Below are 144,179 nucleotides of genomic sequence, written 5' to 3'. Positions count from 1 at the left end.
GCTTTCTCTCAACCAGCTTCACCTGGAATGCTTTTCCAACAGTCTTGAAGGAGTTCCCACATATGCTGAGCACTTGTTGGCTGCTTTTTCTTCACTCTGCAGTCCAACTCATCCCAAACCATCTTAATTGGGTTGAGGTAGGGTGATTGTGGAGGCCAGGTGTCGTTGAAATTTCAGTACTGAGAAAGACTTTGTCGTTTCTTAAAATAATCATCTTTATTTAATATCGATTAGTTATTGCAATAATGAAACCATTGGGTTTGACTGTTGGGCTGAGCAGCCTAACTGAAAATGAACAAACAGATATTATAGTTGAACTCGGAAGTTTACATACACCTTACCCAATTACAATTAAACTCAGTTTCACATTTCCTGACATTTAATTACCCCCCTTTAATTACCCCCCTTTATCCTCCAAACATACTGATGGACATTATGGCCAAACAGTTCTATTTTTGTTTCATAAGACCAGAGAACATTTCTCCAAAAAGTACAATATTTGCCCCATATGCAGTTGCAAACCGTAGTCTGGCTTTTTTTATGGTGGTTTTGGACCAGTGGCTTCTTCCTTGCTGAGCTGCATTTCAGATTATGTCGATATAGGACTCATTTTACAGTGGAAATAGATACTTTTATACCTGTTTCCGACAGCATCTTCACAAGGTCCTTTGCTGTTGTTCTGGAATTGATTTGCACTTTTCACACCAAAGTACGTTCATCTCTAGGAGACAGAACGTGTCTCCTTCCTGATCGTTATGATGGTTGCGTGGTCCCATGGTGTTTATACTTGCATACTATTGTTCTGCACAGATGATCGTGGTACCTTCAGGCATTTGGAAATTGCTCCCAAGGATGATCCAGACTTGTGGAGGTCTACAATTTGTTTCTGAGTTGTTGGCTGATTTTCCCATGATGTCAAGCAAAGTGGCACTGAGTTTGAAGGTAGGCCTTGAAATACATCCACAGGTACCCATCCAATTGACTCAAATTATGTCAATTAGCCTATCAGAAGCTTCTAAAGCCATGACATCATTTTCTGGAATTTTCCAAGCTGTTTAAAGGCACAGTCAACTTAGTGTATGTAAACTTCTGACCCACTGCAATTGTGATAGAGTGAATTATAAGTGAAATAATCTGTCTGTAAACAAAAATGACTTGTGTCTTGCACCAAGTAGATGTCCTAATTGACTTGCCAAAACTATAGTTTGTTAGAGTGGAAACCATCTCTTTATAGAAACACAGGATTAAACAGAACAGAAATGTCATACTATTTGTTAACTATTAATATCAAACAAATCCGATAAATATGTCAAGATATTTGTGGAGTGGTTGAAAAACAAGTTTTAATGACTCCAACCTATGTGTATGTAAACTTCCGACTTAAACTGTATATAGGACCAAAAAATGCTTAGTCAGGTTGGTTCCAACGTTCCCATTTGTCACCTTTGTCCATCTCCTGGTTATCTGCATGGGATGTTGTTATACTTCCAACCCGGCTTAGTTTCCCAGGTGCCAGAATGATGAGATAATGAGGCATTGTTCTAAACTCTTCCAGGCTATCTCTATCTCGGGTCACACACACCACATCTTGCCTATGGAATGCCAGCTTTAGGTTTTTATCACCAAGTCATTGTCAGCTCAAGCTATCTCTAGCGAAGCCCATGTCTTGACCCAGACTAACTGCCGGGAGCTAGAGAGGAAACCATCTCTTTACAGAAACGCAGAATTAAACAGAACAGAAATGTCCTACTATTTGTTAACTATTATTATCAAACAAATCGGGTAAATATGTAATTTTTCTTTCACACAGGTCATCTGATGCAGCACTACATCACTCTCCTCCTTGGTCAAATAGCCTTTACACAGCCTGGAGGTGTGTTGGGTCATGGTCCTCTTGAAAAAAAACAGTCCCTCTAAGCGCAAACCAGGTGGGATGGCGTATTGCTGCAGAATGCTGTGATAGCCATGCTGGTTAAGTGTGCCTTGAATTCTAAATGAATCACTGACAATGTCACCAGCAAAGCACCCCCACACCATCACAACTCCTCTATGCTTCACGGTGGGAAATACACATGAGGAGATGATTAGTTTACCTACTCTGCGTCTCACAAAGACAGTGGTTGGAACCAAAAATCTCAAATTTGGACTCATCAGACCAAAGGACATATTTCCACCGGTCTAATGTCAATTGTTCATGTTTCTTGGCCCAAGCAAGACTCTTCTTATTATTGGTGTCCTTTAGTAGTGGTTTCTTTTCAGCAATTCGACCACGAAGGCCTGATTCACGAAGCCTCTTCTGAACAGTTGATGTTGAGGTGTGTCTTACTTGAACTCTGTGAAGCATTTATTTGGGCTGGAATTTCTGAGGCTGGTAACTCAAATTAACTTATCCTCTGCAGCAGAGGTAACTCTGGGTCTTCCTTTCCTCTGGCGGTCCTCATGAGAGTCAGTTTCATCATTGTGCTTGATGGCTTTTGCAACTGCACTTGAAGAAACTTTCAAAGTTCTTGAAATGATGTGTATTGACTGACCTTCATGTCCTAAAGTAATGATGGACTGTCGATATCTCATCTTATTTGAGCTGTTGCAAAAATATGAACTTGGTATTTAACCAAATAGGGCTATCTTCGTATACCACCCCTACCTTGTCACAACACAACTGATTGGCTCAAATGCATTAATTAAGAAGGAAAGAAATTTCACAAATTAACTTTTAATAAGGCACACCTGTTAATTGAAATGCATTCCGGGTGACTACCTCACAAAGTTGGTTGAGAGAATGCCAGATGACCTGGCCTCCACAATCACCCAACCTCAACCCAATTGAGATGGTTTGGGATGAGTTGGACCGCAGAGTGAAGGAAAAGGAGCCAACAAGTGCTCAGCATATGTGGGAACTCCTTCAAGACTGTTGGAAAAGCATTCCAGGTGAAGTTGGTTGAGGGAAAGCCAGGAGTGTGCAAAGCTGTCATCAAGGCAGAGGGTGGCAACTTTGAAGAATCTGAAATATAAAATATATTTTGAATTGTTTAATACTTTTTTGGTTACAGTACATGATTCATTATTCATCTCATATGCATACGTATATACTGTACTCTATATCATCGACTGTATCCTTATGTAATACATGTATCACTAGCCACTTTAACTATGCCACTTTGTTTACATACTCATCTCATATGTATATACTGTACTCGATACCATCTACTGTATCTGCCTATGCTGCTCTGTACCATCACTCATTCATATATCCTTATGTACATATTCTTTATCCCCTCACACTGTGTACAAGACAGTAGTTTTGGAATTGTTAGTTAGATTACTTGTTGGTTATTACTGCATTGTCGGAACTAGAAGCACAAGCATTTCGCTACACTCGCATTAACATCTGCTAACCATGTGTATGTGACAAATAAAATTTGATTTGATTTGAATTTGATTTGATTTGATTTGATTCCATATGTGTTCTTTCATAGTTTTGATTTCTTCACTATTATTCTACAATGTAGAAAATGGTAAAAAAAAAATAAAGGAAAACCAACCCTATAATGAGTAGGTGTGTTCAAACTTTTGACTGGTATTGTATATATTAAAATAATAGCACAAAATAAAAAAGTTACTAAACTATCTAACAGCATCACAAAGATCATAAGGAAATACAGTATAAGCATAAGTTAACCTCTAGTCTGATAATCGATAACACAAACCTGTACAATGTTAAGCGTTTTGGGTAACACTTTATTTGTTAAGTCCATCTGTTGACGCTCTACAGACTATCAGTAACATTTCAACTAACTATCTACTAACCTTAGCCATAACCTTAACCCTTAACCTAGCCCTAACCTAACCCTTATTCTAAATCTAACCCTAACCGTAACCTTAGCGAGCAGTAACCTTTGTAACCTTTGTTTGTTGATAGTATGACCATCTGTAGAGCATTGTTTAGATAATAAAGCATTTTACTTTTCCATCGTGTTCACGATGGAGGCTTGGTTGATTTTCATTTTTTAAGTATACTTTTTATCAAGATGATTGACGAGACCATAACCTAATGAGACCATGTTATTGTAACTTCACCAGGCAGCTGCTGCATATGTACAGGAAGAGGAAACCCCGCTAGGGTTTCAACTGTGGCACAGACACTAAATATTCCACCTTTAAAAACAAACACTACCACCTCATGCTTCTGTGACAGCTGTCGACTGTCTGACTTCTGAGCACACTTACCTAGGATTGGAAGTCAGAAGACATGAGCACCAAGTATGTGTTCTACGTCCATCCAGTTTGTTGGCTACATCCATAAATACATACATAAAGGTTGTGTCCCAAATGGCACCCTATTCCTTACATATTCTAACTCTTTTAGGCAGAGCACTATGGGCCCTGGTCAAAAGTAGTGCACTTGATAGGGAATTGGGTGCCATTTGGGATACAGAGGACTGTGTTTCCAGCGCATTAGTTACCTGTTGATTTGTGTTTCTTCTCTTTGCGTTGACGCGTTTACTGTATGTCCCCTTTAGAAGTGAAGTGAGGAGGTTATAGAAGGGAAGTACCAAGGCTGTAGCTCAGGGCACCAATGACCTGTGACCAGCAGATATGGCATTTTGTGAGGTCAGCATTCCTAACAGACCTGGGTTCAAATACTATTTGAAATCATGTCACATGCTTTAGCTGGGTTTGATTGAGTTTGCATGTTGCAATGGAACCAATAGAACAGTACCAAAATTGCAAATCTGTCCACCCGGCACTCCAGGCAGGCTCAAGGAAACGCGCAAAGTACTTGAAAGATTTGAAACAGTATTTGAACCCCAGAGCCTAGGCCTGATTCCTAGTAAGCTTATTTAGAGGTTGACTGTTTTTGTGAGGTCAGCATTTCTACAGCGATAAAATTATTTAGTCTACTAAGTAGTTCTGACATTGACTACACCTCTGAAAGTATGTAAAAGGAGTGTAGAGAGATGCATGTGCAAATTTCACTTTATTATTTGTCTCCCTCGATGTTGCTATAGTGTCTGTCTTCTCCGAAGAATTACTCACAGTGCTTTTGTAGACTTGCTTGGTGTGGTGCAATTGTTTGAACATGTCAGAACAGGATGGTTGTTTACAGGCTGCAAATGTTTCCTTCTCATTGGGTCCCTGTTGACTGGCCTGCTATGGGAGGGAGGTGCAGCTGTGAGGTGACTTGTATGAGTATATACACCGAGTATACCAAACATTAGGAACACGTTCCTAATATTGAGTTACAATCCCACCCTCCCTCTACAAGATGTCGAAAGTGTTCCAATACTTCCCACAGTTGTATCAAACTGGTTGTATGTCCTTTGGGTGGCGGACCATTCTTGATACACACGGGAAACTGTTGAGCATGAAAAACCCAACAGCGTTGCAGTTCTTGACACAAACCTACTACCAAACCTCGTTCAAGGGCGCTTAAATATTTTTGAGGGCCCATTCACCCTCTGAATGGCACTCATATGCAACCCATGTCTTAATTGTCTCTTATTGACACCCTTGATGAAGATGAGCAATAATGACTGCATAAAATAAAGAATTCAAATACTGAACTCTACTGTATTTATGCTAAAGAAATGAGGGTATTATTTACAGTTTGTTTCTATTGGGCACAACATAATCTGAAAAGCAACCACAACAAACTGCAAATGCATCCACCAAGTTTGGAGAGTTTCATTTGATTTTTAATTTATTTTCACCTTTATTTAACCAGGTAGGCCAGTTGAGAACAAGTTCTCATTTACAACTGCAACCTGGCCAAGATAAAGCAAAGCAGTGTGACAAAAACAACAACACAGAGTTACACATAAACAAACGTACAGTCAATAACACAATAGAAACATCTATGTCCAGTGTGTGAAAATGTAGAAGAGTAGGGAGGTAAGGCAATAAATAGGCCATAGCGGCGAAATAATTACAATTTAGCATTAACACTGGAGTAATAGAAGCACAGATATAAGACTCCAGCTTCAGTCATTTTTGCAATTCGTTCCAATCATTGGCAGCAGAGAACTGGCAGGACAGGCGGCCAAAGGAGTGATGGTTTTGGGGATGACCAGTGAGTTGAGATGAGGCAGGGCTGTGCCTAGCATAGACTTATAGATGACCTGGAGCCAGTGGGTTTGGCGACGAATATGTAGTGTGGGCTACGAGAGCATACAGGTCGCAGTGGTGGGTAGTATATGGGGCTTTGGTGACAGAAGGGTTGGCACTGTGATAGACTACATCCAGTTTGCTGAGGAGAGTGTTGGAGGCTATTTTGTAAATGACCGAAGTTAAGGATTGGTAGGATAGTCAGTTTTACGAGGGTATGTTTGGCTGCATGAGTGACGGAGGCTTTGTTGCGAAATAGGAAGCCGATTCTAGATTTAATTTTGGATTGGAGATGCTTAATCACAAGCTTCTGAGTCACAAGCTTGATGTAGTCATTGCATGGTAGGAATATGGGACCAAATACAACATTTTTGACTACTTTAATTCTAAGAATTTTTAAGGGTATCAATCAAAATGTCCAAAATGCACAACTTCATTTGTATGCTGATGATACTGTTATTTACTGTTGTGCCTCGTCTCTTACAAAAGCTTTCCAGAACTTGCAAACTGCTTTTTGTACTTTTATACTTGTTATACTTCAACATACCTTGTGTCAATTGAAGCTTATCCTCAATACTGACTAAACTAAACTAATGGTGTTTTCTAAAGCAAAAAAATAGACCTCTGAACCTTTCACCTATTACTACCTGTCAGGGCAAGGAGATTGAGGTTGTAGCCTCATATAAATATCTTGGAATTTTAATTGATGACGGCCTCTCTTTTAAATTGCACATTCAACAATTTACAAAAAAATTGAAGCTGAAATTGGGATTTTATTTTAGGAATAAGGCCCGTTTTTCTTTTGAAGCCAGAAGGAGGCTAGTATCAGCTACATTTATGCCTTTACTAGACTATGGGGATATTTTATATATGAATGCTTCCGCTCAGTGTTTGAGATCAATTGACACCCTTTACCATTTACCACTTTGAGATTTATTTTAAACTGTAAAACCCTTACGCACCACTGCACTTTGTATACCAGGGTTGGCTGGCCTTCTCTAGTCACTCGTAGGCTCAGGCACTGGTATACTTTTATTCACAAAGCCATTTTGGGTTTACTACATTTTTATTTGGGCATTTTTATTGTTCAGAAATGGGGTGGGTACTTTCTTCATTCGCTGGACTTTATCCTGCTAACTGTTCCAAATGTCCGAACTGAATTTGGTAAAAGAGCTTTTATGTACTCTGCGCCATTGTCTTGTAACGCCTTACAAAATACTTTTAAACTGGTATTTTTAAATCACTGATGAATGACCTTGAAACGGATTCCCTGACCTGTCAATGTTTTTAATTTGCTGTTTTTGATTTTGTTATACTCTTGTGAATTCTATGGTTTTTACTAGATTACTTGTAGTTTTCCATGTTGTTTTTCTGTAATTTTTGTAATGACTTGGTGCTGCCTATCTTGGTCAGGACGCTCTTGAAAAATATATTTTAAATCTCAATGAGCCCTTCCTGGTTAAATAAAAAAACAAAATGTATTTTTCTGAGCAATTGTATTAGTATAATATCATTTCCACAAAATGTTTTGCATACAACATATCTCAGCATTTGAATTACTTATTTTATCACGGGTGTCAATAATTTTAGACCCCACTGTATATGTAGCCTATATGTTTATGTATATTACCTCAGCTCATTTGCATATATGTACACTAAACGTTCAAAAGTTTGGAGTCACTTAGAAATGTCCTTGATATACATGAACACCTACATGAAATTATTTGCAAAATGATTAGGAAATATAGTCAAGACGTTGACAAGGTTATAAATAATGATTTTTAATTGAAATCATGATTGCGTCCTTCAAACTTTGCATTCGTCAAAGAATCCTCCATTTGCAGCAACCTTGCAGACTTTTGGCATTCTAGTTGTCAATTTGTTGAGGTAATCTGAAGAGATTTCACCCCATTCTTCCTGAAGCACCTCCCACAAGTTGGACTGGCACTTCTTACATACCATACGGTCAAGCTGCTCCCACAACAGCTCAATAAGGTTGAGATCCGGTTACTGTGCTGGCCACCCCATTATATACAGAATACCAGCTGACTGCTTCTTCTCTAAATAGCTCTTACACAGTTTGGAGCTGTGCTTTGTGTCATTGTCATGTTGTAGGAGGAAATTGGCTCCAATTATGTTCCGTCCACGGGGTATGGTGTAATGCTCCGGGTGTCTTGGGTGTGGAGTCAAATGCAGGAGACAGAGAGTTCAATGCTGCGCGTCTTTTAATCGCACCAACGCACCACAGGGTGCTCACAAAAAAAGTTACGTTCCCACAACACAGGGAATCAAAATGTACAATGGGAAACAATCCCGACCGGGTACTAACACGTGCCTATACCACAGAGCCGAAGGTTACATAGAAATAATCCCGCACAACAACCAGGCGGGCCGGCTGTCTAATAAAGACAAACTAATTAAACATCCACAGGTGCTACCACTCAACATACAAGGAGGGGGAGGAAAAACAATCAGTGGCAGCTAATAGGCCGGTGACGACGACCGCCGAGCGCCACCTGCCCGGGAAAGGGAAACACCCTTGGTCGGACTCGTGACATATGGCATGGCGTTGCAAAATTAAGTGATAGCCTTCCTTCTTCAAGATCCCTTTTACCATGTACAAATCTCCCACTTTACCACCACCAAAGCACCCTCAGACCATCAGATTGCCTCCACCGTGCTTGACAGATGGCGTTAAGCACTCCTCCAGCATCTTTTCATTATTTCTGCTTCTCGCTCAGGTGTTCGGATCACGTTCTTCTTTGTGATCCGAACAACTCAAACTTAGATTTCGTCTGTCCATAACATTTTTTTCCAATCCTCCTCTGTTCAGTGTCTGTATTCTTGTGTCCATCTTAATCTTTTTTTTCTTTTGTCCAGTCTGAGATATGTTTTTTTCTTTGCAACTCTGCCTAGAAGGCCAGCATCCCGGAGTCACCTCTTCACTGCTGACATTGAGACTGGTGTTTTGAGGGTACTATTTAATGAAGCTGCCAGTTGAGGACTTGTGAGGCGTCTGTTTCTCAAACTAGACACTCTAATGTACTTGTCCTCTTACTCAGTTGTGCACCGGATTCTCCAACTCCTCTTTCTATTCTGGTTAGAGCCAGTTTGTGCTGTTCTGTGAAGGGACTAGTACACAGCGTTGTATGAGATCTTCAGTTTCTTGGCAATATCTTGCATGGAATAGCCTTCATTTCTTTGTTTCTGGCCATTTTGAGCCTGTAATCAAACCCACAAATGCTGATGCTCCAGATACTCAACTAGTCTAAAGAGGGCCAGTTTTATTGCTTCTTTAATCAGTACAACAGTTTTCAGCTGTGCTAACATAATTGCAAAGGGGTTTTCTAATGATCAATTAGCCTTTTAAAATAATAAACTTGGATTAGCTAACACATTGTTCTGTTGGAACACAGGAGTGATTGCTGCTGATAATGGGCCTCTGTACACCTTTAGATATTCCATAAAAAATCTGCCGTTTCCAGCTACAATAGTCATTTACAACATTAACAATGTCTACACTGTATTTCTGATCAATTTGATGTTATTTTAATGGACAAAAAATTGCTTTTCTTTCAAAAACAATGACATTTCTATGTGACCCCAAACTTTTGAACGGTAGTGTATATGTTAAGGTTTTAGCTCAGTGGGTTAACAGTCTTGTGGCGCACCAGAAGCCCGGGTTAGAATCCCCATTCAGTCAACATATATGTATATAGGCCTAATTAATGTGCTACATACAGTATCCAGTATACATGTAAGGGATTACAAGAAATGGTAACTGTGATCCGTTACGTTACCAGCTAAAATATTGTAATCAGATTACAGAAACTTTTGAACAACTAGATGATTACTTCGAGGATTACTTTTAAATTCAGCAAGGATGTTTGCGGAAAAAGATCTTTGACACTTCTCTGTTTTGTCAATGACATTCAAATCAGCATTGGGAAAAAAACGCAAATTTAAGTTTGTTCCACCGGAGCGAGTCTGACCATAAATAAGAGACCAATATGATGACACACCAAATGTGTTTGATGGATCGCGGGAAAAGAGCAGGACTAAGCTTTTAAATAAGCTACAGTCCAAGCTATGTCTTCCAATGGCACGACTTCTGTCGGCATCCAAAGATTATCCAATATCAATAAACGCTTAGAGGTAAGGAGGACAGCAGTGGTGTAGTCTACGGCGATACGGATATTGTCACGTTCTGACCTTAGTTCCTTTGTGATGTCTTTGTTTTAGTATGGTCAGGGCGTGAGTTGGGTGGGAAGTCTATGTTCTTTTTTCTATGATTTGGTATTTCTGTGTTTGGCCTGGTATGGTTCTCAATCAGAGGCAGCTGTCAATCGTTGTCCCTGATTGAGAACCATACTTAGGCAGCCTCTTTTCACCCTTGAGTTGTGGGTGATTATACTTTCTGTGTAGTGTGTTTTGCACCTGACGGAGCAGTTTCGGTTGTGCTTTTTTTGTTTCTTTGTTTGATGTTCAGTTAAAAGCTGCGCTTTGGTCCTCACCTTCTTCCACCGACGACCGTTACAGATATCCCTTATTATTGATATCTACATGGGTCATTCTACAAAAAGGGTGGCTTTCCTGTCCCAAACTTATTCACCAGAAAAAAACACTTAAAAGTGTGAGATAATGACACACCAAAAAATTGCGGGGGTGTAATTGAAGTGTTTTATTATTAATACAAATATTTTATATATATATTGTAGAGCACGGTCAGTACCATGAAATTGGCTTGTCCGTCAGGTTAGGAGTCATGGTTTAGTGACATATTTTGAGTTTAAATATATATTTTTCTCCCTCTTTAAATGTCACAATACAAAGGAAACTATTATAGTTATTTAGTGGACTACTAAAATATCAAATAATTTACAAGTAATAGCTGTCCCTCAATTTCATGTCATTGATGTTAAAATGTATAAAAATCACCACTTTGAAAAAATGCAACATCCTTGACACATTTTTCCTGGGTCAAAGGTTCATTGGAGACGGAACTGTTTTGAAAAGCACATGGTGAGTTGCACTCTCTCTTCATATGTTAACAATTTGATGATTAACTTGGTAATTTCATGTGAGGACTTAAGATGTGTCACTGGTGTTGTTATATAGTTTATAGTGAGGGGAAAGGAAATTGAATTCAAATTATTGATGAAATTTCATGATTAAGTCATTTATTTATAATTTAAGAAGTGTGGTTTGAGCTACAGTGGCTGCCATCTTAGATATGCCATCTTGTCTGCAGATTTATCACTGGTGTTATTGTCACTGGTGTTACTGTTCTTGCTGGTAACACCAGTGACATGACGATAACGCCAGTGACAATAACACAACAAACTTTTTTCTCAACGTAATGTTTTATAAAACCTTCACAATCATAGAAAAAATACTTATTAGCATTTTATTATAGTTTCAATATTGTAATCACATATCACTTGCAAGTATGCTTCAGAGATCTAGTCAGTTCACTTCTGGGGGGGGGGGTCACACAAGCAAGTGATGCTCCACATGTGGAGGAGCACCTGACTGTGTGAAAGTGACAGATGTGAACTGGCTACTAGTGAAGAAGCCGTCAGTAGCTAGAAAGCAATGGAGATTATCTCAGAGATGATAAGAGATGGACGCGACACAATAACATGGCAAAGACAAACATATCTGAAGAAAAATACAATAAAAATTCCATGAGCATGTTTTACTGCATACAAAATGATCATATCAATGTGATTAGGAAAACAGTTTAAGTTTATGTTCAATGTTAGTGTTTTTAATGTTCTAGTGGACATGTTTTATATGTTTGTATGACAATTTTGTGTTATGAAAGACACATTTTAGTCAGTAGGCTTCCTCTTTTGGTCTTAATCTTTGACCAATAATCCTCATTTTATTGTTCATATTAAATCAACCCATTTTATGAGATCTGAAATGATTTGTATTTAAAAATGTGACTAATAAATTGATAACATTTGTTACAAATAATCTTATCTTTGTCATTGGTTTCACATTGTGTCACTGGTGTTACATTGCGTCACTGATATTACTGTACTCGGCGCATGTGATTAATCAAATTTGATTTGATTTGTATGGCATATTGCAGTTGCCCAATTTAATTGAATATGTTTTTTTGTATCTACCTAACTGTTGCTACATTCATTGGTAAACATTTTAAGGGTATAATCATTCAATGACACAACTTCAATTATTTCTAATATTACAAAAAATAACAATAGTATAAATGGAAAAATGTCAGACAATAGAACTTTACACGTACATGTTTAAAGTAAATTATTACTATTTCCAAACAATTTCTTAGTATTATCATGAACCTTTTCTTTCTTTGATTATATATGCAAATTAAAGACTGAAATTACATTCTAGAAAGCTTGAATTGTCACCTAAAATATAGGTAACACCAGTGACAAAAAGGCAGCACAAGCATTTTTTTAATGTAATGTAGTTAAATATACACTGCTCAAAAAAATAAAGGGAACACTAAAATAACACATCCTAGATCTGAATGAATTAAATATTCTTATTAAATAGTTTTTCTTTACATAGTTGAATGTGCTGACAACAAAATCACACAAAAATTATCAATGGAAATCAAATTTATCAACCCATGGAGGTCTGGATTTGGAGTCACACTCAAAATTAAAGTGGAAAACCACACTACAGGCTGATCCAACTTTGATGTAATGTCCTTAAAACAAGTCAAAATGAGGCTCAGTAGTGTGTGTGGCCTCCACGTGCCTGTATGACCTCCCTACAAAACCTGGGCATGCTGCTGATGAGGTGGCGGATGGTCTCCTGAGGGATCTCCTCCCAGACCTCGACTAAAGCATCCGCCAACTCCTGGACAGTCTGTTGTGCAATGTGGCGTTGGTGGATGGAGCGAGACATGATGTCCCAGATGTGCTCAATTGGATTCAGGTCTGGGGAACGGGCGGGCCAGTCCATAGCATCAATGCCTTCCTCTTGCAGGAACTGCTGACACACTCCAGCCACATGAGGTCCAGCATTGTCTTGCATTAGGAGGAACCCAGGGCCAACCGCACCAGCATATGGTCTCACAAGGGGTCTGAGGGTCTCATCTCGGTACCAGTCAGGCAGTCAGGCTACCTCTGGCGAGCACATGGAGGACTGTGCGGCCCCCCAAAGAAATGCCACCCCACACCATGACTGACCCACCGCCAAACCGGTCATGCTGGAGGATGTTGCAGGCAGCAAAACGTTCTCCACGGCGTCTCCAGACTCTGTCACGTCTGTCACGTGCTCAGTGTGAACCTGATTTCATCTGTGAAGAGCACAGGGCGCCAGTGGCGAATTTGCCAATCTTGGTGTTCTCTGGCAAATGCCAAACATCCTGCACGGTGTTGGGCTGTAAGCACAACCACCACCTGTGGACGTCGGGCCCTCATACCACCCTCATGGAGTCTGTTTCTGACCGTTTGAGCAGACACATGCACATTTGTGGCCTGCTGGAGGTCATTTTGCAGGGCTCTGGCAGTGCTCCTCCTTGCACAAAGGCGGAGATAGCGGTCCTGCTGCTGTGTTGTTGCCCTCTTACGGCCTCCTCCACGTCTCCTGATGTACTGGCCTGTCTCCTGGTGGCACCTCCATGCTCTGGACACTACGCTGACAGACACAGCAAACCTTCTTGCCACAGCTCCCATTGATGTGCCATCCTGGATGAGCTGCACTACCTGAGCCACTTGTGTGGGTTGTAGACTCCGTCTCATGCTACCACTAGTGAACGCGAGTGAAAGCACCACCAGCATTCAAAAGTGACCAAAACATCAGCCAGGAAGCATAGGAACTGAGAAGTGGTCTGTCTCCACCTGCAGAACCACTCCTTTATTGGGGGTGTCTTGCTAATTGCCTATAATTTCCACCTGTTGTCTATTCCATTTGCACAACAGCATGTGAAATGTATTGTCAATCAGTGTTGCTTCCTAAGTGGACAGTTTGATTTCACAGAAGTGTGATTGACTTGGAGTTACATTGTGTTGTTTAAGTGTTCCCTTCATTTTTTTTGAGCAGTGTGTTAAGCTGTCTTTTATGTTGATTTATAATGTTAAGGGGTTAACTATTATCTGACTAGTCTGTTCAAAAAGCCACCATTTTCATAGAATGACCCACATAGCGCATTGATGTGAATCACACTGCTGCTCTCTCATTTAGCTATTTGCGCCTTACCGATTGTGGTTGTTGTGGATGGCTGTTCACAAATCTAATTGTCTATTTGAACCCAATAATGGTTGAATTCAAGAAATTTAAGCTGCCTATCAATCATGGTTTTTGAAACCAGTCGTTAGCCAGTGAAAAATGCACTCTTGCAACAGCTGCATAGTGCGGATCCCAGCCTGTGGAATAAAAGTGAGGCTTTTATTGCTCAATCTAATTCATGCTGAATTTTAAAAAATCCATAGGCCTAATGGACACATGCTCAAACTTGCAGAATTTTGAAATCATTGCATTCATATCTGTCTATTAATCTGAGAGTGGTTATTTTCTCCAGGCCCATCCCTCAGCTTTTTACCAAAACAGAGGTGGGGGTTTGTTATTGTTTAATCTGTGGATTTTCCGTTTAAACAGTTGCATATTATCAAGATAAAGTGTCACTAACAAAAAGGTAAACAATAGGCCTATAAGAAATGCAGCATATGGCATTAATTTTTCACATGTAAATAGGACCTTTCAGTAGTGCTCAAAGCATGCCATTACATGAGCGCAGCATTTCTTTTTCAACTTGAATCAATGAGCCCAATCAGTCCTCCATGACATGTCCTTAGTTTTTGGGTTATGCTCAGGTAAAACAATTTGGCTAATCTATACTTCCATATTTCAAGTCATATTCTTGAAGATCAAGGGGTATAACATTTATTAGAATGACTGGAATTCTGATAGACTTTTGTTCTTAATGTAATGATAATTTAATCGTATTATTATGTGTAGTAGAAAGTTATGGGTTAGAAGAAGCCTACACGGGAGCCAGGCCGATCCAATGGGGAGCCAGGCCCAGCCAATCAGAATGAGTTTTCCCTACAAAAGGGCTTTATTACAGACAGAAATACACCTGAGCACCCCCCCCCCCCCCCCCCCTGGCGATCCCGCAGGTAAATAAGCCAGATGCAGAGATCCAGGCCTGGCATGGTTAAACGTGGCCTGCGGTTGTGAGGCCGGTTGGATGTACTGCCAAATTCTCTAAAACGACATTGGAGGTAACTTATGGTAGTGAAATGAACATTCAATTCTTTGGCAACAGCTCTGGTGGAAATTCCTGCAGTCAGCATGCCAATTGCACCCTCCCCCAACTTGAGATATCTGTGGCATTGTGTTATGTGACAAAACTGCACATTTTAGAGTGGCCTTTTATTGTCCCCAGCACAAGGTTCACCTGCGTAATGATCATGCAGTTTGATCAGCTTCTTGATATGCCACACCTGTCAGGTGGATGGATTATCTTGACAATGGAGAAATGCTCACTAACAGGGATGTGAACAAATTTGTGCACAAAATTTGAGAGAAATAATATTTTTGTGCTTATGGAACATTTCTGGGATCTTTTATTTCAGCTCATGAAACATGGGACCAGCACTTTATATGTTGCGTTTATATTTTTGTTCAGTATAAACTCCCTCATGACCCATCAACAACTTTTTCAATAAACCAAGTGTCACGGCTGTTGAAAGGAGAGGACCGTGCAGCGTGGTGAGCGTACATTTTCGTTTATTAAACAAAATGACGCCGGACAAAACAAATAACACTACAAAAACAAACAGTGACGCTCAAAGGCTATGTGCCCTAAACAAAGTCAACATCCCACAAAGAAAGGAGAGAAAACGGGCTACCTAAATATGGTTCCCAATCAGAGACAACGATAGACAGCTGTCCCTGATTGAGAACAATACCTGGCCAAAACATAGAAATACAAAAATCATAGATAACAAAACATAGAATGCCCACCCCAAATCACACCTTGACCAAACCAAATAGAGACATAAAAAGGCTCTCCAAGGTCAGGGCGTGACACCAAGACTGATAACGTGACATGGTATCATTAGGCATCTGTATGATTTATGTTATCGTTATCGCATAATAACATTTCTCCATAGCACAACACATCTTTACGTTGACAATGGTGTTGGAAACGGTCCGATACCCAACCCTCACATCTGCTCTGCTGTTCAATGACAAATACCATAGCCATCTGACAACACAGCAGAAAACAAACAGATAAGCAAAACAAAACATGCACATACACACATTCATGAACATACACAACTTACAATAGCTACACTGATGTCTTGTGAGAATGAGATCTATTTCATGTTTGCAATATTAACTGGGTACTCTGAAATCAGCTCTGGGCAAGCTGTGTGCTATTTAAAACCTAAAAGCATTCTTCTGCTTTGAAGAACCCTTTTGGGTTCCAGGTAGAACCCTTTAATGTTCCATCTATACCCCTTTCCACAGAGGGGTACAACATGGAACACAAAATGGTTCTACGTGGAACCAAAAAGGTTTTTTACCAGGAATCAAAAAGGGTTCTCCTATGGGGAACCCACATAGCACACTTATTTAGGGCTACCTTGCCCTATAAAATCACTCACAAACTTTGAGTTTGCTATTCACAAGAAGCATTGTCAGATGTGAACCATGCCTTGAACAAAAGAGACCTTAGATTAAGAATTGTTGACTTGAATGAAGCTGGAAAGGGTTACAAAAGTATCTCTAAAAGCCTCATCAGTCCACAGTAAGACAAACTGTCTATAAATGGAGAAAGTTAAGCACTGTTGCTACTCTCCCTAGGAGTGGCCATTCTGCAAAGATGACTGCAAGAGCACAGCGCATAATGCTCAATGAGGTTAAGAAGAATCCTAGTGTGTCAGCTAAAGATTTACAGATCTCTGGAACATGCTAACATCTCTGATGAGTCTACGATATGTAAACCACTATTTATTTATTTATCCATTATTTTACCAGGTAAGTTGACTGAGAACATGTTCTCATTTGCAGCAACAACCTGGGGAATAGTTACAGGGGAGAGGAGGGGGATGAATGAGCCAATTGTAAACTGGGGATTATTAGGTTATCCTTATTAGGTGGCCCACTAAACAAGAATGATGTTCATGGGAGGACACCACAGAAGAAGCCACTGCTGTCCAAAATAAACTTTGCTGCACATCTGAAGTTTGCAAAAGTGCACCTGGATGTTCCACAGCGCTACTGGAAAAATATTCTGTGGACAGATGAAACTACAGTTGAGTTGTTTGGAAGGAACACACAACAATATGTGTGGAGAGAGAAAAAGGCACAGCACACCAACATCAAAACCTCATCCCAACTGTAAAGTATGGTGGAGCATCATGGTTTGGGGCTGCTTTGCTGCCTCAGGGCCTAGACAGCTTGCTATCATCGTCGGAAAAATGTATTCCCATGTTCATCAAGACATTTTGCAGGAGAATGCAAGGCTATCTGTCCTCCAATTGAAGTTTAACAGAAGTTGAGTGATGCAACAGGACAACGACCCAAAACACAGAAGTAACAACAGAATGGCTTCAACAGAAGAAAATACGCCTTCTGGAGTGGCCCAATCAGAGTCCTGACCTCAACCCGGTTTAAAATGCTATGGCATATGACCTCGAGAGTGGTTCACACCAGACATCCTAAGAATATTGCTGAACTGAAACAGTTTTGTAAAGATGAATGGTTCAAAATTACTCCTGACCTTAGTGCAGGTTTGATCCGCAGCTACAGAAAACGTTTGGTTGAGTTTACTGCTGCCAAAGGAGGGTCAACCAGTTATTAAATCCAAGGGTTCACATACTTTTCCCACCCTACACTTTGAATGTGTACACGGTGTGTTCAATAAAGACATGAAAATGTATAATTGTCTGTGTGTTGTTAGTTTAAGCAGACTGTGCTTGTCTATTGTTGTGACTTAGATGAAGATCAGATCAAATTTTATGACCATTTTATGCAAAAATCCAGGTAATTCCAAAAGGTTCACATGCTTGTTCCTGCCACTGTACTATTGCAAACGAGTTTTATATGGCACATATACTGTACAGTAGAGTGCTTTGACGCTGATAATGAAGCATTTCGCTACACACACAATAACATCTGCTCAACACGTGCATGTGACCAATAAAATTAGATTCGATTTTAATATTTACACTGTAAGTAAGCTGCAGTCAGACCACAGCTTAATCACACAATACTGTGTGCAGCACATCTCATTGTGAAAACATGCTGAGATAAGAAGTTTATCCGCCTCATGTTCCTACCATCTGGGATCTATCTACAGCTACTGTATCTCTCTATCCTCCACTACTCTGCCTCTCTCTTTCTCCTCCTCGTCTTCCTGTCAGTCCCTCTCTTTCTCTCGGTGCCCTCCCTCGCTATTTCTCTCATGCTCTATATATTTGTTTTTCTCCAGAAGTGGGCGTCAGCAGAACTGTTGTCTGTGGTAGTCACGCTTGTTTAGACTCTTTTTACCCAGGACAGACAGGTGCATGGCAGCATGCTCTATCTCAGACATATGCAAGCACACACATGCAAGCACACACACACACACACACTCATTCGAGCAACTACACACATATGCACTTACGCACAAACACAAAAACACACAGACATGAAACCACACACACACAGCCCGCAGAGAGAGGGAGATTTCTGACCCTTTATTTTTTCTCAGTTATGACATTTCAGGTCATCAAAGTGTAACATGCTGTTCATATCTAGCCATTGATGTGAAGTCTCCTCTCCCTCCCTCTCTTCCTATTTCTCTCCCACTTTTGCCAGATTCTTTTACTTTCTCTCTCACACATGTTTGAATATTCAAAGGTATTGGAAACCTACCGCTTGGATCAATGAGAGCCGGTCTACCACAATTTGTTGCAGCAAAGTAAGCCAATTTAATGCCCTGCACATTACAACATACACAGTTAGCACATAATGTTCTGAGAACCCTATGTTTCTTGGAGCATGGTGAGAGCCTGGATGTCCTATGGTTATTTAGCATACAACCTTCCCACAACTTTATGGGAATGGTGCAGAATAGTTGCTTGGCTTTGGAACATTCTCAGCACATTTAAGGAACTTAAATGTGAAGGAATACTTCTTGGTATTTCATTACTTTAACATAACATTTCCTAAACGTTTAAACATGGTTACATTTAATGTCAATTTTAGTAATGTTATAGTAACATTCTCCAACTGGTTTGACATTGGAAATGTTCTCAAATAGTTGTTAAAAAAATGTTAGCATACAATGTTATTCTGTGGGAATTTCAGTACTTCAGCATAACGTTTCCTCGAGGTTTCCTCATGGTGCTATTTAAAGTAATGTTTTCCACAAAAATCACAAGATAACTTGTTTAACGTTCAGAAAATGTTCTAAAAATGTTATTTAAACATATATATTCCATTCTCAGAATCAGCTAAACTCTCTCTAAGTTAGTCTCTAAGTGTGTTCAGGTGTGTTGACCGCGCCCACTAATTGTCCATACCTGATCTTAAAACCAACTAAACGTAATTAAATGGAATCGAAAATGGGATCTACGTAATCCCCAAATGTAATTACAGTATTTATCACGAGAGGGCCACAAACAATAACTAGTAATACTGCATACTCAAAGAAAGGTTAAAATATCACCTTTCTGGTAAAAAATAATAATAATTAATTGCAGAGGTGTAGTCACTTTTGAGGACACAAGCTCAACTACACAGTACAAATATGATACAAATATGAAAATGTAATATTTTAAATTATGTATTTCGTATTCAATAAAACTGTATGAATAAGGTTTGAAATTACTTACAGTATATGCTTTATAAATATAGTATAGTCAAATTATAAAATTACTAACTATAAGATTCACCTTCCTTATAACTGTAAAATACATATGCACAAATGTGAATATTTTATAAAGGTCTCTCTTGATCAAAACGTCTGCCCCCATTGCTGTAAACATTTCACCAAGCTTGGCTTCCTGAACTTGTTAGGAACTTGCCTTTCGTCTCATTTTAATCTTGTCCATCTATAACAAACAGAAAGTGTTTTTTGTTTAAAATCTATTAAATACTTTAGATTAACGATCTCTGAATGTGCTACAGTGATGAAACCAATCTCTCCTGCTGTGTTATGATGTAAGGATAGCAGGCATGTGCTTTGTCAGGGGCTGTGACATAGCCAGAAGTTGATGAACAGTCGGAAGAGGTAATGAAATGCTAGAAGGGTATATCCCAGTTGCAAGTGGTTTCAGATTTCCGATCCACACAGGCTCAAAAAATATACTACTCTGTCAGTGGGAACCAGGGCTTTCGATTTGCGGTGACCACCGGTATGTGGACACCGTAACCGGTATGAGAACCACGCAGGTCCCCTACACAAGGGACTTTTCCTTTGAAATGGTGTCTCAAATCAAATCAAATCAAATGTTATTCGTCACATGCGCCAAATACAAAGTCCATGTACGGGTGCACCGGTTAGTTGAGGTAGTATGTACATCAGTGGCGTGCCGTGGGCCTGGGGCCTGGGCCTTCAGTGAGGTCCTACACAGTCCCACCCGAATTAATCCACCTCTTATTACCATCATTATGATGCCATGGCTCTAGACACTATACATTTAGGCAGAAACGCAGTATAACCAGGTGTTGCGTCACCTTGAAATTTACATTTTTATTCAGAGAATTGCAGGGGAAGAGTACAATACCTTTTCATTGTGCAGCTCCGTTGCCCTGCGCGCTTGTTCGTTGAGCTGTAGATCCACTTGGGTGTCCCCAAAAGTTTTCAAAAGCACCATTGCTTGTAAGTGCCCAGCCGCACTTTGGTGTCTCGTTGCTGCCTTGGTTAGACAACTCAAGTTTGCAAAGCCAGTGTGGCTCCAAACACCAAATCGACTTGCAAATAATAGGCATTCCCAGCAGTACAGTTTGCAGTGCTTCTCGGAGCCTGTGAGCCAGTGATAGCGCTCGTAGTTGGAACTTTGAAAGTGGCGAACGAACCCCTTTCCCGCCTGTGACAGGCTTTGTAGCGTCGGGCGACCTCTCCTGACAATGTCTAACTTTTCTTGGATTTCTTATAAGCTTCCAGCTTAGAGTCCCGTTCCTTGAAAGCGGCAGCTCTAGCCTTTAGCTCAGTGTGGATGCTGCCTGTAATCCATGGCTTCTGGTTGGGGTATGTTCGTACGGTCACTGTACGACGTCATCAATGCAATTATTGATGACGCCAATGACTGATGTGGTGTACTCCTCAATGCCATCTGTGCTAGCAAAACAGTCCTGTAGCTTAGCATCTGCTTCATCTGACCACTTTTTTATTGATTTAGTCACTGGTGCTTCCTGCTTTAATTTTTGATTGTAAGTAGGAATCAGGAGGACAGAATTATGGTCAAATGGAGGGCGAGGGAGCACTTTGTATGCTTCTCTGTGTGTGGAGTACAGGTGGTCCAGAGTTATTTTTCTTCTGGTTACACATTTAACATGCTGATTTAAAATTGGAAAAACAGATTTAAGTTTCCCTGCATTAAAGTCTCCGGCTACTAGGAGTGTCTCTGGGTGAGCATTTTCTTGTTTGTTTATGATGGAATTCAGCTCATTCAATGCTGTCTTAGTGCCAGCCTCTGACTGTGGTGGTATGTAAACAGCTACGAAGAATACAGATCAAAACTCTCTCGGTAAGTAGTGTGGTCTACAGCTTATCGTGAGATACTCTAGCAATAGCTCGAGACTTCCTTAGATATCGTGCATGTTGTGCATGTTGTTAACAAAAATTCATAGTCCGTGGCCCCTTGTCTTACCAGAAGCCTCTGTTCTATCCTGCAGGTACATCGTATAACCAGCCAGCTGGATGTTTTTTTTTTTTTTTTAATTGTGAATTTTTACGGGCTCGGGAGAGACGAAGGTTGAAAGTCCTCCGATACACAACCCAACCAGCCGCACTGCTTCTTAATAATTAACACAGCACGCATCCAACCCGGAAGCCAGCCGCACCAATGTGTCGTGCACCGTGCACCTGGCAACCTTGGTTAGCGCGCACTGCGCCCGGCCCGCCACAGGAGTCGCTGGTGCGCGATGAGACAAGGACATCCCCACCGACCAAGCCCTCCCTAACCCGGACGACGCTAGGCCAATTGTGCATCGCCCCACGGACCTCCCGGTCGCGGCCGGTTACGACAGAGCCTGGGCGCGAACCCAGGGACTCTGATGGCACAGCTGGTGCTGCAGTACAGCGCCCTTAACCACTGCACCACCCGGGAGGCCCAGCCAGCTGTATGTTGATGTTGTCGTCGTTCAGCCACTACTCCGTGAAGCATAAGATGTTACCGTTTTTAATGTCCCGTTGGTAGTTTAATCTTCCGCGTAACTCATCTATTTTATTCTCCAAAGATTGCACGTTTGCTAGCAGAATGAAGGGAAGTGGTGGTTTATTTGATCGCCTACGAATTCTCTGAAGACAGCCCGCCCTTCGGCCCCTCTTTCCCTGCCTCTTCTTCACGCATATCACAGGGATCGGGGCCTGTTCCCGAGGAAGCAGTATATCCTTCGCGTCGGGGACGTCAGAGTCGTGAAAGAAAAAAATTATTCTGCTAGTCCGTGGTGAGTAATCGCAGTCCTGATGTCTAGAAGTTTTTTTCGGTCATAAGAGACGGTAGTGGCGAAATTATGTACAAAATAAGTACAACAAATTGTTACAAACAACACAAATAAACAAACCAAAAAACACAATCGGCTGTGGCACGTAAAACATCTGCCTTCTTCTCCTGCGCCATCTTCATTTTTCTGTTTGAATAGACAAAAATGAACAGATTTGTATGAGTTGAAAAAAACATGGCATGCTAGCTCCATCCTGGTGGCGCAGTGGACTAATTCCTTGGGTAGAGAACAGAATATCATAGGTTGTAATCTCACGGATGCCGTGCCGCAATAAAAAATATGTGTTTGCATGAATAATGCCTAAGCAAATTAATTTGCTATCTGTGCTTAGAGTTATTAGAAGTCTGTTTCCACAACATTATTTATACTGAACAAAAAAGATGTTCCCAGAACGTTATTTATACTGAACAAAAATATAAACACAACATGTAAAGTGCTGGTCCCATGTTTTATGAGCTGAAATAAAATAACCCAGAAATTTGCCTTACACACAAAAAGCTTACATCTCTCAAATTGTTTGCACAAATTTGTTTACCTCCCTGTTAGTGAGCATTTCTACGTTGCCCATCCACCTGACAGGTGTGGCATATAAAGAAGCTGATTAAACAGTATGATCCTTACATAGGTGTACCTTGTGCTGGGGACAATAAAAGGCCACTCTAAAATGTGCAGTTTTGTCACACAACACAATGCCACAGATGTCTCAAGTTTTGAGGGAGCATGCAATTGGCATGCTGATTGCAGGAATGTCCACCAGAGCTGTTGCCAGATAATTTAATGTTCATTTCTCTACCGTAAGCTGCCTCCAATGTTGTTTTAAAGAACTCTGGCCTCACAACTGCAGACCACGTGTATGGTGGTGTGTCAACATTGTAAACAGAGTGCCCTATGGTGGAGGTGAGGTTATAGTATGGGCAGGCATAATCTACAGACAAGAACACTACTGCATTTTATCAATGACATTTTGTGGATAAGAACTTGAGGTCCTTTGTCATGCCATTTAACCGCCACCATCACTTCATGTTTCAGAATGATTATGCATGGATAGTGGGGGTGGGGGGGGGATGTTGCAAGGATCTGTACACAATTCCTGGAAGCTGAAAATGTCCCTGTTCTTCCACGGCCTGCATACTCGGCATTTATGTCACAAATTGAGCATGTTAGGGATGCTCTGGATTGACGTGTACGACTGCAGGTTCCTGTTCCCGCCAATATCCAGCAACTTTGCACAGCCATTGAAGAAGAGTGGGACAACATTCCACAGTCCACAATCAACAGCCTGATCAACTCTACGCGGAGGAGATGTGTCGCACTGCATGCAGCAAATGGTGGTCACACCAAATACTGACTGGTATTCTGATGCACGGTTTCCCTACCTTTTTTTAAGGTATCTGTGACAAACAGATGCATATCTGTATTCCCAGTCATGTGAAATACATAGATTAGGGCCTAATGAATTATTTAAATTGACTGATTTCCTTATATGAACTGTAACTTAGTCCAATTTTTTATATTGATGACTGTTGCGTTTATATTTTTGTTCAGTATATATCACTCAGCTTTTACTGAGCTTTAAGAGTTGGACATGTTGTGTGCATGAACTAGAAGGACTTTAGATGTGAATTAATGGAATGATGGGTAGAGAACATCCCAATTCAGGTAAAGAGACTAGCAAGGCTTTTCTTCCTCTGTCCCCTGTTGCTTGAAGAGGGGGTAGCCGATTTGACAAGGCGGCATTGAACCTTTTCATCACCACCTTCCCTCTTTAGGCAGAAATCTGTGCCCTGGCCGGATGCCAGAGTATACTGTAAACACGAGTCTTTCTCCAACACCATAATACTCAACAGGCCTAGGACACTGGCTGTGGTTGCTATGGCACATGGGTGTTATAAGGTGTGAGGGAGGTATGTGGATGGAGAAGGAAGCCCACTTTTTCTAAGGCAATTTTGCTGTCAGATCACACCCCTATGGTTTTTAATAAGTGGGCATGCTGGTGAGTATGGGGATCTGCTATGAAATAATATTGTCACCAATTGATTTATCAATATGTACGTATATATATATATATATCACCAATCTGCCAGGTAGGTTCCTCCAACAATGTTTCATAAATCAATTGTTGACCTGAGACTAAAACATTTTGCAAATGCATTTCTTTTGAGAAATCCAATATCAATCACATACATCCCTCTTATTGCTCTTAGAAATTATCCTAACTGATTGTAATTTATTTTCCCTTTTGGTGTTGTCTAACTTGTCTAGTCCTCAAGTGATTGTCATACAGTACATTTAAAGAACACTTATCGTCAGCCATGGCCCTTCCCTGGATATAGTGTTCTCTCTCAACTCATCTTTTCCCCCTTGATCCTGCACATTGCAAACAAGTCTGGACAGCTTGTATCTCATCTCCGCTGAATAAACACATGCAGGAAATTAATGTGGTTTCCAGTGATTCACTCCATACTGGAAGCATTTATTGTCAAAGAAAGCACAGCTTTGGTCTCACATGTTTACTATTGTCTCTAACTTTAACAGATACACATCTCATTTTGATTATTTACATAAATATCTCAAGCTTCCGACTTATTACTAGCTTTCTAACTTTCAGTACATTTCCGATATACATTTCTGCTTATATCTCAACATCATGATTAACTTCCCTCAATTTCCCAGAACTGCTTGCTTGGTTAAAATGACAGTATGTGCCCTCCCTGTATGATGTTTTCATGTGTTTCTCCCTTGCTCTACTTTCTTTACTGGTCGAAAGTCAAAAGACCTGGGGGCATCTGCTTTAACCCTGCAGTACAGCTGGTTAGGGACTGTCTGTGGGAGTAATGAGTTTTACCTTTAGCTGAACCATAAAGGCTTGTGCCTGCTTATGGGCACCCCCCCACCCCCCCCCCACCCCCACTATCCATCCCTTCCCCTCAAGGATAGTTATTTTCCACACTTCTAACTATACCATAGCAACAACGATCAACACAAACAATCAAACAACACATCTCACCCAGATGTTTTAAAAAGAAAAATATTAGAATACCTCTATTACTGGTAGTGGTAATCACATGAATTGCATGGTATTACTGTTCAGGACCTTCAAGAGTCACAACAATATTGAAGTAAATTCTATCTACTGTACATGTGTATTAGCATAATGATAACCAATATATATATATATATAGATATATTTTATTTGATTTTATTTTTTTAAACTGTACATATCCTGATGACTTCCTTACAAGGGTCGACCAGTGCACTATGTGTCATCAAGGCTAAAGTTTGAAACAGAGAAAAAAATATTCAGTATGGGCTGTTTTCCCTTTAAAGGCATAACTAAAAGATGACAGTTAAGATAATGTCCCATGAAGTGTGGGTATGATGCAGTGGCCCACTACAACTAGAGGTATGACAGCGTATAACCTACACATGACACCTTCAAATACCATGCACATAAATTTGAGTCATGAAGTTCAATCCAGTCTTGTGATTCTTTACATACCATTGATTACTTGAAATACACTTTGTTACAATAAGTGTATTTGTATTATGTGTTGATACTTGTCAGTGATGTATTAGACAGTCTAAAGATTGCTAGAGACGGACTGGTTATAGGGCAGTTCTGGCAGTGCAAAATGGGTTGGTCCATCTTTTGCCAAGTGGGCCGGTCTAATTTGGGGGTTATGAGCAGAATAACCCTAATTTGTTTTATAATGGTGGCCTCAAGGGGAAAAAATGGGCCAGTGTAGGAGCCCCAAATGGGCCAGTGTAGGAGCCCCAGATGGGCCAGTGTGTTCGAAATGCCTGGGCCATTTTCTGGTCCCATTCCGTCCCTGAAGATTTCTCATCTCATGTGTTCACTCTATAGTCACAAACATTACCATACTTTGAAACGAAGTAGGGAGGTTCACTGTCTCGCTGTTCATTTGAAGGCATGATTGATGATGAACAGTTGTTCATTTGAAGGCTGTATGTACTTTGTTTCATTGGTCATTTGCTTTCTGCTACAACATTTGCTTCAACACAACGTGCTCTTGGTGATCATTAAACTTTTTATTGCATTGGAAATATCTATACTATAACTGAACAATTAATGTATGCTCTATGTGCTGTGTGTGTCAGTAGGCCATTACAAAGATCAACTTTTGTCCAAATCCCTCTCTCACCTCCTTACTGTGTTTCAGTTATGTGGGAAAAGTGACTTTTTTTTGCTGTCACCTAGGGTAGTTTTCCATAACTGTATCTGTAATTTTCCACTTTTGCAATAACAGGATCTACAATAACATTTCATAACGTGCTTCGTTTTGGCTATTTTTGAGTCGTAGGCTTATTCCTTAAAGATGGAATCCACAGTAAGGGAAACAGCACTACTGTCTTCCCCACAGCCACAGTTATTTGTTTTTGTTTTGTTGGCAAAGTGGAGGTGAGGAGCGTTGCCCAACGTGGTAAAAAAAAAAGATTCTGCGCTTCTATCACACGTGCAATGATGTCTGAGGGGGAAATTATGTTTGCTGTTTGCAGTAACTTCTTTGATGTTGTAATATCGCAAAACGGACGCGGCAGTTTCATCATTAAGGATTTCACCTTTAAAATATTAGCTTTTCGAAAATGGTTGCAATTCTATTGGCCAGAATTCTTACGTTTACAGTAAGTGAGTGTCATGCACTGATTAGCAGTTGGCATCCCCAAGCCTTCCCATGATGCATTGGGCAGGGCTGGGCTGGCTAACAGGTGGCTCGTGGGTGACTACGATCCCTCTCCCCTACAGAGTCCTCCCACCCAATGCTAATTGCTAAACTATTGCAATAGCATTAGGAGTCCGCTAACAATCATTAGCACAATAGGCTTGGGAATCAGCCATGTGATGAATAATGAGAAAGAGACAGATAGAGAGAGCTAGGGGAGAGAAGTGGAAGGGAGAAATCAATAATACATTCATAATCCATAAGGGCTATAATCCATTGAAAATGAAGACAATACTGGAAAAATGTCAAAGTCCAATACTAATAGGATTAGACATTTAAACTCCATTGCTGTAAAGGCTGTGTTTGTTCAGCCATTTGGGCCGCGTAGTACCAAGTCTGTTTGTTGACTAAACAGCTTGTTCCAATTACTGTTGTTGCTCGGTGCTAGATAGGTGGACAAGGTATGTTTATTAGGGAGACAACAGATGCTTTTCATTTGGCTAGAGATTCGGTGTCGGCCATCTTGTAATTTATCTGTTTTTCTGTTGAGCTAAATAGAAAGACGGAGGAAGAGGAGGCCATAGCAAAGTGGGAGAAATCTTATCCTTGATAAATGTGACCTCTATCATAAGAAGTAGAGTCCTAGTCCCTAGTTCCAGTTAGTTAGCAGTTCAGAGAAGAGGACAAAATCCTTCTTTTGGTTCTTAGCGGAGGTAGCTAGCAGAGCTAGTTCCCTGAGAAACCTAAACATCTGTTGTCTGTGAGGGGAGGCGTGGGATAGAGGGATGGCTGTGGACCCGGCGACACTGCAGCCTGCACTGCAGTCTAATTGGTAGGATGTGTGAGGAGCAGGAGAAGGAGGGGTGTTTGGGTGGGCGGCGAGAGGAAGAGGGACAGGCCACCACATTCCCACAGAATGAGTCTAAAATAAAAGAACAAAAAGCAGAGAAGAGGAGTGACTTAGGCAGTGAGTGCACCCTCCTCCCTGCCCCTTCCCCACTTCCCTGGGTCTATACCCCCCCACTTTAGAAAACATATCTTCATCTGTAATTTAGATTAATTTCTTCCATATTTTCTCCCCCGGATTAGTTGTTTACCATCCCCATTGTTGTTTGGTGTTCTCATTATTTAACTCACCTCCCCCCCCCCCCTCCTCTAAAATCAAGTCCCAGGTTAGACCCTTTTTTTGTGTCCCTCTTATCTGTATTGATTTTTGTCTTGTACCCATTTTCAAGGGACAATGAGTGATATTCTAAATGAGGAAATAAGGAACCGCTGTAGTTGATAGGGATGTGACATGGCATGTTTTCAACCTTGCACAATTAAGTGGTTTCAGTGGTCAAGAGTTTCAGTACCGATTAGAGCAACTGCAAATTACTCTTAATGAGGAGCAGATTTGAATGGTGGTTATGTTGTGTCTGTTAGGAAAGGGCAAGAAGGAAGTAGATAAAATAAGTGATGAGCTGCTGTGGAATTGACTCATTGACATTTTGTTATGCAGTCAAGCATACATGAACAAATTCCCACTAAGGTGCTGTTAACTGAACCCATTTGTTTCAATCAAAAGAATGACTCACACAACTTGGGTAACAATTTAGGATTCTTGTCTTCTTTGAAGCCAGTGAGTGTCTCACGATCTGTCCTCCTCCATTTTGGACCACAATGTCATTCTTCTTCAGCTGTGTTTTAGGGAGGACTACACCTGAAACGATGTATTGCCACCCACTACTGGATGCATGAAACAGAGAAAGGGGGAAATTCTAAATGGAAAAGGGAAATAAGCTCAAGTTTAATCCACTCAAACATCTGAAAACAAAATACAAAACTAAAAACAAAATCCTTTAGTCCTTCAGAATACACTCAGATCTGGTGACCTAAGAGGACATAACTGCTGCTCTGGTCAGCTCCTCACCGGTTACATCCTTCATTCCCAAGAAGTGTTCAACTGCAGATCAGATGACATCGATCTTTCTGTAGTTCTTATTTGATTCCGTGCAGTTTATTACCATAGCAAAAAATGCTCAAAGATGTATTTTCTTCACAAGAAGGGTATCTGGATCCTGCACCTTACGAACGGCACCCACAGCACTGGAGTGCAGTGTATCCACGGCAACAGAACCACTAGAACATCCTTTAACTTTACTCGCTGCCTCTGCATAGGAGACACGCTGGAGCTCTTATCCTAGCAATCTCTGCCTCCTTCACCCTAACAGGACATTCATGGAGCTCATGTACATGATTCCCACCACAATTGCAACATTCCACATCATCATCTTCTGCAGCAAAATAATTACTCAAGTCACACTCTTTGCAAACACTTGACACATGTCAAAATTATTTGCAGTTGAAACACTGCAGTAACCTAGGGACAAATGCCCTCTCAGGGTAACCCACATATCCCATCTTGACAAATGTAGGGAACGACATAAAAAAATACTAATGCAGACATACTCTCTATCTTCTTTCCATTGAACATACGCTTCAATCGTCGACCCCCAACTACTCCAGGAATATTCATCTTAGTCTTCTCAGCCCCAACTTCCACAGACACTCCAGAAATCACGCCCTGGATTGGTGCACTGCTCTGAAAACAGTCTCCTCTTTCTCCTTGATTCTGGTGAGGTGCAACACACGCTCTGCCGGCACACAAAAAATTAACAAAATTCCACTTCTGGTCACCCTCACTGGTCACCCTCACAGATTGGCAACATCAAACGGATCTCCCAGGTACTGTACATCTTCTTATCCTAAAACTGCACTCCTACAAAAAATGCACTTCCTGACGGGCCACCCCCAGGTGGCAAGAGTAGGCAACAACACGTCTGCCACGCTGATCCTTAACACTGGGGCCCCTCAGGGGTGTGTACTTAGTCCCTCTGTATTCCCTGTTCACCCACGACTGCGTGGCCAAACACGACTCCAACAACATCATTAAGTTTGCTGACGACACAACAGTGGTAGGTAGGCCTGATCACCGACAAGGATGAGACGGCCTATAGGGAGGAGGTCAGAGAACTGCCAGTGTGGTGCCAGGACAACAACCTCTCCCTCAATGTGAGCAAGACAAAGGAGCTGATCGTGGACTACAGGAAAAGGAGGGCTAAACAGGCCCCCACTAACATCGACGTGGCTGTAGTGGAGCTGGTCGAGAGTTTCAAGTTCCTTGGTGTCCACATCATCAACAAACTATCATTGTCCAAAAATACCAACACAGTCGTGAAGAGGGCACGACAAAACCTTTTCCCCCTCAGGAGACTAAATAGATTTGGCATGGTTCCCCAGATCCTCCAAAAGTTCTACAGCTGCACTATCGAGAGCATCCTGACCCGTTGCATCACCACCTGGTATGGCAACTGCTTGGCATCTGACCGTAAGGCGCTACAGAGGGTAGTGCGAACGGCCCAGAACATCACTGGGGCCAAGCTTCCTACCATCCAGGACTTATATAATAGGCAGTGTCATAGGAAAGCCCATACAATTGTCAGAGACTCCAGTCACCCAAGTTATAGACTGTTTTCTTTGCTACCGCACGGCAAGCAGTACTAGGGCGCCAAGTCTAGGACCAAAAGGCTCCTCAACAGCTTCTAGCCCCTAGGCTGCTGAACAATTCATAATATCGCCACCGGACCATTTACATTGACCCCCCCCCCCCCTTCTTCTTTACACTACTGCTACTCGCTGTTTGTTACCTATGCATAGTCACTTCGCCCCCACCTACATGTACAGATTACCTCAACTAGCCTGTACCCCCGCATACTGACTCGGTACCGGTACCCCTTGTATATAGCTTTGTTATTGTTATTCATATGGTGTTCCTTTTTATTATTACTTTTTATTTTAGTCTACTTGGTAAATATTTTCTTCTTCTTGAACTGCACTGTTGGTTAAGGGCTTGTAAGTAAGCATTTAACAGTAAAGTCTGCAATTGTTGTATTCGGCGCAAGTGACAAATAACGTTTGATTTGATTTACTACAAAACTGTGAAGAAGTTGTGCCATGAGCAGTAGTCATACTAGACAGCCTTTTAACTGCGATTTTATCTCTCTTAATCCGTCATTTAGCAACTGTAGTCTATCCAGTATTCTCATCAGCTTCATTCTCACTCATTTTTGCCAACACCATCAGTTTCAAACTCGGTATCCTCTTCCACCATTTTCTGAGAATTCAACCACTCACACCGCTATCCGGGATCCTTCGAACATCCAAATCTTGCATAGCTGGCCACCACCGTGTCATGTGACTTCCCGCGACCTATATAGAAAGGTCATCGAGTCACAGCTTACATAAAATATGTTTATGGCTCAATGAATTGAACATTTACAACTAGCTTTGGGCATCTAAATATATATTTTAGCTCATCAATTATGTTTGGGTGAAAAGACGCATATTAGATTCAGGTACAGGTACATGTAACAGGTCCAAACCTGCTTCACATATAAACCGTCCTATGTTGATTTGAAAATGAGTGAATGAGTGAATCACTTTAACCATAGAGGGATAAAATATGGCCAATGCAAATTAAGATCTAGTTGTGATGAATGGGGGGGGGGAAACAAACTTTAAAATGTTCCATGAACACTCTAAAGAGTTTTTTTTCCTCATCAGCAGTCACAAATACAGGATCATTCAGCTTTCGTTGAATATTGCACATGTCGTAAAGGAGTGAAACCTGTCATTAAAAACCTGGAAGGCAAAGAATGTATTTTTTTAATATATTTTTTTATTTTACCCCTTTCTCTCCCCAATTTCGTGGTATCCAATTGTTGTAGTAGCTACTATCTTGTCTCATCGCTACAACTCCCGCACGGACTCGGGAGAGGCGAAGGTTGAAAGTCATGCGTCCTCCGATACACAACCCAACCAGCCGCACTGCTTCTTAACACAGCGCGCATCCAACCCGGAAGCCAGCCGCACCAATGTGTCGGAGGCTACACCGTGCACCTGGCAACCTTGGTTAGCCCGCACTGCGCCCGGCCCGCCACAGGAGTCGCTGGTGCGCGATGAGACAAGGACATCCCTACCGACCAAGCCCTCCCTAACCCGGACGACGCTACGCCAATTGTGCGTCGCCCCACGGACCTCCCGGTCGCGGCCGGTTACGACAAGGCAAAGAATGTTAATGGTAATTCAGAACCCACAGCCGTCTCAAACATCATAACATTCTGAGCATGTGACAGTAAACCCACAAAACTCCAACATCCACTGAGGGCGGCATTCAAAAGAGCAAACGGTTACCTACTGTAGCTAATAACTAGCTTGCGGCTAAAGCTTATAACAAAAAGCAACGCCTGGCAGTAGACAAACATTAACGCTAGCTTGAGAGAGGGAAGAAAAGAAAGAACCTCTGATCAATGCCATTGAGGCAAGGAAATGTTGCCACAACCGTGCGAGATTGGTCATCAAAGACAATTGAAGCAGTTCCCTGTCTCAGCTTTCAACCCCTCTGGAGAAGAACATGTATAAATGTAACTGAAGGCAGTTACAGACAACTGCTAGAGAGCGCTAAGCCATAGCGAGACTGACAGGTCAAACAGGTTCTAAGGGAGAGGCCCCTACTTGTTGGGCTGCTAGGCATGACATGAGTCAAACAGCTTCTATTTATCCAACTAGGCACTTTGTTACACTCCAAACAACACTGCAAGACACAGGGTAGTAAAATAGATATGCTAAAAGTAGGTCAGTGGTAACACATTTCAATGAGGCATGGGATAGCCTAGATAGGAGGTATGTTGTAGGCTTCCTACATGTGTGTCACTTAAGTGAGACATACTCTGAAATCTGAGTCAAGTGTCTAATATGCATAATGGTATGACACATTTTGTTTAAAATGGGGGCAGGGATTTGTGTTGTGAGAGTTTCTGTGATCCGTGTAAACAAAGACTTGCCATATGATTCAGTGGGGATGGGTAAGTGATGATTAAGCGGCCTTGCTCAAGAGTCAACACATTGAGCACCATAGCACTTTTGTTTTTTTCTCGCAGATCAAAATCGTCACCTACTGTGAAATATCCAACATACTCGTACATTTGTCAACTGTGAAACATCCAACATTCTCGTCCATTTGTCAGTGTGTTATATGCTAAAGTAGAGATCAGCTTTTATTGGGCAACACACAAAAACACCTGTTCCCAAGATGGGCATATAAATGTAAAAAGGGGAACAAAAAAATACAAATACAAAATAAATCTTTAGGGAGACAAACAAGTATGTGTGTTGTGCACCAAATGGTTAACTAAGTGAAAACATAAACTAGAACTGTTTTGTTCTCACATGATGCCTTTTTGTACCATCCTCATGCACCAAGCAACATCGCTTATTTGTGTAGCTAAGTTACTACACATAATGATGCCCATTGTTCCCATTCTTTTTACCATTTATTAATAGGAAAATCTTCACGCAAATGACTTGCCCATAATTTATGAAACACACAACTGAAAATGTTTTGCCTGTTGGACATTGCTGCTGCTGCTGCTGCGTGCGTGCGTGCGTGCGTGCGTGCGTGCGTGCGTGCGTGCGTGTGTGTGGCAAGAGAGGGAGAGAAGCCACTGCCTCAGATCTCTTCAAATGTCTATGCAAGGCAAAACTCTTGCCCAAATGGGAGAATATCAACAAAGTTGTTATACACAGGGTTGACTTTTTATATTCTTTCCTATAACTTTAAAACAGCTTTACACATATTCAAAAAGCATATCATACCAACTGCCTAACCTCTACTTTTAAAAAACAAACCCATTTTATAAAACTTTAACACATTATAAAAAGTTAAGCCACACACTATAATGATACCATTATTTACATATCCCATTAAATTACAACATAAATTAGAAAATATTTACATTCAAGGTAAAGATAACAGGGGAAATCCTCTGTTTGTAGTTCATTGTCTAATTAAAAACACTATTTTTCAAAAAGAAATATATACATTTTGCATACAGACACACACTCACACAACATAACACATACACTTTTGCTGGTGTTCTGGCTAAAAGAGATACAATTTAGATGAAAATGGCTGATTATGATTGGATACAGTTAACATCAACATGGAATAGTTTGTACTGAAGGTGAGGGATATCTAATCTGGTCGGGGACTGATTCCTTTTACATTGCAAACTGTAAAAAATATTAAAGGAACCAATGGCCAATATAAGTACTTAAAGACAGGAATACAAGTAACAAACACCCCATTGTTGTGGCTTTTGTCACAACCCACAAGTAACCATCCCTCATCGAACACTGAATGGCTGCCATTGCAAATCATCTTTAAGGTTTCTGGGGAATGTAGACAAACAAAGAAACAGGCTCTTTTTTTTTATTTTTTTACCAGACCTACGAAAGAAGCTCCCATGAAAAAAGCACAATAACACCGTACCCATTGAAGTCGTTATGAAAATGTGAGCATCAAAGAAAACAAGAATGAAGTGGATTTTCTTATCTCCTGTAAAACAACGTCCTTTGGTAAGTCCAATGGGAATTGAGCACCGCGGAAGAGACAGAGGAAATCAGAGGATTTGTCTCCAGACAGAAGAGGAAGGAAAATAGCTGAAAAGAATTTACAACCACAATGACCCATCTTGAAATTATGTCCTATAGGGAAACAACAAAGTCTGTTTTCTGTTCCTTTCCCCGTGTCAACAGCGTCTAGGCCCTTTGGCTGTAAGCAGCTTATGCACCTACTATTACAGTAGGCACCAAGGTAGGTTGATCTCGCATTGAAACCAGCCAATGGTAGTAACAACGCAAAAGCATTGACAAGTCTTTTGAAAAACTCTACTCGTAAAAGAGCACAGGCCATAAGCACAGGAAATCGTAAATTCAACTGTGTGAAAACACAAATGATCTAGAATTGGAATCATATCGACAATTTCGCTACTAAATAGGACTTCAAAATAGTCCAAAGGGGAAAGGGGGGGCTATACAGTCCAATGTGAGAGCATTTCCTCATTTCCTGTGCTTCTCCATTTTGTCGGAGGATTTGCTACCATTGTCGGAGGAGCCCTGCGTGTCGCTGCCAGAGCTCAGGTACATTTTGTCCACCTGTTTGAGGGCCTCGTTTAGGTAGTTCTGGAGGGAGGTCATGGCGGCGCAGATGGCTGGCGAGCCGAATCCGTGGGTGATGAGGCTGAAGTGGGTCAGGCAGCTCTGGATTCCCTGATCGAGGATGGGTGCCGGCCGCGAGTTCCCCAGAGGCGAGCGGTCCTGAGTCAGCAGGTCGGTGAACTCCTTACAGATTTGTCTTTTAAAAAGAAAACGATTACAGAAATTAGATAAAGGTAAAGAAATGTACATGACCCAGACATAGACTATTGGATTTATATAGGGATAAGGTGAGGAACTTGTGTGTCGGCTCTACTTTAAAGACCAAAATTGGCTAAAGAAAATTGTGATAAATAAAAAAGTATACCAGTTTCATTTAAGGACCAAAAAATGTACAGCAGTTTGTACATACAGTTTGCAAAATAATAGGGAGGAGATTTTCCATGGCACATGGTCTATGAACTGATACACAAAACGACGTTGAATCCAAAACGACGTTGGATTCAAAACTTTGTTTTCAAATTAAATTATTATACAAAATTCTTGCAACCAATAGAAAGTTATATATATGGGGGATACAACAATCCTAGCACTGCAGATTTTGCTGCAAAGAGACAGAATCATTAGATCACTTTTTTTGGTACTGCTCATGTGTAGCTTTTTTTTGGTCACAGGTTCAGGAATGAATGAAAAAATTTACTTGGAGCTAACTCTGCAAATAGAACTGCTGGGTGATTTAAAAAGTCATAGTCAATCAATCAATAATATAATAATACTCTTAGCAAAGGTGTTCATCTTTCATTTACAGTCCTGTGGAAACAATGAGAATCGAAAGGATCAGAATTTTTTTTGAAACATCACAGCACAGTGGAAAAATGTATGGTCAACACACACACGCAAACACACATTGTTTTTTTTTTTTTTAAAGATGACAGAAATTAGATAAAGGAAACGGAATGTACATGACCCAGACATGGACTATTGGATTTATGTCTAGGTGACAATGATTCACTTATATGTGTACACTGTTTCATGTACACACTATGAAATTGGGAGGTCTTGAAAGTAGTGAAGACATCAAGATGTTTTATAAATCAAGAGCAGCTTGAAAACTATTCGAAAAGGTTTTAACCGAGTCCAAAACGTCACATACGTTCAAACCCCGCAGGGTACATCCCTGAATTTGGAGGAGAGAGAGAGAGGGAGACTCACTTGGCAGCAAGGAGCATGTTCTTGCGGGAGTTGACCTCATTGCGTTCCACATGTGGTCGACCCAGGTAATCAGCGATGGCCTTTGCCGGAAACTCTGCCTCACATACGTAGCCAAAATCCCTTGCCAAGTGAAGGGCTTCACCTATAAAGACAAACACACAAGTGTTGCACACACATAAAACACACAAACAAACACACACATAAAATACAAAAAATGTATCTAAGAGACAAGTGTGAATGTGGTCTTGCTGACATCCCACATCCCACAGGGGCAGTATATGTAGAAATGGGAACATTGAAGTGGTGCAACGTAAAAAAAAATCAGTTGCGCTCAGTCTCTTGGCTCGGGGGAAGCTGTGCCACTGAGATGAATATATCCCATCTTCAGGGGTGACTTCCTGCATGGTCTTTAATGGGCTTATGTGGCTAACTGCACCCGGACGGCCTGTAGCACCAAACAGAGGCACTTATTGATAGACACACAGATCACTTGGGGAATGTAGCTATTCACAAACATTAGTCTTTAAGGTCAGTTAACCCCCCTGGCAAGTCAAACACGTTATAACAAGCCTTAATTCAGACTTTGAAGGTCTCTAAATAACACTGGCCCCGAGTCATTCTCCTGCACCGAACTGTCACTCCATTTATAGTGAGTAGAGTTTATATGGGGGAAAAAAATGAAATTACACGTGGCTTCGGGCGGCTAGGCACACAGCTATGCGATTGTCTAGCCGAGGTAAGACTGACGAAAGCGTCAAAGATGGGATTTAATGAAAAAATAGACAGAGGTGACTATCCAGCCTAAAAACAATGATCTAAACAAGAAAAACCTTCATGAAATACTTCGCCCTTAAAATTATTTGAGGAGATGGGTATTTTACATCTTTCAAGAGTTTGTGTGATTTGAAAGACAGGAAGGTTACACGCTACATGTTTCTTTGTCCTTTGGTCGCATGTGCTGTATTAGATAATGCCACAGCTGTAATAGAAAGAGTTGGACTCTGTGAAGTTGTGTTTCAGGGCTATTCTCTTTCTCTACTGGTCTTGGCCAGCTGCTTGGTAACCTCAAAATGTCACCAAGACAGTCCGGGTGGACAATGTCAAAGCTTCCTTGATTTTCAAAAGGCAGTTAAATGTAGTGAAAGGCAAAATTAAACATCAGCTAAGTCACTGCCATTTTGTCCAAAAATGAGGAAATTAAAAGACAAAGACCAGCCACAGCTACTATTGAAGCCAAGTTCCAGTAACTTTTATACAGCCAATATTATAATCATTTAGGTAATCATGTCACAGTAACGGAATCGCAGAGTTTAGGTTAACCATATAAATATAATGAATAGATGGTACAACACCAGTGGAAGTGGTGTAAACAAAATGACCATCTCTGATGGGATGACTACAAAAACATCCAAATGATATGTTGTTTATCACATCTCTGTATATGTGCAACAATTAATTCAATTGGCACTCCATTTTGGATGAGCCAACTTGTTCAAGGAGTAAAGATGGAGACGAGTTCTATGCATTGTATTTCTATGATGTCATATATGTTTTTGGCTCATTGACCACAGTTCTAAATACGAAGAGGGCAGCATACCTTCTACCAGTGCAGTTAGCAGGGTGACATTAGCAGCCTTCCTCCTTCCAGCGGGCAGGTTGAGCCCAATCTTGTCCAACTTCTCTCTCAATGACCGGCCACCATTTTTAGACTTGGCTCTGTTGGAAAAATAAGGACAAATACAGTTAGTGTCATCATCGTTACTTGACAAATGTCTGCTTTCATATGAACAAGGCCACATTGGGGTCATTTAACGTGAAGAAATGTCTGAATTCATAACGGTCATACAGTCCCTCCAACTGAAGAATATAGCATATTCCATTCTATAGGCTATTTGTGATTAAATGCTTTTTCTACGAATCGAAAAGTAAGCATCAATAAGTGATGTTGTAAGGGCTGTCACCCAAACTTCAGACTTCCTACTACATTGAGAAAACCTAGCTGCAAAAGTCTCCCCCATCCCTGAAGGAGACCTCATCATTCACTTTTGAAAACAAATAAATCATATGAAAAAGTGCCATCCTAACCTAAAAAAAACCCCACTATGACACAAATAAAATTTTATTGGTCACGTACACATGGTTAGCAGATGTTATTGCGAGTGTAGCGAAATGCAACTTCACAACAACTACCTAACACACAAATCTAAGTAAAGGAATGGAGTAAGAATATATACATATAAATACATGGATGAGCAATGACAGAGTGGCATAGGCAAGATGCAATAGATTTTTATAGGTATAAAATACAGTATATACATATGAGATGAGTGATGCAAGATGTGTAAATATTATTAAAGTGGCATTATTAAAGTGACTAGTGATCCATTTATTAAAAGTGGCCAATGACTTCAAGTCTGTATGTAGGCAATGTGTTAGTGATGGCTGTTTAACAGTCTGATGGCCTTGAGATAGAAGCTGTTTTTCAGTCTCTCGGTCCCAGCTTTGATGCACCTGTACCGACCTCGCCTTCTGGATGGTAGCGGGGTGAACTGGGTGCTGTAGATGTCCTTGATGATCTTTTTGGCCTTCCTGTGACATCGGGTGCTGTAGGTGTCCTGGGGGACAGGTAGTTAGTGTGGTGTAGGTGTCCTGGAGGGCAGGTAGTTTGCCCCCGGTGATGTGTTGTGCAGACCGCACCACCCTCTGGAGAGCCTTACAGTTGTGGCCGGTGCAGTTTCAATACCAGGCGGTGATACAGCCTGACAGGATGCTCTCAATAGTGCATCTGTAAAAGTTTGTGAGGGTTTTAGGTGACAAGCCAAATTTCTTCAGCCTCCTGAGGCGCTGTTCCGCCTTCTTCACCACACTGTCTGTGTGGTTGGACAATTTCAGTTTGTCCGTGATGTGTACGCCGAGGAACTTAAAACTTTCCACCTTCTCCACTGCTGTCCCGTCGATGTGGATAGGGGGGTGCTCCCTCTGCTGTTTCCTGAAGTCCACGATCATCTCCTTTGTTTTGTTGACGTTGAGTGAGAGGTTGTTTTTCTGACACCACACTCTGAGTGCCCTCACCTCCTCCCTGAAGGCTGTCTCATCGTTGTTGGTAATCAAGCCTACTACTGTTGTGTTGTCTGCAAACTTGATGATTGATTTGGAGGCGTGCATGGCCACGCAGTCATGAATGAACAGGGAGTACAGGAGGGGGCTGAGCACGCGCCATTTTGGGGACCCAGTGTTGAGGATCAGCGAAGTGGAGATGTTATTTCCTACCTTCACCACCTGGGGGCGGCCCGTCAGGAAGTCCAGGACCCAATTGCACAGGGTGGGGTTGAGAGCCAGGGCCACAAGCTTAATGATGAGCTTGGAGGGTACTATGGTGTTGAATGCTGAGCTGTAGTCAATGAACAGCATTCTTACATAGGTATTCTTCTTGTCCAGGTGGGACAGGGCAGTGTGCAGTGTGATGGCGATTGCATCGTCTGTGGATCTATTGGGATGGTAAGCAAATTGAAGTGGGTCTAGGGTGACAGGTAAGGTGGAGGTGATATGATCCTTGACTAGTCTCTCAAAGCACTTCATGACGACAGAAGTGAGTGCTAAGGGTCGATAGTTATTTAGTTACCTTTGCCATCTTGAGTAGAGGAACAATGGTGGCCATCTTGAAGCATGTGGGGACAGCAGACTGGGATAGGGAGACATTGAATATGTCCGTAAACACACCAGCCAGCTGGTCTGCGCATGCTCTGAGGACTGTCGTGGAAATTTCCTCTATTTACCAAATCAAAATAACATTCTTGATGAGAAGTAATTTACACACATTTGATGAATATAAAACATCTTACATATGTTACCAACAAATTCTGATTCTTCCACAACAGGACGCGGCTAGGGATGCCGTCTAGGCCGGCAGCCTTGCGAGGGTAAACATGTTTAAATGTCTTACGCACGTCGGCCACAGAGAAGGAGAGCCCACAGTCTTTGGTAGTGGGCCGCGTCGGTGGCACTGTATTATCCTCAAAGTGGGAAAAAGTGTTTAGTTTGTCTGGAAGCAAGATGTCGTGTCCGTGACGTGGCTGGTTTTCCTTTTGTAGTCCGTGATTGGTCTGTAGACCCTGCCACATACGTTTCGTGTCTGAGCCATTGAATTGTGACTCCACTTTGTGGACATTTCGATGATTTGATTGCCTTGCAGAGGGAATAACTACACTGTTTGGATTCTGAAATATTCCAGTCAAATTATGTTTCTCCCGCCCTAAGAACATAGAAGGGAAATCACACACACACACTCACACACTAAAATTCCCCACTCGCTGTAGCCAATTCAGTGACGGGTGAGAGACAGTGTCTTTGGGAGGGGTGTGTGTGAATGCCCCGCTCCCTCCACACCCTCGCCTATCGCTTCATGACCTAGTTAAGTGTGTGTGTGTGTGTGTGTGTGTGTGTGTGTGTGTGTGTGTGTGTGTGTGTGTGTGTGTGTGTGTGTGTGTGTGTGTGTGTGTGGCACTGGCAGGGTCACATGGAAGTAAAAAAAAAACTTGCATTCCCAGCAAAAATAGGCAGGAGCGAACCCCTAGTCCCTCAACAGACTGCCTGCTGATATATGGGGCACAAGGTCAACCGCTCAGCAGCAATTAAAACAGCCCTATAGCCCCACCCCCTGAACTCACAGACAAACACACCCACACACAAACACACTCGTTCTATCATACTGGTGCTAACTACTCTGATGTAACATAACCCCAAAGTGAAGTACCCGGAATTGCAGAGCACGTACAAAGGTAGTCACGGTGCTTCCACACAAACAATGAAGTCGAACAGCGACACATCTGCTTTAAGAGAACCACTAAACTTTCCTAAATTAATGTCTGTCCATGAACCAGGTATGAACTTTTCACAGTATAGACCTACACTCTTATATAAAAAGGTTCCAAAAGGGTTCTTCGGCTGTCCCCATTGGCGGACCCTTTTTGGTTCTAGGTAAAACCGTTTTAGGTTCCACGTAGAACCAAAACAGTTCTACTTGGAACCAAAAGGGTTCTACCTGGAACCAAGTTCTTCAAAGGCTTCTCCATTGGGGGCAGCTGAAGAACACTTTTAGGTTCTAGATAGCAACTTTTTTGCTAAGAGCGTACAACTAAATATAGACCGACAATCTTTTACTCGTTTAGTATCCAGCAACCGGAAGTAGCTCACTAACAATAGCTGTAAAACAGGAGCAACATCAGAGTAAACTGAGAAACGTATTGTATGCACATCTCTCTGTGATCTCCTAACTACATCACATCAGCTGTACCACAATCATTGATCCTTAGAGCTGCTGTGAACCATATTTTAACGAACTAGATGTTGGCCATTGTTCACAATTACACCCAATAAAACAATAAAAAACGGCAACACCTGCCGGCATAATGCATTATGATGCAGTTATAATGCATTTGTTTATTTAACCCTTCAGGCTAAAACTAAAAACTTAAAGCCGACCGGTATAGAGTATTATGATGATGTTATAATGCTTTGCAGTACATGTTTAACACCCCTTATAATGTCTTAGAATGTCTTAGAACCATCTCACAATGGATTGACGTTGTGCGAATACTGACCTGCGCAGGACTCCCCCCAGCAGGGAGGCGTTGAGGCATTCGGGAGGGGACAGACGCCGCTGCACCTCAGCCACAGTCACCTTGTACTTGGAGGTGGAGCTGAGAAGCGAGAGGCGTCCGGGCACTGAGCAGAACACCTCGGTGGGGTTGGACACCATGCCTAGCAGGGACTCCTTCTGGAAGGGCAGGCCCAGTGAGTTGCTCTTGGGGAGAGACATGGGGCCTGGGGAAGGGGTGGAGAGAGAGGAGTGGTTAGTATGAGTGTAGGTTAATATAGATGATGATGATAATGAGAGTAGGATTAGTAAAATTAAGAGTAAAAGTTGGAGTATCAAGGTAAATGTATCTGTATTGTCCCATTGGGATTTTTTTATTTTTTTTTTTCAGGTTGAGTCATCAAGACTGGCTGCGTCTGCCGAAAAATCTTATCCAAACACTGTAGCTTGGATTCCAACTTTAACATGCTTTTCCTTATAATAAACTATGAAATTTAACACCATCATAATGATTTGTAAAAAATCAGGGTGACTGAACTGTTACACGTAAACAACAAACATGTTTACTTTGTGGAAGCCAAAACGTAGACCATAAGTAGCCATTAACTAGATAACGATAATTCCTGCGGTGTCACAGCTAAAAGTCCCCTCATTCCTACCACCCACTGACATGACATCCACACACACATACACAACTACTCCATACTTCTTCACAGAGGGAAGATTGCAATTGCATACTCCTCACCTCCTCTCTCCTTGTCTCCTTCTCAAAACCCATTGGATGAGAACGCCAGAGTATCCTCCCCTCTGACCTTTTCCTCCAATGGGTTTTGAGAAGGAGACAAGGAGAGAGAAGGTGAGGAGTATGCAATTGAAATCTTCCCAATTAATCCCTTCTCCCTGCCTTGCCTATCTGAAGAATTATATACAGAAACAGGGCCTATATTAGACGCCCATTTTGGATTAAACGTTTAAGGGTATGTAGCTACTTCTAATTGAGTGGCTAAAAATAACCTAATCTAAAGACTTGTCCAACTGGCGAACTGGGTGGCCATTTTTGGTCAAAAGTTCAAAGGTCAAACTAAACAAGTCACACCCAGACAAACATACAAAGTACACTACATATACCTTCGTCCTCACCAGCAAGAATGCCCCCCTCATAATAAGTCCTCTGTAAGCGATCAAAGTTCCTGCCCCCTCGTAGTCCTAGTACTGAGAGAAGAATCACAAAAGGGGGGCAAAATTATGATTTAGAGCTCATCTATTGGATAAACAGCTAAGAGGGAAGTTTTGCTTTCACCGTTTACAATAATGTACAGTAGTAGGCTGTAGGCTACCCACAGTCTGCCCTTGACTGAAAGGCCAATAAAGTGAGCCATTGCACATTTTAACGACAACTATTTTTTTTATCATACAACTTGTTACCTCCTTAATACTGTATGCTTGATCAGATTATCGTATTGATTCAAATCTGAAAATCAACAATGTCCACCAATGTAATGTGTGTCTCAAATCCAAAATGCCTGCAATTGAGAAAAATACATATGTATGCAAAATGAGGCATTAGGAGAATTTAGGTAGCTTTAAAACAAATGGTTATAGCTGGGTTAAATATAATATTCAAGCTTTCTACTGCCTAGATGGCCATCAAAATCCTTTGTCTAAAAACATAAATAAATACTTGAGCATGCACATTAGGCTATTCTATATCATGTTAACTATACATTTGTTCACATGCTTCATCCTGTGGAGCAAGCAGTTTAGCATTATACACATAGGCTTTACTGCAGAAAAGACAACATCAACTACTCTTTACCATTCTTGCCAATGTTGCTAAGGACATGTCATTCACACTACTAACTGTAGCCACCCACCATACCACAACAATGTTATCTATCATTACAGTTATTGAACCTACAGTGGGGCAAAAAAGTATTTAGTCAGCCACCAATTGTGCAAGTTCTCCCACTTAAAAAGATGAGGGAGGCCTGTAATTTTCATCATAGGTACACTTCAACTATGACAGACAAAATGAGAGAAAAAAATCCAGAAAATCACATTGTAGGATTTGTAATGAATTTATTTGCAAATTATGGTGGAAAATAAGTATTTGGTCAATAACAGAAGTTTATCTCAATACTTTGTTATATACCCTTTGTTGGCAATGACAGAGGTCCAACGTTTTCTGTAAGTCTTCACAAGGTTTTCACACACTGTTGCTGGTATTTTGGCCCATTCCTCCATGCAGATCTCCTCTAGAGCAGTGATGTTTTGGGGCTGTTGCTGGGCAACACCATTTTTTCTCTCATTTTGTCTGTCATAGTTGAAGTCTACCTATGATGAAACTTATAGGCCTCTCTCATCTTTTTAAGTGGGAGAACTTGCACAATTGGTGGCTGACTAAATACTTTTTTGCCCCACTGTATATATCTACAGTGATGTTGTTTTAACAAACCTATAATACATTTACTACTCGTATGATCCGTTCAATATCTGCATACATCTTTACATTCGTTGAGTTACAAAAGTGGTGCAGGATTTCAAATCAATGCACAACATGGCCTTCTTCTGAGTGAAAGACTGTTGAAGGAAGGCGCAATAGATGACACTCTGAATCCTCCTCATTCAAAACATTTCATGCCCCAACAAATGACTGAATTGCAAGTAGGACACCACACCCCAGCGAAAGCTGGTTTCGCAGAAAGTCAGCCAGCGAGTCTCGAGAAGAGCAATCCATTGGGCTGCTTTCAACTGGAATTCAAAAGGAGTCGAATGCACTGGCGTAGGCCTCTAAAGACCAACCCTCCCTCCCTCTCTCTCTCCCCCTCTCTCCCCAGTCAATACAGGATTTCAAGGATTGCACAATGTCCTCACAGTTGCATCTTGTCAGCTATAGCCTGCTATTTTGAAAAGGTTATTTTTCCGGTGCTCTATTCAAACGACCTCAGCACGAGAACACATGGAGGATCAAACTAGGCTTAGTTAAGTGCACCTCGTGACTACGGGGGATTATCAATGTATGTACGAACAAGTACAGCGAAAAGCCTTTCCCATTCCGATTTTTTCACTGTACAAATGATTGCAAAATATTTGTTGAAGAAGATTTTTCCAGGTATGTACTTAGTAACAAGCAATTTCAGGGATGAAGTTAATGGAAATAGCACTCAATGTTTCTCTATTGCATCCTTGTTACCTGTTGCACACCAATGCCAGACTGCACACGCAGTGCCTTATACACCAAGCATGTCTATCTCACAAACCAGTAAGTGTATATTGTCTTGAAGTGGTAAAAGCATTTTCACCATTTTATCAATGAGTTTAATAAATGAGTTAATATACAGTAGGAAAGTAAAATAAACTGACCTTTTTTGATGACCGTCTGATCTGCCATTATAATACTGTGATCATCTACATGCTGAAAAAAAAACAAGTTTAATATAAGTGATGTTATAGTCATTCTTACAAGGAAGTTCATTATGAAATATGCCATTTCCATTCCATCCATTCCATGACACCATAATAAAAACCATGCCTTTGTTGCATGCCTATATGTTTTTATTGTTTTAGCTGTCATGCTTCTTTCAATTTAAAGTCAGCAACAAAATCACAATGAAATCACTCACTTGAACATCATCCAGGCCATGGCCCATTTCGTGCAGTCCTATATTATCACCAATGACGGATGACTCAATGCTATGAGCGTGAGGCGGTAGCAGTTCCGGCCGTCGGAAACCTTCTCTCCTCAAGGCGGAAGAGCCGCCTTCCAGGCCCAGAATCTGACTAGCGAGTCCGCTTCGCGAATGGGGTCCTTCTTGACCTTGTCTCCCCGGCCATGATTGTTGCTGGTTTGACGACTGGTGTATGGAGTTGATGTTGAAAGGGTCGCCGAGGTGCGAGTAGGGGTCACTGGACTGGGGGTATGATATAGGCTGGTAGGGAGGTGGAAAATACGGGGGTTGGAAGTCTGAGTTGGCCGAGTGGGAAAGAGACGGCGACGGGCTGTAAAGGTGCTGGCTCACTGCGGGGAGGTGAGGTAACCGGGGGTTCCCATTGCTACTCCCGTCGTGCCTTTCCTGGGAACAGAGAGACTTTCGTTAAGGTTGACAATGATATTAAGATAAATTATAAAATGTTGTGCCCCTTGTCAATCAACCAAATTCATAGTGAATCAACAATCGTCGACAAAATTAGAAATAACAACTGTGTTGACAGCTAGGCCTGACATCGAGATGTATTTTTCACCATCGTTTAGGAAGGCATGGTCTATATAGTGAAATGTTTTAAACAGTCATGCCTAGGCTCACATTTAGTGGGCGAAATAAGGCAATTTTTTTTATTTTATAGCAGTACTCAATTTCTGGAGGTCAGCCTATTTTTCAGAAAAAAATAGGCAATATGTGGTTTTAGTATTCAAAGTAGCCTAATAATGCATATTTTGTTAAACTGAAAAACTTTCTGATAGTTTATGCAACCTATGTGGACTGTTGAGATATTGATATTGTCCCCATGGTCAGCTCTCAATAGACACACAGGAGGGAACTATTTTACTACCCACGTGGGCCTATAATAATAATAATAACAATAATAATAACAATAATAATTTTGTAATTTTTGTTTTAATTATTTACAATAACCTGATTTAGGCCTAGCTCGGAGAAATAAACCTAAATAAATCAAAAAGCTTTCCACTTTCATTAAAATCCCACTCGTGTAACAAAAAAAAAATGTAAAAAAAATGTACAATCCATATAGACTCATCTAAAAGTGATTTACTGAAATCAAAACTACATGGCGTCAGTCGCCAATGCATTAGTGGAGGAGATTCGGCGGATAGAGTCAAACGCCCATCGAGATTAGCCTATAGACATCTAATAATGTTGCATATTTAGAAACATATTGACAATGCAAAGAAACCAGAAAACCAAACATGGGTGCCCTAATGCACTTGAACTTGCATTTAAGATGAATTAAATAAAAGCAAATAGTGACAATGAAAATAGCATAAACCGACCACCGATCTGTCTTATTCCAAATGCTTTATCATTTAAAAAATGTTCCATTAAAATCCTTTTCATTCTGTAAAGCTTTTATCAAGTCTGCCTAAAAGCTATTGTCGCGCAAAAAAATATCCATAAAATTGGCTACCAATTTCAGATGCGATGGTGTGATGGAGCGCATGAGGGCCACAACATTTTCATATAATGTTTTTTTCATAAATCCTAGCCTTGTTGAAACGCAGGCCTAATGCCGTGCGGTTTGTCTATGTGTATAGCTAGAATTTACCTCGCAGTCGTCCTCGTACTTCACGTTATCTGCTAGTTTCCACAGCATAGTTTCTGACAGACAAAATTTTACACCAAGAAGGTTGACCAGGTAAATTGATGGTTTTCTACGAGTTAATCCAGGTAGGAAATGAAGTAATACTGTACTTCCTAGAAATCATGAATCAACTTCTTCAACTCGAGAGGAGGGCGGCGGTTCCTTGAAGCGCACTGACGTTTGAGCGTGATTCGGGCGGCTATCAACGTAGGTCTCAACAGCAACTGAGTGAAAACGGTTGTCAAGCAAGGTCCCTTTCCATCCCAACGACTCAGTAAGCAGTTCTTCAGTGAATATGGGAAGAAGCGCTGAATAAGAAACTTGACTCCCTCTGACGGACAAAGTGATGATGTTCAAACCTTTTCTCCTTACTGAACCCGCTTGGAAGCATGTGTACTAAATTTGCATAAATTAGATATTTTTAGGGGGCGTGCCTTTGTCATGATGTCTTCTTGAATATGGCAGAATAAAAGTTTGCTGATTGGTTGTTATCGGTTATTATTCGAGCCAATCATATTGCTGTCCGTCTGCAGTTGCTCGCATGACACAGATATTATAGGATTATACTTCCGATAACCTTACTGTAGCTTAATTAATTAAATAATAATAATAATAACAGGCCTACTTTATTATTATTCTCTTATTATTGGTAATTGTGTCTGAATAACTAAATGTATTAATATTATAGTTGGAAAACTTGCTTTAAAAAGTGATAACAATTATAGCCTATGAATGTAATCGAAAATCTATGTATTTTTTGCCATGTTAAGCAATACGGTAATCAAATCAATGAGCACATTTGCAAAACAATAGCCTATACGAAAATCAATGTAAAACATTATGCGCGTATACTTCAATGCGATCCACGCCAATAACATTGCAGGGCTGTCAAAATGTTGTTACTTTTCTCACTTTATATTCGATGAGACCAGGCGTTGGATTCACTGGCAAAGCGCACCACCATTGCTTGCCAACAGTCTGAAAAACGAATTAGCATATTTCGCTTAATACATCAAGCTTCAAGGCGCTCATAATCAAATATTGCGATTTCCATGCTAAACTTAATTGTTTAAATAATTTACACTTACTTAAACCTACTTGCACTTACTTATGCATAGTTACATTACGGAGCTTCACGTTGTAGTTTGGTGCCTTCACAAACCTCAAAGACCCAAGGCTTAAAAGCATCTTTCTTCTCGAAACCTCTAAGCACGAGGGATCTCAACGAAAAAGTTGAATTAACATTTATGGTGGAGCACTGCGATATCCAAAGTAAAGGTTCCCTTTTATGTGTTGATATGCAATACTTCAAGCAAAAGGATGTTTGTGTTTTAAACACAATAGGCCTACACTTATGCTTGGGCTTTTCTTTGAATTGTTAAGTTTCCAATATTATTGTGAAATATAATGAGTGATAGGCTACAGCAGTAACTTAATGGTGTGAATCATTTTCTGTCTGATAATCATTTATATGCATGGGAGAACAATACAGGTGTCTAAATGTATCATCAACGTTTGGGGAATGCGATTCTTTGCCTGTTGCGCGCATGTGATCATCGTCTCTGGGAAACAATTAAAATTGGGTAACGAAGATCAACTCATCCATGAACTGTGGCTGTAAACTGCGTGTGGTTCTTCTGTGGGTGATGTGATATAAACCAGAAATGAATGCTCGCTAATTAATTAAGGCATCTTTACATCGCGGTTGTACAGAGTAAACGAGGTTAGACACGCAAGAGGAGCCTTGCCGTTGCGTTGTGAACAGTTTTTTTTATTATTAAAAAAATTAAATGACTATCATGTCAAGACCAATTCGTTTAAACAAGGACTATTGATAGAATAGACACTTGTAAAGTAAATCGTTATCCATTAAAGCAATTAACAATACGTTAGGTGTCACATGGGCCAAGTGGTTTAACGTGAAAATGAAATGCGCTTTCGAAATAGAAAAATAAAGAGTTGAATTATGCTAATATTATCTGTCACACTGAAGAAGCTAGTTCGTGTAGGCTATATAGCCTATGTGCAACTAAGAAATTCAGAGACAAATTATCAATTTTGAAGCACATGCGCAATCTCTAAGTAGCCTAACTGAAATTAGTTTTTATAGTATTTTATTATTGAACCATTTATCTAGTGTAGTCTATAATAGTATATGTTATTATATGGAGCAGATTTGGTCTACTGAGTATTGTGAAAACCAGAATACATAATGTTCTTGAAATGAATAGCACAAGCCAAGTTATCAGAAAACGAGTTGCCAATATGAACTATGAATCTTAGTCGCCGTTGGTCACGTATTTTTAAGTCACACAAGTCATGTGTATAGTGAGTGACCAGGTGTATGGAAAATTCAGGCCTAAACTATTTATCTTCTGCATGATTTCAAATTCCTAAATCGTGAGCACTCGAGGAGCACCTTATTTCAATGGATCAACGTTATATGGTCTATTATCACGTTGTGACATCGGCTGATGTAAAAATGGCTTTATAAATACATTTGATTGATTGATATGATCATAATTATGAGCTTTAATAATGAATTAAAATAGCATATTTAGCAGCCACTATCAAATACCGCGGAGTAGCCTATTTCAAAGGTCCTAAAAAAACTATAACCTACTATTAATGAGCTGACTTAGGTCGAAAGATAGACAATGAATAACCCATTCATGTTTTTAAATAACACAATAAAGCAAAACATGCATTCGCTTACCCGCCAGTCTAGCCTCTCCAGTAAAGACATCTGCAAGGAACGCGGTATAATTCCAGTGATGTGGCTACGAATGAGTGAATTCGCAAGTGGTCAAAATTGCTGATTTCACCTGGTTTTCTTGGAATGCGCATGCGCCCTACATGGTAATACACCTGAGTGAAGGCCTATGCAAATTCCAGTTGTAAACTACTCTGACGCTGTTAGACTTTTCTACATCTCTCTGAAATTGTATTGCTGTTGAATCTACACATTGCAGAGTAAAATCTTACTTATGAAAGTGTATCTTCATCGAATAAATCATTTTGGAAACAATGTGAGGAGCTGTCAATATAGGCTTAGGCCCATTCATTTTCGTTTCTTTCCTTTTCGATCAACTACAGCTCAATTGTCTTATACAATTTACTGTGGGGATTCTTTGCGCCTAAACCACTGGACTAATTTAACCCCGTCCTATATTAACATCACATGTATTGTTTAGACTATCGTAAACGTGTGTAGGGTAGATTGATTCAAATATATATCCTGAAATTGTCGCATTTTCAAAGCCAAATGCCAGAGGATAATAATAGCCTATAGCTAAATACCTGTCAACTAAACTACTTACAACACATTGACGCATTCGAATTTTCGTTCAATGAACTGCTGGCTTTCCTTCAAAGTTTCATTTAAATTGACGAATCACAATGCACATTATCATACGACTAATCATATGCCTATACTGTTTGTATTTATTTTTGCACAATTGCTTTGAAAGAAAATATGTTTTCTCTTGACTGTCAATGTATAAAACTATGTACTGTGAAAATGTCATGTGAATGAACTCATGAGAATAAATGCATGGTCGCCCTATTTGATTCAGTTTAATCCATATTTGAGGACTACATGAAGATAGTTATATGTAAAATGCCTAATAATTAAGAATAAAATACAAGGTACCTTTTTTTTTTTTTTTTTTTTTTTTTACAAGGGCATGGGATTTGGGAAGATTGAGAATTAAAGCTCAGAGTATGTAGACAGGCCTTTAGGGCATCAAATTGAAACGTTGAGGGGCTTTCCTCATAGTCTTTCATCGAAAGAGTAGGCCTACACACAATGTATTTAATTAATTTAACAGAATTCTCCAATGCGACTTTTTCCAGTGGTCATATCCTAAATTAATATAATCTACTTATCCGCAGAGTAGAGTTCCAGAGTTCTACTACTCCAAGTAGAATCTAAGGCAAAGTTACAACTCTGCTGCCATCTTGTGACAGGAATTATTAAAGCCTTGACACCTTCGTGTGACTTAAATGACATTTGCAATTTGCGCTCTTTTGGGTTCATTTACACTTTCATGGTCGTGTACTTAAAGTAGGCTAATATAATTGAAATCCAAATATACCTTAAATCCTATAACCCCACTCTTAAACCTGAAAAAAAAAACACCTGCAGTGTCATGAAAAGTTGAGGTACAGTAGTTACAATAAATATACAGCAAAAAAAGCAGTAGTTTGGCGACACACCCAAAATACAAATTGAAAGGGACAACAAAAAAATCCCGTATTGAGTCGACCTAATGCACCTTTATTTGTACACACTACTATAATATGTTGTTCCATATAAAAAAAATAATGCATTTTGTAAGTAAAAGGACATAGTCTTTATTTTGACATATGTTTGTTCAACCCTCAACCCAAAAAAAGCGGGAAAAAGCATATCAAAAGGTAAATATTTAAATAAAAATGAAATATGCACATGTGAATAAAACAACCTTTTTTTTCTCCCATTATATTTTGATGGGTGGTGGGTGACAAGCTATTTGGAGGAAACATTCAAATTGAGTATAGACATAAGTAATGAGCTTATTGATTATTGATGTTTTGAATGAACACTACAAAAACACTCACTATTCCACTTCCTATACAAAAAAATAAACTAGGCCCTTGTGATATAATTTCAAAACATTTATATGTCATATTGCATAGCAAACCATAATGACTTGCCAAATCTACATCTATCCATACCTAGATAAGACCTACATATAATACAGCCATTCCTAGAAAAATGAGCATTAATAGTGCTTCCTATAGGCTATTGATTCATTAGCCTGAGCCAAGAATACCTATAAGAAAAATGTCAACTTCCTTAAGACTTTACTTGAAGGATGCCGACATAAGCTTCATAACCCTCATATTACACATTCATAAGCAGTAGCAAGTTGATATTGCCTTCGTCACAGAAATACAGAAATGTGAATTATCAACTTGCGGTTGTTGACATAAGCATTTATGAAATGCTCACGTACTTCTTATGAATGTGTTAAGTATGGGTTATGAATGTGTTATTAATAACCTTTTATAGATACCCTTCAAATACACAATCTGGTTGTGTGTTGCCTGCCATGACCACTTGGTGGTGATCTAGGGGAGGTGAAGTAATTTAGAAATGGTAGGGGGTGTGGGTGACCCAGTTGGACGTCTGGTCTTTGGTGCGTTTGGCTGAACTGTGGCTGGTGAAGAGAGATTTGTAGGTCTCCGACTTCTCTTCCATGGTCTGGATGGACCTCTTGCTTCCGGTTGCCGCCGAGGGTGTAACCACCTTGGTGCTGGAAGAAGCAGGGGGTTCAAGGACTGCTAGCGGGAGAAGACAAAATTACCATTAATTGTGTAGGCTAAAATCAAATATAATTTTTGGGTGCCAAATTAAAATTTGCCTTCTGGCTACCTCAACCCCCCTAAATACACACACACACACACACACACACACACACACACACACACACACACACACACACACACACACACACACACACACACACACACACACACACACACACACACACACACACACACACACACACACACACACACTTGAAGGGTTTAATGCTTTCCTCAATATTACAATGACAGTTATAACGTTAGAAACATCATGCTGCTGAGTTATGAACTGTATGGAGAGGTTATAGTGTCTGAAAAACAAGATCTAACGTTAGTGCAAATGCTAACTAGAATTAGCGCAATGACTGGCAGTCTATAGTAACTGGCAACATGCTAGTACATACCATATAGACTTACAGTCATTAAGTTAATGCTAGTTAGCATTGGCTGGTGAAACTACCTCTAAGTTCCTTCATACTGGATGCAGAGACATAAATGGTATCCATGAGCTCATCTGACACTTGGGGAAGTAGATAAAGGGCCTCAAAATCCTGAAGTATCCCTTCCTAGTAAAATAAACCACAAATACCTGGCTGGCTGTTGTCTCCACCATTTTGTGTTGAAGTTTGGCCCTCTGAAGAAACAGTTTCAGTGGACTCTGGATTTTCTATATAGGAACAAAAGAGATGAATGTTAACAAGAAATACATAGAACGTTTTAACAAACATCTATAACACTCTGGCATTTTGGGGAGAAAAACAGAATGTTTCCAAAACATTTCATGAAGCTCCTGTCTGTCTGAAAAGAGAGGTACAATCTTTTACAATAGTGTGAATATGATGAATTATTTGAACATTATGCATGTTCCAAAAGCTAATCAAAGTAGGCTGGAGTGGGTCAAAACAAATGTTGACCTGACAAACATCCATCTACCTCAGATCAAGACATTTTCTCATTGAAGCTATAAGTTAGTTTGAGTGCAATATTTAAGTGACAATGCCCGAGAAGCCGGTGTTTGGAGGATGGTAACATGTGGAACGGACATTGGCCGGAATGCAGTTTTAACCAATCAGTAAGTCAGGATTATTCCCACCCGTTGCATAAAGGCTAACATGGACCTTCTGTTTCTAACCACTGTGCGCTAAAAGCGCATTCCAGCTGATATCTATTCCCCAAGTTACCATGCCTATTTACCATGTTCCATCTGACTACGCAATCCACTGTCTCATCAGCCCAGCTATGCAATTTATAAACTTGATGTCCACTATAAAAATAATCTAGACATTATCTAATTTCTTTTAGACAAACATTTAGTTTAACAGCAGAGATTTGTATAAACCTTGATGTCTGTCTCTCCGAACATTTGCAACATTGTTTCAATATTCAAATTAGATCGGCAGCTGTCCCATAGTAATGAACAGCTGGCGGGATAAGACATGCAGGCAGCTTTTCTCAGCCAGTTGAAATCATGAATCAATATCATTTTTATGGATATATACAAAGACCTTTTAATAGAAAACAGGACAAACAAAACGAAGTGCAGATAGTTTGCGGTCTTTCCAGCTCCAGTTTGAAACTGTTAGCTGTATTGTTGGCTAGCTTCTCTGAACAACAGTGTCCTGAAGAGAGAGCATATTCTTTGCACAGGGGGGAAATAGCACATCGTTAGCTCATTGCTTTGGATGTACAGCGCAGTCGGAAAGCATTCAGACCCCTTGACTGTTTCCACATTTTGTTCGATTAAATTGTTGTCTCTCTTCAATCTACACCTAATACCCCATAATGACAAAGCAAAAACCAGTTTAGAAATTATAGTACATTTCTTACAAAACAAAAACACCTTATTTACATAAGTATTCAGATCATTTGCTATAAGACTTGAATTGAGCTCAGGTGCATCCTGTTTCCATTGATCATCTTTGATGTTTCCACAACTTGATTGGAGTCCAACTGTGGTAAATTCAATTGATTGGACATGATTTTGAAAAGGCACACACCTGTCTATAAGGTCCCACGGTTGACAGTGCATGTCAGCACAAAAACCAAGCCATGAGGTCGAAGGAAATGTCAGTAGAGCTCCGAGACAGGATTGTGTCGAGGCACAGATCTGGGGAAGGGTTTCACATTTCTGCAGCATTGAATGTCCCCAAGAACACAGTGGCCTCCATTATTCTTAAACGGAACAAGTTTGGAATTACCAAGACTCTTTCAAAGAGCTGGCCGCCAGGCCAAACTGAACAATCGGGGGAGAAGGTAAGGGAACCTTCCGGAAGGACAACCATCTCTGCAGCACTCCACCAATCAGGCCTTTATGGTAGAGTAGCCAGACAGAAGCCACTCCTCATTAAAAGGCACATGACAGCCCACTTGGAGTATGCAAAGAGGCACCTAAAAGACTGACTATGAGAAAGAAGATTCTCTGGTCTAATGAAGCCAAGATTGAACTTTTTGGCCTGAATGCAAAGCGTCACGTCTGGAAAAAATCTGGCACCATCCCTACGGTGAAGCATAGTAGTGGCAGCTTCATGCTGTGGGGATGTTTTTTAGCAGAAGGGACTTGGAGACCAGTTGAGGGGAATATGAACGGAGCAAATTACAGAGAGATCCTTGATGAAAACCTGCTCCAGAGCGCTCAGGACCTCAGACTGGGACGAAGGTTCACCTTCCAACAGGACAACAACCCTTAGCACACAGGCAAGACAGCGCAGGAGTTGTATTTATTTTTATTTCACCTTTATTTCAACCAGGTAGGCAAGTTGAGATCAAGTTCTCATTTGCAACTGCGACCTGGCCAAGATAGAGAAAAGCAGTTTGACACATACAACAGAGTTACATACAATCAATAATACAGTAGAAAAGTCTATATACAGCATGTGCAAATTACGTAGGATAAGGGAGGTAAGGCAATAAATAGGCCACGGTGGCAAAGTAATTACAATATAGCAATTAAACACTGGAATGGGAGAATGTGCAGAAGATTAATGTGCAAGTAAATCAAATCAAATTTTATTTGTCACATACACATGGTTAGCAGATGTTAATGCGAGTGTAGCGAAATGCTTGTGCTTCTAGTTCCGACAATGCAGTAATAACCAACAAGTAATCTAACTAACAATTCCAAAACTACTGTCTTATACACACAAGTGTAAGGGGATAAAGAATATGTACATAAAGATATATGAATGAGTGATGGTACAGAGCGGCATAGCCCACTTGCCCACGCAAGATACAGTAGATGGTATCGAGTACAGTATATACATATGAGATGAGTATGTAAACAAAGTGGCATAGTTAAAGTGGCTAGTGATACATGTATTACATAAAGATGCAGTAGATGATATAGAGTACAGTATATACGTATACATATGAGATGAATAATGTAGGGTATGTAAACATTATATTAGGTAGCATTGTTTAAAGTGGCTAGTGATATATTTTACATCATTTCCCATCAATTCCCATTATTAAAGTGGCTGGAGTTGAGTCAGTGTGTTGGCAGCAGCCACTCAATGTTAGTGATGGCTGTTTAACAGACTGATGGCCTTGAGATAGAAGCTGTTTTTCAGTCTCTCGGTCCCAGCTTTGATGCACCTGTACTGACCTCGCCTTCTGGATGATAGCGGGGTGAACAGGCAGTGGCTCGGGTGGTTGTTGTCCTTGATGATCTTTATGGCCTTCCTGTAACATCGGGTGGTGTAGGTGTCCTGGAGGGCAGGTAGTTTGCCCCCGGTGATGCGTTGTGCAGACCTCACTACCCTCTGGAGAGCCTTACGGTTGTGGGCGGAGCAGTTGCTGTACCAGGCGGTGATACAGCCCGCCAGGATGCTCTTGATTGTGCATCTGTAGAAGTTTGTAAGTGCTTTTGGTGACAAGCCGAATTTCTTCAGCCTCCTGAGGTGCTGCGCCTTCTTCACGATGCTGTCTGTGTGGGTGGACCAATTCAGTTTGTCTGTGATGTGTATGCCGAGGAACTTAAAACTTGCTACCCTCTCCACTACTGTTCCATCGATGTGGATAGGGGGGTGTTCCCTCTGCTGTTTCCTGAAGTCCACAATCATCTCCTTAGTTTTGTTGACGTTGAGTGTGAGGTTATTTTCCTGACACCACACTCCGAGGGCCCTCACGAGGGCCTAATCAAGCCTTCCCTCTCTTGTGTCGTCCGCAAACTTGATGATTGAGTTGGAGGCGTGCGTGGCCACGCAGTCGTGGGTGAACAGGGAGTACAGGAGAGGGCTCAGAACGCACCCTTGTGGGGCCCCAGTGTTGAGGATCAGCGGGGTGGAGATGTTGTTGCCTACCCTCACCACCTGGGGGCAGCCCGTCAGGAAGTCCAGTACCCAGTTGCACAGGGCAGGGTCTCGAGGTTGATGACGAGCTTGGAGGGTACTATGGTGTTAAATGCCGAGCTGTAGTCGATGAACAGCATTCTCACATAGGTATTCCTCTTGTCCAGATGGGTTAGGGCAGTGTGCAGTGTGGTTGAGATTGCATCGTCTGTGGACCTATTTGGGCGGTAAGCAAATTGGAGTGGGTCTAGGGTGTGGAGGTGATATGGTCCTTGACTAGTCTCTCAAAGCACTTCATGATGACGGAAGTGAGTGCTACGGGGCGGTAGTCATTTAGCTCAGTTAACTTAGCTTTCTTGGGAACAGGAACAATGGTGGCCCTCTTGAAGCATGTGGGAACAGCAGACTGGGATAGGGATTGATTGAATATGTCCGTAAACACACCAGCCAGCTGGTCTGCGCATGCTCTGAGGGCGCGGCTGGGGATGCCGTCTGGGCCTGCACCCTTGCGAGGGTTAACACGGTTAAATGTTTTACTCACCTCGGCTGCAGTGAAGGAGAGGCCGCATGTTTTGGTTGCAGGCCGTGTCAGTGGCACTGTATTGTCCTCAAAGCGGGCAAAAAAGTTATTTAGTCTGCCCGGGAGCAAGACATCCTGGTCCGTGACGGGGCTGGTTTTCTTTTTGTAATCCGTGATTGACTGTAGACCCTTGTGTCTGAGCCGTTGAATTGAGATTCTACTTTGCCTCTATACTGACGCTTAGCTTGTTTGATTGCCTTGCGGAGGGAATAGCTGCACTGTTTGTATTCGGTCATGTTTCCGGTCACCTTGCCCTGATTAAAAGCAGTGGTTCGCACTTTCAGTTTCAAGCGAATGCTGCCATCAATCCACGGTTTCTGGTTTGGGAATGTTTTAATCGTTGCTATGGGAACGACATCTTCAACGCACGTTCTAATGAACTCGCACACCGAATCAGCGTATTCGTCAATGTTGTTGTCTGACGCAATACGAAACATATCCCAGTCCACGTGATGGAAGCAGTCTTGGAGTGTGGAATCAGATTGGTCGGATCAGCGTTGAACAGACCTCAGCGTGGGAGCTTCTTGTTTTAGTGTCTGTCTGTAGGAAGGGATCAACAAAATGGAGTCGTGGTCAGCTTTTCCGAAAGGAGGGCGGGGCAGGGCCTTATATGCGTTGCGGAAGTTAGAATAGCAGTGATCCAAGGTTTTGCCAGCCCTGGTTGCGCAATCGATATGCTGATACAATTTAGGGAGTCTTGTTTTCAGATTAGCCTTGTTAAAATCCCCAGCTACAATGAATGCAGCCTCAGGATGTATGGATTCCAGTTTGCAAAGAGTCAAATAAAGTTCGTTCAGAGCCATCGATGTGTCTGCTTGGGGGGGAATATATACGGCTGTGATTATAATCGAAGAGAATTCCCTTGGTAGATAATGCGGTCGACATTTGATTGTGAGGAATTCTAAATCAGGTGAACAGAAGGACTTGAGTTCCTGTATGCTTTTGTGACCACACCACGTCCCGTTAGCCATAAGGCATACGCCCCCGCCCCTCTTCTTACCAGAAAGATGTTTGTTTCTGTCGGCGCGATGCGTGGAGAAACCAGCTGGCTGCACCGACTCCGATAGCGTCTCTCCAGTGAGCCATGTTTCCGTGAAGCAAAGAACGTTACAGTCTCTGATGTCCCTCTGGAATGCTACCCTTGCTCGGATTTCATCAACCTTGTTGTCAAGAGACTGGACATTGGCAAGAAGTATACTGGGGAGTGGTGCACGATGTGCCCGTCTCCGGAGTCTGACCAGAAGACCGCTACGTTTCCCTTTTTTACGAAGTCGTTTTTTTGGGTCGCCGGCTGGGATCCATTCCGTTGTCCTGGGTGAAAGGCAGAACACAGGATCCGCTTCGCGAAAGTCATATTCTTGGTCGTACTGATGGTGAGTTGACGCAGCTCATATTCAGTAGTTCTTCTCGACTGTATGTAATGAAACCTAAGATGACCTGGGGTACTAATGTAAGAAATAACACGTAAAAAAACAAAAAACCGCAAAGTTTCCTAGGAACGCGAAGCGAGGCGGCCATCTCTGTCGGCGCCGGAAGTATAAGTAGTGTGCAAGTAGAGATACTGGGGTGTAAAGGGGCTATATCTGTTCCTGGTTCTACATTTTTTAACAGTCCAATATGCTCTAGACAGCTAGCGGGCTGTGGCTAGCAGGCCGCGGCTAGTGGATGGGCATTCAGTAGACGTCGCGATGTAGAGGCCAGTTGAGTAGCCCCTTGAGCAGATGGTCCAGTCGCGATGGAACGGCGAGGTTCCGTGCCCCGTTCCGGCAGTAGAAAGGGGTATTTTATTGTAGCACAGGAGTGGCCTCTTTAGCTAGCCGGGAGAAAGGGCCTAGCATGGGCTAGCTACAGGCTAACTGGTGCTTGCTCTGGGACCGACATTAGCCAGTAGTCACTTGGATAGCAGCTAGCTAGCTGCGATGATCCACATGAAAATGTCCAGAGCTTGCGGTAGGAATCCGGTGAAATGGAGAGAAAATAGGTCCGGTATGCTCTGGTTTGAGTCGCGTTGTACAGACTGGCGAGAGCTTTCCGAGCTAATGGTTAGCTGATGACCACTAGCAGTGGTTGGCTGACTACTAGCTAGTAGCTAGTGAGCTGGCTAGCTTCTGTTGGGGCATTCCAGATTTGAGGTGAATAAAAATACTTTAGAAAAAAAAACAGATCCGCACCACATTGGGTGAGGTGGGTTGAAGGAGAGTGTTTTGAAGTTGAGTTAAAAAAAGAAAAAAAAAAGGGTCTGAATACTTATGTAAATGCTATTTCAGTTTGTAAATATTTCTAAATGCTTTGTCATTATGGAGGTAGTGTGTATAGATTGATGGGGGGGGGGGGGGGGGGGAGGAAACAATTTATACATTTTTGAATAATGCTGTAACGTAACAAAATGTAGAAAAAGTCAAGGTGTCTGAATACTTTCCGAATACACTGTATTTAAATAAATATCACTTCAAAACAGCTTAAACAAACGCAAATGCAGCTACTTTGCTGTTATTCTGGCTGCAATGTTTGACATTACTGTAAGTTAGCTGTAGTTGGCTAGCTAGCAAGCATGGGATTAGAATGTTGCCAGCCAGTATGGCATTGGAACATTTAGAACGAACAACTCGGTTGCGGCCATAGATACAGAACAAAAAGACAATGACTGGGTCGCGTCTCTGGAACTCGAACCGATAGAACGAACGTCCAGCTGGTTTGGGTAGCAACCCTAGATTTGTGTCGCGACTATTTTGGATGGATGAAATAGTATGATTTTTTTTTTATCAAGATAATGAAAATATGTAAATCATTATTTGAATATGTTGGGGTAACCCAGTGTATAAAAGCGATAATGCCCTCGAAGCAGGTGTTTGGAGGATATATTGTCACGGTTTGCCAGCCCTCTACAATATATCCTCCAAACACCAGCTTCTCGGGCATTATCAAATAAATAACTAACCAGTAAGGCACACCTATACACATACATACAGACTAAGCAATACAGAGCGGCACCCTATTGCCTACATAGTGCTCTAATTTTGACCAGATCAATACATAAGTGCAATACATAGGCAATAGGGCGCCGTTTAGCCCAAGTCTACATAATACAATGTAAATGTGTTCTATTACGCAACCAAAAGCAGCCAAAACAAATATGAGCAATTGGTGTTTGAGCAACTAATAAGGTCAAGCTTTGCATGGTTACTTTACTAGCTCATGTCATTGGCCCGTGTGGACATATTTTCCATCACTATGTAGATCTCTGTCAGACATAACCTTAGATGACTGAAGATTGATGTGATTGGCATGTTATGCTTTTTAATGGTATTTACACCTGTGTTTCCCATAGAATAAATGTTAATCAATTCTATTGAAAGTCCAAATTATTTTAAGTGGGTGGCAACTGAGCTAGGCGGGGGGTTAAATATCAATATAGAAAAGCAAAACTAATTCATTCTGCAAACTGGTTGCACCAAATACTGCCTGTGTGTATATAAAACCAAAATATGATATTTGTCAAGCATCATCGTCACTTCCTACCTTTTGAGTCAGATGGCTTGGCAACAGTCTCTGCAACTTTGTTCTTCTTTGGTTTCTAGAAGAAAAAAAAGATCATTAGCTAGGTTTCCATCCAATTGACGACAGATTTTCATGCAAATAGTCTTGAATCTGCATCAAACAATATGGACATTTTCCCACCAGAGACTTGTTTCCATCAAACTGACCTTTTGTGGATAAAAGGCTCTGCGTGATGACATAGTGCACATAAAAAATTACTTTTGTTGCTAAATTCCCATGCACCGAATGAAAAATACAAGTTAAATGGATTTCCAGCACATTTTCAACTCTACTGATGGTTTAGTCACAAAAACTTGTTTAGAAAATGTGCCCACTCTGGTCTTGGCATATGCGCTCTAGCCAACAGCTCGCAGATACAGTGCTGGTAGGCTACCTACATTATGAGATTATTATGGATAAGAGTGATATTATTTGTATTTGTCAAACGGCAGCCAAGCATGGATCATAATGTCACCAGAATAAAACCCTGGATATTTATTGGAAAGGAGCATCAAGCGCATCACCATGTGAAGTTTATGATAAAACATTTTAAAAAGTTATGTATCCTAATAAACTGCACGCTTTCCCAAATCGTAGTGGGAGGACCACACAACATATCGCCACATGACTCCAAGTTCACATCAATATGATTGTTATTATATCAATATTTGCTAATAAAGTCGTTTCCACCGCCATTTCCCGCACAATTCATTTAACCGACACAAAAAGATTCCACCACGAAAGAATTGTCTTGTTGGCATTTATACAATTGTACAGCATTTCATGTTTCCATCAGCCCATTACTTTTTTTTATGCATCATGTAATTAATCCGCATGAAATGGTTGGATGGAAACGTGGTTAATGTTACAGTAAATTCCAGGTAACTGACATAACCGGTAAGGGGAGAATCTTTACTTCCACTTACAGTAAGTACAATTTTCACTGACATCAATGCATGTCTACATTTTTTATTAGAAAACTCTACGAATGTGTACCTTTGATGCCTTGGCCTTGGCCCTCTTCTCCTCCATTTTCTCCCTCAGTTTTTCCACCTCTTCCTTGGTCCCGTTGAGGACGACAAGGTTTTCGTCTTTGAACGGGTCCCCACACTGCAACCAAGAGAAGGTTTAGTTAAGCCCAGACATTCATATACATTATTTTCATGACATATGTTATGCTTTTGAGTATCTTATTTGAATCCATTAATTTAACATTACGGGGATGGTTTATGAAAGGAAAACACGTGTAGGGATTCTAAACTCCCCTACGGGTATGTCGTCTTGTATTTTATTCACAATGTACAATGCAAATATAGGAACATATAAACATGTATTTTGTGTACTTTAGAGCCACAACAACAAGGACATGAAGCAAGAAGGTGATGGGGGGGGGAATAGTTACATATCAGGATATTATTTTTGACAATATATAGTATAGTATTATTTTGACAATATCGCAATATTATTTTTGCGCTAGTTGTCTGTACCTGCATCAAAACTTCTGTATTTTTCCTTCATAGCTTGTTCTCCATCTACTTTTTAAATAGGGAGCTTTTATTTCCATGACTGATCAAAACTAACTTTCTCATGGCTCTCTCTTGTCCCTCTGCAGCAGACATATAGTGAGCATTATATTTGGACCATGGAATCTCAAAATCACAGTATTGAATCGCAATACAAATATCATTCTGAAAATGGAAATACATAATCGTATCGGCACCTAAATATCGTGATTATATTGTATCGTGAGGTGACTGGCAATTCCCAGCCCTAGTAAATAATACTATCCAAATCTCAATGGAACATAGTTACTTACAATCACAAAACAATAAATAACCTAAGTCTAGTACTAAGATAGTGGTGGCCAAATATATTGGCACCCATTTTTTTTAAATACAATGTTAGCCTAATTAAGCTAACTAAAACAAAATGGCACCCAGGAACTAATACTTGAGATAAAAAACCAAAAAAGTGCCTTCTTGTAGCCATTAAAGAGCTTCTTCTTTGGCCCACTCGAGTGGTGCCTTCCACTAACTGCTGTTTTCACATCTCGCCATAGGTTTGATGGAATTCGGATTTGGAGTCGTCGCTGGACACTCCAGAACAGTTCAATGTTTGTTCCTGGGTGCTTTTTGATGTGTGTTTGGGTTGTTGTCCGGCTGGAAGACGCACAACCTTCAACAGAGACCCATTTTTGGTTCTGCAATGTTGACAATCCAATAACATGTGGAGACTAGGCCTGTGGTTTTCACAAAAATTTGTCAGCCAGTGATTGTCAAGCAACTAACTGCCGGCCTCACGGCAATTGACAGTTAATGAATATAAAAACATTTAGCATCTCCTGGCTTCCACACCTCCTAAATCCATTATTTATTTTAGACCGGTCTAAAGTAGAATGTAGAAAATGTAATCTATTTCAGAAGAAAATAATAGCATACTCTGAGTTGTCCTTATGTTAGGTCCTGATGTGGATATGCCAAATGGCTATGGGCTGCACTAGTTCATTTAGCAGAAAAGATTTACTTATTATTCCGTGTCATTATTTTATAGTATGAAGAATACAATTGAACAAAGCTGAATAAAATGTGTGCCTCAGATTTCTGCCTCGACACAACCCTGTCTCGGAGCTCTACGGACAATTCTTTCGTCCTCGTGGCTTGGATTTTGCTCCGACATGCACTTTCAACTGTGGGACCTTATATAGACAGGTGTGTGCCTTTCCAAATCATGTCCAATCAATTGCATTTGCAACAGGTGGACTCCAATCAAGTTTTAGAAACATCAAGGTTGATCAATGGAAACAGGATGCAGCTGAGCTCAATTTTGAGTAACATAGCAAAGGGTCTGAATAATTTGTAAATAAGGTATTCCTGTTTTTAATTTAGCACATTCGCAAACATTTTAAAAACCTGTTTTTGCTTTGTCATTATGGGGTATACTTTCCACATGTACTGTATGTGGTTTCAAGCAGCGTGCACGCAAAGAGTTGTAGAAAATAAATATGCAGTATGACTATCACACATTTGGTACTTGGTATTTTATTAGGATCCCCATTAGCTGTTGCAAAGGCATCAACTACTCTACCTGGGGTCCACACAAAACATGAGACATAATACAGAATGACTTAATACAGAACATCAAAAGACAAGCACAGCTCAAGGACAGAACTACATACAGGCACACCTAGCCTACATATCAATGCATACACACAAACTCACAAATCTAGGTCAAATAGGGGAGTCTCGTTGTGCAGCGAGGTGTTAATCTGTGTTTTGAAACCAGGTTTGTTGTTTTTTTGAGCAATATGAGATGGAAGGAAGTTCCATGCAATAAGGACTCTATGTAATACTGTACGCTTTCTTGAATCTGTTCTGGATTTGGGGACTGTGAAAAGACCCCTGGTGGCATGTCTGGTGGGATACGTGTATGTGTCAGAGCTGTGTGTAAGTTAACTATGCAAACAATTTTGGATTTTCAACACATTGTTTATTATATAAATAAGTGATGCAGTCAGTCTCTCCTCAACTCTAAGCCAAGAGAGACTGGCATGCATAGTATTTATAAATCAGCCCTCTGATTACAATTAAGAGCAAAACGTGCCACTCTGTTCTGGGCCAGCTGCAGTTTAACTAGGTCTTTCCTTGCAGCACTGGACAACACAGCGGGACAATAATCAAGATTAGACAAAACTAGAGCCTACAGCCTTGCTTTTATGATTGTTGTGTCAAAAAAGCAGAGCATCCCTATATTCCGGCTAGACCTCTCCCCATCTATACCGGCTAGACCTCTCCCCATCTATTGAATCTATATGTTTTGACCATGACAGTTTACAATCTAGAATCAATCTCCATGTAATCTAGTCTCCTTAACTTGTTCAACAGCCACACCATCCATTACCAGATTCAGCTGAGGTCTAGCACTTAAGGGTTTCAGTGACTTCATTAGCTGTGGTTGCTGATGCATATATGGTTGAATCATCCGCATACATGGACACATGCTTTGTTTAATGCCAGTGGCAGGTCATTGGTAAAAATCAAAAAGAGTAGAGGGCCTAGAGAGCTGTCCTGTGGTACACCACACTTTACATGTTTGACATTAGAGAAGCTTCCATTAAAGAAAACCCTTTGAGTTCTATTAGACAGATAGCTCTGAATCCACGACATGGCAGAAGTTGAAAAGCCATAGCACATACGTTTATTTAACAGGTTATGGTCAATAATATCAAAGGCCGCACTGAAATCTATCAAGTACAACTCCCACAATCTTTTTTCAACCAATCAGTCATTTATTGAGTGCCCTTCTCTATTATCATGCTGAAAGTTTGCTGTTAATTTGTTTAGTGAAATAGATTTGTATTTGGTCAAATAATTTTCCCAACAGTTTGCTAAGAGATGGCAGCAAGCTTATAGGTCTGCTTTTAGAACTAGTAAAAGCCGCTTTACCACTCTTAGGTAGCGGAATTACGTTGGCTTCCCTCCAGGCTTGAGGACAAAGACTTTCCTCTAGGCTCAGATTAAAAAGATGACAGATAGCCACTCCTATCGAGTCAGCTACCATTCTCAGTAGCTTTCCATCTAAGTTGTCAATGCCAGGTTTGTCATTATTGACCGATAACAATTTTTCCACCTCTCCCACACTAACTTTACAAAATTCAAACGCGCACTGCTTTTCTTTCACTATTAGTTTTTTTATGCATTAATACAATTGCTCACTGTTCATTGTGGGGATTTCCTGCCTAAGTTTGCCAATGAAATAATCATTCAAATAACTGGCAACATCAAATGGTTTTGTGATGAATAATCCATCTGACTCGATGAAAGATGGAGTTGAATTTGTCTTTCTGTCCATAATTTCATTTAAATGACTCCAAGGTTTTTTTTCAATCATTCTTTATATCATTGATCTTGGCTTCATAATAAAGTTTATTTTTCTTTTTGCTGAGTTTAGTCACATTTCTCAATTTGCAGAAAGTAAGCCAGTCAGATGTGCAGCCAGACTTATTAGCCACTCCTTTTGCCCCATCTCTTTCAACCATTGTTTTTCAATTCCTCATCAATCCATGGAGCCTTAACAGTTCTAACAGTCAATTTCTTAACAGGTGCAGGTTTATCAATAATTGGAAGAAGCATTTTCATAAATTCATCAAGTGCAGCGTCTGGATGCTCCTCATTAATCACATCAGACCAACAAATATTTTTAACATCATCCACATAAGAGTCACAGCAAAATCTTTTGTATGATCTCATACACTATTTCAGACCCAGCTGTTGGAACTTTGACTTTCCTGGATAAAGCCACTATATTATGATCCAATGGGTACAGACATAGATTTAGAACAAAATGTGATCGAAACATTTGGACAGTCTTGTTCCTGTATTGTTTGTAAACACCCTGGTAGGATGATTAATAACCTGAACCAGATTACAGGCACTGATTACAGTAAGAAGCTTCCTCTTGAGTGGAGAGCTTGATTAAAACCAGTCAATATTCAGGTCCCCAAGAAAGTCGACCTCTCTGTTTATGTCACATACACCATCAAGCATTTCACAAATTATTTAGATACTGACTGTTAGCACCTGGTGGCCTATAGCAATACCCCAAAAGAAAAGGCTTTAGATGTACCAAGTGAACCTGCAACCACAACACTTCAACAACACTTGACATAAGATCTTCTCTAAGCATTACAGGGGCAAAAAATTAGTCAGTCAGCTACCAATTGTGCAAGTTCTCCCACTTAAAAAGATGAGGCCTGTTATTTTCATCATTCATCTTGGTTTGAAGATAGGTACGGTAAGCAGCTTGGTAGGAAATGGAAGACATACAAGACCACTGATAATCTCCCTCGATCTGGGGCTCCACGCAAGATCTCACCCCGTGGGGTCAAAATGATCACAAGAACGGTGAGCAAAAATCCCAGAACCACATGGGGGGACCTAGTGAATGACCTGCAGAGAGCTGGGACCAAAGTAACAAAGCCTACCATCAGTAACACACTACGCAGCCAGGGACTCAAATCCTGCAGTGCCCGTCTGAAGTTTGCTAGAGAACATTTGGATGATCCAGAAGAAGATTGGGAGAATGTCATATGGTCAGATGAAACCAAAATATAACTTTTTGGTAAAAACTCAACTCGTCGTGTTTGGAGGACAAAGAATGCTGAGTTGCATCCAAAGAAAACCATACCTACTGTGAAGCATGGGGGTGGAAACATCATGCTTTGGGGCTGTTTTTCTGCAAAGGGACCAGGACGACTGATCCGTGTAAAGGAAAGAATGAATGGGGCCATGTATCGTGAGATTTTGAGTGAAAACCTCCTTCCATCAGCAAGGGCATTGAAGATGAAACGTGGCTGGGTCTTTCAGCATGACAATGATCCCAAACACACCGCCCGGCCAACGAAGGAGTGGCTTCGTAAGAAGCATTTCAAGGTCCTGGAGTGGCCTAGCCAGTCTTCAGATCTCAACCCCATAGAAAATCTTTGGAGAGAGTTGAAAGTCCGTGTTGCCCAGCAACAGCCCCAAAACATCACTGCTCTAGAGGAGATCTGCATGGAGGAATGGGCCAAAATACCAGTAACAGTGTGTGAAAACCTTGTGAAGACTTACAGAAAACGTTTGACCTCTGTCATTGCCAACAAAGGGTATATAACAAAGTATTGAGATAAACTTCTGTTATTGACCAAATACTTATTTTCCACCATAATTTGCAAATAAATTCATAAAAAATCCTACAAATCCTACAGGCCTCTCATCTTTTTAAGTGGCAGAACTTGCACAATTGGTGGCTGACTAAATACTTTTTTGCCCCACTGTAAACAGCATCACCTCCCCCAAAAGCATTTCTGTCTCTTCTATACATGTTGTATACTTGTATTGCTACTGATGTATCATCAAATGAATTATCTAAGTAAGTCTCAGAAATTGCTAATATATGAATGTTATCTGATGTTAGCAAGTTATTGATTTCATTATCCTTATTTCTAAAGGCTACATATATTAATATGGGCTATTTTCAGCCCTTTCCTGGGTAGCTTATCAGCGATAGACATAATACTGAAAAGAGCAGACAAAGCAAAAGAAAAAAAATACATTCAGCAGTCCATTAATCAATTGGTGTGTGTGTTCGCGCGCTGCGGAGTTGAGGCTACAAACCATTTGATTAGCTCGCTCATCCATTCCATGCTTCTGGGAGGGAGGGTGGACAATGAGCCTATGAGCCTGTCATAGCGGATGTACGCAATGTCCCCACATGCTCTGGCAGCTTTCATGGCAGGGATCAGTTCTTTCCTCTTCTGGCGCACAGCTTCAGGATAGTCCTCGTAGAGGAAGATATACTTTCTTGGCTCTTTCCAGAACAGCAACCGTGTCCTTGAACTTCAGGAACTTGACCACTATTGGCCTGGGCCTAATCACCTGGGCCGGTGGTGGGTTTTCCAGTCATTTGTGCACGATCCACCTCAATCTTCCTGTGGTCCATCTTTAATTTCTCAGAGATCATTTCCCTCACTTTATCCTCAGACTCTGTCCAGGTCTCATGTGGTGATTCCATCCACAACTATGTTGTTCCGCCTTGATTGTCCCTCGAGATAATCTGATTTATCGGTCATTGTTATCATGAATTCACACAAAGAACTGATGTCCTCTCTCAATGACTTACAGATTGCTGTCATCTTGCCATTCTCTTGTTTCAACTCATCGAGCGGACCCTGGGAAAACTGCAAACTGTTCTTCAGGTCCTGGAAATCTCTGGTCAGGTCGTCCATTCTTTTATTGATAAAATCCACGAGAATTTGGACAAACTTGAAGCTATTTTCTTGTAACAACTGCTTGTAAGGTCTCTTTTGTTCAATTAAAATATCCTTCACGTGTGATAGAGACACCACTGTCCTCAATGGTACTCCCGCCGGCTTTGGTCTTGTCATAGTAGCTAGTAACGTATGTTACGCTGTTACTCCTCTCAGTTCCAGACAGGGCAGGTCACAAGGAAGATTGAAAACAACAGCAGGGATCTAGACAGCCACAAACCCGGTACAATCCGCGGTCCCAGCCACAATGGCTAACCTCGTCGAGGGCTGCATTCAAGAAAACCTCGCTAGCTTGATATGCAGCTAGCTAGCAGCTAGGCTAGCTGCGATGCCAAATAGCTTCTCAGACCCATCCTTGGTCAGCAGGATCACTGGAAAGAGACAAGTAATCCCAGAAACTGATGCCAACTGCTTTCCAACTTTCCAATACACTTTCCAAACAAAAACCGAGCTCTTCCTCATTTAACAGAAAGTGATAAGTGGGGAGGCCATTATATCCATAATTTGGCAGGCTAAAAGCAAAATTGTGGAATAATGGAGGGACAAATTACTATTCTACTCAAATCAACAGCTTCTGTTGTGTTCTTTCCCCCTTCTTTAATAAAAACAGACCTGTGCATTACTAGTGAATGTTTATTTTCATTAATGAGTGACAAACGCTCACGTGCACACTCATGTTCATATACACACACTCATAACGTCACACTCGGCCACACAAAGACAAAAGCCCACCAGCAGGGGGGACCTATTGTGTCCTGGTGTCATCTCAATGTGACCTCTGGCCATGTGGCCCTGTTAACAAAACAAGAACTAATCTCAGTCGCTGACCAGGCAGCAAACAAAACACTGGCTGAGGCTGTCGCTGCCTCCGGCGGCACTCTACTCTGCACAGCACTAAACCAGCCACAGCAGCAGAACCATCTGAGAACTCTCCCAGGAGAGAGGGAGCGAGAGAGGCAGAGAGAGAGGAGTCGAGGATAAGATCCATAATCCATGCTGCGACTGCTGCAAATCTGACATTGGAAGGAAGATTGGGGTTGCTTAGCTTTTGTGTTAAATCTAAAATTAGGAAAGGAGAATGAGAGAGAAATAGCGATACGGGGTGAGAGATGAAGAGAGAGAAAAAATTAAGCGAGGCAGTTGAAGATCATTTTAAAGGTGGTAGGAGACTGTCGGGAAAGGTTGCCAGTGCTTGTATATGGGTGTGTGTGTGCGCCAAATGAGAGAGAATCCGCCCTTACCAGGCAGGGCCGGCCCTCATCTCAGGTGGGATGCAGTGGGAGCGCCTCAGCCACAGACGTGAGAGCAAGAAATGACACACACAGGCACACACACACGCTCAAAACAGAGACGGATGTGGAGTACAACGACCTTGCGAGCCACCCGCCGCCCTGAGACAACCACAACAAACTGCAGCAGCATCAGCTCCACCAACCCATCCCTTGACAACCCATGGCTCCAGCTCCCTGCGTGTGCCAAGCTGGACTCCCTGTTGGTTCCGGCTCGCCGTTTTTTGTTAAGGCTCTTAATGTTTAACCTATTCTTCAGCAAAAGGACCCTGGGTTCAACTGCAATTAAGGTAACTGGATAGCCTTATCCTCTGTGTGTGTGTAACACTTGGAGGTAATGGTAGATTGTATTTGCCCTGAATCAAAATGTTGCTGAGGGTAGTATGCAATGATGTGTGTGGTATTAAACATTCCCACAATGAGCTTTCAATTACAAATGCCTAGGAGTGATGGAATATCTGGTTAATTACTCAATCCATTAACAGGTGATAAAATAAAAGCATGGCTCCATGAGAACTAGCAGTGTTTAATCCAACTAATAATGGCAACAGGTGGTTCACATTTAAAAAAAATCTTGCACACTGGATGACACACTGCTATCCACACATAGTTTGCTTCGTTTCTAAATAAACAACGCCAGTTGACGGTTTCATTTCTCGTGAAAAAGTCTCCCATTAACTACAAACAATAAATCAATGGCAGTTTGCCATAAGCAAACAAGACGGCTCTCTCAGAATCAGTAAGCCAAGAATGGGATAAATCCCTGGGGGTTCTATTCAACTACCTGTCTGTTGACATAATTACTGCATAGACCAATCTTGTTGTTTTTTTCCTTGATGTCACAATGGCCTGTGTAGTTGATGTGGGAGACCCTTGGGATTTCATTACATATTCACATAACAAGCCCAATGTCCAAATCTCTTTAACAGGCTGCCACTGATTATCGGGTTCTGGCAAGTCTCCGGTGAATAAGTCTCTCTAGTGTGCTATCAGGCAACTGCAGAGGGTGTTATAAGAGCAACTGGATTCTTATTGATTCTCCACCAGTGGTAGTGCAGTGAATGAGCGAAGCAGTGTAGCTCACTTCTTACAAAATATAACCAATCTGTTAGCAGGAACAACAGGTAGACCTACTTTGATTTACAAGTGATTAAGAAAATGTATGATGTTAATTATGGCTGTGTGATCCTATTTAGATCCAGGGTATTGTGTATCTAGGAGCTAGAGCATTTCCATATTTCGAAACCTGTATACTGCAAAAATACAAACCTTGTTTGCATGGCTAGGTTCAAAATTCAAATGTGCATTTCTATTCTGATGTCTATGAGTCTGTCTCTTGCATTGCTTAATGATTCATTTCTTCAATTTCCTGAGCCAGCTTCCTCAGTCCATCTAGCAGCATTATCTAAGTATTTCCTCTCTACTCACTTGTATCATCTGTTGTGATCAGATTAATAAGCACTCCATAAAAGCTACTCATCTTTGCTGTGTGCTGGGTTTTTAAACATCTTTAGAAAGAATCCCCGTATGAATTGCAATGAGGAAACAGATTATTCTTACGGTTGTAAAACCTTGCTGATAATTGTGGTTATTTTTCAATAATCTTCCATAAAAGTATGGAAGGGTACGAGTCTTTAAAATACTTTTAATGTCTCAAGTCTGGCTTTGTCATTTTACAGTACAGCCTAACCCTGGTCTTTTGCTGCCGGTGATTGTGTGGTGTCCGTCCAGTGCTGGACTATTATGCTCCAGCTGGAAGGAGCAAAGCGCAGTTTCCTGTTCTGCCTGGGAATATGCATGCTCATCTGCTCAGTCATCTACCTGAGGGCCATGGCTGGCACAGATCCCCAGGGTCAGAGTGGGCCCCTGGGCTGCAGGCCATTCTCTAAGTACTGCCAAGCTTTCCTCCCCAGCACCAAGGGCTCAACAGCATGGCAACGCCATGACTGCCAGGTGGAGAGCTATCTTCTGAGTATGGGAAATCGAGGTGAGGACCAGGACTGCTCCCGTCTGGTGAGGGAGCTTCACTTCATCACCAGCCCACTGAGCCAGGAGGAGGAAGACTACCCTCTGGCCTTCATCCTCACTGTACACAAGGAGCTGGAGCTGTTGGTGCGCCTGCTTCGGGCCATCTACATGCCGCAGAATGTCTACTGTATCCACGTGGACGCCAAGGCTCCGCGGGAGTACAGGGAAGCCGTGGAGAGCCTTGTGGGCTGCTTTCCCAATGTGTTCCTGGCCAGCCACAGCGAGATGGTGACCTATGCCGGCTTCTCACGGCTGCAGGCCGACATCAACTGCATGAGGGACCTGGCGGCATCGCCTGTGCCCTGGAGGAAGGTGCTCAACTTGTGCGGCCAGGACTTCCCTGTAAAGAGCAACCTGGAGCTGGTGCGCTACATGCAGAGCAAGGAGTGGAGGGACAGGAACATGACCCCGGGCATCAAGCAGCCTGCGGCTATGAGGTACCGGACTCAGCTGCAGTACAGGGAAGTCAGGGGCTCCCACGTGGCCCCCAAGCGCGGAGGCCCAAAGAAAGGTGCTCCGCCCCACAGGCTTCAGATGTACTTTGGTACAGCCTACTACGCACTAACCAGGACCTTTGTGGAGTTTGTACTGAGGAGTCATGTGTCCAGAGACCTGCTAGAGTGGTCCAAGGACGCATTCAGCCCAGATGAGCACTACTGGGTGACGCTCAATCACATTAAAGGTAAAGTACAAGTTTACAAACAGCACATAAAAAGCAACTTGTAATCTCTGTAACACAAGTGGTTCTGAGCTTATATCAATGTTAAATCCGTGAGGAAAACAGATAAGACATCTACAATCTTTCCATGAGTGCATAGCTATGCCACACACAACCTTTCCAATTTGAAATGTATCCAAAAGCAAAAACCTAGGAGACGAAATGGATATGCTTAGTCGATAAATCCTGGTGGCCAAGTAACTGAGTTCGTGAAAGGCTGACTTACAGTACATTTATTTTGAGTGTTCAAAGATTACTTCTAGCCTTGAAACTTAAAAGGAATGGGTTCAACATGCCCATATTGTTTGAAGTAAAGTAAACCAGCGTAGCTCATTGACATTTATTTTATGAAGCCCTTTTTACATCAGCAGTTGTCAAAGTGCTTTACAGATAACCAGCCTAAAACCCCAAAGAGAAAGAAATTCAGAAGCACAGTGGCTAGGAAAAATAAGTCAAATATTCCACCCCTTTGTTATGGCAAGCCTAAATACATTCAGGAGTACAAATTTGCTTAACAACACAATACATTGCATGGACTTACTGTTTGCAATAATAGTATATAATAGGATTTTTGAATGACTACCTCGTCTCTGTACCCCACACATACAGATAATTGTAAGGTCCCACAGTCGAGCAATTCATTTCAAAACACAGATTCAACAACCCCCTGCTTGTAATCGTTAAGGACTATGGGTTATTCATGATGAAAAAATAAACAGAACGGAGCTAAGCACAGGCAAAATCCTACAGGAAAACCTGGTTCAGTCTGCTTTCCACCAGACACTAGTAGACAGGTGAGGGAAAAAAAGTAATCCATTTTGAATTCAGGGTGTAACAACAGGATGTGGAGGGGTATGACAACTTTGAAGGCACTGCAAGTGACACGTGAGAGGCTATAATGAAATTATCTGTTTTGAATCGATTATCTGCTCCTAGAAGCGCCAGGAAGTCATGTAGGAGGCGGCTGGGGTGGCGAGATCCGGACAATCAAATGGAGGGACCAAGAGGGGACAGTACACAATGGATGCAAAGGTACAACTCCCTATCCCGGTCAAAGTCAGTTTTGACTCTTGACCTCACTTGTCTAGGGCATGTTTTGCTACTTGATTCCAGATTAGTCTTCTGATTAGGAAGCAAACTGTTCACACAAATCAAAATCGTATGTCACATTTGCCGAATACAACAGGTGCTTACTGAAAAGCTCTTAAACAAACAATGGTTAAGAAAATATGTACTAAATAAACTAAAGTTTAATAAAGCAACAATAAAATAACAGAGGCTATATGCAGGGGGTACCGGTACCGAGTCAAGGTGCAGGGGTACAGGTTAGTCGAAGTAACGGAGGTAATATGTACACGAGAAGACAAGTACATTAGAGTGTTTAGTTTGAGAAACAGACACTTCACAAGTCCCCAACTGGCAGCTTCATTAAATAGTACCCGCAAAACACCAGTCTCAACGTCAACAGTGAAGAGGCGACTCAGCGATGCTGTCCGTCTAGGCAGAGTTACAAAGAAAAAGCCATATCTCAGACTGTCCAATAAAAAGAAAAGATACTGGACAGAGGATCTCTTAACACTCAAATGTACTTGTCATCTTGCTCAGTTGTGCACCAGGGCCTCCCACTCTTTCTATTCTGGTTATAGCCAGTCTGCACTGTTCTGTGAAGGGAGTAGTACACAATGTTGTACGAGATCTTCAGTTTCTTGGCAATTTCTCGCATGGAATAGCCTTCATTTCTAGACTGACGAGTTTCAGAAGAAAGGTCTTTGTTTCTGGCCATTTTAAGCCTGTAATCGAACCCACAAAGGTCAACGCTCCAGTCTAAAGAATTCCAGAAAATGATGTCATGGCTTTAAAAGCTTCTGATAGGCTAATTGACATAATTTGAGTCAAATGGAGGTGTACCTGTGGATGTATTTCAAGGCCTACCTTCAAACTCAGTGCCTCTTTGCTTGACATCATGGGAAAATCTAAAGAATTCAGCCAAGACCTCAGAAAAAAAAATTGTAGACCACAAGTCTGGATCATCCTTGGGAGCAATTTCCAAACACCTGAAAGTACCACGTTCATCTGTACAAACAATAGTACGCAAGTATAAACACCATGGGACCACGCAGAAATCATACCGCTCAGGAAGGAGACGCGTTCTGTCTCCTAGAAATGAACGTCCTTTGGTGCAAAAAATGCAAATCAATCCCAGAACAACAGCAAAGGACCTTGTGAAGATGCTGGAGGAAACAGGTACAAAAGTATCTATAGCCACAGTAAAACGAGTCCTATATCAACATAACCTAAAAGGCCACTCAGCAAGGAAGCAGCCACTGGTCCAAAACCGCCATAAAAAAAGCCAGACTACAGTTTGCAACTGCACATGGGGACAAAGATTATACTTTTTGGAGAAATGTCCTCTGGTCTGATGAAACAAAATTAGAACTATTTGGCCATAATGACCATTTTTATGTTTGGAAGAAAAAAGGGGGAGGCTTGCAAGCCAAAGAACACAATCCAAACCGTGAAGCACTGTGGTGGCAGCATCATGTTGTGGGGGTGCTTTGCTGCAGGAGGGACTGGTGCACTTCACAAAATAGATGGCATCACGAGGAGAGAAAATTATGTGGATATATTGAAGCAACATCTCAAGACATCAGTCAGGAAGTTAAAGCTTGGTCGCAAATGGGTCTACCAAATGAACAATGACCCCAAGCATACTTCCAAAGTTGTGGCAAAATGGCTTAAGGACAACAAAGTCAAGGTATTGACCTCAATCTCATAGAACATTTGTGGGCAGAACTGACAAAAACATGTGCGAGCAAGGAGGCCTACAAACCTGACTCAGTTACACCAGCTCTGTCAGGAGGAATGGGCCAAAATTCACCCAACTTACTGTGGGAAGCTTGTGGAAGGCTACCAGAAACGTTTGACCCAAGTAAAACAAATTAAAATGCAATGCTACCAAATATTAATTGAGTGTATGTAAACTTCTGACCCACTGGGAATGTGATGAAAGAAATAAAAGCTGAAATAAATTATTCTTCTCTCATTCTGACATTTCACATTCTTAAAGTGGTGATACTAACTGACCTAAGACAGATCATTTTTACTAGGATTAAATGTCAGGAATTGTGGAAAAACCTAATTTCAATGTATTTGGCTAAGGTGTATGTAAACTTGACTTTGGCTGTGTATGTATGTTTGTATATACACTGCTCAAAAAAATAAAGGGAACACTAAAATAACACATCCTAGATCTGAATGAATGAAATATTCTTATTAAATGGTTTTTCTTTACATAGTTGAATGTGCTGACAACAAAATCACACAAAAATTATCAATGGAAATCAAATTTATCAACCCATGGAGGTCTGGATTTGGAGTCACACTCAAAATTAAAGTGGAAAACCACACTACAGGCTGATCCAACTTTGATGTAATGTCCTTAAAACAAGTCAAAATGAGGCTCAGTAGTGTGTGTGGCCTCCATGTGCCTGTATGACCTTCCTATAACGCCTGTGCATGCTCCTGATGAGATGACGGATGGTCTCCTGAGGGATCTCCTCCCAGACCTGGACTAAAGCATCCGCCAACTCCTGGACAGTCTGTGGTGCAACGTGGCGTTGGTGGATGGAGCGAGACATGATGTCCCAGATGTGCTCAATTGGATTCAGGTCTGGTGAACGGACGGGCCAGTCCATAGCATCAATGCCTTCCTCTTGCAGGAACTGCTGACACGCTCCAGCCACATGAGGTCTAGCATTTACTTGCATTAGGAGGAACCCAGGGCCAACCGCACCAGCATATGGTCTCACAAGGGGTCTGAGGATCTCATCTCGGTACCTAATGGCAGTCAGGCTACCTCTGGCGAGCACATGGAGGGCTGTGCGGCCCCCCAAAGAAATGCCACCCCACACCATGACTGACCTACCGCCAAACCGGTCATGCTGGAGGATGTTGCAGGCAGCAGAACGTTCGCCACGGCGTCTCCAGACTCTGTCACATGTGCTCAGTGTGAACCTGCTTTCATCTGTGAAGAGCACAGGGTGCCAGTGGCGAATTTGCCAATCTTGGTGTTCTCTAGCAAATGCCAAACGTCCTGCACAGTGTTGGGCTGTAAGCACAACCCCCACCTGTGGACGTCTGGCCCTCATACCACCTTCTTGCCATTGGCTACGGAGTGTGATCACAGTCCTCCGGAACAGCTGGTGCTCTCATGCATGCTACAGTGTTGCTTGCCTTGAAGCAAGCATAAAAGGCATTTAACTTGTCTGGTAGGCTCGCATCACTGGGCAGCTCATGGCTGGGCTTCCCTCTAATCCGTAACAGTTTACAAGCCGACGAGTGTCAGAGCCTTGACGCTTTACCTGTTTGATGGTTCATCTGAGGGCATAGCAGGATTTCTTACAAGCGTCAGGATTAGTGTCCCGCTTCTTGTAAGTGGCAGCTCTAGCCTTTAGCTTGGTTGCGATGTTGCCTGTGATCCATGGCTTCTGGTTGGGATATGATACGTACGGTCACTGTGGGGATGACGTCATTGATGCACTTATTGATGAAGCTGGTGATTTATATGGTACACACCTCAATGCCAGCGGATGAATCCCCTAACATAGTCCAGTCTGTGCTAGCAAAACAGTCCTGTAGCTTAGCATCCACATCATCTGACCACTTCCGTATTGAGCGAGTCACTCGTACTTCCTGCTTTAGTTTTTGCTTGTGTTGAATTCTTACTCTGATATATAGAACCTAAGACACTATGAAAGCTTAGGCCAAGTTATTCACCCCAAAAGGATCGAACAACTGAACAGACAAAAACACATTTCCAATAGTGGTAATAGAAATACCCCAATTTAGGTGGGCTCCTCCTTCTCGCTAAACATGGCATATATACTGCTAGGCAGGAAATTAAGTGATACGGAAAATAAACTGTTCCTTCTCCCTTAATGTGACCCGACCTCGACCCCCTTCATCACTAATCCACGGCTTTCTCCCCTTATCAGTGCTACCACGTGATCGTTTTCCCTGCACTCAGCACATTCCAAGCTTAATTGCACCCACCATACACATTCTTCCCATGGATAACCATTAACTTCTGGTGTAGACCCTCTAGACCAGTGGTTCCAAAACTTTTTATAGTCCCATACCCCTTCAAAGCATTCAACCTCCAACTGCGTACCCCCTTAGTACCAGGGTCAATGCACTTTCAAATGTTTTTTTGCCATCATTGTAAGCCTGCCACACACACACACTACACAATACATTTATTAAACATAACAATGAGTGTGAGTTTCTGTCAAAACCCGGCTCGAGGGAAGTGAGAAACAGCTCTTATAGGACCAGGGCACAAAATATTATAATAATAATCAATAATTTTACTCTTTATTTAACCATCTTACATTTAAATCCTTATTTGTTCATCGAAAATTGTAAATAACTGAGAAGGGTGCGCTTGAAAGGATGCATGTAACTCTACAATGTTGGGTTGTATTGTATCTTAAATAATTTTCCGCACACAGTCTGTGCCTGTATTTAGTTTTCATGCTAGTGATGGCCGAGAATCCACTCTCACATAGGTACGTGGTTGCAAAGGTGTCATTTGCCAACACTGAGCGCAGCCCAATCCAGAAATCTGATTAAATATTCACAGAACCGCAAGTTGCAATTTCGATGATGCTCTCTTGTTCAGATATCGGAAAGGGCAGGGCATGAAAGGGATAACGAATCCAGTTGTTTGTGTAGTCCGTTTCGGGAAAGTACCTGCATAATTGCACACCCAACTCATTCAGGTGCTTCTCTAGATCACATTGTCCGTAAGCTTGACTTAATTTGCACACAATGATGGAAAGACTTGTGTGCTGTCCTTAATCATTGCCTTAATTTTGTCCCTCACATTTTTTATTTTACCTTTATTTTAACTAGGCAAGTCAGTTAAGAACAAATTCTTATTTTCAATGACGGCCTAGGAACAGTGGGTTAACTGCCTGTTCAGGGGCAGAACGACAGATTTGTACCTTGTCAGCTCTGGGATTTGAACTTGCAACCTTGCGGTTACTAGCCCAACGCTCTAACCACTAAGCTACCCTGCCGCCCCACATTGAATATAGTTGCGGAGAGTCCATGTATTCCTAGATTCAGATCATTCAGGCGAGATAAAACATCACCCAGATAGGCCAGCCGTGTGAGAAACTCGTCATCATGCAAGCGGTCAGAAGTGAAAATGATGGTCAGTAAAGAAAACTTTAAGCTCGTCTCTCAATTCAAAAGAAATGTGTCAATACTTTGCCCCTTGATAACAAGCGTTCTTCTGTATGTTGTAAAAGTGTTCGTTGCCCATATCCTTGCATAGTGCAGGGGCCTTGCTTTAACAAAGTTACCCATTTTCACTGTAGTGTCCAAAACATATTTCAAGCTGTCAGCCATTCCCTTGGCAGCAAGAGCCTCTCGGTGGATACTGCAGTGTACCTAAGCTTGGAAATGAGACCCTTAAACCCAGACTTGGACCATATACCCACTCCACTGAACAGCAGGCTAGTGATTGCTTTGCAACCCTTGCAGTTAGCCACTGATTCCTTCCAAACCACTCAATGTTGAATTTGCGATTTCCAACTTGTTGTGTAATGTTTATGTCCAATGAGCACTAATATGTTTAATCTATAATTTCTCTTCATATGAAAAGGATTTGCCAGTAGTTTGTCGACGTGATGACTGCTTGTCTAGCTTGTTAGCTATGATTTTGAAAGTATTATGTTGACATGATCAGTCCAATCAGTGTGCCCCACCTGCCCTGAATGGCAGGTCACCACTGGTCTTGTACTGGACTCAGTGTCAGTCAGATACATTTGTACTCAGTCTTGGACAGTGAGGACTCTTAATTTCCTCCCGAGATCCCGAGTATTGATTTTTCTTCTTTTTAGGTTTTTGAAAGTAAAAATCTGAAAAATCTATATGAAAACGTATGATTTTTCACAGGGTGCCTTTATGTCGCTGGGCGGGCTATTCGGGAACTTTTTGGCAAACTTAAGAGTATATCCACTTCTCCAGGCACTGCTACACCACTGCATAGGGCCGATGGAAAGACAGCAGTCACAAACAGCATGATGTTTTTTTCCCCCCATTTTTATTTAACCAGTTAGGCCAGTTGACAACAAGTTCTCATTTACAACTGCGACCTGGCCAAGATAAAGCAAAGCAGTGCAACACAAACAACAGAGTTACACATGGGATAAACAAACGTACAGTCAATAACACAATAGAAAAGTCTATATACAGTGTGTGCAAATGTAGTAACATTAGGGAGGTAAGGCAATAAATAGGCCACAGTGGTGAAATAATTACAATTTAGCAATTAAACACTGGAGTGATAGATGTGCAGAAGATGAATGTGCAAGTAGAGATACTGGCGTGCAAAGGAGAAAAAAAATACCATGGGGATGAGCTAGTTGGGTGGGCTATTTACAGATGGGATCTGTACAGGTGCACTAACTTTAAGTATCAGCAATCTGAGCAGCTGTACACAGCCCATCTGTAAATAGCACATCCAACTAACCATCTCATCCCCATATTGTTTTTATTTACTCTTTTACACACCAGTATTTCTACTTGCACATCTGCACATCTATCCCTCGTGTTAATTGCCAAATTGTAATTACTTCGCTACTATGGCCTATTTATTGCCTTACCTCCTTACGCCATTTGCACACACTGTATATAGACTTGTTCTATTGTGTTATTGACAACTTTTGTTTATTCTATGTGTAACTCAGTGTTGTTGTTTGTGTCGCATTGCTTTGCTTTATCTTGGTCAGGTCACAGTTGTAAATGAGAACTTGTTCTCAACTGGCCTACCTGGTTAAATAAAGGTGAAATAAAAATAAAAACAGGTGCAATGATAGGTAAGCTGTTCTGACAACTGATGTTTAAAGTTAGTGAAGGAGATATAAGTCTCCAGCTTCAGTGATTTTTGCAATTAATTCCAGTCATTGACAGCAGAAGAAAAGGCGCCCAAAGGAGGAGTTGGCTTTGGGGGTGACCAGTGAAATATACCTGCTGGAGCGCTTGCTACGGGTGGGTGCTGCTATGATGACAAGTGAGCTGCTTTAAGGTGGGGCTTTACCTAGCAAATACTTATAGATGACCTGGAGCCAGAGAGTTTGGCGACAAATATGAAGCGAGGGCCAGCCAAGGAGAGCGTACAGGTCGCAGTGGTGGGTAGTATATGGGGCTTTGTTGACAAAAATGGATGGCACTGTGACAGAGGGTGTTTGGCAGCATGAGTGAAGGATGCCTTGTTGCAAGATAGGAAGCCGATTCTAGATTTAATTTTGGATTGGAGATGCTTAATGTGAGTCTGGAAGGAGAGTTTACAGTCTAACCAGACACCTAGTATTGTCCACATATTCTAAGTCAGAAGCGTCCAGCGTAGGATAAGTGTACGGCTAAAGGCAATAAGAACTGGTCATCTAGTGCTTTGGGGACAGAGAATTAAAAAGGGGCAGATTTCTGTGCGTGGTAGAATAGGTTCAAGGCATAATGTACAGAGAAGGGTATGGTAGGGTGTGAGTACAGTGGAGGTAAACCTAGGCGTTGAGTGATGATGAGAGAGGTTTCGTCTCTGGAGGCACCGGTTAAGCCAGGTGAGGTTTCCGCATGTGTGTGAAAAGGGAAAAAAAGAGCTATCCAAGGCATTGTTAAAGAATAAGCAGTCCATAAACTTACATAAAAAGCCAGTAGGACCAAATCCTAAGAATACAAAAACACAACCAATAAACATTTCCTAATCAAAATTGACAACTATTACTTCCCATTGCAAAAAAAAACATTTCACCTTTAGCACACAAATTTACCAGTGCCTTAGAATACGTAATTCCCCCACATTCTAAGAATATATGAAAACGACCATATCTTACGTGGTCTTTTGTTAGAAAATGTTTTAAAAAGTGGCATTCATCCTGGTGTTGTAAATTAAATCAAACCTCCCTGCTTCACGGCGGGAGCCACATATGTAGAGATCATCCGTTCACCTACTCTGCGTCTCAAAGACACGGCGGTTGGAACAAAAGATCTCAAATTTGGACTCATCAGACCAAAGGACAGATTTCCACCTGTCTAATGTCAATTGCTCATGTTTGTTGGCCCAAGCAAGTCTCTTCTTCTTGGTGTCCTTTAGTGGTTTCTTTGCAGGAATTCAAACATAAAGGCCTGATTCACGCAGTCTCCTCTGAATGGTTGATGTTCAGACGTGTGAACTCTGTGAAGCATTTATTTGGGCTGCAATCTGAGGAGCAGTTAACTTCTTTGAGAAAGGGGGCGCTCTTTTAATTTTTGGATAAAAAACGTTTCCGTTTTAAACAAGATATTTTGTCACGAAAAGATGCTTGACTATGCATGTAATTGACAGCTTTGGAAAGAAAAAACTCTGACGTTTCCAAAACTGCAAAGATATCTGTGAGTGCCCCAGAACTAATGCTACAGGCGAAACCAAGATGAAGTTTCATACAGGAAATGCCCCAGATTCTGAAGGCGCTGTGTTCCAATGTCTCCTTATATGGCTGTGAATAAGCCAGGATTGAGCCTGCCCTTTCTGTCGTTTCTCCAAGGTGTCTGCAGCATTGTGACGTATTTGTAGGCATATCATTGGAAGATTGACAATAAGAGACTACATTTACCAGGTGTCCGCCCGGTGTCCTGTGTCGAAATTATTGCGTAATCTCTAGGTCCATGCGCGTTCCATTTCTTCAGAAGAGAAAGTCAACTGCCACGAAGGATTTATCATCGATAGATATGTGAAAAACACCTTGAGGAATGATTCTAAACATCGTTTGCCATGTTTCTGTCGATATTATGGAGTTAATTTGGAAAAAAGTTTGCGTTTTAATGACTTAATTTTTTTTTTTTTTTTATTTATTTATTTTCTTACCCAAACGTGATGAAGAAAACGGAGCGATTTGTCAACACAAATAATATTTTTGTAAAAACTGAACATTTGCTATCTAACAGAGTCTCCTCATTGAAAACATCTGAAGTTCTTCAAAGGTAAATGATTTTATTTGAATGCTTTTCTGGTTTTTGTGAAAATGTTGCATGCTGAATGCCAGGGATAATCCTATGCTAGGCTATCAATACTGTTACACAAATGCTTGTTTAGCTATGGTTCAAAAGCATATTTTGAAAATCTGAGATGACAGTGTTGTTAACAAAAGGCTAAGATTGAGAGCAAATAGATTTATTTCATTTCATTTGCGATTTTCATGAATAGTTAACGTTGCGTTATGCTAATGAGCTTGCGGATAGATTTACACAATCCTGGATACAGGTTTTTTTCGTAGCTAAACGTGACGCAGAAAACGGAGCGATTCGTCCTAAACAAATAATCTTTCAGGAAAAACTGAACATTTGCTATCTAACTGAGAGTCTCCTCATTGGAAACATCCGAAGTTCTTCAAAGGTAAATGATTTTATTTGAATGCTTTTCTGGTTTTTGTGAAAATGTTGCCTGCTGAAAGCTAACGCTAAATGCTACGCTAGCTATCAATACTGTTACACAAATGCTTGTTTTGCTATGGTTGAGAAGCATATTTTGAAAATCTGAGATGACAGTGTTGTTAACAAAAAGGCTAAGCTTGAGAGCTAGCATATTGATTTCATTTCATTTGCGATTTTCATGAATAGTTAACGTTGCGTTATGGTAATGAGCTTGAGGCTGTAGTCACGATCCCAGATCCGGGACGGCTCGACGCAAAAAGTTAATTGCAGATTTCTGAGGCTGGTAACGCTAATGAACTTATCCTCTGCAGCAGAGGTAACTCTGGGTCATCCTTTCCTGTGGCAGTCCTCATGAGAGCCAGTTTCATCAAAGCGCTTGATGGGTTTTGCAACTGAACCCAAAGAAACTTTCACAGTTCTTAATTTTTCGGATTGCTTGACCTTCATGACTTAAAGTAATGACGGACTGTGGTTTCTCTTTGCTTATTTGAGCTGTTCTTGCCATAATATGGACTTGGTCTTTTACCAAATAGGGCTATCTTCTGTATACCACCCCTACCTTGTCACAACCCAACTGACTGGCTCAACGCATTAAGAAGGAAATTTCACAAATTAACTTTTAACAAGGCACACCTGTCAAGTGAAATGCATTCCAGGTGACTACCTCATGAAGCTGGTTGAGAGAATGCCAAGAGTGTGCGAAGCTGTCAAGGCAAAGGGTGGCTACTTTGAAGAACCTCAAATATATTTTGATTTGCTTAACACTTTTTTGGTTACTACATGATTCCATGTGTGTCATTTCACAGTTGATGTCTTCACTATTATTCAACAATGTAGAAAATAGTTTTAAAAAATAAAGAAAAACCCTGGATTTAGTTGGTGTCCAAACTTTTGACTAGTACTGTTCATAAGTTATTTTCCCCAAGAGATGGCTAACAAAAGCAAGCGCTCTGCAATAAATAAAAACAGTTCCACTCAGATGATTTGAAACTTAACTTCTAGTTGAAAGGGAGACGCTATCAAATTAGCAGCAACATCCTCTTTGATAAGACCTGCTGCAGCAGCTGCAAACTAGCCGACAATAAAAGCTAGCGAGACCGTGGGGAAAATACTGCTTGCTATTGTGCACTGACCTGTTGGTCTTCAAGGCAGAAGTTTCCATACGTTTTTGTAAAAATGGTCCCACCCATTAAGTCAAAATGTTATTGGTTGATTCCACTCCAAAATGTTACCCTTATAGAGTTGAATGGCAGATATCTTTATCTAGCTTCTGCAGGCCTAGCCAATGGCTGACTTACCTATATTTAATCACCCCAGAGACCAGCAAAGAAAAATCCTGGTTGGATATTTTTATTTTATTTTCATTGTTAACCCTTTCCAACAAAAACAGAAGAGATTAAATCAGAGCATTATTGAAAATAATATTATTATAATCATTTTATAAATCCTTAGCCCTTCTCTGAAGGTGTAAAGGCCCATTGTTCCCCACTGTGTTGGGATTAGTAATAATTTGTAGAGTGGCTCTATTTTCCCTCAGTTTGCATTTTTTCACTATTCTGAAATGTCTAAAGTCTTACCGGAGGTAGCTGTTCTGTCTTGCCGATTCACGGAAAACCCAGCCAACTATATTATCCATGTCGTCGTTCAGCCACGACTCGGTGAAACAAGATATTACAGTTTAAATGTCCCTTTAGCAGGATAGTCTCAAAAATGGAGCTCATCCAGTTTATTCTCCAGTGACTGCACGTTGGCCAATAGGACAAATAGGAGAGGCGGGTTACCCAGTCGCTGACTAATTCTCACAAGGCAGTAAATCCTTTGCGTTAGACGGATTACAGAAAAAAAGTATTTGTCCAGTTCGGTGTGAGTAATCATGGTTCTGATATCCAGAATCTCTTGTCTGTCATAAGAGAAGGTAGCAGAAACATTATGTACCCCAAAAAAAAGTTACAGTGCGGAAAAAAATCAAATAATATTGTGCAATTGGTTGGGAGCGCGTAAAACGGCAGCCATCCCTTCCGGTGCCATTGTTTGAGCAACAGCAGTTGATAGACTTTGATACTGAGCTGAATCTCATCTCTGTCCTTTCTGCTGCACGTCTTTCCGCAGGCCGCTATGTTAGGGACATCTGCATCTATGGTCTGGAGGATTTGCAGTGGATCATCGACAGAAACAGCATGTTTGCCAACAAGTTTGAGAGCAAGGCCTTCCCAGAAGCGTTGGACTGCCTGGAGCAGTGGCACAGAGACAAGGTCCTGCAGCAAGCCATGGTTCCCATCCAGTCATGGTGGCAACTTGCCACGCAAGGCAATGCCACCTCTCTTTTCAATGCCACGGTAGGACTTTGACGAGGTTGTGGGGTTCTTCCTGACCAAAATGGATGTAGTTCTCCCAATAGTTGTTGGTTATTGTATCACTTCAGAGGGCTGTACTAAAGTGTGCTGCTAGAGCCTTGATGCATTTGTTGGTTCGTTTAGCTCAAATCTCGAGAAAGTCACTGCTTGGACACGCAATCAAAAGCTAAGCAACAATTATCTAACATTCTTCTCTATTCGTAGGAAACTGTTTGCGAGGGGAGCAGGGAAGACTTGTTATTGACATATCTCAGACATACCCACACTTTGTGGTAAATTTAGGCTCTGTGTATCACTAAGAGGCACAGTGGCTGATGCAACCATAATCACTAAAGAATTCACAAGTCTCCCCCCACGTCAAACAAGGACCTTTACTGACCTGTGGTGCACTTTGACAACAGAACCACATGGGCCACTGTACCAAAGACATTTGTCAACCTTTAGAGAAAAAAACAGACAGCTCTGTGGACATGGTTGCTTAGATGTGTTGTAACAACTGGCCACTGTACCTAAGAAACTCAGAAAACCTTTACAAGGGAGAGCAATACAGAGCTCTCTGGACATGGCTGCTTAGATGTGGGAACTTGAATATTGCCAGTTCAACAACAACAAAAACTCACTCACACACTCGATTACATGTTAAGAATAATCCATTTAAAAGTAAACTATTATATTGTGTGATTGCCTATTGCAAATAAAGTGGCACTCATTTTATGACAGCTTTACATATGTTTGTCTGTGATTGTTATGTTGTAAATGTGAACATTAAGTTAATGCCTCCACTTCAGATAACTGACGTTTTTTCTTGTACTGTACCCAATGATTTATGAAAACTTGCTTGACGGGTCAATGTCCTCATTGTGGTTTCACAGTCTTGTTTAATATATTATGTACACACTATTAGAATAGTTATGAAATACACCTTGTTATATTTGGTAACATATGCTTGTTTTCCTTATACTCCAATCTCAAAAAATGTAAAACACTGACAAAAGCTCTGACGAAGGCCTTGAGGCTGATATGTAAAGCTTAACAAAGAGCAGTAAACAGGTGTGTTTGTTAAAAGGTATAAATGTTGCGTGTGCTAATCATGACCCGTTACCATTGTTTCCTATTTGTTTTGCAACTACTACAAAAATATGTTAATAATTATTTAAAGTTACATTTAAAAAAATGTCCCACTGTTCTTTGATAATTTCAACTACTGCTAAATGATACCCTCTGAGCTTAGTACTGTACAACTGTATAATAAGCCAAAGAGGCCTAAACATTTGCACTGACATTAAATATTGTTACATTGTGTATGTTGTCAATTTAAGAGAACAGGGTACAATAAATGTGAATAAATGTGAACTGCCACTTTGACATCAAACCATATTTCAATTGATTTCAAGAAATGTAACATATTAAGGGCTTGAAAGTGGAAATCATACAGCATGCACTTTTTTTTACCCAGAACATGTTTGTTCACTGTAAAGGAAGTTTAGCTATTCACTGAAATTCCCAAATGCTTTGAATACATTAAACATTTGTTATAAATTCACTTGGTCTTAACTTAGCTTGATCTTCCCTTTGCTTCCTGACTTTGTGCAAATTCTATCAACAGCCCTTTTGCAAACAAATCGTACAATCACATGCAGTGCAAATGGACAAGGCACTTGAATCTGTTCCCCCTTGAGAATTAGCAAGGAAAATTCCCACAAGTGGACAACCACAACAATGCTGCTCTCACGCTCTGATGGAGTCGGAAAGGTGACCTGCTCTCCCGATTCCACAGTAGTCCTGAAAATTCAACCTTGGCTAACAGTGACTAGGGTCTGGTTTCAATAATGGACTCTTTTGGCATAGAGTAACTACACCACTGCCTACGTCACTACTTTATCTGTTTGAATAAAAATCTAAATAGTAGTTAGCAAGATGGAGATCAGAGACAGTGATGTTGCTCCTCTATGCCCACCAAAAATAAGAGTATCATTGAAATCAGACTCTAGTCAATGTGTGGCCTAGGGTCAGGTTTTCGCAACTAATACCACAGCACCACATGGTTTCCAATCATCTGGCAGCTTCGTCATTTAGTCTGGCTCAGGTTACGGTCAGCTGGCAGGAGGCATCATGGGATTGGGAATAACGACAGGCACAGGGCTGGGGGGGTTATCTGGTTTCCATGACACCGAGGAGGGCTTTTACTGTGGTAAAGTTACAGCACATTGATTTTTTGGAGGCGATCTGCTGTTTCTCAATAGGATTTCCTGTGCATTGTGTGTCCTACTTTACCTATCACATTCTTACCTTAAATGGAACATGTAATCAATACAAATGTTAGAACGCAGTGCAGCAGGCATGGTGAATGGGGCACCATGGTACTTTTCTATGTAAAAGATGGCAATCAGATACAGTAGCTCCAACATTTTATTTGCTTTCCTTTGCTAAACCACACATACTGTATAATTTTGAAATTTCAAACCAGGGAAATTCGTATCTCCATATCAAGGCAAACAATTGACGGCATAAGAACAGAAATGGACCTGTGGCCAACTCCATGGAACTCAAAGTAACCAAACAAGTCAAAAACAGCAGACCGGAAGGTTAATCATTCACATCTGAGCACAAACAGCTAACTGGTTCACAGTTAGCACCACCTCTATGTACCTGTCTGACAACTGTGCAGGGACACACCATCCTAAAGGTTGATTAATCTACAGTAGAAGACACAAACAGCACCACCCTTCATTTGAAAACTCTCTACTGTCAAAATACAGATGACTGACTATAACAGCAGGTTTTGTGTAACAAAGGAAAATGTGTGGACAGGGTAGTAACTGATTCAATAATAAGAGGGTAGAGGTTTGCATACAGAACATTCCAATATCTTATTTTAGTACACACTGAAGGCTTGGACTGAAACACCTGTGATAAAGCTTTTTCCCCTGCTGCTGCTAGTGGGGGAAAAAAATGAAGATATTGGGGTCTATCTACTTTGTGAGAGCCTACCCTCTTATTGGTTTTACCAACCAAAGAAAGTTAACCATAGCGGTACCTTGTTTTGTTACTAATTTGACAAATGTAGCACAGAGCTTGTTGAATAGATGTGGTGTATGTTTTACAGTGCATTCAGAAAGTATTCAGGCCTCTTCCCCTTTTCAACCTTTTGTTACATTATAGCCTTATTCTAAAATGAACTAAATTATTGCAAATGAATATAAGAAAAAACTATTTACAAAAGTATTCAGATCCTTTGCTATGAGACTCGAAATTGAGCTCAGGTGATTCCTGTTTCCATTGATCATCCTTGAGATGTTTCTACAACTTGATTGGAGTCCACCTGTGGTAAATTCAATTGATTGGACATGCTTTGGAAAAGGCACACACCTGTCAATATAAGGTCCCACATTTGACAGTGCATGTCAGAGCAAAAACCAACCCAATAAGTCGTAGGAATTGTCTGTAGAGCGACCGGCCAAACTGAGCAATCGGGGGAGAAGGGCCTTGGTCAGGGAAGTGACCAAGAACCCGATGGTGACTGACAGAGATCCTCTGTGGAGATGGGGGAACCATCCAGAAGGACAACCATCTCTGCAGCACTCCACCAATCAGGCCTTTATGGTAAAGTGGTCAGGCGGAAGCCACTCCTCAGTAAAAGGCACGTGACAACATACTTGAAGTTTGCCAAAAGGCACCTAAAGGACTCTCAGATCATGAGAAACAAGATTCTCTGGTCTGACAAAACCAAGATTGAACTCTTTGGCCTGAATGCCAAGAGTCACTTCTGGAGGAAACCTGGCATCATCCCTACAGAGAAGCATGGTGGTGGCAGCATCATGCTTTGGGAATGTTCTTCAGAGGCAGGGGCTGGGAGACGAGTCATGATCGAGGGAAAGATGAACGGAGCAAAGTACAGAGAAACCCTTGATGAAAACCTGCTGCAGAGTGCTCAGGATCGCAAACTGGGGGCGAATGTTCACCTTCCAACAGGACAATGACCCTAAGCACACAGCAAAGCCAACACAGGAGAGGCTTCAGGACAAGTCTCAATGTCATTGAGTGGCCCAGCCAGAGCCCGGATTTGAACCTGATCAAACATCTCTGGAGAGACCTGGAAATAACTGTGCAGTAACGCTCTCCATTAAACCTGACAGAGCTTGAGAGGATCTGCCAAGAAGAATGGCAGAAACTCCCCAAATATAGGTGTGCCAAGCTTGTAGCATCATACCCAAGAAGACGAGGCTGTAATTGCTGTCAAAGGTAGTTCAACAAAGTACAGAGTAAAGGGTCTGAATACTTATGTAAATGTGATAGTTTTTTTTATTTGCAAAACATTTTTAAAAACCTATTTTTGCTTTGTCATTATGGTGTAAATTTAAGGGGAAAAAAACTATTGAATCAATTTTAGAATAAGGCTGAAACTAAACAAAATGTGGAAAAAGTCAAGGGGTCTGAATACTTTCCGAATGCACTGTTCTACCTTGTGTCCTACCTTGTGGCAGATCTCAGTCTTGACTTCTTTCAGGGCCCGGTCTGAAAACACACAGCCACAGGTCTGCAGGAAACAGAACCTGAGAGAAACAAGATCGCATAAGGTTTAGGGTTAAGGTTGTGATGCAACACGTCTATTGTAAGGGAAAATATAGTGCTACCATCAGTACATGAAAAAAACTCTGCCATAGGAATTATCACCCTCTTACCAAAACTTTTGTATTTAGCAATGGTGATATTTTAGCAAATTGGGATTGGACAGGGGATCATTATCAAGCCAAGCTGCCACTGTGGTTCATAGGCAGCCCAATTCCGATATTTTGCCCAATTTTTAGCAAAAGAGCTGATCTGATTGGTCAAGAGACCAATTAATGAAAAAAAGTTCAGAATTGCCTGTGTAAATGCAGCCATAGTGGTATTGTAGTCAAATGGGATCTGGTGCCAGAAAATCCCCACTCCTTCAAATTAGTGGATTTGGCCATTTCATCCACACCCGTTGCTGACAGCTGTATAAAACTGAGCACACAGCCATGCAATCTCCATAGACAAATATTGACAGTAGATGCCTAAGCTCACTACGCACAATGCCAAGCTTTGGCTGGAGCGGTGTAAAGTTTGCCACCATTGGACTCTGGGGCAGTGGAAATGCGTTCTCTGGAGTGATGAATCACGCTTCACCATCTGGCAGTCCGACCAACTAATCTGGGTTTGGTGGATGCCAGGAGAACGCTACCTGCCCCAATGCATAGTGCCAACTGTAAAATTTGGTGGAAGAGGAATAATGGTCTGGGGCTGTTTTTCATGGTTTGGGTTAGGCCCCTTAGTTCCAGTGAAGGGAAATCTTTACACTTCAGCATACAATGCCATTCTCAACAATTCTGTGCTTCCTACTTTGTGGCAGCAGTTTGGAAGAGGCCCTTTCCTGTTTCAACATGACAATGCCCCCATGCACATAGCGAGGTCCATACAGAAATGTTCTTCAAGATCGGTGTGGAAAAACTTGACTGGCCTGCACATAGCCCTGACCTCAACCCCATCGAACACCTTTGGGATGAATTGGGACGCCGACTGCGAGCCAGGCCTAATCACCCAACATCAGTATCTGACCTCACTAATGGTCTTGTGGCTGAATAGAAGTAAGTCCCCACAGAAATTATCAGAAGAGTGGAGGCTGTTATAGCAGCAATGGTGGGATTAACTCCATTTGAATGCTCATGATTCAAAAATTAATTACATGGCATAAAATGTAACTACCCCTACTACTTCAGTATCCCTGCACTCTGTAAACATGGTATTGGCACTGACCGTGTATATAGCTTAATTACTTACTTGTGTGTTTTTGTTCTAGTTTACTTTATAGTACTACGGATATTGATTACTGCATTGTTGGAAAAGAGCTTTCAAGAAAAGCATTTCACTGTACTTGTGCACAATACTTGAAACTAGTTAATAGACCAATAAGAGAGTTCCAAACCTCTGCCAATAACTATTTTCATTTTCCCTCCTCCCCACCTAGACCACTCCCAGACAGTCCTGGTAAAATTCTTCCTTGAGAAATTACTATATTTTCTAAGAAGCTTTTTGTATATTTTTGACAATTTTAATTGAAAACAATTACAGTAAGGTTCTAAAATTATTACCCAGAAATGATTTAAATAGAGATACATTTCTTTTTTTAAGGCTGCATTAGACCTAAAAAATCAAATAAAAATGGGGCAATGCACAAATAGTGTAGTGGCTCACATCATCACTCAGAATCTCATCTCTATAGTTTAGCACTGAGGCCTATTGCACATACCCTGGTCCCAGATGGTTTGTGACGGAGTTATAAAAAACTTATAGCACAGACAGGCTGGCACTCAGGCTCTAGGTTAATGGACATGATTCAGTGCCAGAACTCCTCAAAATGCAGACATCGTGAGATTACACTTCCGGGTCAAAATGCCCCACTCTACGCTTGTCATTGAAAGACATTGATAAGATGCAGACATTGATGAGATGCTTGTATATAGAGTCATATTCATTAGTGCACACCATAGCAACACACACACACCATACCTATGTTTGCCATTCATCTCCAGGCCCACCACAGGACAGATGAACATGGCACAGTGCATGTCCTCATAGCGGTCCCCTTTGGTGTTCCTTCTCTCGCCCTCCCAGGCTGGGTTGTCAGTCAGGTTCAGCTCCTTTATATCCTGTGGAATGACACACACACAAACACACACTTGATTCACTTTAGATAATGAAATGATATGTGGCCTCAGCTGAAATCATGGAAAATTACCATACCTTAATGCCACGAAGGTGTGATGCAACCTCGCTGTTGGGTCTATCTGCAGATTTATCCAGAAGGTACTCAATCACAGCATCTTTGTTATAGAGTCTGTAAGCAAGAATAGCATTTTGATTATGAAATCCATGTGTGATTAGAAGTATCTAAAAGTAGCCTATACCTAAGCTAATAATATTCATCGCCATTTAATTCTTAACTGCACCCAATCAACAAGTAGCACTTAATTCTTGATTTTCATATTACTAAAAGGCAGATTATATCAAATTATCTAATAGGGACACCTAGGAGACTGATAATGCCAACACAAAATATTGTAGATTGCTAGAAACAAAATGGTGTCATACTATATGACTAGTTCACAACAAACTGATTTTAAAAAGTCCTCACCTTCCCAGATCACAAGCAACAATAGGGCGCCGGAGTTTCTCTGTACTGAGAGCACAGTACTTCCAACGGGCAGCAAGCTCTGCATTTTTGTCAACCTGTAGTGCAGAAAGATTTACACATTCAATTTAGCTGCTGCTGCCCACTGCACTGTTCAGTTGAATTTGGTTATATCTGAAATACTTTGCTTGCAAGAATAGTGATAGAGAGGTTACAGCCATGGTGCAACTCTGATTGACTATCACCTGTGCCATAAAGCCCCTTGTTAGCTAGCCCAATAATGGACTAAAGGAGCCCAATGTTAGTCCAAGAACCTTACATGTTCTGTTTATGGTTCTAGAAACATAAATCACGTTTCTAACACACATCACACAGACACTAGCAAAGACTTACAGGCAGGCATACACCATAATAATGCTTGACAGAGTGAGGGGGTGGGTATAATTTGTGGAACGTTCCAACATGAATCTGTTCCAAAGACGTCGTAAACAAGGATGCCAACAAACAACGCACACAAAGTAGCATGATCAATTCACCTACCTAACTTGCTGCCGAACAGGCATCAACTCACCACATAGTTTATTCTTAATGTTTGTCCATAGGCTAAGCAGGACAGGCATTTTTCGGAATAAACGTGGTGAGTGAAAAACTCCACAAAATTGCCCACTCCCTCCCTACCTGGTATCTTATTCTGCCGCTATACAACTTTGTATGCGTTGTTCGTTGGCAACCTTGTTAGTTACGAAGTTTTTGGAACAGATTCATGTTGGAACGTAACACAAATTATACCCACCCGGTCCCCATGCTTTTAAGATGCTAATTAACACAGCTATCTAGTCCACGCCGTGTGTTGCGTAAAAAAGCGTTGTAACATGGAAATATGGCCGTGTGGGAACCCTAACCCTATATAAAAAGGTGTATGGTAATTTAACATTTTGTTTCTTAAACTATTTATCTGAAATGAAAAGGTTGCTTATGTTTCCAAAAACGTACCGCAAGTGATGTGTGTTAACGTTTAGAGCCAGCGTCGGTCCTCTTACAAAACATCTTCCGTCAGACTATACCATCGTCAATAGGCGCCAAATCAGTTAGAACTAACGTTAGCTGACTGTGTGAACATGGCCTGTTAACCAGTTAATACAAGAAAGCTAGCTACCTAAATGTATACATTTAATTTATCTAACATTAGTTCAGTTTGGGCGGACACATCTTCCCTGATTTAAAAAAAAAAACGTTAGCTAGCGAAGCCAGTTAACCAATTTAAAAAAATGCTAACATGTTTGAAAGAAGGTTAGCTAAAGTGCAGGCTAGCTCGTTTATTTTACGCCTGCTACGATAGGTTAAGGCTAGCTAACGTTATACCACTACATACCTTCTCAACTTTCTTTGGGCCTTTTACCAACTCATGCCTTTTAGGAATAGTTCCACCATCACATCCCATTTTAACAAATAGCACAAAAGTAATTTATTGGACTGGTCTGAAGGAGAAAAACCGAACAGGCTGGTTGTAAACAAACGCGTAATATTTTCTTCTTCGTTTGTATTTCCGGCAGACTAGACGCTGTGTTGCATATTGCTGCCTTTCGCAGGTCGGAGTGCGGATTGCACACTTTGGTCACAAGGAAAATGGGAAGGTACATTTGTTTTATTTTACATTGCACAACCATCTATCGTATACATTATCCCCAATACCCACCACCCCATCCCACTACTTTGGCCCAAAATGACCCAACACCAGGCCATCGGCATGGGAGGATGGAACCCCATCTCTCAAAACTTTCTGTAGACCTTCTGCACTAAAATCTCTCACACCCAAATATTTATTTCTACTGCTGCAACTGCCACACCTATTTTCTGTGATTTCCACTCCATCAGTGCAGTTGATCACCATGACTTTAAACCGGTGGAGGCTCATCAGACGAGGAAGGGGAAGACCATCCTCAGTGAATTTCAAAAATAAAAATAGTCAAACATTTAAGTGTGATCCTTTTTTAGAAAAAACTGAACTAAATATAATCATGTCACCAAATAATTGATTAAAACACACTATTTTGCAAAGAATGTCTACAGTAGCCTCAACAGCACTCTGTAGGGTAGCCCCATGGTGTAGCCGGAGGACAGCTAGCTTCCGTCATCTTCTAGGTACATTGACTTCAATACAAAACCTAGGAGGCTCATGGTTCTCACACCCTTACAAATACAGTGGCTTGCGAAAGTATTCACCCCCTTGGCATTTTTCCTATTTTGTTGCCTTACAACCTGGAATTAAAATGGATTTGGGGGGGGGTTGTATAATTTGATTTACACAACATGCCTACCACTTTCAAGACGCTAAATATTTTTTATTGTGAAACAAACAAGAAATAAGACAAAAACTTGAGCGTGCATAACTATTCACTCCCCCAAAGTCAATACTTTGTAGAGCAAGCTTTTGTAGCAATTACAGTGGCAAGTCTCTTGGGGTAAGTCTCTATAAGCTTGGCACATCTAGCCACTGGGATTGTTGGCAATTCTTCAAGGCAAAACTGCTCCAACTCCTTCACATTGGATGGGTTCCGCTGGTGTACAGCAATCTTTAAGTCATAGCACAGATTCTCAATTGGATTGAGGTCTGGGCTTTGACTAGGTCATTCCAAGACATTTAAATGTTTCCCCTTAAACCACTCAAGTGTTGTTTTAGCAGTATGCTTAGGGTCATTGTCCTGCTGGAAGGTGAACCTCCGTCCCAGTCTCAAATCTCTTGAAGACAAACAGGTTTCCCTCAAGAATTTACCTGTATTTAGCCCCATCCATCATTCCTTCAAATCTGACCAGTTTCCCAGTCCCTACCGATGAAAAACATCCCACAGCAGGATGCTGCCACCACCATTCACTGTGGGTGTTCTCGGGGTGATGAGAGGTGTTGGGTTTGCGCCAGACATATCGTTTTCCTTGATGGCCAAAAAGCTCAATTTTAGTCTCATCTGACCAGAGTACCTTCTCCCATATGTGTGGGGAGTCTCCCACATGCCTGTTGACGAACACCAAACACGTTATTTTTTTAAATTTTGGAGTCTCTTTTTTGGCAGGAATCTTATAGCTAGGATGGAAGGCTGGTGTGAGGGAACAAATGGAAGGGGTACAGAGGTTATATAGCCCGCTGACTAAGAAATGTAAATAGACAGCAAAACAGAGGCTCTCTCTCTCTCAGATTGCTGAGGGGCAACATAGTCAATGTACTTGCTAGGCTATGTCTTATTTAGTGAAGACCTTAGGTAAGGGTTAATCACGATTCATCTATGTCTTTACAGTTCCTGAAACATATCAATGACCTGATGCATGGCCTCCAAGCAGTGCTTGGCCACCCACTCAGTTACCAGTGACATATTCTGCCACATTCCAGGAAAAGGAGACAGCAGGACCACCCCTCCTTAAATCCATAGTCATTAACCACATTTCCATCCACAGTTTAAGTAAGTCATACTTTATTAAAAAGAGTGAAGACGCCTTTATGCGCAAATATTGATATAATAACCATCATATTGAAGTCACACGATGATATGGTGGGTGGTCCTCCCACTACGACTAGGGAAAGCATGCAGTTTATTAGGCTATTGATTAAATCAAATATGATGAACTTCACAGGGTGGTGAAAGTGCTTGATGCTCCTTTCCAAAAAATATTGAGTGTCTTATTCTGGTGACACGATGATCGACAATTGAATGCTGTTTGACAAATACAAATATTCTCACTCTTTCCATAATAATCTAATCGTGTAGACCAGTGGTCACCAACCTATCTTCTGGTCGATCTCCAATCCATTCCTAGTTGAGCGACAACATTTCTGTAAAAAACCCAACGATAAAGCCTTACATTCCTATTTTTTGGTTCGGTTCACGCTGTTGACGGTAGCTGCACTTGATTCAGCAGCCCAGGGCCGGGAAGGCAAAGTGTTTCCATTTTGAACCATTTCATGTGTCTGTACTTCAGGTAGAACTTCAGCTACCCCGCAAGCCCAGAGAGCAAATCAAGTGCACCTAAAGGTCTACCGCTGGCCAATCAGATAGCTCAGATCACGGTGTCTGCAGTTTCCTCGTGCCATAGACAGTAAAACAAAAAAGAAGCCTCGAACGCACACAAGTTAATAATGTGAGATTTAAAAACTTTTAAAACCATAACTAGAGAGACTAAACCAATAGAGCAAATAGCTATTGTTTTTATGATTTATTATGAGTTATTTATGAGTTATTAAGCACTGTTAGAACTTTGTTCCACATATTTATAAGCCATGAGATGAGCGTTTCGACAAGCTTGCGTTGTTATTACTTGCAGCTTGTGCCATTTTTAATATCGAGGAATATTGTGGTGAAACACCGCTTCCCATTCATTTTCAATGGAAGGAAAGTGGTGAGAAGCAGAGAGGACGGGGGACCTTTGGGCTGCGCGAAGGTGGCGTGGAACGCGGCATGTTCACTAGCAATCGGTAATTGCCGCATGCCACTTAGGCCGCCCATTGTGACTCGCTTGTGGGCGTGCTGGCAGCATATAGCAGCATGTTCGATTGTGCATCAAGAAATGTGCATAGCAAGTTTGTATTTTTATTTTATTTCATCTTTATTTAACTAGGCAAGTCAGTTAAGAACAAATTCTTATTTACAATGACGGCCTACCAAAAGGCCTCCTGCAGGGACAGGGATAAAAAAAATATATATAAATATAAGACAAAACACACATCACAACAAGAGAGTCAACACTACATAAAGAGAGACCTAAGGCAGCAACACATGACAACACAGCATGGGACAGTAGCAACACAACAGGATAGCAACACAACATGGTAGAAATATTATTGGGTTCAGACAACAGCACAAAGGGCAAGAAGGTAGAGACAACAATACATCACGCAAAGCAGCCACAACTGTCAGTGAGAGGGTCAATGATTGAGTCTTTGAATGAAGAGATTGAGATAAAACTGTCCAGTTTGAGTGTTTGCTACAGCTCATTCCATTGGCTAGATGCAGCGAACTGAAAAGAGGAGTGACCCAGGGGTGTGTGCGCTTTGGGGACCTTTAACAGAATGTGACTGGCAAAACGGATGTTGCATGTGGAAGATGAGGGCTGCAGTTGATATCTCAGATAGGGGTGAGTGAGGCCGATGCAGGCTGGGACCTCGGCTCTGAATCCAGGCTGACACACAAAGCTACCAGGGGTGTTCACACACACGGTCCCCAGCTCCCTGCGACACTGTTCCTCAAAGCTGCACTCATCAACATCCACACAACTATGTCCATCAAGAGCCATAACGTATCCAATTGGACAGGAACATGAGAAGGATCCAGGGGTGTTCCTGCAGTCAGCCCCAGACCCACACACCTGCAGCCCTGTCACTTCAGCTAGAGCACACTCATCAATATCTTGGCATCCTCCTGTACCCATCAGGTAACCACGGAGACATTTGCACAGGTAGGAGCCAGGTGCGTTTGTGCAGTTGGCATAGAGAATGCATGGTCCTGGCCCATCCCCTTTGCACTCATCTATATCTAGGCACTCTGCTGCCCCCTGCAGAGTGTATCCCACAGGGTAGGTGCAGATCTCTCCTCCAATATTCACCATGCAACAGGGCACCCACAGCTGTCGCTGCCCACCAACATTACCTGATTACCTGGGCACTGAGGGGTGGGGGTAGGAGCTGGGGAGAGATGTGGTGGTGAAAGAGGCTTCAGGGGTTGCGGTTGGTCCATCTCCCTGCTCAGTTCTAAATTACCCAATGGCAATTTCAATCTCTAGGTTCTGGCTCTTGGTGAGTGATGCCTCTGTGTGTTTCAGGACCTTGTTGTCGCTGCCATGGGGGGTGGTAAGGGGCTCTGCCACACATATCGCTGCCAGCAGCACCAGGAGGTGAGTCAGAGGGAGTGGCATCATCTCCTGACCCAGTAACAGATAAAGTCGATTTGGGTCCACTGGATGAGCAAGGTTTCGATTTTCCAAACGTGTTTCTTCCTCCAGATGCGGGATAAATAGTGTGGAGTTGGCTTTCCCCACAAGCCAATCCAGCAATGAAGGTCTAGTTATTAAATGGGTAAACAGTTCAATAGCAATATGCAATAAAACACTCTGGTGACAAACAAACTTTGCTGCCCTGTTTCCAGTTGTCCATATGGCTGGGACAATCTATTCAAGTAAAGTAAATACATTTCAAAAATGTTTAAAAAAAAATTGATGTATTATTAGCTAACTAGCTACAGTGCAGGCTAACTCAAATGAGCTACTGAATGAGCTAGCTAGCTATCTAGCCAACTTTACATACTGTATAGATAGCTGGGTAAGTTAATTAAATATCACCAGCTACCTAACTTCATATTAGCTATTGATCTTGATGTATTTAACACTGTAAAAAACTCCAAATGCATTTGAAGGTAGCTAACTAACAGCCATGGAGGAAGGTGAATGGATAATGTTAGCAGCCCCAACTGTCAAAGTGAGAGAGTAGGCTATTCTGGATAGGGCAGTCCCTAGAAGTGAGGACGGAGATTGTTGTTGGAATACTCATACAGTAGGATTTAAATCTGAAAATGTTAAACTAACCAAGAGTTAGTTCAGATTTATGGGGGGGGGGGGGCTATCACCGGTCCTAGATTGGTAACCGTTCTGTGGGCAATAGAGATAGTTGAGTATTGGTCTCCATGATATATAGTGATGTAAATCAGTTCCTAATAAATGACAAGTAAAGATTACATCCTGTGTCATCCAATGATATGTTGGTCTATTCAAGATACTACATTTGACGACGAGGCAAAATCAGAAGTAGTTTTCGGAGAGAATACGGAATTTTAGGAGTTATGAACGGTGAAACTAACGTGAGTGAATATTAGCATGCTAGTTCGCTAGGAAATGCTAAGCTAAGCAAGTGACAGCTATTGACGTGGGGAAGCTAGCAAATACAGTGTGTGACTGGACAGGTTGGCAGGCACAGTAGGATTGGTGGCACCATTTGACAACAAGACACAGTTGTGGGAAGAATATTGCGAAATCCTAAACCATTTTTTTTGTTGCAAATGAGAATGCCGACGCGGCAAAGAAAAGGGCCATTCTACTGATCTGTGTGGGCATGCAAACATACACCTTGATGTGCAATTTACTGAGCCCGGCAAAGCCAGGGGAGAAATCATTTGAGGACTTGGTGAGTGTACTGAAAACACATTTAAATCCTAAACCAAATGAAATAGTACAAAAGTGGAAATTCAACTCAAGAAATAGGAAACCAGAGGAAAGTGTAATTGAATATGTCGCGGAGCTAAGGAAGCTAGCACAGGACTGTAGCTATGGAGACACACTGCACGCTGTGAGGGTATCTCAAATATATTCTCCTGACAGGAAGAAATAATCAGGACCACATCCGAACACTGGACAGAGTGTTACAGCGACTGGAGTAGGCTGGGCTACGTTTGAAACGGAGTAAGTGCAGCTTCATGGAGAAGGAAGTGACATTCCTAGGAAACAGGGTGGACGCTACTGGACGGCATCCAGTGCTAGAGAAAGTAAAGGCCGTGCAGGATGCACCAATGCCTACCACAGTCACAGAACTGAAATCGTATCTGGGCCTAATCAACCTCTATAATAGTTTCCTACCGAATCTGTTGACACTAGTGGCTCATATGCACAAGCTGCTGAGGAAGGACGAGCCATGGTGTTGGGGATCAAAACAACAAAAGGCCTTCAAAATGTCAAAAGAACTGTTGCAGTCGAGCAGAGTGTTAGTGCATTATGATGAAGGAAAATAACAGATATTTTCCTGTGATGCCTCGCCCCCTACGGAGTAGGGGCGGCAGAGTCTCATCGCATGCCAGATGGGGGGGGAGAAGCCAATAGGGTTTGTATCACGCACTGTCTCACCTGCAGAGAATAACTATTCACAACTTGATAAGGAGGGGTTAGCTATCGTATTCGGGGTGCAGAAGTTTCATAAGTATCTATATGGGAGAAAGTTTGAAATCTGTACAGACTATAAGCCTCTTATCAGTCTGTTGAATGAAATAAAAGCAGTGCCACAGATGGCATCTCCTAGAGTAATGAGATGGGCAGTAACACTACGAGCATATGAGAATGTTATTACTTACAGAGCAGGCAAGGACAATGGTAATGCAGATGCCCTCAGCCGCCTCCCTCTCCCAGAGTGTCCAAGCAGTCCGCCTCCGGAGGAACGAGTGCGGATGTTGGACCAGGAGAACAGCCTACTGATGACCTCCCAGCAAATCCAGAGCTGGACAGCGAAAGATCCAGTCTTGTCGAGGGTCCGTGAGTACACACTGAGGAGGTGGCCAGATCATAATGTGGGACCCGAGTTTGCTCCATACAAACAGAGGCAGCACGACCTCAGTTTCCAGGACGACTGTGTGCTGTGGGGAGCCCATGTCATCATTCCAGATAGAGGACACACACCGATGATCGAGCAGATACATCAGAGTCATCCCGGCATGACCAGAATGAAAGGCTTGGCCAGGAGCTACATGTGGTGACTTAATTTGGACTGACATTGAAGGAAGGTAAAGTCATGCACCACATCTCAAGAGCAAAGGAAAGCACTTGCTAGTGCACCACTCCATCCATGGGAGTGGCCCAGTAAGCCTTGGAGAAGGCTACACATAGACTATGCAGGCCCTTTCATAGGGAAGATGTTTTTGGTGATAGTAGACGCTCACTCAAAATGGATGTATATCCAGTGAGCTCAGCTACATTTGCTGCTACCGTGGAGTGCCTCAGGAACAGTTTCAGTATTCATGGCATTCCAGAGATGATTGTTTCAGACAATGCTCAGTGTTTTGTGTGTGAGAACAAAGACTTTCACTGATTGAGATGATAATGGAGATGATGTTGAGGTGTATTGAGGTGTTGACTCAGTGTACGGTATACCCAGATCTTTGGGTATGGACCTAAATGGATACCTGGCCTGGTTCAAGAAATCACATGACGGCCTCCCGGGTGGCGCAGTGGTTAAGGGCGCTGTACTGCAGCGCCAGCTGTGCCATCAGAGTCCCTGGGTTCGCGCCCAGGCTCTGTCGTAACCGGCCGCGACCGGGAGGTCCGTGGGGCGACGCACAATTGGCCTAGCGTCGCCCGGGTTAGGGAGGGCTTGGTCAGTAGGGGTGTCCTTGTCTCATCGCGCACCAGCGACTCCTGTGGCGGGCTGGGCGCAGTGTGCGCTAACCAAGGTGGCCAGGTGCACGGTGTTTCCTCCGGCGCATTGGTGCGGCTGGCTTCCGGGTTGGATGCACGCTGTGTTAAGAAGCAGTGCGGCTTGGTTGGGTTGTGTATTGGAGGGCGCATGACTTTCAACCTTCGTCTCTCCCGAGCCCGTACGGGAGTTGTAGCGATGAGACAAGATAGTAGCTACTACAACAATTGGATACCACAAAATTGGGGAGAAAAAGGGGTAAAATAAAAAAATTAAAATTCACAGTGTCGTAAACTGTGTTAGTGATGTAGAAGAGTATGTAGGCACGTTGATCAGCTGTTCAGCAGACAGGAAACCGATTATGCAGAGCCAACAGAGACAAGGACAGCAGTCAGGAACAGGACTATGCAGAGCCAATTACATGCAACACAGAGCTCAGTCCAGCAGGCGAGGAGTTACCACAGGACACAGGTACTCCACGGCCACCAACGGACAATGCATTAAGGTTCACCTAGAGGGGAATTGCGACGCTCACAAAGAGTTAGGAAAGTAAAGGAGATATTTGTTTCTCATGGGCTAGTATGCACCCTTATCTCCTTGCCAGTGAAATGGCAATAAAAACATTGAATCAGTTGATGTAAGAAACACACTGTAAGGTTATGTTACTGATGCTAAGTGAAGAGATTACTTACCAGTTACAATGTGTGATAAATGATGCTGGCTCATCTAACCAATAGGCGGCGCCATCACCAGTCCTATATTGGTAACTGCTCTGTGAGCAATAGAGATAGTTGAGTATTGGTCTCCATGATAGATAGTGGTGTAAATCAGTTACTAATAAATGACAAGTAAAGATGACATACTATGTATGATATGTTGGTCTATTCAAGATACTACAATAATCGTAACATAATATTCAGTGCAGTGTAATTTGAGTATAATGAAGTCTGTTTCTTGTGAGGTTTTCTGTCCTCATATAAAGAGAGCTATGAAATACTGTCTACAGATGAAGAAGTCCCAATGAAGAGCAGTGGTTCTCAGTCCTGGTCCTGGGGACTCAGAGGTGCACATTTTGTTTTTTCCTTAGCACTGCACAGCTGATTCAAATGATCAACTCATCATCAAGCTTCAAGTGGTACTTATGAATTCATTTGTGATGCTATCCTTGATATCATCCTGTTATTGTCACATGCTACCTGGTGATGTAAAAGTCTAATAATAACATTATCTTCCATATTTCTATATATACACCTTGTAACTGGAGATTCTTTCAAAACGATTACATACAGTTACCGTGTAGGACAATGCAAGGTTGGGTGACCAGGGCCATCTGGGACTGCCTATTGGAGGAATTCAGGCGTGTGAAGGTTACCTATGTCCTGCATAACTTCATGAGGATGGACACAAGGAACAGGAGGGGATCTGCAGTTCGATACCGTGTGCCAGAGGAAAAGTCTGCTGCTCTACAGGAAGTTTTAAAGATGGGGTCCAACAACACAGCAAGAGGCAATCCGTGTGTGGCATATCTTCATCTCCTACTTCTTCGAAGAGGGTGCTGTTCCCTGGCAACACCATGTACTGTATAGTACTATGCACAACCAAATGTTGTTTTAAGAGCCATCCAATTTGCAATAAGAGTATTCTTCCATTTAAATCAATTATTTGTCACATACACAAGGTTAGCAGATGTTAATGCGAGTGTAGCGAAATGCTTGTGCTCCTAGTTCCGACAATGCAGTAATAACCAACAAGTAATCTAACCTAACAATTCCACAACTACTACCTTATACACACACAAGTGTAAAGGGATAAAGAATATGTACATAAAGATATATGAATGAGTGATGGTACAGAACGGCATAGGCAAGATGCAGTAGATGGTATAGAGTACAGTATATACATATGAGATGAGTAATTTAGGGTATGTAAACATAAAAGTGGCATAGTTTAAAGTGGCTAGTGATACATGTATTACATAAAGATGGCAAGATGCAGTAGATTATATAGAGTACAGTATATACATATACATATGCATGGCAAATATCATCAAGGCAAGCTTACAAAATTGTAAATTATTTTTTTGGTCTTCCTGTGACATCGGGTGTTGTAGATTTCCTGGAGGGCAGGTAGTTTGCTCCCAGCGATGCGTTGTGCAGACGGCACTACATTCTGGAGAGCCTTGCGGTTGAGGGCCGTGCAGTTGCCGTACCAGGCGGTGATACAGCTTGACAATTGTGCATCTGTAAAAGTTTGTGAGTGTTTTAGGTGACAAGCCAAATTTCTTCAGCCTCCTGAGGTTGAAGGCGCTGTTGTTCCTCCCTGTAGGCCATCTCGTCGTTGTTGGTAATCAGGCCTACCACTGTAGTGTCGTCTACAAACTTGATGATTGAGTTGGAGGCGTGCATGGCCACGCAGTCATGGGTGAACAGGGAGTTTGTAGACGACACTACAGCTTCTATCTCAAGGCCATAAGACTGTTAAAACAGCCATCACTAAGATAGAGGCTGCTGCCAACATACAGACTCAAATCTCTGGCGACTTAAATAAATGGACTTGATACCTTTATTACTAGTCACTTTAAATAATGCCACTTTAATAATGTTTACATATCCTACCTTGCTCATCTCTATGTATATACTGTATTCTATACATCTACTGCATCTTGCCTAAGCCGCATGGCCATCGCTCATCCATATATTTATATGTACATATTCATCCCTTTACATTTGTGTGTATAAGGTAGTTGTTGTGAATTTGTTAGATTACTTGTTAGATATTACTGCATTGTCAGAACTAGAAGCACAAGCATTTCGCTACACTCACATTAACATCTGCTAATCATGTGTATGTAACCAATAACATTTGATTCGAAGTGGACGAAAAGTCTGATAGAAAGAAATGGTTAAAAAAAACTAATGTAACATAGCCAAGTACTGTCATCTGAATTGAAGATTTGTAGTTGATGCATTAAAGAAATTGACTTTCAGAATTTCTCCGAGATGAGAAGCAAATTCGGTATGGATGTGGACAGAAACGTTCTGTCCGAATTTGGCACAGTTGCCAACAAAATCATTGCAGAAACTGAGAGGAAGGGTATGGCCGTGGAGTTGCTGAATCTCTACAAGACTGCACTTCTTTCACACACGGAGGAGGCTCAAAGGGTATTTTTTTAAATCAATGTTACTGCATGTAACATGTACCCTTAACAAAATGGAGCTGTTCTAATTCTATTGATTCTAATACAGCCTTTTTTACACACCCTCCAACTTAAGGTCTGAAGATCACTGCAGCCATTTTACTCTTCCCTTACCCCTTCAAAGAATATCCAAGTGGACTGTATGTCACAGACATGGTATGCATTTCCCAGCAGACAAATAAATAAATGCAAAGTTAGTAGTACTGTGTAAGGTGTAGTGTACTCAGTTGTTACTTTACTGTTTGAAAGTATGTACAGTGTGTAAAGTTCCCATCACCTACCATAAGAATAGAGGGGAATCCTTTTGCGGATGAGAGCCACATCCAACTCTTCCTGGATGTAGAAGAGCTACTCACTGAAGAGCTGGAGTACATCTCCATGGGATTGGGAGTGGCAATGGGGGTCCATTTCCTTTTTAATATTGAGTATGCAGCATCAGTGAAAAGCACTATGCTGCTAATTCTGAAATGTGTTCTGGGAATTGATGAGGTAAATTACCAACAAATGTTGTACGAATGGCAAACATTTTGCTGTAGAGAGGGATAAGGGAGACCAGAGATTTCTGTGATACCTGCGACTTTCAAAGTTAATAAAATAAATTTGTGACTTTACAAGTTTGCCACTCAATGTTATTATTATTGTTATTAATAATAGAATACTATAGTAACTTGGACAAGGAATGCCCATATGCAATTCAATATTACTTTCCTTTACTTTAAACCTAATAAATAAAAGGTGTACAAACGGTACAAATACGGTAAAGCTATACAGCCCACTCATCCTGTGGTAGAGTTGCATTGAACAGGCACAACTCTGGGTGATGACATCACTCAAAGCAGAAAAGTCAAGGCCAATGGCAAAAATATCCATAAACACATGAATAGTAATCATACTATACTGCCGGTAAGTACAATCACATATTCAATGTAATAATTTTGTGTCCACACTATAACAAATACATTGGACATAAAAGGAACCTTAACAACCTAAAATGTTATTAGTGGAACCTTTTGAAAAGGTTCCTGGAAGCACCTTTAGGGGTTCTGCAGATGTTGCAATCTGAGGAACCCCTAAATGTGCCTCCAGGAACCTTTTCTTTTTAGAGTACATACTTACATTTTGCATTTCCCTTTCTTTTTTTAAAGACTGTCAAGCTGTTCTCAATTGGGGAACCTCTATCTGGGACAATGGCCTCAGGATTATGGAGCAGTGTGTTTTATAAACAAAACTTCACCATTTAAAGAGAAGTAAAAAATTGTCATTGTCCAGCTACTGTCTAATTTTGATATCTTCTTTCTTAAAATGTTTCAGATTGATGACCAATAAATGTGTGTCCTACTTCAATATAAAGGGACAGAGGAGCAAATATACCTTTTGTACCACTCGTTTGTGCTCCATTGAATTATGATTACTGTATGCAGATTTAAAATGTAATTGGTACCTATGGAAACAAATAGAAATGTAATTAACAATGTTTTCAATATCCAACTTTATCCTCTGAAGTACAGTAGGTAATACGCTGTAGTCAGGTGTTCATTACCAGGTTATGATTAGGTCTTAACTATTACCAGTATATAATATAGCACATAGGTCACAATTATTACCAACCTTTCACATGGTGGCCAGAAAAATACGTAATATTCTGGTCAGTAATACCCTGACTACACAGCGTGCACGAGCGTTGCAAAATAAATTTAGAAGTCTATATTTCATTATTGTACCCACTGCTCGTGCGCGCCAACGAGCGTCTGTGTTACCTAAGGCTAAAATAGAAGTAAGCTCTATTTGTGACACAGATCGCGCTGCAAGTCCTGCCTCTCCCATTTCCTCATTGGTTTATAGAAGCAGATACCCATTGAAAGACAAACTAAGCTGTCGGTCGTCGTGGAAATACTATGAAAGTTTAGATACCAATCGCCATATAAGTTCAAAGAAGAAAAAGGCTGGAAGGAGGAGAGATGACTGGAAACAATTCGGTTGACCGTTTTATGTGTGGATTAAATATCGGTGTAGAGGACTTTTTGCATTTCAGGAAAAATAACTACTCAATGTTTATATCCCAGAACAAATTAGTGCTAGTTAGCAACTTGCTTCAAACTGCACCCATAGACATAAAAATGGTTTCCACAAGTTAATCTGACTCTGGGGAAGTAGATGAAGGGCCTCATTGCCAAAATCCAGAAGTATCACTTGTGTTGAGGTGGAGCAACTGAAATATGTAATATTCTGAAATGACTGCCTGAATGACTGCCTCGCCTGGTTCACTAACTACTTCTCAGATAGTTCAGTGTGTCAAATCGGAGGGCCTGTGGCAGTCTCTATGGGGGTGCCACAGGGTTCAGTTCTCGGGCCGACTCTTTTCTCTGTATATTTCAATGATGTTACTCTTGCTGCGGGTGATTCTTTGATCCACCTCTACGCAGACGACACCATTCTGTACACATCTGGTCCTTCTTTGGAGACTGTGTTAACAAACCTCCAAACAAGCTTCAACACCATACAACACTCTTCCATGGCCTCCAACTGCTCTTAAATGCTAGTAAAATGAAATGCAAACTCTTCAACCGATCGCTGCCTGCACCCGCTTGCCCGACTAGAATCATTACTCTGGATGGTTCTGACTTCAAATATATGGACAACTATAAATACCTAGGTGTCTGGTTAGACTGTAAACTCTCCTACCAGACTCACATTAAGCATCTCAAATCCAAAATTAAATCTAGAATCGGCTTCCTATTTTGCAACAAAGCATCCTTCACTCATGCTGCCAAACATACCCTCGTAAAACTGACTATCGTACCGATCCTTGACTTCGGCGATGTCATTTACAAAATAGCCTCCAACACTCTACTCAGCAAATTGGATGCAGTCTATCACAGTGCCATCCGTTTTGTCACCAAAGCCCCAAATACTACCCACCACTGCAATCTGTATGCTCGTGTCCTCGCTACATATTCGTCGCCAAACCCACTAGCTCCAGGTCATCTAGAAGTCTTTGCTAGGTAAAGCTCCGCCTTATCTCAGCTCACTGGTCACCATAGCAACACCCACTCATAGCATGCGTTCCAGCAGGTATATTTCACTGGTCATCCCCAAAGCAAACACCTCCTTTGGACACGTTTCCTTCCAATTCTCTGCTGCCAATGACTGGAATGAATTGCAAAATTCACTGAAGTTGGAGACTTATCTCCCTCACTAACTTTAAGCGTCAGCTATCAGAACAGCTTACCGATCGCTGCAGCTGTACACAGCCCATCTGTAAATAGCCCATCCAACCAACTACCTACCTACCTCATCCCCATATTTGTTTTTGTTTTTCTGCACACCAGTATTTCTACTTCCACATCCTCATCTGCACATATATCACTCCATTGTAAATTGCTAAATTGTAATTACTTCGCCACTATTGGCCTATTTATTGCCTTACTTCATTAGCACACACTATACACAGATTTATTTTATTGTGTTATTGACTGTACGTTTGTTTCCCCCAACACTGTTGTTTTTGTCGCACTGCTTTGCTTTATCTTGGCCAGGTTACAGTTGTAAATGAGAACTTGTTCTCAACTGGCCTACCTGGTTAAATAAAGTTGAAATATTGTTATTATTTTTTTATTTATTCCTTATTGCCTTAATCCCAAAGTATCCCTTTAACACCACCCCAGTATGGCGCTCTGGTCCGGAGAGCAAAGCAAGTCACAGGTCTTGCGCCCGCTCCCTCTGGATGGAAGAAACACAGAAAAAGTCCACTTTGAGCTACCTTTTATCAATTTAACAGTATCCAATTTAATGTCCACCCAGCCTGAGATGACAAAAAGAACGGATCTCATTGAAGTTGCTGATGAGAGAACCCAGGTGAGGAATATGGACAAAATTATCTCTAAGCAAGTGAAGGAGAAGTACAAAAAGTGGCAAAAATTTGACAAAGTCAAATTGTGCGACGCACAAGGTAAACATTGCAATAGCAAATTCCACTCAAACGCCGATAAATCTTCTTCCACCATGAACACAAATGACACATCACGCTGTTGCGAACAAACACTCCACCTTGTGGGGAATATGACCACAAAACGCAACTCTGAAAGTTGCAACCTAGAAACAGACCTGGAGGACTGCTTAACCCGTGATGCGCTAATTGATTCGGGCTCGACAACATCGCTCAAACATTGTTCAATGATCTCAAAAGGGCTGTGAACCCAGCTTCACATTGGTTAAATACGGAAGTTACTCACCTCTAACAATGCGACTCATGTCTTGGAAGTGTAGTTTCAGCATATTGCTTGTTCACCCTGTGTATGTTACCAGCCTCAACACTGAACACCTGCTACTCGGAGCAGACTTGATGGATCGTTTGGTCCCACTGATGGATTGGGAAAAACGACCAATTATGGTCACAAGTAACCGTGCCGTCTCCACTGACCACACTTTCTTCTCCTAACGTTATCTGCAACAGTCATCCACAAGGAGTATCTGTCAAAAGGACCCCTTGGGAAAAAGACATTTCGATACATCTTGGTGCAGAATCTGAATCAAGCAGATATTACGACATCTCGTCACATTCAATCAGCAAACCTGATTGACTATTATTTTCATGATTTTGAGCCAGCAGTCTCTGTGAGTGAGCAAATTCCCTCCTCATTGGAGTCATGTGATACTGTAGCTAAGATGAACTTATCTTGTCCTTCAGACACTTCCGCAAGCACCGTGGCCGTCTCAGGAAACAAAGCATCAACGTTCAGAGTGGACTCTGCTTACGATGATAGATTTTCCGCTTTGAGGGGGACTGAAACCCCTTACAATGAAACTAACGGCGTCATTCCCGCCACTGACCCGGCAACTCCAACTGGTGAAAGATATCCTTGTCTCAGTTCGCAGGGACTGGAACAGTTGCCACACACGGGCACTGTGGTGAATAGCAGGCCACGACAGCCACTGAACGTTTTGAATCACAAACACCAGGAGATTTGGTTGAAAGGTTACAGCCAATCTACTAACAACGCGGCTGCTGACAACTCGTACAAAAGGGTCCGACCTTTTAGTTTATGCCTCGGACACCAACACCAACCTCTGGTGGGGGGGTCCCGAGACAAAAAGTGTGGGAAATACTAGCTCAGACCCATGACAAACCTCGTCAAGGCCAGTGGGGGGCGTCGAGGCTACGTGCAACACAGTACGAGGCCGTCCGATCAGGAAACAAATCAAGTTGTAAACTTCCCCACGAGAACAGAGAGGAGCTCTGTAGACTGTCCAAAGCTGGTGCCTTACAGCTGTACCCTTATTACTGTCATGACTGTCCTGTGAGGATCCAAATAGGTCAGATCATGTTTGCAATGAATGACTTCAACCAGACCCCCTCTCACCCAGAGTGGGGGAGGGAACTGGTGGGGGTTAACAACTCACACCCTGTTTTAAATCAAGGACAGAACATTCAGCTCTCCCTCTCCAATGTTCACCAGAAGAATGTATTTTGTTTCAACAGACCTTTCCCCGCTGAACCTCTAACATGTTCTAAAACGAATACTGGAACAATATTTCTAACATAGAACATGGGGAATCGTCAGAGGCGATGTATAGAACACTAATGTCAATTTGTTTGTCATTTTGTGATGTAATTAAAAATGTATGAAGTGTTCATCCTACACATTGTGCATGAAATATGAAAATGAGTGTTTTTGTTAAGAGAAGGATGTGATTTTAGGAACCATAAGAGAAGTCATTACACACTGGTTTCTGTGAAAATATGGCAAATATATAAAAAGTCTGTTTAAGGTATTATTGTTGTAAGGGACATTATTCTGCTGTATTCTGATTACTTGGGAGTGAACCACATTTTGGATTTGAACTCACAAGCTTTCGGTTGCCAGCGACCTGAATATCCTGCTATGCCCCTGGGTCTGTGGGTATGACAGAGATTAAAACTAATAGACATTCTGTCATTTGTCCCTATGGGGGAACCCTTTTGGGTGCCATGTAGAACCCTTAAATTATTTTAGAACCCTCTCACAAGAAACCCTAGGTGGGTTTTTGAGTACCACGTAGAGTAGCACGTAACCCTTTGATTTGTTCCTGTAGGGGAATCCTTTTGAGTTCCATTTAGAACCTTCTCATGAAGAACACTCTGGTTCCAGGTAGAACCAATGACAGGTTCTACAGTTATACTTAGAATGCACTTATGGCACACACTGTTAGGTACTCACATGGTACTGGTACATTTTGCAAATGGAAATTTTTTCTACACAATATTTTAATTACAAAGTAAAATCATTACTGCACTTTGAAATGTAGGTGGGGGCAATGTGCTGGCGGGCATGGTCTAAAATAAGTTGTATTTGTGCCAACCATTAGTGGAAGTGTTGTACCAGTTTAAGTGTTTTAATCATTATGTTGAAGGTTGAGTACCTCATTTGTTCACTCCAGTTCTACAATCTTTGTAAGAGCTTGTGACAATCAAGAGCTGCACTCAAAAGGTTACTGTGCATATTCCAGCAAATAGAAGTTGGTCACCAAGAAGTTCATGCTTTTTTTCTCTCAATAATTTACTGTTTACAGTAACTTACTGTGGCTGATCTCTCTCACACGCACTGACCTGATGGTGGGTCAGGAAGGTACATTTGCTGCCACACTAGAGGTGAGACAGGTGAGGCTGAGTCCTAAGTATGCTCACCACAATTAATGCTTAGTAGTTTTCAACTAATCTTGTAATCAAAAATGTTTAGTTAAAGTACAGTAAGTTACTATCAGTTAACGGCTATTAAGCTACTGTGAGTTTTACAATATTTTACTGATAGACAGTTGCCAGTTATGTAACACAAAATAGGTAACTAACTGCCATTAAGTTAGTGTGAAATGCACAGTGCAGCTCTTTGTCACATAGTCTTACAAAAATGACAGAAGTGACAGTGTTAAAAGAGGTGCTCAACTTTGACAACATAACAATCAGCCACTTAAACTGGTACAATATTTCCACTGATTGTTGGCACAAATGCACAAAATGCAGTAATTTGTTGTTGTTTACCATACTTTCACTGCAACGTAAAATTACAGAAACTTTTTAACAATGTAGTAGCATTTCATGGCATAAAGGACAACATGGTGGAGAGGTAAAGGACAGGATGGTTCTTCACAACCATCACACCAGTAAAGAACTCTTCCTGATATGCAAAGAACCATTTGGTGAAAATGGTTACACATATCACTCTCCCCTAGGGCTGTTACTTGGACAGTATTACCGCCACCCCGGCAGTCACAAGTCATGGCCGCAGTCAAATTCCATGTGACCGTTTAGTCACGGTAACTATGCTTCTCCAAGCTCTGATGCTGCTGATTGTCAATAGTAGCCTACCAAACTTGCTAACTGCCTGGTACTCAGCACTCCATTGTCCCTCTAATCACGCTGACATAACGCAAAGGTAATTGAAAATCTAATCAAACACTTCTTGAGAGCCCATGAGCTCATGTTCTGGAATATTTCTATAGGCTATGCAATTGTGTGAGGATACAGAGTTTTGATGGCCTCTATTAAAAATAAGCAGGTCCCATCAGCTTTCTATAGGCTATGCCTACTTTGTTTATTCCTCAACTTTCCTAATATGAAGCAAATTGCTTCTTTTTACCACAGGAGTAATTTAAGTGAATTGACGACATGTATTTTTTTCCCCTGCCCCCATATCGAGACAGGTGCATGAGAATGGTCCATTATACATAAATCAAAACAAATTTTAAGTATATGTAAAGACAAGATAGGCTAATATTTTCACCCCTCAGACTATCACCTGTGAATGATGCCCAGTTTGTGTGCAGCGAGGCAAGAAACATGATTTTGGCGACTATTTAATCATAGTTGCCACTAGCTTAGCACATATGCCTATATATTTTTGATAAGGTTTGTATCACAACTAGTGTCTAAATAACTTCATAAAATTAAGCACATTAATCTGCTTTACAACCGGTGTAGAGCCTAACTGGCATACATAGGCAGTGCGATTCAAGTTTGGTGAATATCATTTTCACCATAGAAATGCACCTTTATATTAAAGAATCACATGCATAATCATAAAAAGTGGTAACTTTTTAGAACAGTGTTTTCCCGCTAATTGATTGCATTTTGGAACATTAGCACTTAGAGCCAACTGCCGTGTGTGCATTGCTGCGCATATAATGTGAAGAAATAGCCTAATAGTTTATCGACATTTTAAGCTAAACGTTCTGATCTGTTGCATCAGCCTCATTGCTTTTAAACGTTTTTGTTGATGCTAGTAGTTGTATTAATTTGGGATCAATTGCATCCCACAACTGTCCCATACCATGTTTGGAATATTTATTTCTCGCACAGAAGGACAAGTTGACCAATATAATAGGTCAAGTTTTGTACTATGGGGGATAGTAGATTGACATAGGCTAGTGCTTTTGCTGTTCATTAGGCCTACTCATCTTGATGGCTGCCCAAAAAAAAACGTGGACAGTTTTTCCAACATCTTCAATATGTGTCTCGCAATTCGATAAGGACTTGCACAGTTGTGTCTGTCTTTACTTGTAGCCTGTGAGAAGGACTAATATTGGTTAATAAGAATTGAGATATCTGAGAGAGCCAAGTGAGTGAGAGGTCCTTTTTCTCATTTGTAGTCCTGACAGTCTACAGTCAAAGGTAGGGAACACTTGGCCAGGTAGGTGACGAATTCGACGAAGCACTGCCTTCATGTCAGATGGGGGGGGTCCCATCAACAACTCGTGCCGTTTCCGCTGATACACCTCTGGAGCCACGGAGACACCAAGCGGGAGTGTTAACCACCTCTTCCTGCCCCAGTGTGTACAAAAGGTGGTAATGTAGCTGCTGGGCTCGTCGAGCTTGCACAGCAGGAAGGCATCTCTGGCGTCCACGAGCAGGAAGATTCTGGCCTTTGGGAGCTTGTAAAGAACATCCTCCAATGTGGGCATAATGTAATGTGAATGTCGCAAAGCCCAGTTGAGGTATTTAGATCAGTGCATATCCGTAGCTTGTCTGGTTTCTTGACGATATTACTTATCCAGTCTGTAGGCTCGGTGACGGATATGATGTGGCCATCTGCTTCATATTTGTCAAGTTGAGCCTTCATAGCTGCTTTAATGGCCACTGGTACATTGCGAGGTGCACACTGGAAAGGCTGGATTGCTGCGTCCAACTCAAAGTGGACTTCGCCGGGAACTGACTCGACCGGTGCGTTGAAGACATCATGGTACTTGCTTAGGAGTGTCTCCTTGCTCAGGGGCCCAGCCTGGACTTTGTCTATAATATTAAGATCAGCTGGGATGATGAAGTTAATAAGCCCAAGGCACTCGCATTTAGAACCTGACAGTACTGGCTGTTGACTACCCTCAACTATTTCAAACTCAAGGGTGTGTTTCTGGCCACGTAAAACACACTGTCACAAACAAGCCTAAAGAGGTCATGAACTGGCCTGAATACAGTTTCAGCTTGGTGCTACTCTGTGTGAGTTTGTCTCTGGGCGTGAGCCTCCTTTTGTCTTTAATGCTCATAACGTTACATGTGGCTCCTGAATCTAGCTGGCATTGATGTGGTTTATTATTAAGTAGCAGAGTGACAAACCACCTTTTTCCCCTCACTGCCCATATGCACTCGCTAGCATATACATCATCTGTGCTGTTGTTCCCTTCATCTGTGTTTGTTTCAATGGAGTGCACTTTACCCTCCTTTCTCTTGCTTTTCATGCAGACCCTTGCGAAGTGATTAGCTGTACCACAGGATGTGCATATTTTTCCATAGGCTGGGCAGAGTTCTTTTCCCCATCCATGAGAAATGCCACAATATCGACAAGTATTGGGGTTGTCTACTGCAGAGTTGGCTATAGTATTAGTTGTGGCAAAGGGGAATTGCTTTACTAGCTGCCTGAATGTAGCATTGACATTGTCCATATGTTGCCTTTCTAGCTCCATGGACCTTATCCGTATATCAGTAGGCTCTGCTGCAAGGCATGTCTCCACTGCCAAGACCAGCATCAGGTCACGTTCTCTCAGCAAACGTCTGCGTGTGCCCTCATCAGTTATGCCAAACACTATCTTATCTCTGATCAGTTCATCTCTTAAAGCACCATAGTCACATGTAGCTAGCTGCCTTTTCCCTTAGCCTATTGACAAAGCTGTCAATGGACTCCTCGTCCTCCTGTTTGCAACAACCGAAAACATAATGCTCGTAGATAACGTTCTTTGCTGGCTTAAAGTAATGTTCAAGAGCATCAATAACAGCTGTTGCGTTACCTTGCTGAGCTGCTGTTAGGTTCAGGTTGTGTTTGTATACGTGTTGGCATTCAGTTCCCATTATAGTCCTCAAAGTGGCAGCCACTACCTCATCGTCCTTTTCCAGAAGTCCCGTGGCTAGTGCATAGTCCTCCCATTCACCTCTAAACGTATCCCAGTTCGCACTCCAATATCCGCTGAGCTTCATAACGCGGGAGGGGGAATGTTCGCTGCCATGTCTAACCGGTGCTAACAAAACTGAAGCTAGCTAGCAAACTTACTCTACCTAAGGTCAATTCCGGCAAAGTTTTACTCAAATAAACATGTTTTTTGTAAACCAGAACAGGTGACTTTAATTTACGGAAAGCATGGTTAGTTATCCGATTTTACACCATGTTTGAACGTTAAATGACGAGACAGAGGTATTGATGCGAGTAACCAGTCGGGTATCTCAAGTACACCGGTAAAAAAACACTGGAGTTGCAGTAGTTAACATTTACCAACAGATGGCATCACTGTGCCATTTTACACACATAACATTATTCCTGTTCTGATTTCAGATTTGAATAGCAGAGAAGTAGACTAAGATTTCATACTATCTAATTTGTGTCTACGTAATTGAGAAAGTGGTGAAAGTAGCTGATGTGTCAAAAGTTACATTGTTTACTAATTGTCTCATTCTTAGAATGTGCTCCCTCAGTAGCCTCCATACCAGTCTTTTTAGCTAAAATTCCACTCCTTGCCACTCCTGTAATATGCCCGAAAAGACTGGCCTTTCTTTAGCCTTCCCATATGAACATGAATATATCATTAATGAGCTCCAGGAGATCAGAGGATTTGATCCTGATTCGATAACCCTCATAGCTATCCTCCAGTCACAAAGGTTATGCAAATGTTGGAACTTTTCGTCCATTGGTGTTCGGTTGTTATCAACCGTTTTTTGTTGTTCAGACAATAACCAGTCTGTCAAAAGTTGCTAGCTCATGTCTAAATTCTTAAACTAAATACATACTGCAAATCCAATCACAAAAAGTATTCGCTTTGATTTTAAGCCTCAAAATACAACAACTTGCCTAACTAACAGCTACATTTTTGTTTTTGACTTTGTTATAATTCTAATTCTATTTTCGAGGCTCAACATGTTGTCATGGGAAAAAAATATATTATTTACAACAACCAATGAGCAACAACCAATGAGGAACATATGAGATTGCCAAAAGAGAAGTGAGTCTCTTTGGCAAATGACAGGACTGGAATGTTAGCTAAAAAGACTGGTGCCCGAACTACTCCCCCAGTGCTATAATTATTACGTTCTGAGGGAGTTAATTTAAACAGTGGTAAGTTATCTTAGTAGAATGTATTTCTGTTCTGATTTCAGATTTGAATATCAGAGAAGTAGACTAAGATTCCATACCGTCTCAGTGTTTGTCTAACTTGTTGGGACAGTGCTCGAAGTAGCTAATTTGTGTCAAAAAAGTTCTTAATAATTAATAGAATGTTGGAAGTCTGGGAGTTTTTAATAATGGGACTTTCAGAATGTTGAAGAAATCCCATGAAAGCAGATTATATTTTTTAAGGTCAACACAAAGTTTAAAAAGTATAAATGTTATCAAAAAGTTGCATAATAGCAAGTTAATCCAGATCAGTCTGCACATTGTGAAGTTTGAATGGCGTCTCTAGCTTAAACATTGTAAGAGGTGCTAAATAATAATAATAGGTCATTATTGCAATATTTAAAGTGGGACTTTTGCTTTCAAAGTCCCATTAATTAGAATTCCATGTCTATGCAATAATGCAGGCTCATAATACCAACGCATCATCACCCTTCTCAGGTATTCACAGAATTCTCAAAATACGATTAGCTCAGCAATATTAATACTTATAATATATACTTATAATATCAATCTTCTTTTTAAAAAATGCTAAAATTTAGAATTATTTGATATCAGGTGAGAGGAATTCAATCAAATCAAATGTATTTATATAGCCCTTCGTACATCAGCTGATATCTCAAAGTGCTGTACAGAAACCCAGCCTAAAACCCCAAACAGCAAGCAATGCAGGTGTAGAAGCACGGTGGCTATGAAAATCTCCCTAGAAAGGCCAAAACCTAGGAAGAAACCTAGAGAGGAACCAGGCTATGTGGGGTGGCCAGTCCTCTTCTGGCTGTGCCAGGTGGAGATTATAACATAACATGGCCAAGATGTTCAAATGTTCATAAATGACCAGCATGGTCAAATAATAATAATCACAGGTAGAACAGTTGAAACTGGAGCAGCAGCACGGCCAGGTGGACTGTGGACAGCAAGGAGTCATCATGTCAGGTAGTCCTGAGGCATGGTCCTAGGGCTCAGGTCCTCCGAGAGAGAGAAAGAAAGAGAGAAAAAGAGAATTAGAGAGAGCATACTTAAATTCACACAGGACACCGGATAGGACAGAAGAAGTACTCCAGATAACAAACTGACCCTAGCCCCCTGACACAAACTACTGCAGCATAAATACTGGAGGCTGACACAGGAGGGGTCAGGAGATACTGTGGCTCCATCCGATGACACCCCCGGACAGGGCCAAACAGGAAGGATATAACCCCACCCACTTTGCCAAAGCACAGCCCCCACACCAATAGAGGGATATCTTAAACCACCAACTTACCATCCTGAGACAAGGCCAAGAGTATAGCCCACAAAGATCTCCGCCACGGCACAACCCAAGGGGTGGCGCCAACCCAGACAGGAAGATCACATCAGTGACTCAACCCACTCAAGTGACGCACCCCTCCTAGGGACGGTATGAAAGAGCCCTAGTAAGACAGTGACTCAGCTCCTGTAATAGGGTAGAGGCAGAGAATCCCAGTGGAAAGAGGGGAACCGGCCAGGCAGAGACAGCAAGGGCGGTTCGTTGCTCCAGAGCCTTTCCGTTCACCTTCACACTCCTGGGCCAGACTACACTCAATCATATGACCCACTGAAGAGATGAGTCTTCAGTAAAGACTTAAAGGTTGAGACCGAGTTTGCGTCTCTCACATGGGTAGGCAGACCATTCCATAAAAATTGAGCTCTATAGGAGAAAGCCTTGCCTCCAGCTGTTTGCTTAGAAATTCTAGGGACAATTAGGAGGCCTGTGTCTTGTGACCGTAGTGTACGTGTAGGTATGTACGGCAGGACCAAATCAGAGAGATAGGTAGGAGCAAGCCCATGTAATGCTTTGTAGGTTAGCAGTAAAACCTTGAAATCAGCCCTTGCCTTGACAGGAAGCCAGTGTAGGGAGGCTAGCACTGGAGTAATATGATAATTTTTTTTGGTTCTAGTCAGGATTCTAGCAGCCGTATTTAGCACTAACTGAAGTTTATTTAGTGCTTTAACCGGGTAGCCGGAAAGTAGAGCATTGCAGTAGTCTAACCTAGAAGTGACAAAAGCATGGATACATTTTTCTGCATCATTTTTGGACAGAAAGTTTCTGATTTTTGCAATGTTACGTAGATGGAAAAAACCTGTCCTTGAAACAGTCTTGATATGTTCTTTAAAAGAGAGATCAGGGTCCAGAGTAACGCCGGGGTCCTTCACAGTTTTATTTGAGACGACTGTACAACCATTAAGATTGATTGTCAGATTCAACAGAATATCTCTTTGTTTCTTGGGACCTAGAACAAGCATCTCTGTTTTGTCCGAGTTTAAAAGTAGAAAGTTTGCAGCCATCCACTTCCTTATGTCTGAAACACATGCTTCTAGTGAGGGCAATTTTGGGGCTTCACCATGTTTCATTGAAATGTACAGCTGTGTGTCATCCGCATAGCAGTGAAAGTTAACATTATGTTTTCGAATGACATCCCCAAGAGGTAAAATATATAGTGAAAACAATAGTGGGCCTAAAACGGAACCTTGAGGAACGCTGAAATGTACAGTTGAATTGTCAGAGGACAAACCATTCACAGAGACAAACTGATATCTTTCCGACAGATAAGATCTAAACCAGGCCAGAACTTGTCCGTGTAGACCAATTTCCAGTCTCTCCAAAAGAATGTGGTGATCGATGGTATCAAAAGCAGCACTAAGGTCTAGCAGCACCAGGACAGATGCAGAGCCTCGGTCTGATGCCATTAAAAGGTCATTTACCACCTTCACAAGTGCAGTCTCAGTGCTATGATGGGGTCTAAAACCAGACTGAAACATTTCGTATACATTGTTTGTCTTCAGGAAGGCAGTGAGTTGCTGCACAACAGCCTTTTCTAAAAATTTTGAGAGGAATGGAAGATTCGATATAGGCCGATAGTTTTTTATATTTTCTGGGTCAAGCTTTTTCAAGAGAGGCTTTATTACTGCCACTTTTAGTGAGTTTGGTACACATCCGGTGGATAGAGAGCCGTTTATTATGTTCAACATAGGAGGGCCAAGCACAGGAAGCAGCTCTTTCAGTAGTTTAGTTGGAATAGGGTCCAGTATGCAGCTTGAAGGTTTAGAGGCCATGATTATTTTCATCATTGTGTCAAGAGATATAGTACTAAAACACAAGAGTGTCTCTCTTGATCCTAGGTCCTGGCAGAGTTGTGCAGACTCAGGACAACTGAACTTTGAAGGAATACGCAGATTTAAGGAGGAGTCCGTAATTTGCTTTCTAATAATCATAATCTTTTCCTCAAAGAAGTTCATGAATTTATTACTGCTGAAGTGAAAGCCATCCTCTCTTGGGGAATGCTGCTTTTTAGTTAGCTTTGCGACAGTATCGAAAAGGAATTTCGGATTGTTCTTATTTTCCTCAATTAAGTTGGAAAAATAGGATGATTGAGCAGCAGTAAGGGCTCTTCAATACTGCAAGGTACTGTCTTTCCAAGCTAGTCGGAAGACTTCCAGTTTGGTGTGGCGCCATTTCCGTTCCAATTTTCTGGAAGCTTGCTTCAGAGCTCGGGTATTTTCTGTATACCAGGGAGCTAGTTTCTTATGAGAAATGTTTTTAGTTTTTAGGGGTGCAACTGCATCTAGGGTATTGCGCAAGGTTAAATTGAGTTCCTCAGTTAGGTGGTTAACTAATTTTGTCCTCTGGCGTCCTTGGGTAGACAGAGAGAGTCTGGAAGGACATCAAGGAATCTTTGTGTTGTCTGTGAATTTATAGCACAACTTTTGATGTTCCTTGGTTGGGGTCTGAGCAGATTATTTGTTGCAATTGCAAACGTAATAAAATGGTGGTCCGATAGTCCAGGATTATGAGGAAAAACATTAAGATCCACAACATTTATTCCATGGGACAAAACTAGGTCCAGAGTATGACTGTGACAGTGAGTAGGTCCAGAGACATGTTGGACAAAACCCACTGAGTCGATGATGGCTCCGAAAGCCTTTTGGAGTGGGTCTGTGGACTTTTCCATGTGAATATTAAAGTCACCAAAGATTAGAATATTATCTGCTATGACTACAAGGTCCGATAGGAATTCAGGGAACTCAATGAGGAACGCTGTATATGGCCCAGGAGGCCTGTAAACAGTAGCTATAAAAAGTGATTGAGTAGGCTGCATAGATTTCATGACTAGAAGCTCAAAAGACGAAAACGTCATTTTTTTTTTGTAAATTGAAATTTGCTATCGTAAATGTTAAATAATTTTACAATATTCAACATTATAAAAGGCAGAAATGTATTGCTAAACTACTTTGACTCTTAGAGTTGGCCACCTGGCCAAACTGAGCAATCGGGGGAGAAGGGCCTTGGTCAGGGAGGTGACCAAGAACCCGAAGGTCACTCTGACAGAGCTCTAGAGTTCCTTTGTGGAGATGGGAGAACCTTCCAGAAGGACAACTATCTCAATAGCACTCAACAAATCAGGTCGTTATGGGAGAGTGGCCAGACGGATGCCACACCTCACTAAAAGGCACATGACAGCCAGCTTGGAGTTTGCCAAAAGGCACCGAAAGACTCTCAGACCATGAGAAACAGGATTCTCTGGTATGATGAAAACAAAATTAAACTATTTGGCCTGAATGCCAAGCGTCACGTCTGGAGGAAACGTGGCACCATCCCTAAGGTGAAGAATGGTGGTGGCAGCATCATGCTGTGGGGTTGTTTTTCAGCAGCAGGGACTGGGAGACTAGTTAGATGAACGGAGCAAAGTACAGAGAGATCCTTGATGAAAACCAGCTACAAAGCGCTCAGGACCTCAGACTGGGGCGACGGTACCAACAGGACAACGACCCTAAGCACACAGCAAAGACATCGCAGGAGTAGCTTCGGGGCAAGTCTCTGAATATGCTTGTGGCCCAGCCAGAACCCGAACTTGAACCCGATCGAACATCTCTGGAGAGACCTGAAAATAGCTGTGCAGCAACGCTCACCATCCAACCTGACAGAGCTTGAGAGGATCTGGAGAGAAAAATGGGAGAAACTCCCCAAATACAGGTGTGCCAAGCTTGTAGCGTCATAACCAAGAAAACTTGAGGTTGTAATTGCTGTAAGAGGTGCTTCAACAAAGTACTGAGTAAAGGGTCTGAATACTTATGGAAATGTTATATTTCATTTTTTTTATTTTTTATAAATTAGCAACAAAAATCTGAAAGCCTGTTTTTGCTTTGTCATTATTGGGTTTTATGTGTAGATTGATGAGGGGAAAAAACAATTTAACCAATTTTAGTATAAGGCTGTAACCTAACAATGTGGAAAAAGTCAAGGGGTCTGAATACTTTCCGAAGGCACCGTATGTACACTCAGTTAATTAGGTACACCACCCCGTTCAAAAAATGGTTTGTTCCTACAGTCATGTGGCCGTGGCTTGCTATATAAAGCAGGCAGACATCCATCAAGGCATTCAGTTACTGTTCGATTGGGCAAAACGAGTGACCTAAGCGACGTTGAGCGTGGTTCGATCATCGTTGCCAGGTGCACCGGTTCCAGTATCTCAGAAACTGCCATCCTCCTGGGTTTTTCACACAAGACATAGTCTATGGTTTGCTGAAAATGGTGCGACAAACAAAAACCATCCAGTCTGCGGCAGTCCTGTGTGCGAGAACAGCTTGTTAATGAGAGAGGTGGAAGGAGAATGGCAAGAATCGTGCAAGCTAACAGGAGGGCCAAAAATTGCACAATTCCACCAGAGAAACCAACCCGTACGAACTAGCCTTTTTGGTTCGACAGCGACATTGTTGGGATCCTCGGTGACTGGTATTTTTTGGAAGGAGGAGGGAGATGCACTGGAGGAGTTAACCAGGAGTTTTGTGCCATCCTTTTAATTTTTGTTTGTGGGCAGCAATGGAGACTGAACAAGAGGAGACAGCTGAAAAGAGACTACATCACTACAGCCGGTTGAAAGAACAGCTTACGCATTGAAAGAAACATTTGTCTATCAGTCTTTGTGAATTGTTCAAAACGTATTTGGAATGAGGACAGCTATTACAGTTGCTTACAATAAGGTGCAGTCCTGCAATACGGTATTACTCTTGCAGTATGCTGTGTGTGATAGGCCCCTAGGATGTATGTACAATGCATCTATTTAGCTAGCTAGCTACATAATGTGTATCTGTCTTTGTGATAGATAAACATTGTATATACCTAGGCCTGCATCATACACAGCATTTAAGTGTTATAGCTAACTGTCCTCATTCAATACTGCAAGTCATTTAGCAGCACATTCTTATGAGAAACCTTTCCTGACATAATCAGATGAAAAATAACCAACTATATGATCTCCACCTATGCTATGGTAAATTGATGTGTCCCATTGACAAATGAACACAATGTTTAATAAAATATTTTCTCTATTTTCTTTCTTTGTGATTTTCTCCCTCCTGTTACAGACACCGAACTCCACCATCACCATTTGGACAACAAAGTGCCTGGACCAAAAACAGAACTTCTAGCATGACAGACCAAGCCTGGTCCATTAGTTCTCTCCCTTTTTTGGTCACTAAAACACCACACACAATTTTACCCTTGGGGATTATTAAAGTACCAAATATTTTTTCATTAAACCATTAGTCAGACATTATGTGCTTATACGTTTTACCCCCTGTGAATACCCTACTACACAATTCTATGTTTGATAATGTATCCCTAATCGTTATTTCCTACATTTAAAATCAACACAAGTAAGCATGTTTAAGACGTTTATTGCTCCAAAATGTACATTGTCATTGTTTAACAGCAGGCGATATTCAATTAACAGTAATTGAAACCCAGCTACACAATACTTTTGTTGTAGTACAAATTTAAGTGAACCAAAAAAAGTATTTTACATAAGAACTTAAGAACTTAAGAACCAGTTTAGTTTAGTGACATGTCTGCTGCTGGTGTCTGACGTCCTTTTATGGCTTGGCAAACTGTCCAAAAGCTATGAAGCGGTTGTTAAACGAGGCGGTCTGGGCCATTTCAACCACCCTGGCTGTCCTGTCTGCTACACTGGCTGCTGCCTCATTTTCAAGCATTTGATTGAAGTGCTGATCCTGCTACTGACACTGGGCCTCAAGTGTTTCCATAAATGAGGCCTCGGCCTCCCTCCTGAAATTCAGATATTCGCTGGTTGTGCTCACAGTGTGTTTTCTCTTCCCTGTGAAAATATATTAGCAGAAATAATGACATGTACAGTACATGAATGATAAGATACAGACGCCAAAGCATATCTGAGGGCAGCCAGTGTGAGTTAGGGTTGAAAGGCGGGAACCAGGTTACCGAGATTTACCGCCCAAAACCACTCCCTTTTCCCGGTATAAATAACTGCGAGAAACCGGTAAATTATAATAATTTTTTATATGAACAGCATGGCATGAAATGGAACTGTTAAATGATATACAATGTCTAAATCTGGTTTCTCTACGGCCTCTGCATGATGAATCAACGCTCAGGGTGGGGACTGACAGCTCATCTCAGTATGGAGTGCAGTTCACAATGCATAAGGACCTACAGTGTCATCTCATCATGGTAACTTTTTTTCTTGTGACAGGTAGGCCTACATTTTCTGCAGCATTTCCTATGATACAGTAAAATAAAGACCAAATGATCTCTATAATTTATCAATCTCCACCTTGTTTTTTAATTGTAAAGATTTTAATTTGTTTTAGTTGCAGCTGCATAGTTTTAAAAACAGCCTAACACTCGAATATCGTGTGCACGCACAATCACTCTCTCGTAGTCTTTCTCTCTCCACCACTCCATTCAAATTGCATCCAAAATAGATAATCCTGTTCTAGATTGATATATAGCCCAATACAGTGCATTCGGAAAGTATTCAGACCCCTTGACTTTCCCCCCCCCCAAAAAATACGTTACAGCCTTATTCTAAAATTAGCTGCACAGTTATTTTCAGGTTTCTCCAAAGATGTTTGATCAGGATGAAGTCTGGGCCCTGGCTTGGCTACTCAAGGACATTCAGACTTGTCTTGAAGCCACTCCTGCGTTGTCTTGGCTGTGTGCTTAGGGTTGTTGTCCTGTTGGAAGGTGAACCGTCGCCCCAGTCTGGTTCCTCTCTAGGTTTCTTCATAGGTTCCTGCCTTTCTTTGGAGTTTTTCCTAGCCACCGTGCTTCTACATCTGCATTGCTTGCTGTTTGGGGTTTTAGGCTGTATTGCACTTTGTGACATCGGCTGATGTAAAAAGGGCTTTATAAATACATGATTGACTGAGATACTCTGGAGCAGGTTTTCATCAAGGATCTCTCTACTTTGCTCCATTCCTATTTGTCTTGGTCCTGACTACTCTCCCAGTCCCTGCTGCTGAAAAACATCCCAAAGCATGATGCTGCCACAACCATGTTTCACCATAGGGATGGTATTGGCAAAGTAATTAGCAGTGCCTGGTTTCCTACAGACGTGACACTTGGCATTCAGGCCGAAGAGTTCAAACTTGGTTTCATCAGATCAGAGAATCTTGTTTCTCATGGTCTGATAGTCCTTTAAGTGCCTTTTGGCAAACTCCAAGCGGGCTGTCATGTGCCTTTAACTGAGGAGTGTCTTCCGTCTGCTCACTCTACCATAAAGGCCTGATTGGTGGACTGCTGCAGAGATGGATGTCCTTCTGTAAGGTTCTCCCATCTCCACAGAGGAACTCTGGAGCTCTGTCAAAGTGACCATAAGGTTCTTGGTCACCTCCCTGACCAATGCCCTTCTACCCCGATTGCTCAGTTTAGCCGGGCGGCCAGCTCCAGGAAAAGTCTTGGTGATTCCAAACTTCTTCCATTTAAGAATGAGAGAGGCCACTGTGTTCTTGGGGACCTTCAGTGCAGCAGAAATGTTTTGGTACCCTTCCCCAGATCTGTGCCACGACACAATCCTGTCTCGGAGCTCTACAGACAATTCCTTTGATCTCATGGCTTGGTTTTTGCTCTGACGTGCACTGTCAACGTATATTGACAGGTGTGTACCTTTCCAAATCATGTCCAATCAATTAAATTTACCACAGGTGGACTCCGATCAAGTTGTAGAAACATCTCAAGGATGATCAATGGAAACAGGATGCACCTGAGCTCAATTTCGAGTCTCATAGCAAAGGGTCTGAATACTTATGTAAATAAAGTATTATCGTAAAAAAAATCAAAAAATCTGGTTTTCGTATTGTGTGTAAATTGATGAGAAAGAAAATAATTGAATCAATTTTTGAATAAGGCTGTAACGTATCAGAATGTGGAGTAAGTGTATGTTGTTTATATACAAATATTATGAATCTAATATTTTCATAAATAAGCAAAAGACTGTAAATGTTACTTTTCGCCCCGGTCACCCCTACAGTAGGCCTTCACACAGATGTGGTGACTCACATCGGACTTGTCAGGCCGGTTCCAAGATGAACGTTTCCTTAGAAGATAGCTCATTGAGTGCTAATAAGATTGGTTTCCTGTGCCTTCCAGGGTTCAGATTTGTTTACCATCGACGTGCTTGTTTGAGAGTGACCATTAGTTAGTGGAGTGGTAACATTGTGTAGACATCTGTGGCCTAATGTTTGAATATCTGTTTGAAAATCAGGCCAAAAAAACAAACAGATTTGAATGTAATTTGGGGCAAGAAATAGATTTCCGGAGATTTGGTCGTGCAGTCATATTTCGATATGCAAAAAAAAATACTAAATAAAACGAAGAGAGAAACAAAGACAAATGCTTCTCCATTATGACGGCTGGTTCGATTAGGCCTTCCTCTAATTCAGATGTTTTATTACATTTCTTGTCTCACACACACAGCTAAATGTTTTGAGGTATGGATTTTCATTAGGCAATGGATTGCTCTCACTGTTAGTAAAGTCTCTTTGAAATACTTAAACTACGTAATCTGATGCAAACCAAGACTCCAAGCCTGACACTGGCGTTCTATCACTGTGGCAAAGTCAAAGTCATCCAGTTTTGGTTGATGTTTTATTGTTGTTAACAAACTTGAATTCAACTTGAAATTCATTGTAGCTGGGGATTTTAACAAGGCTAATCTGAAAACAAGACTCCCTAAATTATCAGCATATCGATTGCGCAACCAGGGCTGGAAAAACCTTGGATCACTGCTATTCTAACTTCCGAGGTGCATATAAGGCCCTGCCCCGCCCTCCTTTCGGAAAAGCTGACCACGACTCCATTTTGTTGATCCCTGCCTACAGACAGAAACTAAAACAATAAGCTCCCGCGCTGAGGTCTGTTCAACGCTGGTCCGACCAATCTGATTCCACACTCGAAGACTGCTTCCATCACTTCCATCACGTGGACTGGGATATGTTTCGTATTGCGTCAGACAACAACATTGACGAATACGCTGATTCGGTGAGCGAGTTCATTAGAACGTGCGTTGAATATGTCGTTCCCATAGCAACGATTAAAACATTCCCAAACCAGAAACCGTGGATTGATGGCAGCATTCGCGTGAAACTGAAAGCCCGAACCACTGCTTTTAATCAGGGCAAGGTGACCGGAAACATGACCGAATACAAACAGTGTAACTATTCCCTCCACAAGGCAATCAAACAAGATAAGTGTCAGTATAGAGACAAAGTAGAGTCTCAATTCAACGGCTCAGAAACAAGAGGTATGTGGCAGGGTCTACAGTCAATCACGGATTACAAAAAGAAAACCAGCCCCGTCACGGACCAGGATGTCTTGCTCCCAGGCAGACTAAATAACTTTTTTGCCCGCTTTGAGGACAATACAGTGCCACTGACACGGCCTGCAACCAAAACATGCGGCCTCTCCTTCACTGCAGCCGAGGTGAGTAAAACATTTTAAACGTGTTAACCCTCGCAAGGCTGCAGGCCCAGACGGCATCCCCAGCCGCGCCCTCAGAGCATGCGCAGACCAGCTGGCTGGTGTGTTTACGGACATATTCAATCAATCCCTATCCCAGTCTGCTGTTCCCACATGCTTCAAGAGGGCAACCATTGTTCCTGTTCCCAAGAAAGCTAAGGTAACTGAGCTAAACGACTACCGCCCCGTAGCACTCACTTCCGTCATCATGAAGTGCTTTGAGAGACTAGTCAAGGACCATATCACCACACTGACTCACTGACTCAACTCCAGCCACTTTAATAATGGGAATTGATGGGAAATGATGTAAAATATATCACTAGCCACTTTAAACAATGCTACCTAATATAATGTTTACATACCCTACATTATTCATCTCATATGTATATGTATATACTGTACTCTATATCATCTACTGCATCTTTATGTAATACATGTTTCACTAGCCACTTTCTCTATGCCACTTTGTTTACATACTCATCCCATATGTATATACTGCACTCAATACCATCTACTGTATCTTGCCTATGCCGCTCTGTACCATCACTCATTCATATATCTTTATGTACATATTCTTTATCCCCTTCCACTTGTGTCTCTATAAGGTAGTAGTTTTGGAATTGTTAGCTAGATTACTTGTTGGTTATTACTGCATTGTCGGAACTAGAAGCACAAGCATTTCGCTACACTCGCATTAACATCTGCTAACCATGTGTATGTGACAAATACAATTTGATTTGATTTGATTTGAAATAAACCAAACATTGAGACTTGGGCATTTGTGGTTGAAATCTGGGTTAAAATTGGCCGATTTTTTGGGGGGTTTAAAACTATGCAGGTTGATGACTTTTTGAAAATTCAACCAATCATGTAACAGGGGTATGAAGATATGTAGATAGTAGTAGAACTGTACGTTTAAATAACAATTAAACTATGTTTACTCAACCAATTTTTGCCCAAGAGGTAAGCAGCAATGTGACAGGGATGGACCAAACACGGATGGAAACAGAATGTATCATATTTAGCGTATGTGCTATGAGTAGAAGTCATTCACCTGAAAATCAAGTGACGTTTTCAAGCTGTTGTCACAGTTTATCCCCCGTGTAATGATACAGTTATCAATGTTCCTATAGTCCATCCACTGTGGCAATATAATATCATCATCAACTGCCTTGCAGTGGCGGCAGGGTAGCCTAGTGGTTAGAGCATTGGACTCGTAACCGAAAGGTTGCAAGTTCATATCCCCGAGCTGACAAGGTACAAATCTGTCGTTCTGCCTCTGCCACTGTTCCTAGGCCGTCATTGAAAATAAGAATTTGTTCTTAACTGACTTGCCTAGTTAAATAAAGGTAAAATAAATAAATTCAACCCTTGATGGCTACAAGTATTATTGCTACCAAAGTTACACACCACCGGCTGAACCATTGAGAACCACAGCCACTGAATGTCCTCTGTTCAAAAGGTCTACAATTGTCTATGCACAATCACACCACAACTTGCCTTGAACTGTAACTGTATCCATTTGAACCAGTCAGTGGAGACGAGGGCAACATTAATTGCACGTATCAGACTAGGCATGGCACCGAGTCAAATGCATTTAGCGTTTCTAATTGGTAAGGAATTGCTCTGTTTGAATTGGCCAGGGCTACCAGAACTAGACCCCATTCCAGACACACACACATGAACACACACATGCATGCACATACTCCGACACACACACGTTCGCGCACAGACACACACTGGTAGAAACCTGAGGCTGTACTTCATCTGGCCTTTCAAACTTCACTTGGAGAGCAGACAAGGAAATTATGGTGGACAGAGTGATACTTCAGCCAGTTCAGGGATAAAAAAAAAAGAAGTTTGGTTCTTTTGAAAAGCCTTTTCATGATTCTATATGGGTACAAAGGATGGGCCATGAAATGACACCATGCTGTGTGCAGACATGCTCAAGAATATGAGCTATTGTAAAGTTCTGTTTAACGGTTTTGCCCTGCTATAACTGTACAATTTATTGATGTGCTTACATTTAATAAGTGGAATATTTAAAATCTAATACTTCTGTGGATGTTTCAGATTCTGTCAATCCTGTACATTAAGAGGTTGTGTTCAGTTTGAGGACTTACTTTTTTTCTCCCTGCTCCTTCTTCAGCCGACAGTTGCCTTCCCAACTGATAATGAGCCATAGAAACTACACCTAAACTGTATTGAAACTAATTAAACACATGTAATAGATGTAGGCAAAATACAAAATTAAATTGACAAGTCTGATGGGTGACAACATTATCAATTGTCAAGTTGTGAATGAAGAGACTGCGTTTATACAGGAAGCCCAATTCGGATCATTTTCCCACTAATTGGTCTTTTGACCAATCACATCAGATCTTTTCACATTAGATCTTTTTCCATACTGATCTGATTAGTCCCAACAAATATCAGAATTAGGCTGCCTGTAGAAGATAAATTAAGGTAAATTTTTATAAACTCAGCATAACTACCATTTCCTGCTTTCTCAAATGTTAACCAAAGCTTAACATACTTTGTCTATTGGGCTCCACCGAAGTGTAGGGTGTCAGGGCTTTCAATAGTTGACCGTCTAACTGCTCCAACCGGAGGAGATTGCTGGCTTCCACCGAGGTAACCCTAAGAAGACAAATAGAAAAATATTGGTGTTAGAGAAACTAAAACTAGCTTCAGGTTATTTTGTGTGCAAATGCAAATAGTTATCTGAGATTTTTATATTCACCTTAATGGATACTAACCCCAGCTAGGAGTGAAAGAGCAGCAAGGTTTTCCAGGTCTCACCTTCATTTCGTTCTTCTTGAGTCTTTCGCCCAGATGTCAAAGCACGTGGTCCCCTTCTTGATTCTCCTCTGGTGGCTCTACTTCTGTTTCACCTGTGCCTTGTCTCACCTTGATTGATAACATAAATATATGCAATAATATTTAATATTATTACAAATACATCTCTTACATATCCCTTGGAGGGACAGAAAATAAATGAACATCGGACAAATATTTTTACCTGGTCAAAAACCACCACATCCTTCTCAGCCCGTGCCTGAAGGTGGTCCTTGAATACGTTTGATCTTCTACCACATCAGGTGGGGTTTCAGTGATCTGAAAGTACGTTATCCTAAAATAGCAAACATGCTGTCCAAACTGCACGTGCGCAGTTGATTTTGTATCCTCACACCAGACACGATTAGGACACACAGGTTTAAATATCAAAACACACTCTGAACCAATTATATTAATTTGGGGACAGGTCGAAAAGCATTAAACAATGTATGGCAATTTAGCTTGCTAGCTTGAGATATAAAAATTGGGTTGTTATTTTACCTAAAATGCACCTGGTCCTCTACTCCGACAATTAATCCACAGATAAAACGGGAAGCCTAATTTGTTTCTCGTCATATTTCCTCCTTCCTTCAGGCTTCTTTTTCTTCTTTGGACTTCATATGGTGGTTGCAACTTTTTGCATTACTACAACTGACTGGAGTGTGGACGTCACTTCATCTTTCAATCACCCACGTGGGTATATGCTCCTAAAAACCAATGAGGAGATTTGAGAGGCAGGACTTGTAGCGTGTAGAGCGTCCGAAATAGCGCCCGGCTACGCAGACACTTGCGAGTAGTGTGGGTGCAATGATTGAATACATTTATTTTGCTCCGCACAATAAATGTGGTGTGGTCAGCATGGAAGTCAATCACAAATTTGAAAGACTACAGAAAATGCAATAATTGTATATACAATTGCATTGTTTACCTCAGTCAACAGCTGTGGCTCCCGTCGATACAGCAGACAATAAGGTGAGTAGTTGTTGGAGCCCTGGACTCTGCTGTTGTGTGCAAAGAAAATGACTTTCAGGTTGTCCTCCCACCGTTCCTGATACCTGTCAAGGAACTTTCACATGGCAATCTTGAGGGTCTGGATGGTCCGTTCATCCAAACCTGGAGGAGGTAAGAAAGGGATATCTATTGACAATGTAAGATATTGAAATATAATATACAGTGCATTCGGAAATTATTCAGACCCCTTGACTTTTTCCACATTTTGTTACATTACAGCCTTATTCTAAAATGGATTAAATAGTTTTTTCCCCCTCATCAATCTACACATAATACCCCATAATGACAAAGCAAATTTACAAAAATAAAAAAATACAATTACATAAGTATTCATAACCTTTACTCAGTGCTTTGTTGAAGCACCTTTGGCAGCGATTTCAGCCTTGATTCTTATTGGGTATGATGCTACAAGCTTGGCACACCTGTATTTGGGGAGTTTCTCCAATTCTTCTCTGCAGATCTTCTCAAGCTCTTGTCAGGTTGAATGGTGAGCGTCACTGCACAGCTATTTTCAAGTCTATCCAGAAATGTTCGATCGGGTTCAAGTTTGGGCTCTGGCTCTGGCTGGGCCACTCAAGGACATTCAGAGACTTGTCCCAGAGAAACTCTTGCGTTGTCTTGGCTGTGTGCTTAGGGTCGTTGTACTGTTGGAAGGTGAACCTTCGCCCCAGTCTGCGGTCCTGAGTGTTCTGGAGCAGATTTTCATCAAGGATCTCTCTGTAATTTTCTCTGTTCATCTTTCACTTGATCCTGACTAGTCTCCCAGTCCCCACAGCATGATGCTGCCACCCTCATGCTTCACCGTAGGGATGGTGCCAGGTTTCCTCCAGACGTGAAGATGGGAATTCAGGCCAAAGAGTTCAATATTGGTTTCAACAGAGTCCTTTAGATGCCTTTTGGCAAAGTCCAAGCGAGCTGTCATGTGCCTTATACTGAAGTGCTGCAGAGATGGTTGATCTTCTGGAAGGTTCTCCGATCTCCACAGAGAAACTCTGGAGCTCTGTCAGAATGACAATCGGGTTCTTGATCACCTCCCCGACCAAGGCCTTTCTTCCACGATTACTCAGTTTGGCCGGTCGGCCAGCACTAGGAAGTGTCTTGGTGGTTCCAAACTTCTTCCATTTAAGAATGATGGAGGGTACTTCTTGGGGACCTTCAATGCTGCAGAAATGTTTTTGGTACCCTTCCCCAGATCTGTGCCTCCACACAATCGTGTCCCGGAGCTCTACGGACAATTCCTTCGACCTGGCTTGGTTTTTGCTCTAAAATGCACTGTCAACTGTGGGAAATTACATACAGTGTGCCTTTCCAAATCATGCCCAATCAATTGAATTTACCACAGGTGGATTCCAATCAAGTTGTAGAAACATCTCGAGGATGATCAATGGAAACAGCATGCACCTGAGCTGAATTTTGAGTCTCATAGCAAAGGGTCTGAATACTTTTGTAAATAAGGTATTACAGTATTTTATTTTTAATACATTTGCTAATAAAAGTTCAAATCATTATGGGCTAAATGTGAAGATTGATGAGGAAATAAGGCTGTAACATAACAAAATGTGGAGAAAGGGAAAGAAAGAATACTTTCTGAATGCACTGTATATACAAAAGTATGTGGACACCCCTTCAAATTATTAGATTCAGCTATTTCAGACACACCCATTGATGACAGCTGTATCAAATTGAGCTCACAGCCATGCAATCTATAGACAAAAATTGCCAGTAGAATGGCCTTACTGAACTGAAGAGCTTAGTGCACCATCATAGGATGTCAAACACGTCAGTTCGTCAAATTTCTGCCCTGCTAGAGCTGCCCCGGTCAACTGTAAGTGCTGTTTTTGTGAAGTGGAAACGTCTAGGAGTAACAACGGCAAGTGGTAATCTTCACAAGCTCACAGAATGGGACTGCCGAGTGCTGAGGCGCGTAAAAATTGTCTGACCTCGGTTGCAACAGTCACTACCGAGTTCCAAACTGCCTTTGGAAGCAACATCAGCACAATAACTGTCTGTCGGGAGCTTCATAAAATGGGTTTCCATGGCCGAGTAGCCGCACACAAGCCTAAGATCACCATGTGCAAGCCAAGCATTGCCTGGAGGGGTGTAACGCTCTCTGCCATTGGAGCACTGGAAACGCGTTCTCTGGAGTGATGAATCACAATTCACCATCTGGCAGTCCGACGGACGAATCTGGGTTTGGCGGATGCCATGAGAACGCTACCTGCCGGAATGCATAGTGACAACTGTAAAGTTTGGTGGAGGAGGAATGGTCTGGGGCTGTTTTTAATGGTTCGGGCTAGGTCCCTTAGTTCCAGTGAAGGGAAATCTTAATGCTACAACATACAATGACATTATAGACTATTCTGTGCTTCCAACTTTTTGGCAACAGTTTGGGGAAGGCCCTTTCCTGTTTCAGCATGACAATGCCCTCGTGCACAAGCGAGGTCCATACATAAATTGTTTGTCGAGGTCGGGGTGGAAGAACTTCACTGGCCTGCTCAGAGCCCTGACCTCAACCCCATTGAACATCTTTTTTGGATGAATTGGAACGCATCTAGTGGAAAGCCAACTCCATATTAACATAACAAACCATTAGTGACAGAATATAACCTAGAACATTCGTACCTTGTTCCAGAGTTTACAATCTTGGTCACTCAAGATGACCCTGGGAGAACCGTGGGTGTTGAAGATGTCCATCATCGCCTTGGAGGTGGCCTCGCCAGTCTCCTCCTTGATGGGTACAAAACGGAAATCTATTTTTGGTTCCAAGCCCCCTTTTTAATGGGTTACAGAAGGGGATTTAGAGTTAAGCACATTCTCTTCCTTTACTGACCTTAATGGGGTATTGCCTTCATCCACTTGGTAAAGTGATCGGTTGCCGACAGACACCAGCTGTTGCCATTCCTGGATTTCATGAAGGGTCCGATGAGGTCTATCCCTAATATTTTAAGTTTTAGAGAGAAGATTACTTCCTTCTTACCCGTATCTGTGTCATACAGTATGCAGATGTTCATATTCGTAAGGATACTGACTCACATTCTATAATATTGAACTCAAATAAAGCAGCCATTACAAAACAACTTATCAGGGAAAAATGTTAATTGTGCCACTTACAGGTCATGTGCCATGGTGAAACAACTGATGGGCTTCAACTCCGGCGCCACGGTCTTCACCCTCTCAAACTTCTGGCAGGCTAGACAGGTACTGACCTTTAAGTACAAAGTGACAATTTTAAACATTGTGTGCTCTATGATATGACATTCATTGAAATCATAATAATTTCAGATATAATAAAATTGATAAACAAAATGTCATTTCACTTGCTCAGCTGTCCACATCCTTCACAATCCCACGACAGAAGAAGCGTAAGTTGATTTTGGCAGTAATATGCTTCACTCCAAAATGGCAAGCATGCATCTCGGTCAGCACCTTCTCCTTCTCCTCAGTGAAAATCACCCTCCTGTGTGGATGGCCATCCTTCCCCTGTAGGTACATGTGATTTCCCAACAAGTTGGACGAGAAGAGTTGGTGAAATACTGAAGTATAAATACATTTGCACTGCTGTCTTTCTCTCTCTCCATATCTCTCTCTGTCTTCTTCTCGCTGTCTAGCGAAGACACCTAGTTAAGAGCAGTTGGAATTACCATAATTGCTTACAGCTATCCATTTGATTGATCAGGTTTAACTTATAGCTAGATACCGCAATATGACATGACAGACATATAAATGCACTGAACAAAAATATTACATATTTAAAAAAAAAGACATACATAAAATAGAATAAAACAATATAAATGCAACAAAGTGTTGGTCCCATGTTTCATGAGCTGAAATAAAAGGTCCCAGACATTTTCCATGTGCTTATTTCTCTAAAATGTTGTGCACACATTTTTTACATCCCTAGAGGTGAGCATTTTTTCTTTGCCAAGACAATCCATCGACCTGACAAGTGTGGCTTATCAAGAAGCTGATTAAACAGCACGATCTTTACACAGGTGCACCTTGTGCTGGGGACAATAAAATGGCACTCTAAAATGTTCCATTTGGTCACATAACACAATGCCACGTCTCAAGTTGAGGGAGCATGCAATTGGCATGCTGACTGTACGAATGTCCACCATAACTGTTTCCAGAGTTGTTGATGTTAATTTCTCTACCGTAAGCCACTTCCAATGTCATTTTAGAGAATTTGGTAGTACGTCCAACCGGCCTCACAACCGCAGACCACGTACGTATGTCGTTTTGTGGGTGAGAAGTTTGCTGATGTCAACGTTATGAACAGAATGCCCCATGGTGGCGGTGGGGTTATGGTATGGGTAGGCTACGGACAACTAACACAATTGCATTTTTATTGATGACAGTTTGAATACACAGAGATACTATGACGAGATCCTGAGACCCTAATCCATAGATTAGGGTCTAATGAATGTATTTAAATTGACCGATTTACTTATATGAACTGTAACTCAGTAAAATCTTTGAAATTGTTGCATGTTGCATTTATATTTTTGTTCAGTATACATGTATAGCTAGCAACATGTAGATGACCAACTAGCTAGATGGAAAATGCTTGTTGAAAAAGGGTTGTACATAGCTAAATCCTTCCAGTTATCTAATAGAAGTTAACTGCTTAAATGTTACCTGGATTTGTGAATTTCTCTGCTGCTTACGAATGTTGTTGAGATCAGTGGAAAAATCTCCTCGAGGGATGCTATTGAAGTGCAAGTGTAGCTAACAAAAAAATACAATAACAGTTAGCCAGCTAACGTTAGCTAAATAAAACTGTCTGGTTCGCTATCTGGCTGACAAGGCCGGCTGGGGTAAATAAATGAAGTAACTAGCAACGTCAATCTAAAAACAGCTTAAATTATTTCTTCCTATTTAACAATATTTTCTTATATAAAGACATACATGGTAAAGCAAGTGCTACAGTCTAGTCGGCAGGTAGTAGCTGTCAAAAACACCATCCTTGGAGAGCGATTCTGAGGTAATAATTTTGAGCGTACTGAGCGAGCGTTTATGAGGTGAAATAGAACTAGAACTGCCCGCGTCCTCTGTGACCGCTATGTAAAATGGAGCCAAGCAACCAGCATAGCAAAGGAAGCTAGAACTCATCGAATCCTATTGTGACGCTGTGGGGGACCCTTTTTTGGCAGAGGGACGCTATTTGGTATGACAGGCCCCCAGAACCAGTGGGCTCCCAGAGCCCGTAGGCCCTCACACCTTGCAGTGGCTGCGGGTGTGTGTGGAACGCCAATGGCCGGTAAGCCTTTCACAACTGCAAACACAAGTTACAAATATCCATTGAATAAAGAACTTGAATCCATGGATTATGTGAGCAGCGCTACACCACACCGGTAAGTATAACAAACATGTAATCTGATGTGTGCCGACACAATGTTACTGAGAAACACATTCATGAAATGACTCAGGTCTGTCTGTATAGGTGCTTCAATACTCTTAATCTATAGGACACGGTTTAGCCCCATGATAATATTCCTTGACATTTTTATAATGTGGTTTCCTCTGTTGATTTGCTCTGATCACCTCTCATTTGCAATGAATGAGTTGCAAAGTATGAGGTATAAATACTCAGGATCTGTGGTTTCTCTCCCTTACGTGATGTATCACTCTTCCTTAGGGGATGAAGAGACATACGTTTATGTTGAGTGATTCTTATAGTAGGCCATGTTTAACAGCAATACTCCTACATGTATTCAAAATGGCACCATATTCCCTATATGCCCTAATGACCCAGGTCAGATTTCAGATGCACCCCTATAGTAACAGTCTCGGCTCAACTCATTTCATTTCAGCTTATTTCTTCCATTCACCAAGTCATTTGCGATAAACCACTTCAGAAAGGCCTCAGATCCTTCCAAGGCGAGGCTATGGTGACAGACAGGGAACCACTTTTACTGCACCTGCCCACACTTATTATGCAAAGTCCCAATTTTACATGATCTTTTCCACAGTCACAGATCAAGACTCTACCACTCAGTTCCAGCTAGCTCGTTTAAGCTGAAACCGAAAGGGGAAAATCTCCATATATCAGGGTTAGGGTTAGGGTTAGGGTTAAGTTGTGTGTGTGTGTGTGTGTGTGTGTGTGTGTGTGTGTGTGTGTGTGTGTGTGTGTGTGTGTGTGTGTGTGTGTGTGTGTGTGTGTGTGTGTGTGTCTGTGTCTGTGTCTGTGTCTGTCTGTCTGTGTGTGTGTGAACACATTATAATGGAACAATCCTCCAAGTCGCTGGCTGCTCAGCTCTGGTCAAATCTCGTTAGCATACGGAGAAAGCTTGAGAGGTTCTGACAGCTGATTGGCCGGGCCTAGGGTTGCCGACGGGACATACCTGTGGCCGTCCCTGTGTACTCTGTGGGCATGTGGCATAAATCACACACAGAGGTTGGTGGCCATTTTGGAGCCGACATGTCCCAGTTCCCAACCGCCGCCTCACCGTACACCTTGGTAATAGCACACTGCTACGTGCTGGGGGAATGCGAATTAGCCACACTTTCCATTTTTTTTTGCTTAGCCTCAGACACCCATGTAAGAAATGGCAAAATGGTGATTCCACAGACTGCTACGGACGACGAGCTCAGTGCTAACTTTGAATCAGATGCAGAAAACCAAATATGCATGTACGTCGATATTGTGATTATTCGGTGAGTTTCAATGTACAAACTGAGAGCCTGGCGACCAGGTCTTCCGGGTCACATCCACATGGCCTTGTTTATTCCTTTACTTGCACCACGGCCAGATGAAACCCACCACCGCTTTTTCCTTTCTGATGTTACTTACCAGTTCCACACAGCTCCCCACACAACTCTCTCTTCTACTACTTTGAGTAGTACAAGTCTCCGCTGGGACCTTTGGGTATGGGGCTGTGGAGGAACACGTGGTTTTTATAAGGGTCTGCGCGTCTGGCCTTGCATAAATGTTTTGCTATACCAAGGAGCCTAATCAGCTGTAAATTCTGTTTTAAAAAGGAAAGGGGAGGCAGGGAAGGAGTCAATCTCCCATTCTGACCTGCATGGCCCGTTGGTTGCACAATAACTCTCACCGAAGGGAAGACAAAAAGAAAAGAGAGAAGAAAATCTTTGGGGCTTTGACAAATGATCTAATAAACCGGGAAGGAGATTACAGCCTTGGTGCCTGTGGGGAGAGGAAGTTGGAGCAGTAAAATATTTAAAGGCTGTCAATAAATGTGCAGTGTTGAGTTGAGAGGGGAGTCCAGGGGCTGCAGCCCCACTCAGCTCCAGCCCTAGTCCAGCTCAGTGGCAGACTCCTTTACACTGGCTAGAGAGACTTGTACAGTACCACACCCATGATGCACTGCTCTCACTCACATATGATGTAGTGACTGATGCTGTGTGTATAGAGTACGAGCAGCCAAATTGATGCCTACTATTGCAGTTACATTAAGGCTAGTGAAGAGTGACTCGGACAGTCTTTTGCTAACAGCTTATGTAAAGTGAAGGGACTGTTGGGCACATGCACGTATCACATATGGTAAAGAGACTGGTATCTGGTGGAAACAAAGTAGGATAGTAGTATTGTACACAGGATAGACACGGTAGCAATAAAATGGAATGACTACTACTGCACATGTCTTGCAGCAGGTAAATGTTTGAAATGTTAATAATGTGGCTGAAATGATTATTAATAATTTTATATTTGGATTAGTTGAATGTTCATTGAATATGGCTTCTATAGAGTTCTGCCCATCAAACCTTGTTTCTACATAATATTCATTACGGAGGATCATTTATGATATTTACCTCTGCACCCGGCTGGCACAGAGTCATTTATACCACAAAAAGACAACACGGCTAACTTTCCCACACCTTTCACACAGGCTTGTGAGTCACCTGTATGTCTATTAGCAAACACGCCCTGGGGGCGATGCTGTCCTCTTGGTGACCCAGGAGAAATGATTGATAGGATGATGAGATAATGATAGACAGTCTTAGGACCCACCTGCGGGTTCTTGTTCTGACACCCAGAGAGTGATTGTCTAATTACTGAGATAAGGGAAAGTGTAATGAAAAAAAGTCACACAGGAAGTAGTTTGACTACACAGAAATACTATTTTATACTTTGCCCCTAAGGACTACCATACTTTTATGAGTAGTATCAGTGAGGAAGAGGTTTCACTTTTGCCCAAATCCTTCCAAAATAAGCCTAATGCGTTTCTATGGACTTATTTTGGACCTCAGCTTGTCGCCTGCCTTCCCCACTTAGGGACAACCACTACCATTGTTAGGGCATAAACATGAGCATCTTGTCATTATATACAGATCTCTGGTAGTTTAAGCTCAGGTTGCACCCAAACGTATTATTTGTTCCTGTTGACATTTTGTACATCAGCATTAATTTTCATGCTGATACGGTCATCTCTTTTGCTATCACAAAACCCTATTTCTGTTTCAAAGAGGTTGTGAGGGTGTTTTTGCCTTGCTTGATGGTGATATACATCACTTAAGGTTTTACTTTGACAAGCCTATCATACTCTGTCAGCAAGTCATGTTGTAGTGGATGTAATGCTGCGAATCTGGGTGGGAAGCAAAACCCGAATTACTACACAGAACATTAACTCAATTGTATTGTGCTTGCTGATATAAGAAATCAAGTAAATTGGATTTCCAGGACCTCCCACTTCTCTGGCAACATGAGGATATAAGTGAGTTAAATCTCTGCTACTCCCACTCCCACTAGGGCACATTCACAGTACATTAGATCTGTACAGATCTAGAATGCAACACAAATGGCACCCTATTCCCTACATAGTACACTAAAGTAATGCACTATACCAGGAATAGGGTGCGATTTGGGACAAACTCCCTAATCTGGAAAATAAAAGTGTTTGTCAGATAATTGGTTAAAGCAATGGCATGTGTCGTCTTAACATTCTGTATACTCCCCTTGTTCTAAAGGGTCAAAAATGTTTTTCCCTCTTCCCAATGCAGAAAGACTGCATTTAATCAGTGGACACCACTCGTTTTTATTACAACACACCTGTCATAATTGTTTTCTTTACTAAAGTAGAGGTTTATTATTATGATTATTGTTATTTCTAAAGGTACTGCATGGGTGTAAACATATTTTTTTTGCAAGAGATAGCACTTGTATAGCCTAAGAAAGTAGCAGAAATGTGCAGAAAGTAGTTTTGAATGCATTTTATTGAAGGGGAACAATAACAGTCTTTTTGGCAACAACGTGATATATTCTTATATACTGTACAATGAGGAATTGAACTACAAAATACGAGTCTTCTCCCATTTTTTAAACCATTGCTCACACCCACAAGCTGTATAAACAGCAACAACAAATAATAAAACAAGTTAATAGATACTAAACAACAACGTGAAGAACATAAATCTATCATCTCTAATAAGCACATGTAGGACAGTATGCAGGTGTGGGTGCATGAACATTGCAGATGTATTTCTCACATGTGCAGCACATAGTATTTGTTTTACAGTCCTTCTTAGGGGGACAGAATTGGCATCTCCTCTTCTTGCCTGCCCCAGCTGCAGCCTCAGGTGGATCAGGATGAGATTCAGCCCCCTGAACAGCTTTCACAAGCACTGCAGAGGCTGCTGTGTGGGCGAGGCGTGGGGAGGCTTCTCCTTCTAGGCAGAGGAGCGGGAATGCTGGCCTTCTAGGCAGAGTTCGCAAAGAAAATGCCCCATCTCAGACTGGCCAATAAAAATAAAAGATTAAGATGGGCAAAAGAACACAGACACTGGACAGAGGAACTCTGCCTAGAAGGCCAGAATCCCGGAGTTGCCTCTTCACTGTTGACGTTGAGACTGGTGTTTTGTTAATGAAGCTACCAGTTTAGGACTTGTGAGGCGTCTGTAGTACACCGCGTTGGGAGTAGTACACCACGTTGTACGAGATCTTCCGTTTCTCGGCAATTTTTCACATTGAATAGCCTTCATTTCTCAGAACAAGAATAAACTGACAAGATTCAGAAGAAAGTTATTTGTTTCTGACCATTTTAAGCCTGTAATCAAACCCACAAATGCTGATGCTCCAGATACACAACTAATCTAAAAAAGGACAGTTTTATTGCTTGTTTACTCAGAACAAACATTTTCAGCTGTGCTAAAGTAATTGCAAAAGGTTTTTCTAATGATCAGTTAGCCTTTTAAAATGATACACTTAGATTAGCTAACACAACTTGCCATTGGAACACAGAAGTGATGTTTGCTGATAATGGGCCTCTGTACGCATATGTAGATATTCCAGAAAGAAATCAGCCTTTTCCAGCTACAATAGTAATTTACAACATTAACAATGTCTACACCGTATTTCTGATAAATTTGATGTTATTTTAATGGACAAAAATGTTTGCTTTTCTTTCAAAGACAAGGGCATTTCTAAGTGACCCCAAACTTTTGAACGGTAGTGTATAAAGAGTGCTTTCGGAAAGTATTCAGACCCCTTTACTTTTTCCAAATTTTTACGTTACAGCCTTATTCTAAATGTATTTATTTTTAATTATCATCCATCGACACACAATACCCCATAATGACAAAGTGAAAGCAGGTTACTAGACATATTTGATTGGAGTCCACCTGTGGTAAATTCAATTGATTGCACATGATTTGGAAATGCGCACACCTGTCTATATAAGGTCCCACAGTTGACAGTGCATGTCAGAGCAACATTCAAGCCATGAATGTAAAGCTCTGAGACAGGATTGTGTCGAGGCACAGATCTGGGAAAGGGTAACAACACATTTCTGCAGCATTGCAGGTCCTCAAGAACACAGTGGCATCCATCATTCTTAAATGGAATACGTTTTGAACGATCAAGACTCTTCCTAGAGCTGGCCGCCCGGCCAAACTGAGTAATCAGGAGAGAAGGGACTTGGTTACAGAGAAGACCAAGAACCTGATGGTCACTCAGTCAGAGATCCAGAGTTCCTCTGTGAAGATGGGAGAACATTCCAGAAGGAAAACCATCTCTGCAGCACTCCACCAATCAGGCCTTTATGGTAGAGTGGCCAGACGGAAGCCACACCTCAGTAAAAGGCACATGACAGCCCGTTTGGAGTTTGCCAAAAGGCACCTAAAGACTCTTAGACCATGAGAAACAGGATTCTCTGGTATGATGAACCAAATATGGAACTCTTTGGCCTGAATGCCAAGCATCCCGTCTGGAGGAAACCTGGCACCATCCCTACGGTGAAGCATGGTGGTGGTAGTATCATGTTTTGCGGTTGTTTTTCAGTGGCAGGGACTGGTATACTGTTATGGTTGAGGGAAATAGGAATGGAGCAAAGTACAGAGAGACACTTGATGAAAACCTGCTCCAGAGGGCTTAGGACCTCAGACTGGGGCATAGGTTCACCTTCCAACCGGACAACGACCCTGAGCACACAGCCAAGACAGCGCAGGAATGCTTTGCGACAAGTCTCTGAATGTTCTTGAGTGGCCCAGTCAGAGCCCGGACTTGAACCCGATCGAGAATCTCTGGAGACCTGAAAATAGGTGCGCAGCGACGCTCCCCATCGAACCTGACAGAGTTTGAGAGGATCTGCAGAAAATAATGCGAGAAACTTTTCAATTACAGTTTGAAGCATCCTACCCAAGAAGACTCAAGGCTGTAATTGTTGCCAAAGGTGCTTCAACAAAGTACTTAAAGAGTCAGAGTACTTATGTAAATGTGATATTTTTTTATTTAAATTGTAATACATTTGCAAAAAATTTGAAACTTTTTGCTTTGTCATTATGGGGTATTGTGTGTAGATTGATGAGGGGGAAATACAATTTAATACATTTTAGAATAAGGCTGTAATGTAACAAAATGTGGACATTCACATTTTGTTACATTACAGCCTTATACAGTGCCTTGCGAAAGTATTCGGCCCCCTTGAACTTTGCGACCTTTTGCCACATTTCAGGCTTCAAACATAAAGATATAAAACTGTATTTTTTTGTGAAGAATCAACAACAAGTGGGACACAATCATGAAGTGGAACGACATTTATTGGATATTTCAAACTTTTTTAACAAATCAAAAACTGAAAAATTGGGCGTGCAAAATTATTCAGCCCCTTTAAGTTAATACTTTGTTGCGCCACCTTTTGCTGCGATTACAGCTGTAAGTCGCTTGGGGTATGTCTCTATCAGTTTTGCACATCGAGAGACTGACATTTTTTCCCATTCCTCCTTGCAAAACAGCTCGAGCTCAGTGAGGTTGGATGGAGAGCATTTGTGAACAGCATTTTTCAGTTCTTTCCACAGATTCTCGATTGGATTCAGGTCTGGACTTTGACTTGGCCATTCTAACACCTGGATATGTTTATTTTTGAACCATTCCATTGTAGATTTTGCTTTATGTTTTGGATCATTGTCTTGTTGGAAGACAA

At 41.6% G+C, this 144,179-nt stretch overlaps 3 protein-coding genes across 12 annotated transcripts; 1 reads left to right on the top strand and 2 right to left on the bottom strand.

The window, feature by feature from the left end:
* Nucleotides 1-34,235: 34,235 nt before the first annotated feature.
* LOC139370663 (transcription factor AP-2 gamma-like) lies at nt 34,236-50,417 on the bottom strand. Of its 5 annotated transcripts, none has more exons than XM_071110276.1 (8): nt 50,336-50,394; nt 45,924-46,373; nt 45,664-45,715; nt 43,429-43,512; nt 42,305-42,527; nt 38,302-38,420; nt 36,705-36,846; nt 34,236-35,691 (listed from the first exon to the last, which is right to left on the bottom strand). In XM_071110276.1, exons 1-8 carry the CDS (start codon nt 50,363-50,365, stop codon nt 35,397-35,399), a joined length of 1,395 nt encoding a protein of 464 aa, XP_070966377.1. In that variant the 5' UTR covers nt 50,366-50,394; the 3' UTR covers nt 34,236-35,396. The 5 variants fall into 5 exon arrangements, with proteins under 5 accessions (XP_070966377.1, XP_070966375.1, XP_070966376.1 ...); XM_071110274.1 differs by lacking the exon at nt 50,336-50,394 and adding an exon at nt 47,584-47,959; XM_071110275.1 differs by lacking the exon at nt 50,336-50,394 and adding an exon at nt 47,584-47,959 and having other exon boundaries at nt 43,441-43,512.
* Nucleotides 50,418-51,877: 1,460 nt separating this feature from the next.
* On the bottom strand, nt 51,878-94,752 carry LOC139370662 (replication termination factor 2-like). Of its 6 annotated transcripts, none has more exons than XM_071110271.1 (9): nt 94,569-94,752; nt 93,200-93,294; nt 92,809-92,902; nt 92,575-92,714; nt 90,518-90,596; nt 62,371-62,484; nt 61,357-61,411; nt 53,561-53,638; nt 51,878-52,947 (listed from the first exon to the last, which is right to left on the bottom strand). In XM_071110271.1, exons 1-9 carry the CDS (start codon nt 94,635-94,637, stop codon nt 52,754-52,756), a joined length of 918 nt encoding a protein of 305 aa, XP_070966372.1. In that variant the 5' UTR covers nt 94,638-94,752; the 3' UTR covers nt 51,878-52,753. The 6 variants fall into 6 exon arrangements, with proteins under 6 accessions (XP_070966372.1, XP_070966373.1, XP_070966374.1 ...); XM_071110272.1 differs by having other exon boundaries at nt 51,878-52,944; XM_071110273.1 differs by having other exon boundaries at nt 51,878-52,919; nt 94,569-94,743.
* On the top strand, nt 72,211-87,013 carry LOC139369697 (beta-1,3-galactosyl-O-glycosyl-glycoprotein beta-1,6-N-acetylglucosaminyltransferase 7-like). The gene is made up of 4 exons (XM_071108954.1): nt 72,211-73,177; nt 74,150-74,245; nt 85,799-86,025; nt 86,248-87,013. Exons 1-4 carry the CDS (start codon nt 72,211-72,213, stop codon nt 86,317-86,319), a joined length of 1,362 nt encoding a protein of 453 aa, XP_070965055.1. The 3' UTR covers nt 86,320-87,013.
* Nucleotides 94,753-144,179: the final 49,427 nt, after the last annotated feature.

The sequence above is a fragment of the Oncorhynchus clarkii genome, chromosome 17 (genome assembly GCF_045791955.1).
Source record: "Oncorhynchus clarkii lewisi isolate Uvic-CL-2024 chromosome 17, UVic_Ocla_1.0, whole genome shotgun sequence".
NCBI lineage: Eukaryota > Metazoa > Chordata > Actinopteri > Salmoniformes > Salmonidae > Oncorhynchus > Oncorhynchus clarkii.
Note: the sequence above shows the minus strand (reverse complement) of the source record. Positions and strands in the feature narration are given on the sequence as shown.

Bases quoted from the DNA above. Each gene is read 5' to 3' on its own strand.
- LOC139370663 (XM_071110274.1), bottom strand. From the start codon at position 47,631: ATGCTGTGGAAACTAGCAGATAACGTGAAGTACGAGGACGACTGCGAG. The intron at 46,374-47,583 runs GTAAATTCTAGC...CTCTGTTCCCAG, and splicing joins AGTACGAGGACGACTGCGAG to GAAAGGCACGACGGGAGTAG. The intron at 36,847-38,301 runs GTATGCTGCCCT...TTGTCTTTATAG, and splicing joins GCTAACTGCACTGGTAGAAG to GTGAAGCCCTTCACTTGGCA.
- LOC139369697 (XM_071108954.1), top strand. From the start codon at position 72,211: ATGCTCCAGCTGGAAGGAGCAAAGCGCAGTTTCCTGTTCTGCCTGGGA. The intron at 73,178-74,149 runs GTAAAGTACAAG...ATCTGCTCCTAG, and splicing joins GACGCTCAATCACATTAAAG to AAGCGCCAGGAAGTCATGTA. The intron at 74,246-85,798 runs GTACAACTCCCT...GTCTTTCCGCAG, and splicing joins AGTACACAATGGATGCAAAG to GCCGCTATGTTAGGGACATC.
- LOC139370662 (XM_071110267.1), bottom strand. From the start codon at position 93,721: ATGCTACTTTGTGTGCGTTGTTTGTTGGCATCCTTGTTTACGACGTCT. The intron at 93,295-93,589 runs GTAAGTCTTTGC...TCTGCACTACAG, and splicing joins ATTATGGTGTATGCCTGCCT to GTTGACAAAAATGCAGAGCT. The intron at 62,485-90,517 runs GTAGGACACAAG...TCTTGGTTGCAG, and splicing joins AGACTGAGATCTGCCACAAG to TGTGGGGACCCGTTCAAAGA.